Source organism: Hoplias malabaricus, chromosome 4 (assembly GCF_029633855.1).
Source record: "Hoplias malabaricus isolate fHopMal1 chromosome 4, fHopMal1.hap1, whole genome shotgun sequence".
NCBI lineage: Eukaryota > Metazoa > Chordata > Actinopteri > Characiformes > Erythrinidae > Hoplias > Hoplias malabaricus.
Genome location: NC_089803.1, coordinates 18464037 through 18608215, shown reverse-complemented (window position 1 = coordinate 18608215; position 144179 = coordinate 18464037). Strand labels below are relative to the sequence as shown.

Genomic DNA, 144179 nt, shown 5'->3' with positions numbered 1-144179 from the left:
TTGGGTCAGTGACTCCTCTCCCTGCTAATGTGGTGTGATGGCGCACAGGGAAATACTGCTCTCTATTCTCTAACTCCCTTCATCAGGAAAATTCCACCTTAAATTCCACCTCCTGTAAATTCAACTTCTAAAGTTACTATTGTGCTGTTCTCAGTGATTTTTACCTTTATTAACGTTAAAACCAAAGATCACCTGCACCATTTAAAGTGGTGCAGAAAATACGAATGAAAAGCTGACTACTGCAAAGATTACTTCATCTACCCAGCCAAAGGAGAATATCGCGCATGCACTGGTGAAGAAAGCTCTCGCACCGGTGAACTATGCCCACTTGTGCCGTAGCACTACTTTCACAACAACAGAAAATGACTTTACTCTGCATCCACAGAGTGTCAAGAGCACAGTAACTACTTCAGTATTCTATGTTGGTGTGTATCCCTTGTGTTGGAGTCTGTGGACTTCTGAAAGTGGGTGGTGAAAAGCACCAAGTAAATATAATTATTCTAAATGTCTGTTTTCTTGAGTGACTGGCATGATAACATGAGCTGTTATGGATATTATGAGTAGGTTATGAATGAGTCAGTGTGACATTTTCAGCTTTTGCTCACAGCAACGAGAACTTAAGGGCTGAGGAGGGAAATATGCTGAAAAAAGGGCATTGCAAAATTACTAGTTATGTCTGACTCTGAGACAGTAGTGCGACATCTACTGGCAAAACCTCAGATAGTGCACCTTTAATTACTTTAAGTAATTATATATATATATATAATAAACAAGTTTGAAGTCACCAATTTTCTCATAATGTGATGTTTAACATTTTTTTGAATACTCTAAACTTCTATCACAGTGGACCACTTCAGTGAGGTTGCTAAACATTTGAAGGGGCTCTATCCATCATCTGATTACAATCACTGATAACAATAATAACATTTCAATTTCAAATTTCAATTTTTGGGTAAAAATATGTTGCTGAAAACACTGGAGTAAACCTTAAAAGCACATTGTAACCAGTGCAGTTCAGTTCTTCTGTTTGAGGAGCTAAGAGAACACAAAGGATCTGTAAATAAATGTCTGAATTAAAATCTTAAAACAATTCTATTCATATAAAATGCATAAAAATAAACCCAATAGTTCCAAACTGCTTTACATTACCTAAAGATCCCTGCATGCCTTAATATGGCAATTTCATTTTCATAGCCCATGACAAAGAAATTATTTGCTGAATCATCACTACATCCTGCAAAAACCCAGTCAAAAAACAAATAAAAAAAATCATTTTATACAGTCTCATGAATGATCTTTAGGGATGTGGTATGCACCCGAAGACCACAGATAGTGGTGTTGACAGATTTCATAGAAGTAACTCCTGCTTGCATGTGATCATTAAGATCTACAGTAAGATGTTTCCCACACAGATGGAAGTTCAGCAGGTTTGCAACATGTTTTCACATGATATCTGCTGAATAAAACTAGGCAAGCCTAAGTTACACTAAAAACTGAAAACAACAGCCATGTTTCAAAAGCAGATTTGAATTCATTTCTAAAATCTGACAAAAAATTCACAGTGTAAACACTGATCAGCCATAGTATTAAAAACATTGACAGGTGAAGGGAATATCATTATTTTGTTTCAGTGGCAAATGGCAAGGCTGGGATATTTATTTGTTACAAACAAGAAAAATGGCCCATGGGTCATGGTCATAATGTTTTTGGAGCATCTCCAAAATGAAAGGTCTTGTATTACCAGTATGCACTCAAAAGAGGTTCAAGGTAGGAAGCCTGTGAACCAAGGCTGACTGATGTGTGAGGGGAGTGAAGGATAGTTAGATCTAAATAGCACAAACTGCTGTGCTTCCTAACTTCTCCATAATAAAATACTAATATGGAATTTTTTTGTTTATCTGAATTCAAATATTAGTTCTGATTGGACTGTTGGAACAAAAGATCACCTTGCTGTACCATATAAAACCTCATCTACATACATGTCTGTGCATGTTCCATTTAGACGATTAACAATAAATATGTGAGAAAATTTAATAAATACGCAAGAAAATATACAATTCATTCATTCATTAATTCTCTGTAAGCGCTTATCCAGTTCAGGGTTGCGGTGGGTCCAGAGCCTACCCTGGAATCATCGGGTGCAAGGCGGGAATACACCCTGGAGGGGGCGCCATTCCTTCACAGGGAAACACACACACATTTACTCACACACTCAACCTAAGGACACTTGAGTCGCCAATCCACCTCCCATCGTGTGTTTTTGGACTGTGGGAGGAAACCGGAGCACCCACGCGGACACAGGGAGAACTCCTCACAGACAGTCACCCGGAGCGGGACTCAAACCCACAACCTCCAGGTCCCTGGAGCTGTGTGACTGCAACACTACCTGCTGCACCACCGAGCCTCCCTCAGCTAAACATATGAAATGTAATTTTTTTTAATAGATATTTATTCGATAGCAGTAGTCTGTTTTAACACACTCACTGATTTGCCTTTATTTTATGTGTAATGTACTTGCTGCCACCACCATATACAACAAAATGAACAATAAACAATAAATAGAGGGAGGGGACAGTGCAGTTAGCCCACGGGTAAAGAGAGTCAGTGATAATTAATTATTATTTGATTAATAATTAATAATTTAATTCATTTTGTTAAGCCCCTTAGTTGGGAGCCATTAAATAATAAAAATAAAAATCTTTACCTGTCCAATTTCAGCTTGGACATGTAGGTCATGTTGGATGACTTCACATATTATACAGCAGAATTAGCTAGAATTCATTATTAAGGAATTATGTTCATTGACCCGCGGTAGATTCTGGACTCTGAAAGTGCACACACAGAAAAATAACCAAGGATTGGTTTTATCACACAAGTGGTTTATTAAGTGTAATATCAAATAATGAATATTGATTCTCCATTCATATAATGAAATGGATTACAGAGATACATGAGGGAACAGGAGATTAATATATGAGGGAATGTCTCTATGATAATTACCCTAAATTCTAAAAAGGCTATAGTTTATCCCAGCAAAGCATTCAGCACCAACCTCCTGAGCTATGAAAAAAATTAAACCATGTGACCTTATCCATGGGGATGGACTTTTCCAGCTTTCTGGAGCATTGTAGACACACACCTTGTAGCATTGCAGCAGTGGCCGTTCTTCTTCTCCCATTTGGCCAGAGACACGTTCTTAGATACTCTCCTGGACCTTTGCTCAGAAGATCATTCGGAGGGCAAATGTGGCCATCTTCTTCATCGCTGATCCTGAAGCTCTTGTCACCAGTCCGAGGGGCAGAGGTCTGAGGTCTCCTTCATGCTCTGGGCTTGGCACTGAGCTTTGCTTAATTTAAACTATAGCTTTTCTTAAACTATAATTTTTCTACTAGAAATAAAATTAATACAACTTCTGGTTTGAAATTCTCTTGGCTGAGCTTCTGGACTGGACTCCTTCATTCCACCTCTCCTCTTTCCTTCTCTCTCTACATTTTCTTTCCCCTGGGTTTGCTCTGTCCGGACCCTGCTTGAGGAGCCCAAGACTGTTTAAAAGAGAACCATAAGAGGGTCTGGAAAGCTTCAGTAGAAGCCCGAAGAGAGCTGAAGAGCTGAACTCTAAACTGAACTGAACTCGTGAGAACCGGGGCTCTCCCTTAACTGGGAATTCTCCCTGAACTCTGAGTCTAACTGACTGAACTCTAAAAAAAATTGCTTCTGCAAGAGTTATTTTCACAGAACAGAGCATGTTTCATGTTGGTGGAAAAGCGCTGACTGTCTGTATCCCAGCCTCTCCATTGCTGCAGGATTCTTTCCCATTTTACCAATTTAGACCTGCCCCTCTCCTTTCCGGACAAATCTAACTCTAGCTAAGGGGTTACTCAGTTAACTGCAGGGGGACATATACAAACACATCAATACAAAAGTTAATAAACATTGAAAATACTTGTTTCTATCTAACTGGTATGTGTTTACATCGTTTTTAACTTGACTTTTCTCTTTTATAGGTTCCCGGTCATTCCTCCAGGAACAGGACCAGCGAGACACAAGGTAAGTAATAATACATGCATGCATTCATTCGTTAATGTTTGGCTCACAGTCTTGGTGATGGGGCAGACACACTGACTTTATCATTAAAATCTCTGTAGCATCTTCTGGAAATGCATTGAAAAGATGCCCAGATTCCTCAAACTCTTGATTTCCCAAAGACAGGGCCAGTTATGCTTATTAAAGTGTAGATCAATTTTAAAGTCTCTGGTACAGAAGACAAAATAAGCTCTTTTCTCAGTAACACTACTTGGTCAATGGATCCAGTGGCATATCTCTGAAAACTCCTTTTATAGTCTTTAAGGATGAACATGTACCTGCTGCCAGAAAAATGCTGCATAATGACAGATCTTATCTCCTCCAGAAGACAGTAACTGGTGGTTGGTTTCAAATGCTCATGTGCTGAGGTACAATCATTTAATCTTAATCAAGATATCAATATGGCTTTTCAGATAGAAAATATCAACTGCTGTCACATCCTCTGTGAGGACTGTATAAAAGGAAGAAGTACAGAGATCAGAGATACAGCACTGAAGAGTCCCTGAGACCTAATCACCAACAGAGTACTCCAGAATCATGAAGTCCTACTTGTTCTTCCTTCTGACTATCACAATGGTCACTGCAGCACCTACAGCATCAGATGAACAGAGACTTCACCGTGTAATTCTGGAAGAAATAATACAAAATGTCAATAACCTGGATGGCAGCTTAAGCAAAGAAGCAAAGGAGGTAAGGCACTATTCATTTTTCTATAGGCTTCAAGAATTTACTAAATAATAGTACTAAAACTGGCACTATTAATACCAAAACTGACATCTTTCTAACAACTGTCTAACTTATGCTTCCACAGAAATTTGTTCAACAAGAGATAACAATCGAACGCTGCAGTGTAAGTTAGCAACATTCTTGCCTACATTAAAAAATACTTCCTGCATCCAAAATACTTTAATTATAAACAGTGCATTATACATCAGCTTAAACCTTCTGCATTACTAAATCTGACAACGTGCACATTTCCAGGTTGAAAGCTTCTGCATAGCAGGGAAGGTTCTAGAGGAGTTGAAAGCAGAAGATCTGGGACTTCAGGACAAAGACTGGATTTTGCCCAGGATGCTGGTGGCCTACTCCAGAGTGAGTGATTATCACGTTCTTTTTCTATATGCATTTTTTCTTCTCAAAATTCAGTATGTGCCTCTTTTTCCCCCCAAATCTGAATTGTTTGAACTGATTTTGTTTCACTTACAGAAAATTAAGTGTCCGGAGAAAACGTCAGAATACAAGACTCAACTTCAGGACGTTCTGCAGGAGATTAAAAAATGTTCCAAGAAGATATATGCAAAGCATTAGATGTAGACATAGACATAATTCTTGATGTATGTTTGATAAGTATTGTCTAGATCATAGATTATTTGCAGAAAATATATTTTCTATTATCCATAAATTATTCTAATATTTAACTTTCATATATTTAAGACAATACTGAATTTCCATTATTAATAAATTATAAACTTTGTCAAGTCAAAATAGTTTATGCTCAATTTATGATCAAGGTGTACTACTAGAAAAAAAACAGCCATTAATTTTAAATAAGAATTGTGATAACATTTTGGAATCAATGTTTCTTCCTTTCACTTTGTTTCATGTTCATCTTTTGCATTCAATAAACGATTCATTGCAGATATATTTAATTAAAATTCATTTTTTTGTTTTACCTTTACAGCTTGTTCTGAGTTTTCAGATTTGAACAGTGCAGATTAGGTTTACGTATGTAAATACCTATATATATATGGTAATTATAATGATCAAATATATATGGTAATTATTATTATCATTTATTAATATGATGCTACTGTGTTTTACAGTTTCACATGTATAGGTGTCTCCTGATTGAAAGAGATACAGAGGTGCCTGTTCTTGTACTAGTGACGATAATTGCCTATGGGGAGTGGGTGTTTTTGGTTTTGATGTGTATGCACTCATTGTCTTGTGCATTGTCTTCACAATTTGGCCCACCCACCCTCTGTGTTCTGGTTTTGAAAACTGTTGTATGGGGCTTTTTTCAGTCACGTATGAAGACTTCTTGTGAAATGCCTGTTCTTTCAAAAAGTGCAAATAAACAGAAAATGTCCCCAAGCAGCATGTCTCTATTATATTTTGCAGCACAAACTATAAAGACAGAAAACTAATACAGTGTAATATTGTGTGTATTTAGTGCCTATTTCTGAGCTACTCAGCTAGGGAACCTGAAGAAGACTTGAAAACAGCTGGATTGCACTCTGACTAAACAATGCAGGTGATAGTTGGGGGCTTATAAAATGTATATTAACTCATTTTAATCACATCAGATGTTTCTGCCCCAACCACAAACTCGATCAATAAGCAAGATTACTGAACATGTTCACTGATGTTACAGTAATGAAAAACCCAAAGCAGAAAATGGAAGGATGGTTGTTTTCTACAAGTAGTCAATTTTTTTCCCAGAAAATATCATGGCTACGGGTCTGTTGGCCCAATTATTTTACTTTGACGGAGGGTGAGATGTTTGTAGGCATTCCAAAGCAAACCGTTTTACATTTACTATTGTACATTAAATGAGATTCACCCAAATATTATTTGGCAGACACTGCAACGCCATTAGTGTCACCGCCTCCTGAATTGGGGAAAATAATGTTTAATCAAAGAGTGCCACAGGGCTTTGTCCTTGGCCCTCTCCTCTTTATTCATATGCTACCCCTTGGTCAGGTCATTCACAGACATCGCCTCCAATTTCTCTGCTATGCTGATGAATTAATTCTATATCAGCACTAATTCCTTTGACTCCCACCACTTTATTAAACATATTATTATTCAATTAATTCCTTAGACATTCTGAGTTAAAAGTCATTTTTGAAGAAACATACATTCTGACCTCTGTTTCACTATGAAACCTCCTTAGTTAATAGAGAAAACAGAAAAATTCTCAACTTGACCTGAGTTTTATTAGCAACACTGCTGCCACCAGCCAGAATCAGAGATCTTGATTTCTTTCCATGTGAATTAAAATCTTTAATGTCACATCTGAGTGCTCCACTTTTCGTTATCTTCATTACTGGCCATTCACAGGAAACCCCATTTTCACTGCCATTTAGAAAGTGAATAAAGATTTCCCACAGTTCACAGCCCCTCAAATTTTACAAACCATAATTAAGATAAATTATCTTTGACATCTCCATTATGACGTGCTACACCACAATAAAGAGATATGACTTAAGGTTAAACTGATCATGATTATGACTCACTGTTTCATAATTACAAACGATTTAAGTCAAGCTAAAAGGAAATATAACTTAATAATACCTTGCTGGTTCATTTTTTATGAAATATTATGTCTAACAATTTTAGTCATCATTTTAATAAAAAATAAAAAGATCTTCCTTCTTCATAATCTTTAATCAAACCAGAGAGTACTTATTTTTCTGTAAAACTCCCTGAGAAGTGCAATTTACATACACTAAATATTTTATGACAACATCATACAATCTCCATTTCCCCAAAAGGTTGGGATATTATGGAAAAATATAAATATAAACAAAATATTGTTTATTAACAAATGTGTGCATAAATTAATTAATTAATTAAAATCAGTACAAAGCAACATTTTAAATGTGTGGAACCGGGCAGACCCTATACACACTATAACACAATGACTTTATTTATACACAAGATAACAAAACAGAGATAGACAGAATTAGATAACTAGACAGAATACTCAGACAAAGAAGGACCTAGACAGAGGGACTTGGACAGAGTTACCATACAGGGAGAGCTAAACAGACAAACGTAAAGAGAGGAAACTAAACAGACAGAAAGCTAAAGAGACTAACCTTGACAAAGAGAGCTAGACGGGGAGACAGAGGGGCATACAGACCTAGACTGGGAGACAGAGGGGCGTACAGACCTAGATGGGGAGACAGAGGGGCGTACAGACCTAGACTGGGAGACAGAGGCGTGCAGACCTAGACGGGGAGACAGAAGCGTGCAGACCTAGACGGGAGACAGAAGCGTGCAGACCTAGACGGGGAGACAGAAGCGTGCAGACCTAGACGGGGAGACAGAAGCGTGCAGACCTAGACGGGGAGACAGAGGCGTGCAGACCTAGACGGGGAGACAGAAGCGTGCAGACCTAGACGGGGAGACAGAAGCGTGCAGACCTAGACGGGGAGACAGAAGCGTGCAGACCTAGACGGGGAGACAGAAGCGTGCAGACCTAGACGGGGATACAGAAGCGTGCAGACCTAGACGGGGAGAGCTGAACAGAGACCCAAACAGGGATAGCTAAACAGACAAACTGAACCAGTACATAAAGTGAAAAGCGAGTGACAGACGAGCGAAAGTGGAATGTCCAACAAAGAAACTTAAATACACACAAGGACACCTGAGACAGATAAAGATGGGGCAAGATTACAAATGAGACACAGATGGAAACACTAACAAGGAGGTGGAACTAAGGTGGGACTAGGGCGGAGACAGGAACAATAACAAACAGAACCATGTGCAAGAGCACCTGGTGGGGAAAACTGACATATGACAGGTCCGGGGCGTGACAAAACGTTGGAACTGAGCAAGTTTGTTTTTCTTTAACAAAAAAGAAAAATATATCACTGTGACACTCAAAATATTTGGGTTTCAAAATGTTTAAAAACATTTGTGACAAGTGCATGTTTCAAAATGGCTTCTCCTTTTAACAACACACTGTGCACCTCTGGGAACTGAGGAGTCTGATTACTGTAGTTTTTAAAAGTGAACCAATTTCCCATTTTTCTTCTAGGATTTCATCTGCTCTGCAGCTCAGATCTCCATTATAGCGTTTACCGTTTCATAATGCGGCAATTGTTTTTCAGTGGGTGACAAGTCTGGACCAGTTTATCACCCAGACTCTTTTTACGGAGCTTTGCTGTTATAATACATACCGAACATGGACTTGCCTTGTCTTCCCTCTGTCTGGATGGCAGCATGTTTATACAATGTTATCTGTTTATACAATTCAGCATTAAAGGTGCCTTCACACTCTCATTATGTCAAAACTATGAGACATTTCTCAATAACTAAAAAGCTCAAACATATTTTTAATTGGTGAAATGGGCTGGAAAGCTAGAACTCCACTCTACAGGTTCAAAGCAGATACTCAAAACAGTTAAACCTTGGTTTAAGAGTGAAAGTACCTTTTAAACATACATTTAATCTTCTAAAGAGTAAAGGTCTTAGAAGAGGTAAAGAAGGTCTCGTGTTGTTCCCTGCTCTTCTTTTTTTTTGATGGTTGAATGAAGTTTTGATTAGGTTTTTCATGTAACAGCACAAAATTGTAGATAAACCATTTAAAAACTACTTTTGCTTTAAATTAAGTATCATGGCAGTAATGAGTGATTTGTTGATGACATCAATGGAAAAAAATGCACGTCATACAGTCCAAAAGAGATCCCCTTTGTTTTCAAGATATAAATGTAACAAAGACAATATGAAACAGAAGAAACATATCCAAACATAGCACCATAAACACAAACAATGCTCAGCAAAACATGACACAGAAAAAGAAAAATGTGAGAGGTGCAGTTGAGATATGGAGAGAGATGGTATGTGCAGAGAGCAAAAGAGATAAAAAGTGATTTTAAAAAAAATCTGTTTTATCTTATCATTGGCTTATTGTCTTATCATCTCTCTTCTTCTCTATCAAGATATTCCTGGTATTTCACTGGATCTCTCTTTACTATTTTCCTGTATTCCCTAGACCTTGCTGATGTCTTGTAGGCCATACTGACTAAAACACAGTGAAAATCAGTTTCAGAAATTCAGGCATTTTACTTAAATGTCATTATAAAATGACATTTCAATGCTTATTAATGCGTAATTACGACAGATAAAAAGACACTGATGGTGAAAGTGAAAATCTGTCATTACCATTATGGAATGTCTTTACCATTGCAGTAAGAAATGTGTTGGTAATGATAGGTTGCAGTAATGACAATTTTCACTTTTTCAGTTAAAAAGCATTTGCTAACACTAGTCAACTGCTATTAAACTAAGCACATTAAGTACATGTTAATAATGTGAAGATTACCTTAGTTTTTAATAAATATTACTTTGATGGCATAAACGGTAATGATGCTGAATAAACCTACTCTATGATCAGGAAGAATACATAATTATATTACTCACATTTCCATACATATCCTTTAATTTTCCATGGAGACATGCTGAGTCAATTTCAAGAGAGTTTTTTTGTCAATTCTGCATATGTACAGGACATACAAAGGATTGAAATTACGTTACTCTCCTCTCCAAGATGCAGTAACATTTAACAAAAAAATAGACTAAATTCAACTAAGCTAAGTATATAAATATATGAAAGTGAACAAACAGAAGACATACATGAGACAATGGGATACTGACTGAAGACAATAACCTGATTTGGAGGTAGGATACTGGATGTACAAGGCAGAGTAGACAATAGTGCAAGATAATCGTATAACAACTAAGTAAAGTGAACAAGTGCATACCTATTGAAAAAGTCACAGTTGGGTCTGATGAGGAGCTTAAGTGACAGTACCAATATAAACAGAACCGGTGAGGCGCTGTAAAATGGCTTCACCTTAAAGTACCAGCCTAAATCATGTTATTAAGGATATTTACAAACCTTTACAATTACTGTACATAATGACCTCTATATAAGTTATTTCTGGAGAAACCTAACATTTGAATAGGCTGATAGTTCATCTATGGAAGAAAATCTAATCGTTTCACAATAGTCCAAAAGAGGATATCCCCCTCCTTGTGTATGTGTGTGTGTATATATATATATATATATATATATATATATTGTGCATTAATGAAAGGAAAGGACTAGGGAACTCAAGGGTGTGATACATCAGCTGGTGGCGCTGTTTTATTTGGCAGACTTGGGCTGCAGCTTGTCATCTTCATGAAAGACCACAATGCTGTTGCTTTCTTCATGAGTCACCGCAGCAAAGATATGAACAGCTAGAGCACGTACTGCCACCTGGTGGCCTGAACGGGTAACACCACCTTACAGGTCCTCTTTTCCCCGGACAAGTGCTCTTTTTTGAACCTAATAAATGCACGTTTAAGTGTTCAAGGGGTCAGGGAGTTGAGAGTTGAATTGGGACACACACCACTTCAGCGCTGTAGGTCCACCATCCACCGCGGTGCAGCTCAGTGGAGCCTCGGACAGAAATGTGTTGAACGCTGTTGAGGTAATATTTATCATAGTCCCTTCTTTATGTTTGGAGAATCTTTCTGTACACAGAAAGTGTAAACTACATTTGTAAATGCTTCTTGTTTAATTTCACACAAAAACGGACAAAATCTCCAGATTATTAAAGTCAGAACACCAGAGAAAGGTGTTAGTCAAAATAAACAAGGCTGTAAATTAACCCAAAATTGTCCGGGATTTTGCCGTCCACAGTCTTCCCCCTGTCCCAATTCCTACAATAATCCCTAATCCCTTTCTTGAAGTGTGCACTTCGATGACGTATGAAGACGTTGTAGGTGAGTAAAAGGGGCGGGCTGGGATCAAGTGTTCAAGGGGTCATCACTTTCAGTCGAGCTCTGCTCCAGACAACCGTGTTTTATTGGAGCCTTGAACGGAAATGTGTTGAAAGTTGTTAAGGTCATTTATCATAGTCTCTTTTTCGTATTTGGGAGCGTTTCTGTGTCCCACGAGCCTTTTACTTTCTGCTCTATATTTTACAAAACTGGGAGTCATTTTTGGTGTCAAAACAGGTTCTAAAGTTCTTGCGAAAACTATCATTAATATTGAGACTTATGAAAACAGGCTTGTAAACAGAATATTTCTGTATATAATCATCTATTTTGAGTTTAATATTCCTGAAGAATCCGTTTTCATCCCGCCTTTTCTCAGTTGCACTGCACTCAGTCTTGCTGTTGTCTCCAGAAGTTTCTGACGGTTGCCTTTTCTGGGGAGTGGGGTGGGGTGGGATGTAGACAGTCATAGGCTGCTGAAGTTAAGCCCCACCCACCCACCCATTCTGCACACCCTTGATTAACCAGTTATTAGTCTGACTCTAAGCCTCTATGAAGAACTGTGCATTACTAAAAGACATAATCGTTAAAAATAGTTGATGTGGATTACCTGTGTTTGCCGATCCGTCTTTTTCCAATCAGGGTAAGATTGGCGCGCTCTCACTGAAGTAGCGAGGTGTGCAGAATGTGCTGGGTCGGCAGGGCTTAACTTCAGCAGCCAATGACTAAATACATACTTCATTTTCATTTTCATTTTGACTCTTATTATTGAGTTCATGAAGAAAAACTAAAGCCAAAGTGGTGTTTAAATTTTCTTTTCCTCGTTAGATTTTTCATTTTAGATTTGACTACGAAATATCAGCATAGTTTTGAAAATGAAATGGCAAAAAGCTTTTTTAAATGTAATTTTAATTTTGTCAAGTGCTGACCCATGAAAAATTAATTTGTAAATGAAAATATTTCATTTAATTTTTAATTGTGGCATGATATTTGTGCACGTTTGGAAAAAAAATAGCAATTGCATTTTCATTTTATTGCTTTCATTTCAGTTTTAATTTTGGCAGGATTTACCTCCCATACCTCACAGCCTTTTACATAAAACTCCTCTGGCTGTTCAAAGAAAATCATGTATCTCCGTTGTTTGTATTTTTTAGTTTACTATACCAATTAAACCCAGCAGTTGTCCATCAGTTTGTGTGGAACATTCATTATGAATGTAGAAGTATGTAAAATAAAAGTAGAAGTAGAAATAACTTGGAATTAAAAATAAAATTTTATTATATATATATATATATATATATATATATATATATATATATATATATATATATATAGTGCTGGGCGATATCAGGGCAAATCAATATCATGATTAATTGTACATTTTACCACGATTATGATTAATGAATGATTATTTTGTATTTTTGACCGTTACAGTTCAGTGCAAGGGTTGATCTGTAAATATGCTCCAATACTAAAGCTGGGATGTTGCTGGGAGCTTTTTTCCTCTTTTATTTTTTGAGCACTGTTTAAATTGGGTGTGATAGTGCTTTGGTCAATGAAACAGTTTTTTTTTTTCAGCATTTACATTTGACTTTTTTGTCAGTGTTGTATTAATTATAGTCATAACAGAACACGTCCAAACCGCAGACTAAGTGTTTTTTTTTGGTACAAGCTGTTTGAGTTGCTTGGTTGTCTTGGCATTTAGGTTGCTTTCATGTGGCAGATAGAGGCAGAATCAAGTGGCTACAGCTTGGTAGCTTGTTTTTAAAGGGACAGTACGTGAACACACAGTGGGGACATAACAGAAAAATAATAATAAGAAAAAAGCACAGTTAATAATAATTCATATAATTGATATAGACAATATTATGTCGATTAGAAGTTTTGAATGTCGATTTCTTTCATTTTCAATTGCCCAGCCCTAAAATATATATATATATATATACACGTGTGTGTGTGTGTGTGTGTGTGTGTTTGTATACCCATGCACCTGGAGGACACAAACTCCTCACAGAAATAAATTTACATTTACGTTATGGACCCTGGGGAGGAAGATTCAATTAATCAGAGAGAAAACTGGAGAAAAAAAAAACAGTAAGATTGAGCACAGCAAAACTGAAAGTTAGACTTAATTCTCTCATGTTACTCCATGCCCATTGCATGAACCAAAGTGAATTGATTTCAGGACAGTGCAGTAAAAGTGTCTCACACTCTGCAACTGTAGGTGGAGCCCAGGAGCCAAAACACAAATTCTGACAAAATGTTGCTTTATTGGCACTGTTTATATGTGTACAACCACTCTGTGAAACTTCTTAGTCCAGGTTCCTGCCTCTCATTTATGAGAGAATAAAACTTGTGGAAATTTGTATTAAGAGTTTTTTTTTTATAAAACAAACATGAGAAGAGCTTATATCATTCAGCATTAACTTTTGCCTTTAGAGACACGAGTCACCCAAGCACAGTATTGTTGAAAAATACTGAAATGTAATTTAAAGGGTAATTTGATTTGAAGACTGCATGAGCAAACTGCAACGGTGTAGATGTGATCTCAGTATTGGAATGAACACAAAAAACACAACAAACGGGTAAAAAAGGAATAACTAACAGAGGACTGATAAATGCTGACCATTATATAGTTTATTAATATACTTCACATTAAATACACATTTTCAGAAAGTATTTACCTTTCTCAGTCTCAACATTTGAAATATCTTCCTATTATTTTCTAATTAAGATTTAAATTGACTTGAACAGTGTGTGTAAAGTCTGTGGGAAGCTTTGTGCTTAGGGCAACAGTTTGTTACCATAACACACACACACACACACACACACAGAGACAAATATTTAGGGTTGCCACAAGTTCCGTAAATTATGGAATAGTTCCTCATTTTTAAAATAAAACTAATTGTCACTTAATCAATATGAGATGCAATGTGGTGTGGCCTTGTGTTTTCAGTGCTTTTGCTCCTTAAAGCTGCAGTCTCTCACAGGCTAATCTTGTTAGCGGTGTGAGTTCAAGAGGTGGGACATACTAGGATAGTATGGAACAACATCTTAACCATTTAAGAGTAACATCTCTCAACTTAAATAGTAAATGACTCGCAGTGGTCTTTGGTGGCCGTAAGTTGGTACAGCATTAAAAAAGAGAGCATCTGTCTTTATGAAGAGTCTGTGTGCTAAACTAATTCAGACCTGTCACCTATCAAAAACAACTGGTGTATTATTAAATGAAAAATACCATAATGGAGACCCTGAGCTATCGAGCAGCTGAAATCCTATAACAAGGAAGAATCGTAAAACAGTTCACTTCAGAACTATAGCGACTGGTATCCTCAGTTCCCAAACACATAAAGAATGTTGTTAAAACAAAAGGTGATGAAACACAGTGGTAAATATGATCCTATCCCAACATTTTTGGAACATATTGCTGGCATCAAATTTAAAATGGGTAATATATTGATTTATCATTTTGTCTTTGTATTATATTTTATTAACAATAGGGTTTAAATGACTTGCACATAATTCATATTTATTTATATTTTGCACAGCATCTCAATTGAAATGGAAATGGGGTATCTTAATCTATTTGATAAATCTGAAGCAAGCTACTGGGTGTTATTGGCTGCATTTTATCATGTCTTGTATCATCAATCAGACTGCAGTTTCGCTTTGAGTGGTGGCAAATAGTGCTTCACTTGATTTATCGATGCACCTTAAGTATTTCCGTTACCCTTCACACTGTAATTGCCCTGGTGCCAACCTTGAAATGTTTTTGGCAAAGACAACATTGGGGAGAAAACTGGATCCTCTTTTCAATTCTGTAACAAAATATATATAGGACACTAACAACAATGTAGGCGAAGAATTCTGTATGCTTCATCTTTGCTGTCTCGCTCCTTGTAACTGCATCAGTGATCAACAGATAAGCAATGACAATAAACTAGGCCAAGCTGGCTTTCAGGTAAATGAAACGTCATGCCACGTCAATGCAGCCGTACTGTTGTTGTCTGATCCACATCTTTAAATACATGGTTTGCATGAATAAAATATATATTAGTGTTGATATTAATTTTATAATTTACTACTTGGAAGCATCAACCATTATATCGTATAATTTAAGGGACAAAATACTCATTCCTCTGTCATGTAAAATGAAAGTAGGCTGTTTTTGCCCACCTCTAAAATCCGTCTGATGTGTCACTGTGTTGCTTTGTCATCACCACATCCCACCACTCTCACCAATCATTTATCGAAAACTATGCCCCTTCTGCAAATATTCTCTCTCTCATCTCTCTGTGTTTAACCTTTCACTCTCACTTTCGATTTTGAATCAGTTGTCAAATGATCATTAGCTTTTTTTTTTCTGGTGGCTGATTGCGATGGTTATTCATGTATAGGACAGTGAGGTAGCTCAGAAATCAGACAGTGGGCAGTGCTTTTTTCCCTTTTGGTTTTATCTGTAAATACTGTGGCGAGAGACTCAACAGCATGACACTGTGTATACTGTGACACTGTCTTTGTATAAAAATAAAGTTCATACAGCAGGTAAAAGAGGCCAGAATCTATTTCTTCATATGTGACACAGACATGTCGTTTGAGCGGCTGTGTGAACAGCACAAATTGAATCTGTATTTTTAAATCAAACTTGAGCCACTTTAGTATGTGGTATTGAAATAAGATCCATATCTAATCTGTGGCAATGTGACTTCATCTGAAGAACCAGATAAGAATTCATGTGACTTTTATATACGTCCAGCGGTTGAGAATGTTTAATTTGAGGTGTTTAGGAGATCGAAAGATCCCTGGTAAAAGCAATTTCCTTTTCACACAAAAACAATTAAAAACAAACAAACAAACAAACAAAACAAACAAATAAATAAATAAATAAATAAATAAATAAAAAAATTAAATAAATAAATAAATAAATAATAATAAAAAATAAAGGGGTGGCACGGTAGAGCAGCAGGTAAAGTCACAGTCACACAGCTCCAGGGACCCGGAGGTTCGAGTCCTGCTCTGAGTGACTGTCTGTGAGGAGTGTGGTGTGTTCTCCCTGTGTCTGCGTGGGTTTCCTCTGGGTGACTGTCTGTGAAGAGTATGGTGTGTTCTTCCTGTGTCTGCGTGGGTTTCCTCCGGGTGACTGTCTGTGAAGAGTGTGGTGTGTTCTCTCTGTGTCTGCGTGGGTTTCCTCCGGGTGACTGTCTGTGAGGAGTGTGGTGTGTTCTCACGGTGTCTGCGTGGGTTTCCTCCGGGTGACTGTCTGTGAAGAATTGGTGTGTTCTCCCAGTGTGTGTGTGGGTTTCCTCTGGGTGACTGTCTGTGAGGAGTGTGGTGTGTTCTTCCTGTGTCTGCGTGGGTTTCCTCCGGGTGACTGTCTACGAGGAGTGTGGTGTGTTCTCTCTGTGTCTGCGTGGGTTTCCTCTGGGTGACTGTCTGTGAGGAGTGTGGTGTGTTCTCCCTGTGTCCACGTGGGTTTCCTCCGGGTGACTGTCTGTGAAGAATTGGTGTGTTCTCCCTGTGTCCGCGTGGGTTTCCTCTGGGTGACTGTCTGTGAGGAGTGTGGTGTGTTCTCACTGCGTCTGCGTGGGTTTCCTCCTGGTGACTGTCTGTGTGGAGTGTGGTGTGTTCTCCCTGTGTCCGCGTGGGTTTCCTCCTGGTGACTGTCTGTGAGGAGCGTGGTGTGTTCTCACTGTGTCCACGTGGGTTTCCTCCGGGTGATTGTCTGTGAAGAGTGTGGTGTGTTCTCTCTGTGTCTGCGTGGGTTTCCTCAGGGTGACTGTCTGTGAGGAGTTTGGTGTGTTCTCACTGTGTCTGCGTGGGTTTGCTCCTGGTGACTGTCTGTGTGGAGTGTGGTGTGTTCTCCCTGTGTCCGCGTGGGTTTCCTCAGGGTGACTGTCTGTGAGGAGTTTGGTGTGTTCTCACTGTGTTTGCGTGGGTTTGCTCCTGGTGACTGTCTGTGAGGAGCGTGGTGTGTTCTCACTGTGTCCACGTGGGTTTCCTCCGGGTGATTGTCTGTGAAGAGTGTGGTGTGTTCTCACTGTGTCCACGTGGGTTTCCTCCGGGTGATTGTCTGTGAAGAGTGTGGTGTGTTCTCACTGTGTCCGCGTGGGTTTCCTCCGGGTGACTGTCTGTGAGGAGTTTGGTGTGTTCTCCCTGTGACTGCGTGGGTTTCCTCCGGGTGACTGTCTGTGAGGAGTTTGGTGTGTTCTCCCTGTGACTGCGTGGGTTTCCTCCGGGTGACTGTCTGTGAGGAGTGTGGTGTGTTCTCTCTGTGTCTGCGTGGGTTTCCTCAGGGTGACTGTCTGTGAGGAGTGTGGTGTGATCTCCCTGTGTCTGCGTGGGATTCCTCCAGGTGACTGTCTGTGAAGAGTGTGGTGTGTTCTCACTGTGTCTGCGTCGGTTTCCTCCGGGTGACTGTCTGTGTGGAGTGTGGTGTGTTCTCTCTGTGTCTGCGTGGGTTTCCTCAGGGTGACTGTCTGTGAGGAGTGTGGTGTGTTCTCCCTGTGTCTGCGTAGGTTTCCTCCAGGTGACTGTCTGTGAGGAGTTTGGTGTGTTCTCACTGTGTCTGCGTGGGTTTGCTCCTGGTGACTGTCTGTGTGGAGTGTGGTGTGTTCTCCCTGTGTCCGCGTGGGTTTCCTCCTGGTGACTGTCTGTGAGGAGTTTGGTGTGTTCTCACTCTGTCTGCGTGGGTTTGCTCCTGGTGACTGTCTGTGTGGAGTGTGGTGTGTTCTCCCTGTGTCCGCGTGGGTTTCCTCCTGGTGATTGTCTGTGAAGAGTGTGGTGTGTTCTCCCTGTGTCTGCGTGGGTTTCCTCCGGGTGACTGTCTGTGAGGAGCGTGGTGTGTTCTCTCTGTGTCTGCGTGGGTTTCCTCAGGGTGACTGTCTGTGAGGAGTGTGGTGTGTTCTCCCTGTGTCTGCGTGGGATTCCTCCAGGTGACTGTCTGTGAAGAGTGTGGTGTGTTCTCACTGTGTCTGCGTGGGTTTCCTCCGGGTGATTGTCTGTGAGGAGTTTAGTGTGTTCTCACTGTGACTGCGTGGGTTTCCTCTGGGTGACTGTCTGTGAAGAGTGTGGTGTGTTCTCACTGTGTCTGCGTGGGTTTCCTCCGGGTGACTGTCTGAAGAGTGTGGTGTGTTCTCTCTGTGTCTGCGTGGGTCTCCTCCGGGTGACTGTCTGTGAGGAGTGTGGTGTGTTCTCATGGTGTCTGCGTGGGTTTCCTCCGGGTGACTGTCTGTGAAGGGTGTGGTGTGTTCTCTCTGTGTCTGCGTGGGTTTCCTCCGGGTGACTGTCTGTGAGGAGTGTGGTGTGTTCTCACTGTGTCTGCGTGGGTTTCCTCTGGATGACTCTCTGTGAGGAGTGTGGTGTGTTCTCACTGTGTCTGCGTGGGTTTCCTCCTGGTGACTGTCTGTGTGGAGTGTGGTGTGTTCTCCCTGTGTCCGTGTGGGTTTCCTCCTGATGACTGTCTGTGAGGAGCGTGGTGTGTTCTCACTGTGTCCACGTGGGTTTCCTCTGGGTGATTGTCTGTGAAGAGTGTGGTGTGTTCTCCCTGTGTCTGCGTGGGTTTCCTCTGGGTGACTCTCTGTGTGGAGTGTGGTGTGTTCTCCCTGTGTCCGTGTGGGTTTCCTCCTGATGACTGTCTGTGAGGAGCGTGGTGTGTTCTCACTGTGTCCACGTGGGTTTCCTCTGGGTGATTGTCTGTGAAGAGTGTGGTGTGTTCTCCCTGTGTCTGCGTGGGTTTCCTCTGGGTGACTGTCTGTGAGGAGTGTGGTGTGTTCTCCCTGTGTCTGCGTGGGTTTCCTCCAGGTGACTGTCTGTGAAGAGTGTGGTGTGTTCTCACTGTGTCTGCGTGGGTTTCCTCCGGGTGACTGTCTGTGAGGAGTTTGGTGTGTTCTACCTGTGTCTGCGTGGGTTTCCTCCAGGTGACTGTCTGTGAAGAGTGTGGTGTGTTCTCACTGTGTCTGCGTGGGTTTCCTCCGGGTGACTGTCTGTGAGGAGTTTGGTGTGTTCTCACTGTGTCTGCGTGGGTTTCCTCCGGGTGACTGTCTGTGAGGAGTGTGGTGTGTTCTCACTGTGTCTGCGTGGGTTTCCTCCGGGTGACTGTCTGTGAGGAGTTTGGTGTGTTCTCACTGTGTCTGCGTGGGTTTCCTCCGGGTGACTGTCTGTGAAGAATGTGGTGTGTTCTCACTGTGTCTGCGTGGGTTTCCTCCTGGTGACTGTCTGTGTGGAGTGTGGTGTGCTCTCCCTGTGTCCGCGTGGGTTTCCTCCTGGTGACTGTCTGTGAGGAGCGTGGTGTGTTCTCTCTGTGTCCGCGTGGGTTTCCTCAGGGTGACTGTCTGTGAGGAGTGTGGTGTGTTCTCCCTGTGTCTGCGTGGGTTTCCTCCAGGTGACTGTCTGTGAAGAGTGTGGTGTGTTCTCTCTGTGTCCGCGTGGGTTTCCTCAGGGTGACTGTCTGTGAGGGGTGTGGTGTGTTCTCCCTGTGTCTGCGTGGGTTTCCTCCAGGTGACTGTCTGTGAAGAGTGTGGTGTGTTCTCTCTGTGTCCGCGTGGGTTTCCTCAGGGTGACTGTCTGTGAGGAGTGTGGTGTGTTCTCCCTGTGTCTGCGTGGGTTTCCTCCAGGTGACTGACTGTGAAGAGTGTGGTGTGTTCTCTCTGTGTCTGCGTGGGTTTCCTCCGGGTGACTGTCTGTGAGGAGTGTGGTGTGTTCTCACTGTGTCTGCGTGGGTTTCCTCTGGGTGACTGTCTGAAGAGTGTGGTGTGTTCTCACTGTGTCTGCGTGGGTTTCCTCCGGGTGACTGTCTGTGAGGAGTTTGGTGTGTTCTCACTGTGTCTGCGTGGGTATCCTCCGGGTGACTGTCTGTGAGGAGTGTTGTGAGTTCTCCCTGTGTCTGCGTGGGTTTAGGGTGTATTCCCGCTTTGTGCCCAATGATTCCAGATAGACTCTGGACCCACCGCAATCCTGAACTGGATAAACGGTTACAGATAATGAATGAATGAAAAAAATAAAGGGAAATAAAAAACATGTGAAACTTCTTAATACAGTTTCCTGCCTCTCATTTATGAGAGAACAAAACTTGTGGAAATTTGTATTAAGGGATTTTTATAAAAACAAGCTTATATCATTCAGCATTAACTTTGCCTTTACATATGTGAAAGTCACCTAAGCCATGTGCACTAATGCCCCATCACAGATACTGGAACTGGGCACTTATAGCCAGAAGGTGCCTCTCCTATTTAGCTCAGTACGTGGCATCCATGATTTTCAAAGATAATTTAAACTTTTGATTTGTCAGACCACAGGACACTTCTCCACTTCATCTCAGTTAATCAAAAATGAGCTTGGGCCTGAGAAGGCAGCTACATTTATGGATACTGTTTGAGTATGTTTTCTTTTTTGTATAATAGAATTTTAACTTTTATTTGTGGATGTGCAGCAAAAAACACATTGGACAGCGTCCCAACATTTTTTAATCTGGGTTCATATTTCACCTCCCAGCTTCGAGATTATTGTTTTCTCCCCATTTAAAGATATAGGACAAATACTATCTGAACTGGTGGGACTGGGTTAAAAAATAATAATAATGAAATATAATACAATATAATAATATAAGATATGTTTTTTCTATGAAGTAGAAGGTGAGAGTGAGTTTGAAGAACAATGGTTTGTTCAGATTCTCCTTGATTGCATGAATTTGTTAAATCAACAGTACACATTATTCAAAATCATTATTTATTAACCGCTAAAACTAGGTATTGTATGATAACCTTAAAAAAAATGGGTTAGGAAAAAGTTAAACCAACACATTCACACACAGAACATCACACTTACTGGAATAACGTTATTTGGTTTTATTCTAATTACTAATTATTAACATATACTTAAAACAGTGTTGTTTCCTGAAATTTTTCACCACCTTCTAAGGACATTTCTTCAGTGAAACTAGATTGTTTGTGGTGTGAGGTTAGTTAGAGATCTCTGACGTACAAACAGTCACATATCAAGATATCTAAGGGATTCCCAGACAAATAAGGTCAGTCATATCCTCTCTCTAGACTATAAGAAGACAGACAAATAGAGGACAAAGGTATAGTACTTAACACACTGCTGTCTGAGGAAGCTGAGATCATGAAGACTTTCTTGTCTCTTCTTCTGTCTATCGCAGTGGTCACTGCAGCACCTGCATCAGAATCAGGCCAAAAGAGACCGGACGAAAAGAGACTTCAGCGTATAATTTTATCAGAAATCATCCAAGATGTGAACCTTTTGAATGCCACCTTAAATGATACATTAAAGAAGGTGAGATATTAACTACTTCAGCTCAGGCATTGAAATACTAAACAATACTGGACAATAAACCCACCTTAACAAATGTTCCATTTCTTATTTCAGACTTTAGTTCAGCAAGTCCTTGTATCTGAGCACTGCTCTGTAAGTAACAGATTACCTAAATGTCTGTTGCCTACATTCCTCTTTATATAATCAGCTATATTAAATAATGTGTAACCCTCACAAACTGTGTCCTGTTGCAGGTTGAAAACTTCTGCAAAGCAGGGAAGGTTCTTGATACATTTAAAGCAAAACAGCTTGGACTGAATGAAAAAAACTGGTGTCTGCCCAGGAGGCTGGTGGCTTACTCCAGAGTAAGTGATTATCCAATTAAAGTGTATCATAAATGTTGGATAGAAATCTGGGCTCTCCACTGTGGTATTCAGCAGAAGGAAAAAAGTTTTAAACCTATAAAGAAAGTATTATATAACCGTAATGTAAAAATATGAATCCAGTCCTTTAATTGTGCATTAAGTGTGCAAAACATAATCAAAACAAGAAAACAAACAAAACCCCCAACACATTTCTGCAGTTGTGAATGTACGGTCTTTTAACTCTATTTTGCAAATGCAGAAAATAAACGTTGACGAAACTCCAGTCAAAACTGTAAATCTTATCTAGATTTAGAATATTTGGCGTTTAAATCATTTTGGACAGTTTTTATTTGTTCATTCATTCTGGAAATTTGACATTGTGTAAATAGCAACACATTTTGTCAGCACATTTATTAAAAAGCAACACCAATGTGGACAACAGGTTTTGTTCTATATGCAACTCTTAAAGAGCATTATACTTTGTCTGTGGTTTGTGTTTCTTAGAGCAGTACACAACCGAGTTCTTTGATCGTGTTTTATGACACTGAATATATCCGTTATGACTAATTATGATATGACTGTTTTCCACCTGCAGGATATTCATTGCAGAAACCCAAGCCCAGAAGAGAAAATAGAACTCCAGGATCTTCTGAATGCCATTAGAACATGTGCCCAGAGGGAATACTCAAAACATTAAATGTTTATTAATGCATTATTCTATTTAAATGTTTACAACTTAATGGAGTATGTTTTCCTATTTATTCTGAAATGTTTTTCCACAGTGTTAATTTACGATTGTATTTTTGTATTTAACTTTTTTAAATTTATACAATTTTTTTATCGGATATTGCATATTTAATTCACATAAAATACATTAAAATGTTTATTTAAATACATTTGGATTTCTGTGGTTCATATTCATGAAACCTGAACACAAATCATTTACTCAGTAATAAACATTTACATTTGGCAAATGCTAACGTCCACCTCAGCTTACACATTTAGTGTCATGTAATTATCTTTAATTCAGTGTTAGGGGTTTTGCTAAAGGACACTTCTTGGTGAAAGGCTAAGGTCCTGTCTCAGTTGAAATCAAAACATGTCTGTTTCTCAGTATGCATTCTTGTGTGTTCTTGTGTTCTTGCTTGACATCATCTCCACAGATGAATGTTCATTTACTCTGTAAAACAAACACCCAAAAAGGCTAAAGTAATCAGATAGTGTTCTCGCTCCGCCGTAATTATTACAAGGATGCATCAATTTGTGATTTGCTATCGAGAACGAACTGAAAATCCTATCACTCACTGCTGCAGCAAGAATTTGTTCTTGCGAGAGGACTTCTCAAGATGTAATCCATTAAGCGAACCAACCATTACCATTATACATGGCAAACAAAAAAAAAGTGTTAAATCATGTTCTCTACTCAAGTCCTACCACCCCGTAAAACATTTGGCCAGTGTGGTTGGCTGTGCCTTTCCCTGCTCTCATGTGAAACTCTAGCTATGTTTGGTTGTTAGCAGCGCCAAAACTGGAAGGAAAACTTTCCAGTCATAAGCGTGTGTTACTGTGCAAGACTCAGGTGCATCGTGGGTGACACATGGGTGTCTAAAGTGAATGATGATGGCAGCAAAAGAAGGTGGACATAAGGAGCTATTTTTTAAATAAATGTGTAAGTCACTTAAAGTCAAGTTTGCTAATGAAATGAGTCCATCATAATAACAGCAGGCTAAAATCATGAGTAGCTTTGAATAACATGGTTTGGAAATTATCTGCAAAACAAACTGCCAGTTCCCTTACATTGTCGTTATATCACGGAGCAAAGAAAAAAACTATTAAAAAAAAAAAAGAACATTGCCATGAGGATTTGATTGAATATACCTGGAAGAACATTAGTGAGGTCAGGATTTCACATTTTTATCTCAGAGGTACTGAATGGTGCTCTATCACTCCAGAGAACACAGTTCCACTGTCCCACAGTGCAGTGCTAGGGTGCTATACCTCTCTAGCCTAGTCTTGTTAATGGGCAGCTATCTAGGAAACATACACAGAAGATGGCTTTCTAAAAATGTCTGTGGCAGAGTTGAAGACATGTTGAAGAGAGAGTGATACAATGATGAGATCTGATGTGGCTGTGGAGGTCTTTCGGAAGGTGTTGTGTAGGATGTTTCCTGCTTCTGAGTGGTTCAAGAAGATGCTTAACTGAGTCACTGTGCAACTACTCAGCAATGATCTGGTCCATCTTCAGGAGCGGAAGTGTCATTATCTAATCATTTTAATGATTACTGCTTATTTAACATTTTCCACTAAATGACTATATAAAGTAATATTTCTGACTCTGTAAATGAGAAAAAGCCACCACTAATGGAAACAAAAACTCAAAAGGTGCTGCATATGCATGATCAAATTTTCCGCATGCTACATGATTAGAATAGAACTAGAATTAATTAATTGGCTACATGTATAATGATTTCTTAATGCCTTTAAACACAGTTTAAACATCACTGCCCAAATTATGTTTTGCTGATTTTCTATGTTAAGACAGGGACATCATTTTGTTTTGTTTTCTTTTTCCATTTACTAGATTTTAAAAAAATGGGCACTTAAGTTAGCTTTTTTTTTTTTTTTTTTTTTTTTTTTTTTTTTTTTTTTGCAGTGAAATATTCACTGGTAACTAATTATTATTATTGCGATTAATAGCACTTTCTAGATAATGGACTTGACAGGAACACCTTAAATGGCAGTGGGTGTGAGATGGTAGATTTCAAAGAACCCCTGTATGATGTATATTCATGACGTGATTCTGTATTCTGATAACTTTAGGGACTCCCTAGAAGAAAATCTATGTCATATCCTCTGTGAAGACTATAAGAGGCTCAGACATTACACATACAGCAATGAAGTCTGTGCTCTCCTGCACCAGTCATGAAGACTTTCCTCTCTTTTCTCCTGGCTATTGCACTGGTCACTGCAGGACCTGTACCATCACTATCAGACACACACAAACAGGAAGGCAGGAATTTAGGAAAAACTGCTAAATTGGTGTCACGTAATACAGACAATGGTCATCAACAACATATGTATGAAGATGTACTGAAAGAAGTCAAGGACGCTGTAAATCGCTGCAAAAACAACCTATCAAAAGAGGTAAGATCTGGATTCATTACTAAAACACGAAGACTGGTATAAATGCCAACACCCAAACCTCCACTTTAATGTGAACTGGACAACTCAACAGGCTTGGAAGAGCAATCCATCTGCCCAGTTGTGTTATGGAAAACTGATTAAACGGCAACAATTAAATCAAAACTTGGTAGAGTTAATCTTAACAAGATGTCAACTTTTATTTCCTCAGAAACTTAAGGAGTATGTCGGCAATGTTTTCCACAACAATAATTGCACGGTGAGTACCATCATTGGACCTTTGTCTAAGTTATGATCCACTTTTCATTTTTATTTTCAAATGCGAAACACCTCATGGGACTGGATTATAACTCATTCACGTACATTTAGGAACTGCTCTACAAGGGGCTGCTATCCTGTGCTTTGCATCTAAGTCACTCTGTGTCCTTGTTTAACATAGATAAATGCCAGATATAATTTATCATGTGAAAATTTCATGACCAACAGGCCAATAGAAACAACCCAAAATCAACATAAAAAAATTTAAATCCTCTTCTACTGACATTTTTTTTGTTTGTTTTTTGGATATACACAATTACTAAATAATATTCTTTATGACTGTTCTAGGTCAACAAAATGCATGAAGCTGCATCAGTTCTGAATCCTCTACTAAAAGACCTCTCAAGGTTGCCCCGGCTACTCTTCTGCCTCTCCAAGGTGAGGGACATTGAAGTCATATGTATGTCTTGTGTTTGTACTACACCTAGAAAATATGATAAAATACTCACACTTAGAGGTATTTCACTCCCCCCCCCCCCTATCGTAAATAAACAAATCACAGATAAAACAATTTTAGTTTAATTGCTGAACATTCTGGCTTTATGGAACAAAATAAATAAATACATGAATTATTGGATTATTTCTTACCTAAATCAAGTAAGTAAAACATTTTGGAATCACTTAATGTTGAGGAAGAATTATGGGATCACTTTGTACGTAAAAATCCTGGAATGTAAACAACCAGAATATTGCAATTACCCACAATTGTACACGTTCCCTTTAACATACTAATGAATTTAGCTAATTAAAAGAAAACATTGCCCCAACAGGAGGCTAGTCAGTGGAAACAACAGAAAAGAAAAACAAAATCCAACATGGTGTGTGGCAAAATATATTGATTGTTCCCATTCAGCTGTGTCCAAATTTTGGCACAAGAATAAACAATGTGGGAAGTTTATAAAATAGAATGAAAAAAAAACAACACTAAGGATGTCAAAGTGTCAGGAACCCAAAGCAATATGCATAGAAAAATAGAACCTGCAGAGCAAATCAAATGTAACACCCATGAAAGGAAGTGCAGTTACGAGAGAACTAGTAAATCAGCTGAGTGAAAGGGGATTTACAAGTAGAAAACCCTAAGGAAAACCACAGCTGACACCAAAACAGATAAAAAAACAAGGTTACAGTGGGCTAAAGAGGACTGATCGAAGTGGGAGGATGAGTCGGTGAAAGTGATTCACCACTGAATACCAATCTTTACCAAACAAATAACATTTATGTCTAGTGCCGTTCATTTGAAACTTCTTCACTATTTTTTGAAATGTAGGTAAAGGACCCCCCCCCCCCCCAAAAAAAAGTGTGTCAATAATTTTAAATAACAGTGTAAACAATTGTATTTAATTCACCTAAGGCATGTTTAATTAAGCCAGAAACTTCAGATGTTAAGTGAAACTGCTTTGTATAATGTGTCATATACAATTTGTTGATTTACTTTGAAGTAAAAAAAAAAAAATCTAAACAAAATATTCCATAGGAGCCATGGTAACTATTCTCTTAAAGAGAGTCAAGTCTTTATAATGCAGAAGGTATTAAAGGAACACTAGGAAAGATTTGTTTTTAGCTTCCGGGGCTCCCCCAAGTGTAATTAATTTTTACAGCACTGTGCTGAAATCAATGGGGAGAGGGAGGGAGTGGAGGTGGTTTCCTACCCTCCTCCAAAACATTACATAGTGCAGTTTGTTCAGTGCTGAGCCTAGAGTAGCAATGACAGAGGCTCTATTTTTCCTATTACAGGTCAGTGGAGCACCACAATCACAGTGCACAGTGCGTCATTTTAAGGTTAAAATATTACATTGTGGTTCTTTTAAGAATATTTTAAAGATGAAAATAACATTTTTAACAGGAACAGCTGCTGACCTCCATAGATTTAGTGCATTTAGGAATTGGTATGGTACACGAGTTAAACTGTGTTGTTGGTATTTCTAAGTGAAAATAAGTAATGTTTAATTTGACACAGAGCACTCACGTTTGCACACAACTGTAATTCTATCTTCATTTTAAAGTCTGAGATTAGGACACATGACATATTATGTAAAGGTTTACTTAAATCAATGCAAATACGTAAACAAGTCAAGAAAATTAAGTGACAAATATGAAGATAAAAGGATTTATTCCAGCAAAAGTTATTAAAGTTCAATGTATGTATTAATATAAACCTGATTGTATACAAATCAATTTTTACATAGATTATACCTATATGAGTATGATTATATAGATATGGTTATATAAAATAATATATATATATATATAATATATATATATATATATATATATATATATATATATATATATATATATATATATATATATATATAATTATAAATGTTTTTCATGCACTGAATTTGATTGTGTTTCTTCTGCAGGGCACTCTCCCTGAAAAAAAATACATGACTCAAGTGCCACTTCAAACACTTTTGGATAACGTGTACGACTGCTCAAGTGAATTATTGAGAACTCTTCCAAGCACATAGTATTAATTTTAATATTGTCTATATACCTACAGTTGAGTTATATTGTCTATATGTACAGTTTTAGAACACTTGCAAATGTCCCTCTTTTACAAAGGAAAACACATTTTCATGCAATTTCCAAATTTTTTGTCCATTACACAATTAATTTAAATGTATTAGATCATTTTTAAAGAATGAAAATGTGTGCATTAAGACCTATTTTTTTATAGAGTCCTAATTTGCATTTAGTCCTATTATCAGCAATTCTCAGCCTTCTGCCTCAGTCTCCTGGTATTGCTGCCAGTTTAGGTTGAGAATGCTATTTGGCTAATTGATTGTTAGGAAACCATTTTTCCATTTTGTTGCACAGATGAAAAACTATAATAAGGCAAACATAAACATAAAAGGCAGATTGACATTCTAGGTTATGTTTAGTATCTGAAGCATCAGCAGTTGTTGGCTTGCTTACAGTCTCAATTTGGCCAGTTATCAACAACCTTCTTTAGAGACCTGTCAGTCTATTGTTGTGTTAAGAAAGTAAGGCTACTCAATGCGAGAGAAAGTCTACTCCCTTAAGAGAGTGGCAGAAACTGGCTGTAATAAGGACAGAAAAAGGAGTGGGAGGCCCTGATGCACAACTGTGCAAGAAGATAAATACCTTAAAGTATGCAGCTTGAGACCAAGATGCCTCACTGGTTGTCAACTGACAGTTGCATTAAATGGAATCCATCAAACATAAAATGAAATGACCAAGATGGGCCCAAGAGCAAAGACAATGGACACTGGAAGATTGAAAGAAGGAGTTGTGTACAGATGAGTCCAAGTTTCAGGTCTTTGGATCAAAAAGAAGGACATTTATGACGTGCAGAAAGAGTGAAAAGATGCAAGACCAATGGTTAATGCCATCTGTCAAGCATGGTCTGGGGATGCTTTGGAGGTGGTAAAATAGGAGATTTATAGAGTGTTGAAGGGAAACATCTTGTGGTAACCTTGCATCTTCAAAATCTTGCCATACCCTGTGGACAACGCTTGATCGAGGCCTATTTCATCCTGCAACATGGATAATGACCCCAAAAACACCTCCAAAATGTGTCTGCCATATTTAAAATATAAGGAGTCAGCCAGAATTCTCACTGTAATGGAGTGGCCAGCACAGTCTCTGGATCTGAACACTATTGAGCTGTTGTGGGAGCAGCTTGTCCATCAATCCATGTTGTGGGTGACGCTTCAGGAAGAATGGGGTGAAATCTTATCTGATTACCTCGAAAAACTGACATCTAGAATGCCTAGAGTCAGCCAGGATGTAAAAAGGTACAAAAGATGGCTTTTTTGATAAAAGCAATATTTGAAGTACACAGTCATGTTTTCCATTAACTGCAATATTTCTTACTCTTACTTGTGTCCTGTTTCTTTGCTATATTTCGTAACCTCATGTGTTTTTCCATTGAAAACAAAAACATACACAGTGTTCTAAAACCTTTTAACAGTAGTGTATATGTGTGTTTATTTATGTGAATGTATTTATATATTGTTAATTTATTATTATATTGTTTGAATATTTATTAATAAACAATGAAGACTGCCTAGCATGTATTTTGTTATTTTTAAATAAAACTTTTATAAATTCTATTTTGGTGTTGCACTAGACCAGAGATGGAACAAAAACCTGAGCTCAATTTTAACAGACAACATACCTAACAAGTTCCACATTAAATTGGATTTTTACTTAAAGTGTAAATTTGCTTCTCAAAGGTTTCCATTTCCTCTAAAACTGATGACTGCGATTTAGAAAATAATCATCTTATTCAAATTTTGTAGGAAAACATGAGGATGAAGTTGGCTCATGATACTGAATAATTAGTTCTGGCCACTCCACAGGCCTCTATCTCCATTACTCCAGAGAATACAGATCAACTGTTCTACCTATGGGGGTTACACACCTCTTTCAAGCACTTGTTTAACAAGAATCTGTGTTCGGACAAAGGTGTGTTCACCACTGTTTTACATCAACTTTCCTTTTAATTACATAGGTTAATCATTTGGGAACTGAGGACACCAACTGTTGCAGTTATGTAAGTGGAATCTACACCTATTCTTGCTTGGAACAAGACTTCAGCTGTTCTACATTCCATGGTCAATGTTGTCTGAATCTATAATGCACCACCAAAGACCATTCAGGGCTGCACACTGGCCAGTCTAACACATAATATATAGGCCACTGTACACTGTGCTTTGCACAATGAAGCTTTGAAGGGAAAGTAAGCTCTTGTTCATGTTCAAACACATTTCTAAAGGCTAGATTTTGTAATTATCAAGCCACGTGTGATCTGCTCTCTTCCTGTTTCTCAATATGGCCTATTTAAAGTAATGTAGTCCTGGTGAAATAGTGTGGTGTGCGGTGACACCCTAATGAACTTTACAGTGCTCAGTCACTTAATGCCTATGCACATTGTTGATATCTCTATGTAAAATCCCAGTATATGTCTCCACATCAATGGTCACACATACTGTGGGCATTGATGCACTCCATACCATGAGAGTTGGCTTTGGCACCTTTTGCTGATAACAGTCCAGTTGGTCCCTTTCATCTTTGGCAGGGAGAAATCAACATCCTTATTTCCTGAAAAAAGGGCAGCGGTGATCTATGCTAAGTGTTTAGACAATGGTTTTCTGAATACTAAGGTAAACAAGACTAAAATAAGTTTAATTCAAGTGCTTGTGTGTGTGTATTAAATATACAGGGTGGGCCATTTATATGGATACACCTTAATAAAATGGGAATGATTGGTGATATTAACTTCCTGTTTGTGGCACATTAGTATATGGGAGGGGGAAAACTTGTCAAGATGGGTGGTGACCATTTTGAAGTCAGCCATTTTGGATCCAACTTTTGTTTTTCAATGGGAAGAGGGTCATGTGACATATCAAACTTATTGGGAATTTCACAAGAAAAACAATTGGTTTAAACGTAACTTTATTCTTTCATTAGTTATTTACCACTTATAAAATGTGTTCAAAGTGCTTCCCATTGTGTTGGATTGTCAATGCAACCCTCTTCTCCCACAGTGATAGCAACACCGCAGGAGAAATGCTAGCACAGGCTTCCAGTATCCATAGTTTCAGGTGCTGCACATCTTGATGGTATGGTGTGGTATATGGGGTACAAAGATAGTGGGGACATTCTTCATCAATGGAAACCTCAAGGCCACTGGATATGCGAAATTGCTACATGATGATGTGTTTCCCTCTTTATTCACTGAAGCTGGTACGTTCCCTGAGTGTTTCCAGCAAGATGGTGCACCATCACATTATGGGTGTCAGGTCCGAGCATTCCTAGATGAACAGTTTCCTGGAAAGTAGATTGGTCATCGTGGGCCAGTTGAATGGAACCCAAGGTCTCTCGATCTGACCCCCTTAGACTTTTATCTTTGGGGTCATCTGAAGGCAATTGTCTATGCTGTGAAGATACGAGATGTGCAGCACCTGAAACTACGGATACTGGAAGCCTGTGCTAGCATTTCTCCTGCGGTGAACTTGATAAGTGGTTACAGGCAGTGAATGAATGAGCGTGCGAAACTGAAAACCTTCTAGCTTTCCCACTGTTAAAAGCATTGTTCTAAGCTTTCTAATGGGGTATGTGCAATATGATTATTGTTCAGCACTTGGGAGTGCTCATTTTTTAAACTCTTCTTAATCTATCATTTTACTTTTTCTGCTTCTTTAAACCCTTGAGGTGGTAATGCCCTAAGAATGTTTTCATAACACAAGACAAAGATATCATTACTTTTATGTGGTAAGGAAATGTTTTTGTTCCAGTGAAATCTTTCCTTGTGAATTTGAGTAATGTGTATACTATGTGTGCATGCATATACAGGGGTTGGACAATAAAACTGAAACACCTGTCATTTTAGTGTGGGAGGGTTCTTGGCTAAATTGGAGCAGCCTGGTGGCCAATCTTCATTAACTGCACATTGCACCAGTAAGAGCAGAGTGTGAAGGTTCAATTAGCAGAGGGTAAGAGCACAGTTTTGCTCAAAATATTGCAATGCACACAACATTATGGATGACATACCAGAGTTCAAAAGAGGACAAATTGTTGGTGCATGTCTCGCACAGACAGCAAGTCTTTGTGATGTATCAAGAGCCACGGTATCCAGGGTAATGTCAGCATACCACCAAGAAGGAGGAAACACATCCAACAGGATTAACTGTGGACGCAAGAGGACGCTGTCTGAAAGGGATGTTCGGGTGCTGACCCGGATTGTATCCAAAAAACATAAAACCACGGCTGCCCAAATCACAGCAGAATTAAATGTGCACCTCAACTCTCCTGTTTCCACCAGAACTGTCCGTCGGGAGCTCCACAGGGTCAATATACACGACCGAGCTGCTATAGCCAAACCTTTGGCCACTCATGCCAATGCCAAACGTCGGTTTCAAAGGTGCAGGGAGCGCAAATCTTGGGCTGTGGACAATGTGAAACATGTATTGTTCTCTGATGAGTCCATCTTTACTGTTTTCCCCACATCTGGGAGAGTTACGGTGTGGAGAAGCCCCAAAGAAGCGTACCACCCAGACTGTTGCATGCCCAGAGTGAAGCATGGGGGTGGATCATTGATGGTTTGGGCTGCCATATCATGGCATTCCCTTGGCCCAATACTTGTGCTAGATGGGCGCGTCACTGCCAAGGACTACCGAACCATTCTGGAGGACCATGTGCATCTAATGGTTCAAACATTGTGTCCTGAAGGCGGTGCCGTGTATCAGGACGACAATGCACCAATACACACAGCAAGACTGGTTAAAGATTGGTTTGATGAACATGAAAGTGAAGTTGAACATCTCCCATGGACTGCACAGTCACCAGATCTAAATATTATTGAGACACTTTGGGGTGTTTTGGAGGAGCAAGTCAGGAAATGTTTTCCTCCACCAGCATCACGTAGAGACCTGGCCACTATCCTGCAAGAAGAATGGCTTAACATCCCTCTGACCACTGTGCAGGACTTGTGTATGTCATTCCCAAGACAAATTGATGCTGTATTGGCCGCAAAAGGAGGCCCTACACCATACTAATAAATTATTGTCATCTTAAACCAGGTGTTTCAGTTTCACTGTCCAACCTCTGTATATGTTGTATAGTAATGAACATTTGGGGTCTATATTTTTTAGAAGGATGTCCCTTGTCACAGTGTGACAAAATGTTAATATTGAGATTGATCAATATAGAAAACCTTACTGTGAAAAAATGTTTGGCCATATCGCCCAGCTCTAGTCAGCCCTATTCTCAACCATACCCCAAAGCTGATAGCAGCAGCTAAAGGGGATATTTTTATGATGAGAGATCAGTTTTGAGATCTGGTGACACTAAGTCTGTAGTGATACTAATATATACCCAAAGAGATGCTGTCACTTGATAACACACTGCTCACTGCAACATGATCTTTTCTTACTTTCCATATCATTATTAACCTCTTCAATGGAATATTGTATAACTCTGATCACTATCTAAAGGGGCTATCCAAGTTAGTTAGAGTGATTACAACTTATCTACATGAACTCTTTCCTGATTTATAACCACAAGCAGCAGAATAAAATATGCTAAAGAGCAGCCTCTCCGGAAAACAAAAAACCCCTGCAAGTTCCAGAGTACAAATATATTCGCATCATATTCCACTGCAGTGATACTACAGGTTAAGTTTATGGACACCTCTTTGTCAGGGTGAATTCTGTTATTTTAAGATTCGTGTAGCCCAGGTGAGGTGCTGTGTATGGTGTTGTGCTGTTAACAGAGACACTCTGCTGGGTCTTTGACTCCTATATCCCATGGAAGCTAAAGAATGCTGCACTGAACAGGGGAATATGAGTGTGGTAAAACCACTTGATAATCCGTATACATACTGTTATACTGCAATTTTCTACCTACCTCCAAAAGTTCCATAGTGTGGTTTCTGCAGTGCTGAGACCAGAGTAGCAATGACAGAGACAGTTTTTTCTTATTACAGGTCAGTGAAGCATTACAATGATTTTGAAGCTGTAGTTTTAAGATAAAAATACTATCTAGTGATCACAAAGGGAATATACTTTAATTTTTGATGTCACTTCCGGCTGACAGGTCGCATGCTCGATTTGAAATTGTTTGCTGTTTGTCGCTGCTTATTTAGTCCTTTAGACGTTTATTTACCACCTCTATTACATATTTTTTAGCATTGCTTAACTTAGTGCTTAACTGTGTTTCTTAACTTCATTTTTTTGTCCATATTATAACTCATTGTTTAAGTCAAGTCAAAGTCAAAGTGAACTTTATTGTCATTTAGACAACACACAGCAGTGCACAGCTAAACGAGACTACGGTTCTCTAAACCCCAAAGTGCTAGGCAAAATAAGACAATACATATTTGAAATAGACATATTATAATAAGGCACTATAACTATGAAATTAAATAATAGCAACAATGAATGGTAGTGTGTATAAATACAGGAGGTCCTCTGGTTACGTCAGTCCCGAGTTACGATGTTTCGTGGTTACGACACATCTCCCATTTACTGTATAAAGCCTTGTTTCGACTTAAGTGGTTTTGCGTCGTAAACGTCGTAACGCGAACTTCGTGTTTGGTGTGCGCGGCGGAAGAATACACAATTACGCGGCTCAGGACCGAGGAGGATAGGTGTTAGGATAGGATAAGTGCTTACAGTATGTTATTTACATACAGTATGTACATATGTTCCGACACCGAAAATTGGTTTATGACACAATGTAGGAACGCATCAACGTCGTAAGTCGAGGACCCCCTGTATAGAGATATACACATAGAATATAATATTGCACATCAGGTATATGAATGAATGTTGTGCTGTATATAAATATGAATATATTGCACATCAAATATTGCACCCCTGTATTAAGGTATACATAGTATACATAGAGTTATTTCACGATAAAGTGATGAGTTTTTAATTGTTCAGCGTGTGTTGTGTGAGCTGTTATAGTTCAAAAATCTGATGGCCTGAGGGATGAAGCTCTTGCAGAGTCTGGCAGTCTTACACTGGATGCTGCGGTAACGTTTTCCAGAGGGCAGAAGCTTGAATAGTCCATGTGGAGGGTGGGTAGGATCCTTGACTATCCTTGTGGCTCTGCTGGGACTGGTGCAGCTGGTGTATGGATGGGAGTGGGGTCCTGATGATTGCCTCTGCTGTTCTCACCACTCTCTGGAGAGACTTCTGGTCTGCAGCTGTGCTGTTACCGTACCTAACAGAGAGGCTGCAGGTCAGGGTGCTCTCAATGGTGCCCCTGTAGAAGGTGGTGAGGACAGGAGGGGGGAGATATGCCCTCCGCAGCCTTCGCAGAAAGTTGAGGCGCTGCTGTGCCCTCCTGACGAGAGAGGTACTGTGTTTTGTCCAGCTGAGGTTGTCTGTAATATTAACTTTTTTTTAATATGTTTACTTTTTCTCTTTATGGCGCCTGCCGAGGAACAGAGCTTTTTAGCTTGGCGCGGAGCTCGAGCAGCTGTGTCGCCAGATTCATCTCCTGAAGAAGCAGATGGAGCTCCAGCGGGAGAAGACAAGACTCGAGATGCCTCCTATGTGGCTGTTGCCACTCCGGCTCCTCTGCCGTGGCAGATTGCAGGGATACCCATCTACATGCCCGCATCAGGATGGGAGCGCCAGCGTGGGAAGCCAAGGCCACCCCCCTCCACCGCAGCCAATCTTCACTCCTGCCAACCGGTTTGAGGCGCTCAGCTCCTGGCCTTCACCTGCACCTGCTCCAGCACCGAAGACTAAAGGGCGGTGTTCTTATTATTGGAGATTCAATAGTTAGACATTTAAAAGTGCTGGGCACAAAGAGTAGCACAACTGTGTCTTGTCTCCCAGGTGCACGTGTCCTGGAATCCATCCATCTGCCGGCCACAGCGAGGTCCTGAAAGAGCACTACTGTTCACTTCTGGGTACTGCTCAGAAGAAGACAGATGCTAGGGTCGTCGTCTCTGGCCCCCTGCACACCTACCGTAGATGACATGAGGCGTTTAGCAGGCTTTTCCCGCTCCACTCCCACTGTTAGTGTGGACTACGTAGATAACTGGAAGTTATTTCATGAGCGTCCGGCTCTGTAACGTTGGAGTGGGCTTCATCCAAGCTGCTTAGCATCCGTAGTTCTCTCTGAGAACATTGAGGTTGTTCTGCACAGGGGATTGACTGGTCCTTCCCAGTCACATCAGTCAGGTAGGTGGACTGGACAGTGAGCAGGTAAGCAATATTACAGTTCCTTATGTTCCACCTTCTCTCTGCTGTTAGTATAGTCAGTAGCATGTCCATATCACCCACTCTGATCAACACTAATGAATTCTTCAGCAATGAGACTGTGTCTGTTCCCTGCAAAGCTTGTTATCACAGATGCCCAAAAAAAATCAGTTTTAACAGCCTAATTAGAATTACCACCAATGCACTGCAGGGAACGCAAGGCTTCAGCACCTCCAGTATTAAATTAGGGCTTTTAAATATACAATCTCTAGCATCTAAAGCACTCAAAGTCACTTTTATTACTAAAGTTTATTATTACTGATAAACTTTATGCATTATGTCTCTGTGAAACATGGGCTAAACCCAATAAATACATTGCCCTAATTGAGTCCACTCCCCTTGACATCAGCTATTACAGTTGCCCACAAACATCTGGTCGTGGTGGTGATGTAGCCACAATTTATGACCCTACAATAGACACAACAAAAAATTCTGGTTATAACGCTAAGTCCTTTGAAGTGCTTACTCTTAATGTTACTGCATAAAAAAGGCTCATCACAATCTATCGTCCTCCTGGCCCTTATACAGAATTTCTTTGTGAATTTGCTGATTTTCTCTCAAGTGTAGTTATCACGTCAGAAAAGGCCTTAATTGTTGGTGATTTCAATATTCACTTTGAGATTAACTTTGAATCAATTTTGGATGCGCTAGGGTTCCCTCAATGTTATTGGGCCCACTCATCAGTGCAAATACACATTGGACCTAATGTTAACACGGGGCATTGAGATAGAAAATCTATCCAATCTCTCGCTATATGAGACCATCACTGATCACCATCTAATCATATATGAAATTGTTTTAAACCATGATATATGTCCACGGCCACGCTATATTAGGAAGTACACTATACCAACCTCAACTTTTGGTATAGTGTACTTGATTTTATCAATAACCTTCCAGACCTTACCACCATTTCTTTTCCAACTCACTAAAGCCAAATGACAGTACATCTCTTCCCTTATAGAAAAAAACAAAGACAATCCTAGATTCCTTTTTAGCACTGTATCAAATCTAATTGGCAACAAAAAGGAAATCAACTCCATTGTCCCCTCTGATTTCTGTAGTAATGACTTTATGAGGTTTATAATGATAATATTGACTGCATTTGCCTCAAAATCCAAAATCAGTCCAAAGTCACATCGCCTCTTGTAGATGAACCCCCACTAGCTCTGAGGTGCACTTAGACTACTTCAATCCTTTCTATGAAAATGACTTGCTTAGTCTAATTAGCTCCTCTAAATCATCTTCATGCTTACTGGATCCCATACCAACAGTTTGTTATTTAAACAAATCTTACCTAAAGTCATTAGACCATTGCTCACAATAATAAGCACGTCCCTCCCCATTGGATATGTACCAAAATCTCTGGTTACACAAGCTTCAGTTAGTTCAAAATGGAAAAAAAATGGACCACATAACCCCAGTTCTCTCGTCCATACACTGGCTATCTGTAAAATTTGGCATTGACTATAAAATACTCCTCTTAGCTTATAAATCTCTAAATGGTTTAGACCCGCAGTATCTTACTGAACTCCTCATATCTTATCACCGTCACGTACACTTTGTTCACAGGATGTCCGTCTACTCTTAGTTTCTCGCATTAAGAAAAACACTGCAGGAGGAAGAGCCTTTTCTCACAATGCTTCTCAACTCTGGAATAGCCTCCGATTACTGTTCGGGGCTCAGACACACTCTGTCTTTAAACCTACCTTTTCAAACAAGCTTTTATTTAATCATTCACTTTCAGGTAACTCCTCTATTGGTGTTAGAGCTGGTTTTTATATTATCACTGCTCTGTATTAACCCGGTCATACTACCATAGCTTTCTTTTAGTTAGCTTTCTGGTAACCGTCCACACGCTGTCTGTTGCTGGGTTCTCTTGCCTGACACGTGGAAGATTTTTTGCAGGACAGTTTTGCCCGTTTTACCATGAACCTACTAACCCCATTATTTATATGTTTACCCTTTGCCTGGTTTTCTTTTTCCTGTCTCTCTCATGCTTTCAGATGTCCTGCTCCTGCTGCTCTCCAGGTGTTGCCCTGGTCCAGCCACTGACCCTGTGTCTCACCTACAGTATCGTGATTGGCCATGCTGTTTTATTTAAATGAACTTTGTACCTACTTTTACCTCCCACAGAATCACTGACCACCTCCTCCTTCCTCAGACTCATACATCACTAATATTCTACATTCACATGACTATAACCCATTTATCTGTCATCACTTCACTTTTACTTCTGTTCTGTTCTCTGTTGTGTCTCCGGTGTCGACCAAGGAGGATGGGTTCCTTCCAAGGTTTCTTCCTTGTGTGCTGAGGGAGTTTTTCATTGCCACTGTTGCCCCTGACTTGCTCATAGGTGGCTTGGACCTGGATCTCTGTAAAGATGCTTTGTGACAACTTTCTGTTGTGAAAAGCGCTACATAAATAAAATTTGATTGATGATGGATTGATTGATTTTCAACAACTATTGTCGAAGCTTGCTGATGACTATTGGGTAAGCATAATATCAGTTTAAACATAATATTAAGAATGTATGCATTGCAGTGGAGAAAATATTGGCAAACATTATTGTTTAAGTAATTACTGTTTTCATAAGCTCAGCTACTTTTATTTGGCTGTTGGTATATCATCCTCCAAAACTCTCCACTTCTGATTTTCTTTCTGGATTTAGTGAGTTGCTTACCATTACCAGCTCTGTCTCTGTTGTACTTAGTAATTTAACATCTCATCTGCTGACTTTTTATCATTGCTCAACTGTTTCAGTTTAAACGCAACATGTTGAATTCCGCACCCATTTAAACGGCCATATTCTTGATTTAGTTTACTCTGCTGGCTGTACCGTTAAGTGTTTCTGGTCTCTGTACTGGCATCTCAGATCACAAACACATTAATGCTGAACCCTGTCTTCCTAACTCTAAGGCACACTAATTCCTTCAGTAACCTTGCGACAATTGATTCACTGACATTTTCTACTCACCTTAAATCCTCCTTTTCAACAATCTGTAAACTTTCCTACCTTGATGATGCCATTTCCCTTTATGTTTCTGTCTCTATCCTTGACTCTCTTCCTCCTCTGAAGACTCGCTCACTCTTCTCCTTGGTTTATATCTGAGCTTCGCATTCTGTAACACTGGAAGACCTGTAAAATAACCGGCTTACATGTTCACTCTATTGCTTACTCTGATCATATTCTCAAATATACAGCGGCAGTGAATTCAGCCTGTTCTTCCACTTAATCCAGGTTAGCTAATGGCAAAAGCCTTGATCCTAAATGATTTTTTCCTACTGTTAGTAAGCTTTTTCAGCCTTCACGTCAAGCATTGATTTCCTCCCCTGAACAACGTACTGCTTTTCTCCGCTTTTGAGCTCAATTTACAAAGACTTTAACACACCCCCTTCAGTCTGTTCTGCAGCCCTTCTCTGTCTCTGCAGCAGTTTCTTCTCTGACTCGAGCCTGACTATATTTCTGAGTTTATCTCCAAATTCATTACAAAAATTCATTACAAAATGTCATTTCATGGCTTTCTAGTTTTGGCCTGTCTGGCACTGTACTCCTTTGGTTTACTTCCTACTTAACAAATAGGACACATTTTGTTACAGTTGGCAAACAAAAATCTATCACTGGTCCAGTCCCTCAGGGAGTTCCACTTAGAATTGCAGTTAGATTACTGCAATTCTCTCTTCTATGGCTTACCTGCAAAAACTCTTCACAAGTTACAATACATACAAAATTCTGCAGCCAGAGTTATATTGCCAATATTGACCCTATTCTTTATCAGTTACATTGGCTGCCAGTCTCTCAGTGTGTCTGTAGATGGGCCTCAGCTACAGAGTGTGGTGTTTAACATAATCCTTAATATTTTGACAAGAAGTTAATTTTTACACTGTTCTGCCTTGGTGACATCATATGCAAACAGTTTTCACATGCAAAGGGGAATCGATTACTTGCATGGAGAAAGCAGCATATCCTTCAGAAGTCTACACTGCTGTTGAGTGGGGAGGCAGTACGGGTATCTTTATTAGAATAATTACAGAGGTTTTTCCACATCACATCTAATGATTAAGACATTTTCTTTTTCACATCATAAACTTCCTTCCACCAAAAGATGCGACAGTTTCACAGAATGCGTCTATGACGTGTTATCAACAATCATCTCAAAAAAGGTGCTATGGGTTGTTCTTTCTGGCAGAGTATAAATTAAGCTGCCACATTCTTTCACCCTGATTTTTTTGGCAGAGGCAGGACTCCTTTACTAATTACACTGACTACAGGACCTGGGAGGGAACACAAAAAAAAACAAACAAAGAAAAAAAAAAAAAACATGAGGTCCCCTTTGCTCTTTCTTCTGACCAACACAATTGCTACTGCAATGAGAATAATACACCCGGTACAAATTAATTTAAAGGAAATCATGGAGAGTGTGACTAACATCCCTGAAAAGGTGAGATCTTTTACAAAAATATAATTTATAACACAACACCACAACACGACTGGCAGGGTAACACATGTATTTTCTTCACAGTGCTTAATGTTTGATTCAGCATGTTAATAAACAGTAATTCACAGAATAAACATTTGTTTTCAACCCCAACTATTTGATATTTATTTTCTTAGCTGCTTGCTGATGAACCATGGGTAGAAGATGTATTCTTCCCAAACATCTGCACGGTAAGCAGCACCAAAGTTTTAACAGAACATATGAAACAGGATTAAAGAACATAAATGACATAACCATGACAACCAATGGTTGCAGTCATTTATGAGTACTTTTTATGTGCTCACTCTAGCGTGAACATCTCTGCGAAGCATCAAAAGTTCTGTATGAGCTCAGAAAGAAGAAACTAGGACCAAAAGAAGATTGGATGTTCCTTAATCGGCTACATTCTTATGTACAGGTGAGTGATTAATATTTTAAAGACCTCCAATACTTAAAGTGTTGTAAGTAATTTCCTACTGATGTTAACCTTAATACTGCACAAATAATATAATGAAGCAAACCCTTAAAGGGCAATCACCAAACATTGCCTGCAAGCAATCACCTAACATCTAGTTTCTGAGGTGTATTGTTGCTGTTAGAAAACCGATTGTACAGATTAAGGACCAGGCATTCTTAACTTTGATATGACAGTGATGATATGCACCTCCTAGATTTAAACATCAGAAAAGTTATGTTGTTTATCTAAAGTCAGTCACAGATTACGAGCAATCACTCGATTTAAGTACAGAAGCACTGTATAATGCACTGTAATACACTGAAGTAAATGCATACTTTAAGTGAAGTAACTTTTTACTACTGTTGTTTTATTACTTCTTTCTGAGTTTGACTTTTTTTCCCCCCATTTACAGAAAGAAAGCTGCAAACAACCCAAATTTAGTGTTACTATTCCACTTCCCAAACTTCTAGAGAAGATTAAGCATTGTGCCAAGCAGCAATACGCTTCGTTACATCATTAGTTCCTTCTGATCCTCCCACTCCTCTACAAGGCATTAGGACTAATAAATATATTTATATATTACAAATATTTATAATTGTTTGTTAACAATGTGAAAAAGCCAGAGACAACCTTTCATTTCCAGTGCACTGTCCATTAATCACAAGCAAATCATTTGAGTAGGAAGGAAAAATAAATAAATAAATCAATCAAGCTGCATTCCTAATTCACACTTGAAATATGCCACGTGTTTATGTTCATCCTTCCACTGTGTGAAGATCATTCAAATGCTACAGGTCTGAAAGGATGTGGAGCTGTCAAGTGTTACCAAGAAAAATAAATAGTTTTATGATTTAATGTCGAAGATGTGGAAATTTCCTGATTATAGCCATGGAAAACTGAAAGTCTTCTGAAGAGAACTGAAGCTGTAAAAAAGGCAACGAGTGGACTTTTCAGTCATTGAAAACCTCGGCTTCTGCTTTTCTCTTGACACTGAAAAGTGAAGGCAATTTTGACCAAGGGTAGTCTCTGTTTTGCACTGTACTGTATGGAAACATGTTTGAATGTGTTCATAAATCACCAGAATATTTATTAAAAATGTATTTTTTAAAGAAAACAGTGAATATATTTTATTGTAATGTTTGTATTGTATACATTAACATCTAATCACAACATGAGAAGACTTTTCAATAACTTAATAAATTAAGAAGTATACAGAGTACAGCACAGTAAACGTAAACATCTTGATGTAAAATAGAAACCACATGGTTTGAATGCAGTGTGCATATGGTAGCAAAACTCTTCAGCTAGTGTTAAATGGCATTACGCTGGGAGTAAAGCGCATGCACGTTCTCCAATGAAACTTCCCCAACCCCACAAAATTAGGTTAGTAGCACACATTAAATACACAGGAAAATCTAGAATAGAATTTCAAACTGCTAATGGTACAAGCATGGAGCATATGATTCATAACTAAAGCATCTTGCTGAAGATGATGAGCTAATCAGTTACGCCATCAGACCAGCGATATGTTCAGCCTTGGTGACATCATATGCAAACAGTTTTCACATGCAAAGAAGAGCCTGGGGAATCGATCACTTGCATGGAGAAAGCAGCATATCCTTCAGAAGTCTACACTGCTGTTGAGTGGGTAGGCAGTACCTATTAGGCATCATGGGTATTTTCATTAGAATAATTACAGAGGTTTTTCCACATCACATCTAATGATTGAGACATTTTCTTTTTCACATCATAAACTTCCTTCCACCAAAAGACACGACAGTTTCACAGAATGCGTCTATGACGTGTTATCAACAATCATCTCAAAAAAGGTGCTATGGGTTGTTCTTTCTGGCAGAGTATAAATTAAGCTGCCACATTCTTTCACCCTGATTTTATGGCAGAGGCAGGACTCCTTTACTAATTACACTGACTACAGGACCTGGGAGGGAACAAAAACAAAAAACAAACAAAGGAAAAAAAAACAAAAAAAAAAACATGAGGTCCCCTTTGCTCTTTCTTCTGACCAACATAATTGCTACTGCAATGATAATGAACCCGGTACAAATTATTTTAAAGGAAATCATGGAGAGTGTGACTAACATCCCTGAAAAGGTGAGATGATCTTTTACAAAAATATAATTTATAACACAACACCACAACACGACTGGCAGGGTAACAAATGTATTTTCTTCACAGTGCTTAATGTTTGATTCAGCATGTTAATAAACAGTAATTCACAGAATAAACATTTGTTTTCAACCCCAACTATTTGATATTTATTTTCTCAGCTTGCTGATGAGCCATGGGTAGAAGATGTATTCTTCCCAAACATCTGCACGGTAAGCAGCACCAAAGTTGAACATATGAAACAGGATTAAAGAACATAAATGACATAACCATGACAACCAATGGTTGCATTCATTTATGAGTACTTTTTATGTGCTCACTCTAGCGTGAACATCTCTGCGAAGCATCAAAAGTTCTGCTTGAGCTCAAAAAGGAACGAGAACTAGAACATTGGATGTTCCTTAGTCGGCTTCATTCTTATGTAAAGGTGAGTGATTAATATTTTAAAGACCTCCAATACTTAAAGTGTTGTAAGTAATTTCCTACTGATGTTAACCTTAATACTGCACAAATAATATAATGAAGCAAACCATTAAAGGGCAATCACCAAACATTGCCTGCAAGCAATCACCTAACATCTAGTTTCTGAGGTGTATTGTTGCTGTTAGAAAACCGATTGTACAGATTAAGGACCAGGCATTCTTAACTTTGATATGACAGTGATGATATGCACCTCCTAGATTTAAACATCAGAAAAGTTATGTTGTTTATCTAAAGTCAGTCACAGATTACGAGCAATCACTCGATTTAAGTACAGAAGCACTGTATAATGCACTGTAATACACTGAAGTAAATGCATACTTTAAGTGAAGTAACCTTTTACTACTGTTGTTTTATTACTTCTTTCTGAGTTTGACTTTTTTCCCCAGTTACAGAATAAAAGCTGCAAACAACCCAACAATAGTATTGATATTCCACTTCCCAATCTTCTAGAGAAGATTAAGCATTGTGCCAAGCAGCAATATGCTTTGCTACATCATTAGTTCCTTCTGATCCTCCCACTCCTCTACAAGGCATTAGGACTAATAAATATATTTATATATTACAAATATTTATAATTGTTTGTTAACAATGTGAAAAAGCCAGAGACAACCTTTCATTTCCAGTGCACTGTCCATTAATCACAAGCAAATCATTTGAGTAGGAAGGAAAAATAAATAAATAAATCAATCAAGCTGCATTCCTAATTCACACTTGAAATATGCCACGTGTTTATGTTCATCCTTCCACTGTGTGAAGATCATTCAAATGCTACAGGTCTGAAAGGATGTGGAGCTGTCAAGTGTTACCAAGAAAAATAAATAGTTTTATGATTTAATGTCGAAGATGTGGAAATTTCCTGATTATAGCCATGGAAAACTGAAAGTCTTCTGAAGAGAACTGAAGCTGTAAAAAAGGCAACGAGTGGACTTTTCAGTCATTGAAAACCTCGGCTTCTGCTTTTCTCTTGACACTGAAAAGTGAAGGCAATTTTGACCAAGGGTAGTCTCTGTTTTGCACTGTACTGTATGGAAACATGTTTGAATGTGTTCATAAATCACCAGAATATTTATTAAAAATGTATTTTTTAAAGAAAACAGTGAATATATTTTATTGTAATGTTTGTATTGTATACATTAACATCTAATCACAACATGAGAAGACTTTTCAATAACTTAATAAATTAAGAAGTATACAGAGTACAGCACAGTAAACGTAAACATCTTGATGTAAAATAGAAACCACATGGTTTGAATGCAGTGTGCATATGGTAGCAAAACTCTTCAGCTAGTGTTAAATGGCATTACGCTGGGAGTAAAGCGCATGCACGTTCTCCAATGAAACTTCCCCAACCCCACAAAATTAGGTTAGTAGCACACAATAAATACACAGGAAAATCTAGAATGGAATTGCAAACTGCTAATGGTACAAGCATGGAGCATATGATTCATAACTAAAGCATCTTGCTGAAGATGATGAGCTAATCAGTTACGCCATCAGACAAGCGATATCCTGCCTCTGAAGCTTTAGGCTGTCCTACACAGCACTGACATCTATGTAAAACCCAAAGTTCGAGTAACATTTTTTGATGTAATTTAGTCTCCTGTGAAAAAAAGATTTTATTTTATTTGCTAAATACACTCTGAAATGAATTAGTGTTTTTAATACAGGAGTTTAGAAACGGGTAACAGTATTATTCCTGCATATGTACAGTGTTTACTTACTGTGTTTCATCATCTTTAATCTACTTGGTCATTTAGTTTTGTTACATCTTTACCATTAACAATTCTTTCAAAACTCACAAAGGCTCAGCCTGGAGAGCAGTCAGAAGAGAAAGTCACTGCAAAAGGGACTCAATCACAGTATCTGGCCTTGATGACCTCTTCCTGCAAAACAATGTACAGATATCAAATCAGCACATTAGAGGACCTTTATCCTACTCAGTAAATGACTACCATTAAACAGTTTATAACAGCAGTTATCCTAACTGTGTGAAGGATTACAAATGTATAAAGTTTTTGTTTTGCCATCATCTTGCCCATTATCACTTATGATGCATTGTTGGTTGGTTGTTGAAACAGCAGTGACAGACTAAAAACTCCCCTTTAACTCTTAAGGAGTGTTGTGGCATGTAGGAAGAAGCTTCTCTGTAGCCTGGTTGTCCTAACCCTAATCTGGCTAAAGCGCCGGTCTGAGGGAAGGCGCTGGTACAGGTTTTGTCCTTGGTGTTTAGGATCTGAAGTGATTCTCTTAACATGCTTCCTGGTTCTGGAGGTTTGCAGATCCAGCAGTGTGGGCAACTTTACACCAATGGTCTTCACCGCACACCTGATGATGAGCTGCAGTCTGTCAACGTCCTGTTGGTGGCTGAGCTGCCCCACAATCTGATGGATGTGGTGATGACAGACTCTTATGACGGCTGTGTAAAACTGCACCATCAGGTCCTGGGGCAGAGTGAACTTCCTCAGCTGACACATGAAGTACATCCTCAGCTGAGCTCTCTTGGTGACGGAGCTGATGATGATGTTGTCCCATTTCAGGTTTTGATCTGTGTGCCCAGGAACTTGCAGGCCTCCCCAGAAATCACGGTTCTGTCAAGTTGGTGACCCACTGGCAGATGGGAGCTGGCATGCTGAGCTGGATCAGTTTGCTGTGTAATAGTCCTGGGATGACAGTACAGAAGCTGGAGCTGAAGTCCAAGAACCAAACCCTTGCATATGTTCTTGGGTGTTCAAGGTGTTGGAGAGTAACATGGAGTCCCATGTTCACTGCATCATCCACAGATCTGTTGGCTCAGTAGAAAGCCACAATGGGTATAACAGGACATTTTGTGATGTCCTTTAGGTGAGTGAGGACCAGTCTCCCAAAGGATTTCATAACTACAGAAGTTAAGGCAACAGGTCTGTAGTCTTGTAGTCCTGTGAAGGTTGATATTATAGTGGAGCGTTTGTAGCTTACAGATACAACACAGCTTCAGTGATGTGTTAAAAGATCTTAGTGAAGCTGTTCTGCGCTGGCCCTCAGACATGAGCATCAGACTCCATCTGGGCCTGGTGCCTTCCTCACTTCATGTTTCTTGAAGAATCATTCTTCCACACAGATCTTCGGGGCAGGTTGAATGAGTGGCTGAGTGTAAGGTGGGGGCAGTAAAACAGTTTGCAGTTTATCAAATGTGAATTCAGACTGGAATGTAACATCTATACACCAGCCTTGGTTGATATAATTGCAGATAATGACACCTTTTTTCTTCCCTGACAGTGCCGTGTCATGTTCCACACTATGGAGATAAAAGTGGAGATCTGGAGTTGGAGAATTTTGTGGAATTGGGGTTGTATTTGAAAGTGCTTAGAAGTGAACTCTCTGCCCACTAATATAAATAGTAGGATAATTAAAGCAAAGGGTGTTGTAATGGTTGGTTAGCGAGTGCAGGGTGTTAATATTGGTAAATGAGTGTAACCGCAAAACTGGTAGCATGTAGATAGACATACTACATGCCCCTGAGTCATTAACTGTTTGATCTGAAGGCAAGTTTGATAGATCTTTTGAAAAGAAGCTGAGATATGCACATTTAGTCACTGAAATATGTAAGCCTAAGTGTCAGGCAGATATTAGGCCAGGCAATTTATTACTGAATAAATCACAGTGGCTCAAAAGCCATAGCTGACCTGCGTCCAGTCTTGGGCCTGGACTTGCCACTCTTTGAGGTCCTGGGCCTCTCCAGCTTCATTAGTGACTGGCGCATGCTCTCCTCTGTGTAGGCCAGGTACACATGAGAGAGGTCCACCTCAAACGGCTGAAACAAACACAGGGCAGGAGTAAATATAAGTAAATCTGATCCCATGAAGTGCATTTCAAAGTAATTAGAAAGTTATAAAACCATTAAAAATGACACTTACATCCTTTTCCTTCTTGTCTGGCACAGGAGTCTGTTTCCTCATGTTGTTGCCAGTATAAGCCACGCATTTCTTGGGAGAGCAAAAGAAGCTTTTGTGACACATTGACATAATTTGGATGACAGACCAATTTACAGGCAGACTGATGATTTTGCATCGATATGTGCTAGTTGCAGCCTCAAAAGATATACAGATTTCAATTGTTGTCAAAGTGCACACGAAAACAATTTCAGTCACATGCAAGAACAGACCATTTATTTAAACTCACCAATTGCCATTCGCCAATGTCTTCATTCCAGTGTACATAATTCTCTATCATTTCCTAGAGGGCAAAAATCAAGTTCAGTGCACTCCATTTAAAATTTAGTATAAAAATATTAATAAAGTTAATAGGTCTATGATTTATAGTGATGTCAGGGTTAGGGTTTCTTGTTTGTTCTTGGAAGGTTTTAAGTGAATTTTATACTGTTCATATCAACGTCAAAATTATATTGTATCGACCAAAATTAATAAATATACCGTGATATAAATTTTGACCCTATCGTCCAGCCCTAGTTATCAGAGTGCAATATCTCCAATACATCAGTTTAGAGCTGTTAGAGTTTATTTGCTCTTTTTTTATGAACAAACATGCACCTGATATTCCTGAGGTATAAAGTTGTCAATGATGAGCATCTGCAGGCGGAGCTCTCTACTGAGCTGGCGTATATTCTCCAGCAGACCCTCAATCTCTCTGTGGTGCTCCTGTTGCAAGTCTGCCATCTGGAACAGAAGGGATGATTTTTATATCTGTAGTGAGTGCAATTAGTGGAGCTCAGATATTACCTTTGGTTCATGTGATTTTTAGTCTGATTTTGTGAAAATATGATTATATTGCACTGTAAACTTGCCAATATGTCCTAAAGGATATGATGCAGAATGTATTAAATAATAATAAAAAAAAAGATACAAAAAGCATTAAAACAACCTTACTCAGCATGGTCTTTCTGTGGTTTATAACCACACAAAAAAAATTCATTGTCAAGTACAGGTCACATTCACGGTAAAATACAGATGGTGCAATATAATACGCTGCAATCTGCAGTGTTCAGATAACAATCAGCCAGCATCAGCTGTATTCATGCAAGAAATTTTTTTTTTGTATTCTAGTCAAAAATATGGATGACATACACCCCTGAACCACTCTTCAAAATTCTTCAAAAAAATCAATGCACATGTGCAAGCACAAAAAAGGAGCCAAGTAATATCTGCTAAAATTCCAATATTGGACCGATAACAGTAACAAATAATATCTGCATACTGGCAAATAATATATTGGCTGAGGATATATCATGCATCTCTATTTCCACACAAGCTGAGTAAGGACTTAACAGGCTTTTTAGGTGTTCAGTGCTTCTGGCGTAATATTCAGCAGCTATCTAAATATTTGTGGGGGTGGTGTGGGGGTGTATTCTTGTTCAGAAATCCATGGCTGGTATAATACAAAAGCTGTGGGTTTGCTTGTTAACTGATACATACACAGTGCCACTAAAGGCACAGTGCATGACCAGGTTAACCAGAGCTTCATGGACGTTGTCTAATTTGAGGTAAGAAGCTGAATAAATTAACTGTGGTGTCACAATGCTTTGTTGTAAATAGGCTGTCAGTGTGTAAAAATGATTTAGGCTTCATTTGTACAAGTCTTTTATGTTGACAATCCCGAATACAGGAGGCGTGGTGGGTTTCCTAGAGCAGAGTGGCCTTTTTTTCCTTTAAATCGCTAATAGTCTGAAAACTGGTTGAGAGGAGATTTGCATTTATCAGAAAAACAAAAACAACAAATATACTAATCTTAAAATTAAAAGCCAAATACCTACCCACAAAAGAATATTCTGGGGTAGCCTTAGTCTGTTGAGTTTTTAAAATAAATAAAACAAAAACCCTCCAAAGCAGGTATACCACTGGGAAACCATAGACTTTGTGTCTTTAGTGGCCAAAATGTGAAATATTTTCCATGAGCAGAGTGCTACAGGAACTTTCTACCCGTGCAAATGTCATTCTTAAACATTTGTAAGATTCAAAATCCTAACAGAAAAGAATACTATGGGTTTTTTTTCCAACACACCTCTGACTTTGCAGCCATCAGCATAGTCCAGACCTTCTTCAATTTCTTGGTTTTACCCTGAGCCTCTTCCTGCAAACTGGTGTACTTCTCCTCAATGTCCAAGCGCTCTTGCTATTTTGAGGGACAGTAGAAATGCATACAAATTAAAAAAGAAAACTGTAGTCTGGACGACTGTGAGAGTAAGCTGAAATACTGTCACACAAACTGATAATGCTGATTTGTCCTACTTTTATTACACAAGCAAAAAATAACAAAGTACCTCCTTCTCCTCCAGTTCTTTGCGGAGTTGTTCAGCTCTCTTTCGTCGCTCCTCTAATTCATTGTTGGACTCTTCCAGAAGCTTCTCCTGCTCTTCTGCCTTGGCCAGCAAGTCAACTCCACCAACTATAACCTTCTTCTCTAAAGCTGCCAGCTTTTCAAGTAGTAAGTGGTGTTCTTGTCTAAAAATAAAGAGATGCCAGAAGCAAAGCTGAAGTACAAATGGATAATAATTTATTTGAAAAGGTGACAGCAAATGAATTATTTGTAACATTAAATATTTGTAACATGGAACAGTTTTGAGTGGACAAGAACATCAGTGTTCTCTGATTCTTCACAAGTACCTTAAGTGACTTCAATAAAATACTAACTTGATTTTCACTTTCCCATACACAGATGACTTATCATTCATCAGTATGTCATATGCACTTTAAGAGTAAAGTAATTAAGATGTGTGACAAGATTTCTGAAAACACTACTTTGCAAAGACCATCAAGAGATAGTCATCTGCCTCAGCGTTGAACCACAAAGGGTGTAGGCTAATGTTACTGGATGAGTGGGGTTTTTGCTTGGTTGAGGTCCCCTCACTCACTGTGCTTTGAGAAGGTCTTTCTCCCTCTTCTCCAACTCTGCTCGGGCCTTATTTCTCTCTTCTTCCTCCATGTCCAGCTTGGCTTCCAGGGCCTTGCGCTCCTCTTCAATTTTTGCCTGCATCTCGACCATCTTGTCTGGTGACATCTTCTTCTTTCCTTTTGCAAGTGGGTCACAGTCAATTCAACATGTTTCATTCTTCAGATGTGTCAAGATATGACTAATAGTAGTATGTAAAAACCTACCAAGCTATAACTATCTATGGATCTAGCCTTGTTAATGTGACCTAAACAATGTTGAATTGAAGTCTACAACAAGTTATTGAAATATTTTGTCATTGTTGGAAAACAACCTTCCACAAATTGGGTTGCATGTTATTTATCAAGAAGCCAGATGAAACACAAGAAGAATAGTTAGAATAAACATTTTTCAACAGGAATTGTACAATACTAAGGGTGGACATTGCTAAAATGGGTATCTGTACATCTACTCGGTACTTGACTTAGCAGCAGTTAGAATTTAGAAGACATCACATTTACAACAGCATTCAGTTAAAAGGGCAAAGGAGGTTGTGCTTGCAGGTGGACAACATGACAATATTTTATACATATTGTGTTTCAAACAATATGAAGAACACCAACCAACTACATGTTTCACTGTAAAAAACATATAATTAGTGGCTGGTATTTAATGTGTCAAAAAAATAAAAAGGATATTTCTGCCATATTACCCACTCTAGTGGGGCAGCTGAAGAGACAACTACACCAACCTCTTTGATCTTGAATTTAGGAGGAAAAGCAATTCAGAAGGTCGTCAAATTGCATTGGAGGAGAGAAAGAGAAGGACAACATCATATCATTACCAAAATCTTAAAATGATAGAGGGTGGGGGGGGGGGTTTGACTCAGATGGAGAAATGTGATCCCCACAAACACAGATCAACTGAGTCAGCAAGCAAGCACAGACATAAGAAAAAGAGCATAAGGGAGAGAGTGAGTATTAAATGAAAAAGCATGATCTGAACAACATAATCAGATGCATGTTAAAACCTCAAAAAGTTAAATCATATTTGGGCATCCTGTATGGGTGTCAGCAAGTTAGTGTCTGCCTTTACACTGTCCACTGTCAATGAAACCTGTTACCCCCCCAGTATTACCCCACCTTCCAAGTATTCCCCCACCATATTGACACATGTAGAAATCTCTTATTTCCAAGTTCCTCTGGAATTATTTATACATTCATACAAAGCTCATTTGCCCTGCTGCAACCCCCTGCAATAGCTCCAACTTTATACATAAACTTAGTACAAAAAGTAAGGAATTTTGTGTTTTGTAGATTATTTCTTAGATTTATTTAGATATAAATCTTATACCGTTGGAAAGCCTGTTCATTTCCTTTTTAAATATTGCCACATTTGTAAGGAACATGCATTTGTGGTATGAGCAGTAGAGCTGAATATGTGAGTTGCACCCTTGAAAATTTTGCCAAATCTTCTCTGCCAACACCAAACAGCTTATTTTGTACCTGTGAGCATGGGACCTGCTACAGCAGTCAGTAGGTGTCTGCTCCAAGAATCGGCATGCCAAGTTTGACTGATCTGGATGGGGCTTGTGTGAGAGGGCAACTTCAAGGTAGTGTTGAGCAAGACTAAACTGCTGCTTTATTTGTAGTGAACCCTAGTACCATCTCCAAATTGAAGGCCAACTTCCATATAACGGGGGATGTCAGAGACAAGATGACAATACTCGCCCCCACAGAGTGGGTTTTATCAGAGACTACCTCCAGAATTTGGGAGTGGAGGGGATGGAATGGCCTGCCACCGTCCTGACCTCAACCCCACTGAACACTTGTGGGATCAGCTTGGGCGTGCTGTTCGTGCCAGACTGACCAACACAATGATGTTGGCTGACTTGCAACAAATGGTGGTTGAAGAATGGTATGCAGCAGTCCCACAGCATTGTGTGACCAACATGAGGAGGAGGAGCCAGACTGTTGTGGGTGTGTATTTTTCTTCCACACGCCACTGAGACTCCTGTTTGTTAAATGAATAAATTGTTAAATTGCCAATATGTCTTGTTTCTTTTCTTCAATCGTTTAGTCCACCAAATGAGCCAATGGCAGAATAAGCTGTTTGGCATTGGCAGAGGGTTTGGCAAATGTTTCATGGGTGCAACCCACATACTCAGCTCTACTGCTCATCCCATAAATGTATGTTCCTTACAAATGTGGCACCATTTAAAAAGCAAATTAACAGGCTTTCCTGCGGTATAAGTTTTATAGCCAAGAAGCATTGTTAAAACAAAGAAATAATCCACCAACTGGTATCAGTTGCTGTGTGGTATCATATCTCACAGTACATTATAAATAAATTGATTGTCAAAATGATGGTAACTGATGCCATCAAAATAAATGAAATGAAATGTAATTTCAGTTTTGCTAGACTTCACTCATTACACACAAACTAAATGCAAATCAGTGAGTGTGTTAAAACAGACTACTGCTATCGAATAAATATCTATTAAAAAAATTACATTTCGTATGTTTAGCTGAGGGGCGGCACGGTGGTGCAGCAGGTAGTGTCGCAGTCACACAGCTCCAGGAACCTGGCGGTTGTGTGTTCGAGTCCCGCTCCGGGTGAGGAGTTTGGTGTGTTCTCCCTGTGTCCGCGTGGGTTTCCTCCGGGTGCTCCGGTTTACTCCCATAGTCCAAAAACACACGTTGATAGGTGGATTAGCGACTCAAAAGTGTCCGTAGGTGTGAATGTGTGTGCGTTGCCCTGTGAAGGACTGGCGCCCCCTCCAGGGTGTATTCCCGCCTTGCGCCCAATGATTCCAGATAGGCTCTGGACTGACCACGACCCTGAACTGGATAAGCGGTTACAGATAATGAAAGAATGAATGTTTAGCTGAATGCACCCGATGTCTTTATCAGGCATCCATATCACTTTGCCCCAACACTCACCTCCTGCTCATTAAAGCTAAAAGAGAAAATATAGCTTAAAGACATCCCATTTGTGAGAGCATGTTAAAGTATCAGATGATAAGAAAATGCAGACTGCAAAATTTGCGATAAGAGTTTGGTGTACCACAGAAGCACGACAAGTCAGTAGAGACATTACATGTCATGAAACATTTAAATATAGTGATCATTATCTGAGTACAGCTTAGTAAGATACATGTTTGAGCTCATATTTGAATTAATTTGTAAACGATATTATAACACCATGGGTGCCAAACGAAGGTTTTAAGGTTAAGTAAAAACTCTGAAAAATCAACATGACCACAAAGTCTTATTATTAAAATGGTACTGTGGCTAGCCCTGTTTGGTGGATTATTTATTTGTTGTAACAATGCTTCTAATCTTCAATGCAATGAATCTTATACTGCTGGAAGGCCTGTTAATGTGCCTTTTAAATGGTGCCACGTTTGTAAGGAACTTGCTTTTGTGGGATGAGCAGTAGAGCCAAGTATGTGAGTTGCGCCCATGAAACATTTGCCAAATCCTCTCTGCCAATGCCAAACAGCTTATTCTGCCATTGACTCGTTTGGTGTTTGGTGGACTGGATGATTGAAGTTTGAAGAAACAAAACATATTGGAAATTTAACAATTTATTCTTTTAACAAACAGGAGTCTCAGTAGCATGTGGAAGCTGATCCCACAAGTGTTCAATGGGGTTGAGGTCAGGACGGTGGCAGGCCAATCCATCCCCTCCACTCCCAAATTCTGGATGTAGTCTCTGATAAACCCCGTTCTGTGGGGGGGCGAGCGCTGTCATCTTGGAGGATAGAGTTTGGCCCCAGACTGGAGATATGGGATTGCTGCTGGTTGCAGAATTTCATCTCAATATCTCTCTGCATTGAGATTGCCTCCAATGATGACAGACCTCGTTTTTCCAGTGAGGGAGATGCTGCCCCACACAATCACACAAAATAAGCTTTATGGCATTGGCAGAGAGGATTTGGCAAATTTTTAAATGGGTTCAACCCACATACTCAGCTCTACTGCTCATCCCACAAATGCATGTTTCTTACAAACATGGCACCATTTAAAAGGGAAATTAACAGGCTTTCCAACGGTATATAAGATTTATTGCCAAGAAAGATTGGTAGATTATTTCTTTGTTGTAACAAACACACATTTTCTAATTTTTCTGCCATGTTTAGGTTACTGTTGAAGGACAGGATAACTGTGTCTGTCCTCCTACTTGTGGTGCTCTCTATATTCTGAGTTTTAGATATGCACACACAGCTTCTAATATGGCACATATCACAAAGCTTAGTATGACACCATCACTGTGTGGTCACATCAGACAGATTCTTGAAAAGACTGCTAGTGTCAGTGCGGTTTGAACAATATTAGGTTTAACAGGGAATTATAGCTCTTAAAGAGCTCCAGCTTTAATTGTTTACGAGTCCAATACTACTGAAACAGTGTCTAATTTTAAACCAAATTGTCATATATTGTTAAAAATGTAATCTCTATACTAGCAGATCCACACTGCCACATTGGGAGAATGTTACATACAACAGACTCTGATGTATTGTTGTACAGATAACAAGACAACCAAAAGTGTTTATATCTTTAGTAATGCCATGCTCTTCTTGAAGCTAGAAAGGCTGAGAGTTTGCTGTTTGTTACTCACTTAGTGTGCAAGCTTGAGAATAACTTAATGATGCCACATCAAAAAATGGTGACCTACTAGTAGATAGACATCATCTATATTTTATAATGGAGATGCACCAAATCTTTGGTTTTTAACTTTGGTGGGAAAATTATAGTGCAAAATAAGGGACGAGCTTATTACTTAAGGTAGACTGGAAAAATCGGATGAAAAGCTGAGTACAGTTCTAAAAAAGGATTGACTTAAATGACCGTCAAGGACATCGGATCTGATGGCACATACTGTATCATTTTTTTCTTCTCATTTCAATGAATTTTGATGCAATGTTAATAAATATTCTACATGGTTTGGACAAGAGGAATAGCATTGGACACATACTATTTAGGTTTACTTAAAAGAAACCTTTTGGAGGTTCAGGGGGGCAGGGGTATGTTAAATCTGGGTAAGAGTGGAAACACTGATCCCACTCACTAGCTTTATACTCAGAGTGATGCGTTACATAGCAGGCAGAACCTGAACTACTGCTGCTGCCACTGTCTGCAACAAAGAGAAAGATAAGCTGCAAAAAGCAGTGTCAAGGTGCACAGAAACGTCAGAGAAATACAAAGAGAGACAAAGAGCACAAAGGACCAGGGGATGCACAGAGGCAAAGCCGTTTATGGCTTAAGGATTGTGGCCTACTCTCTCTGAATTAAACCGATGCACAGCCCTTTCAGTGGTAGAGCTTCACACATTTAGGGTGCAAAGACATTATCTCTTATTAATCTTGGTCAGCAAAGGCAAATATAGGAAAAACAGTCACAGCTTACAGAGTATTTTGCTTATTCTTACTATAACAAAGTGACACAAACTCCACCTTAAATGATTAATCTTTAATAATAGGGTTTCACTAAAAACTAACACTGCCTTAAGCTATTTTTGCAAACATTTGAAAGTCACAAGCAACATTACTGTTTGCAAATGCATTCTGCATCAAACAAGTAAAGCGTAAAGGTGTGGTTCTTGGTTTCTTTTTATTTCCTTAAAAATTTCTCATTTAAATTTCAAATTAATGGCCAACTTTTTTTTAATAATCAATTTAAACTTTTAGCTTTATTTCCAGCTACTTAAATGCTATGAATCTGTTAATCATCAATGTATGCCAGATCTAGTCAAGTTAAATACAAACAGTAATTTGTGGATGCTGGGATTTGCAATCATAAAAGCAGAGCTTTTATGTTAGCAGAGAACATCTTCAGCAGATGACACTGGACATTGTAACTAGAAGGTCTACTGACCACTAAACAAAATGCAATCTATCAAAAGCAGTAGCAAATTAGAAAGATACGCTTTGCCTTAAAACAAATAAATGAATGTAGCAGTATGAAAAAATAAGAATTATAAATCACAGAGGAGCTTGAACATGCAAAAATCCTACTCAAGTTTACCCTGCAGTCATGTCATTATATGTTCCCGTTTAAGTTAAATATTGTGGTTAATAAATATATTCTAATGTATCTCATTTTGTACATTCATATAGCTATTACAAAACACACCACTTATAAAGTGGAAAAATATCTTTAGATCAAATCAGAGGAAACAGAAAATGTGAAAAATGTTTAGTCTGTTTTATATTTCTCTGTAGATCCACATAAATGTCTAAACAATGCAAAGAGTCCTGGATAAGCATAGCACATAGATGCTATGTGAAGAGCTAAGCATCAATTAAAGGCTGGCTGGCTGGCTGGCTGGCTATCTGGTAGTGTTGGTGGCTGGAAACAAGACCCAAACCTCTTTTAACCTGAACTTGCATGAAGACAAAAAAAAAAGACTTCCACTAAGATTTTTGTGTAATACTGCCATAGGTCATCCTCATTTGATGATTTAACATTTTATTATAGCTCCTGAAGAGTGTGTAGTTTTTGTTCCAATGTTGTTTTAGCATCCTGTTGTTTTCTGTTTTATATTATTAAAGGTTGATTTTACTTGTTTGTTGTACAGAATTTTTTTCTCAAACTGGAATTCAAATAATTGAATGTAATAGCATTATTAAAAATGAAGGGGAAAAAAAAAACCTGATATAGGTAGGTATAGATGTCATCCAACATACTTTAACATAACGTGAATGTGTGCTATAGAGTGCAGAATCCAAACCAGATTGCGTAAACAAGCATTTGAAGAAGAATATCTCATGTTATGCTGTGCAGTTTCTACAGTTTAAAGGAGCAATCTGTAATATGGACACCAAGCATTTAAAATCGTAATTATAATACAGTTTCTAAACAGTGGAGAAAGCTGTCTGCCTCCTCCCCCTCGAAAAGGTTGCCAGTTTGAGGAAAACTTAACGAACAGGCAAGAGACGAGGTCAAGAACTTGGGCCATAATAGTTAAGAAGAATGTGCTATAATTAATATATTTACACAGAAAAGTGTTCATTGTTTCACTAAAACATCTACCTACCTACTACCATCTATATGCGGCTGCCATTTCCCTGCATTTACAAGCCTTTAAGGTGTGCAACTGTTATTCCATTTTATCTATTAAAATCACACAAAACAATTGTATTAATCACAATTTTCGTATTCGAGCATTTAGTTCCACTTTAAACGGGTCAGTTTATTCGCTTTGTTCTCCAGCTTCTTACTGAATTTTCCTCCTTAAAAAGCTATGCAAAGCTAAAGCTAGCGCTACGTTTATAAATCAAACACGTTTTTTTAACACTTCTTATTTACCATTTTATCCGTTTAAAACACACGACCATGTGCACATTGTCACTAAAACACCTACCTAATAGAGAAACACTTATATTTGCTGTGTACTACTAAGCTTGATTTCTCTGTTCCACCTTAAATAGGTGAATATCAAACACAATTTACTCCTTAATTGGTTAAAACACACACACACAGCGGAGAAACACACATGAATCTGCATCAATTTCTTTAAAACAAACAATGGTATTTACACATTTCAATCTTGTTGTTATTCACCTTCTTCGTATAAAACGCAAAACACAGTCCTGACCCCCTTCAAACGTTGCTATGCAGGCCTTTACTCCTTTTAATCTATGTATAGGCATCTGTACGTCCATATTTTTTCAGAAATGATTTGCTGCTACCTGTTCAGGAGAACATTAAACAGCTCTGGCTCTTTTCTGTAGCATTGCTGCATCTAAACTTCCTCCAATTCTCAAACACGGCCAATATTTCCACTCATTTTACCCCGTCTCTGGTCATGGAGATTTTGAGAAGGGCAATTGTTAGATTGCATTTTTTTGGGTCTGGTAAATTATAACATTACCCATGTTCACTTGGTCATTTCATGGCTGCGAGACCTGGCTGCATGGTGGACTGTAAAATGATCGGACAGAGGACGGGAAGACAGGCAGGAACTCGGAGGGAGGGATCATATGAACTCCGCTCCAGACTGGCCACTTCTCAAGGAGAATATACTGCTTTAGCAATGCTGTGACAGTCAGTGTTTCAGCTTTAACTGTTTCCTTAATCTATGACCACACACCCTGGACATTTTATGACTAATAACAGTAAATATCCTACAGATTGCTCCTTTAAGTATAATTAGTGTTATAAGGTGAAAGGCAGAAGTCAGTCTTAGAAATCCCCCTGTATTACACTACTACTTGGTTTCAGTAAGTGCATACATTTCTAACTCAACCCATGGTCAGACTACAAACCACAGACTTTATCGCTGAGTCACATCTCATCACATCATTAAAAACCGTACAGTGCTGGGAAACCAGCTGAAACCCAAAGTGTTAGTGGAAGACACTAACCTCGTCGCTTTCTGGGCCTCTCTCCACCTTCTCCAGCCTCATCCTCCCCTTCATCCATCTCTTCAGATCCACTGGCATCAGACCCTGAGATTTCCTCTCCTGCACAACGCAGAGCAAAAATGATATGGCCACACTGAAAATACTGATATTGTACTGAACTCAATGTTTCATTAAATATTAAGCATAATTAGGCCACATTAATTAGACTTAGAATATCTTAACAAGAGGTAAAATATGTAATGGTCATTACATTTATCATTTTTTTAATATAATCCCCAGGATATATGGAAAATGCAATTAAGAACAAGAACCTGTGAATTTAAAAAAAATTCTCTTGAACCTTTATGTAACAGACAAATACACAAACATTTCCAAAGTTTTTGCTGACTAACTTAATTGTGTTTTGTACAAATGCCTGCAATTCACTCCAAAATAGGATGGGCAAATTAAGTGTGAATAGTTCATAGAAAAAACATATCACACTGTTTTGAAGCATTGCACTAAAAGCAAATTCATATAAAAAGGTGTATTCACCAAGGGCCTAGTCTTCACTAGGAAAAAAAAAATAGGCTGGAGCTCATTATTTTATGACAAAAATCCATGACAGAATTTTTACACAGACCATTTTTTTCAATGAAAGAATGCAGAGAAATTAGGCTTTTTTTTATTAGCAGCTAATATACCCAATATTGTAAAATGGTTGAGGAAGTATGGAGAAACACTTAAGGTGGATACCAATGTTAAATCAGCATGACCTTCAAGCCCCTGTAGTAAATGTTTCAGAATAATTTCATGAACAAATTAATGTCATGTTTTCCACGCTAATGACCAATGGGAGCGGCCAGAATGTTATTAGAGATAGCTGCAAAAGCCAACATCTCTTTAGGGCTGGGCCCAGATATTCGAAAAAACTGCCTAAAATGCTACAGCAGCTTACATACAACAAAGCATGGCAAAGATACAGTTCATTTTGTCACCTTTACACCTCAAAGAAGCTCTGGTTTATTTGTGTAAACTCTGTGCCCTTAGTGACACCATGTAGCGCACAAGTTAGTGAATGACTCAGCGACCGGAGCCAGGCTGGAAGTCAAAGTACGGCTTTAATTTTTACAGCTGGTGCTGAGCGCTGATTTTCTGAACAATAGGGCTGGCCCCAAATATTCAGGTATTCAGATATTTCTTCATTGGGTAATGTGTTCGTTTTCTAATTTGGAGATGTTTGTATAAATGTGATTATCGATAATGGCAACGGTCCAGCAGTTTAAAAAAAAAAAAAAAAAAAAAAATGCTCTCCCAACTCCACGCGTATTCAGGCTCATCAACATAAAAGTCTTTGTGCAAATGAAGTCTAAAACAAAACAGCCTAACATTCTTAAAACAACACATTTAGAATGAAGCGAGGCAACACCACAGTTCATTTTGTCAGCTTTATGCCTGAAATTAGAGCAGCTCCGCTCAAACTAGTTAAGTGGTGTGTATTTTGTGCCCTTAGTTAGCGAGCTAGTTAACAGGTTAGAGAGCAAAGAGAGCGTAGAGAGCGCAGCCTGGAGAGAGGGATATTACAGCAGCATAAACAGCATAAATTATTATGTTAAAGAGGTGCGCCAAATTTTTGGGGTGTGTTGCAGACGTCTATTTCTAAATGTGTTCAAATTTACTAAATAAAGTTATAATAAATATATACTAAAAATATTTTCTTTGTGCTTTTGTCTGTTAAATAAAGCCTCGGAGAATAAATAATATTTAGAGAATATTTATAATATTTAATAGGAACAATATTCCTACTTTTCTGACAAAGAGGTGTGGGGGATATTTAAAAACGTGGCATTAGTTGGGCTTTTGTCTGTTCCAAATTATTAATTATTTAATTGTCTGTAACCACTTCTGCAATTGAGGGTTGCAGTGGGACCAGAGTCTGACTGGAATCACTGTCCACAACCACTGTTCACAACCACTGTCCTCACTGGACAATTTTGAGTCACCAATCCACCTACCAACATGTGGTTTCTTTTGGACTGTGGGAGGAAATTGGGGCTGTTCCAAATTCTTAAACCTCAGAATAACTAAATATCATGACGTGTGCATGACTAAATAAAAAAAAGTCTACAGGTGCAATGATATTATTCTCTGTCATAAGCACTTGTCTGGGGAATTTTTAAAACAACATAAGCAAGACGATTTCATTTGAGCTAATCTACAACACCATTCAGCACATTTTCATTCCATATAATGTTAATACATTTAGCTAACCCACATTCCACTACCTTTATGAAAACAAAATATTTTGTTTGCTTTTACTGTTTTTTAGTGTACCTTCCTCCAGCTTTTTTTTAAGTTCTTCAATTTCCTTCTGAAACTGACGTAATAACGCATCTTTAGGATCCTCGTTGATTCTGGCCTTGTTCTTGATGTTTTTAGCACGGTTAGCATATCGCAATGTGCTAATGGTCTCATCATAGTTGTAGTCTGCTGGCCCAATGTTTGCACACTAAAAACAAGCAACAAAAAGAAGTGAGCTGTAACATAGATTAGATTTTGCATTTTCATTTGAGTGATTAATCATTACTTTGAGAGAATCCCAGGGCTGAGCAAAATGAAAACCAAAAGTGATGCAAAACGGAAACCCGTGAAACATTTATGTGCATGTACAATACATTGATTAGGTGTGTTGGTATTAGCAAATCAGATCCAGACATGAGCAGAAACCTTTTTTTTTTATTTTACAAGGAAAGCAGTGGAATTGTTTTAGTTCACTGAGCTTAATGACTACTCAAGTATAAGTTCAAACATTAAGCAGTTTTATACACATCTTGTTTAACATTTTGAAAATCTGTTGCTTACCATATCAAAGTGAAAAGTAATTTGAAAAAGTAATTTTCAACTTTTACTTGTGTTCTTCGGGCATGTTATGCTTTGACTTTGCAAAGACACTGACGCATTCTACTTAAATTTCACATGCAAATAAACCAAATGAAATCTGATACTCTATCTTTATTGATCATTTACTTATTTCTACTATTTCACCCACCACAAAGCTATAGGGAAGCTGCTGAAAGAACTCAAATATGCAAAATTAACTGGAAATATAGATATATATTTTGTTATTTCAATAATATGACAGTCTAAAGTTGGTTCTGACTGGCCTAAAAAAGAAATATGTCTCCACCATTTAGGGTAGAGTTGGAATTCCTTCAGAATGTCCTGTTGGTGGCAGAAAACTCTTGAAACATACATGACTGCCATAAAAACAGAAAATTAAGCCAAAACCCACATATTCAAATCAACAGTTGTGTCATTATTAGTCACCCAGACCACAGAATCCAAACCCTATTCACATCCATACCATCATGGTTTTAGAGTTTCCTCCCAGAGAATCCTGCAGAAGACGGGTGAGCTTAGAGTTCCTGTAGGGCACATGTGTGCTCTTCCCATCTACTAGTGCAGAGATTACATTACCCAGCGTGGACAGGGACAAGTTGATTTTCGTGGCTTCTTTAAGACGCTGTCCAGTGGCTCCAGTCTTCCCTTGTCTCTCTGATCCCTGTGAAGCAACAAAAGTATTTCACCTCTACAGTTTAAAATAAAAAATCATTATCAGAGCTCTGCTAGTCTAAACTGCTCACCGCAAGGTCTACCAGGTGTAGTTTCCCCATTCGCACATGCTGGTTCCCATCAATGCCCTTCTCACTGCACTCAATAGTGATAGTGAAGATGGCATGAGAGCGGGAGCTGTGTTCATTCATATTCGTAGCACCAACAGATCCTGCATTAAATAAAACACAATCAGGACTTTAATACATTTAAAACCTACTTTAAGGATAATTTTATCCATTAAATGGTTTGAATACTCTCTCATGCCTGAAAATTGTTTACAATTGTTTTGGTTTGGTTATTTAAAATATATGCTGGTTAATTTGTCTTTAATGTACAATTTCACATCATATGTAATCTCTAATGAATGGTTTAAAAAATGCTATTCAGGATACTCCTTTAATTGCAATTTAATATTCAGAATAAATTTTACATATCGATGTACATTTTATTCTATGTGGTTGTTACTGAATTACAAAATATTAATTTATTCAAAATCTGAAACTGCTTATCGTATTTAGGGTTGAGGTGGATCCGGAGCCTACCCGGAATCACTGGGCATAAGGTGGAACACACCCTGAAGGGGGCGCCAGTCCTTCACACACTCTATGAACACTTTTGAGTAGCTAATCCATCTACCAACGTGTGTTTTTGGACTGTGGGAAGAAACCGGAGCACCCGGAGGAAACCCACGCGGACACCGGGAGAACACACTAAACTCACAAACAGTCACCCGGAGCGGGACTTGAACCCACAACCCCAGGACCCTGGAGCTGTGTGACAGCAACACTACCTGTTGTGCCACCGTGCCGCCCCATTACAAAATATGTCCTCTGGATATCCCAGGAAGACTATTTAGAAAAATGCTATTTTAACAATTCAGTTTTAATAATGGAAATGTTAACACAGCCATTGAAATGGTTAAGTTCACCCAGAAACAATTAACATTAGATCACCTTAAGAATGTAATAGAATATGAATCTTGAAAATACTGTATATCTAGGGAACAGAAAATACAATATGTGATATAATAAAATCTGAAAATAACATTTAGATCCTCTCCAGATCCAGCATTCAAATGCCTATTGTATTTACAACAAAAATGACCAGAAAGTTCTAATGCGCAAGCTTACGGTTCTTGTGGCCAAGAGTCATAATTCTGTCCATGTCATCTGCATTGTTCACAACATAGCCAGAAAGGTCTTTGATGTAGACTCCAACGTCTGGCCTCTCTTTTACCTGGTTTTGAGATTTATGAACACATGCATTAGTTAAAGTGTGAGAACTTTAATACATAAGGAAGTGTAAAATCGATAAGCCAAAGTCTGCTGAGTTTCCATATTTTAATCAATCCATCAAGCTATTTTTGCTAAGTGATTACCACAGTTTATAGTTAATAATCACTCCATCGTTTCTTGGAACGGCTCATTCTATCTGATAACAAGCTCACAATACTGTTGTCTGATTAGTGCACTGGCAGAACATATCTAAATTTAAAAATCTGCATGTAGAACCAGCGCTTCAGTGCTGAAGTGCAAGGATATTGCAAAATGTCTTTTTCTCACCTCCAATCTTTGCATCTGGTCTTTCCCCAGCAGGTCCCTTACTTCCTCATTGTAGATTTCCAAGTACGAAACTCTAACTAAAAACCTTTAATGGGGAAAAAAAAATTCTATATTTATATATTCACACATAAGCGGTTAATGGGACAAAGTTGACATTTTTTGTGCTATTCCTGCAGAAAAGAGCCCCTAAAAAGTTCTGGTGCAACCAATTACCTTCAGTCCACCGTTTTGCAATCTAAGTGTCACATTATCTGTCAGTATATACACACCTTTTCTGAAAGGCCCCAGAACCTGCAACACCATGAAGATCAAGTAGATCTCCAAACAATTTGGTTGGGGTAAAAATAAATAATAATTAAAAAAATAAAATTATATATATATATATATATATATATATATATATATATATATATATATATATATATATATATATATATATATATATATATACACACACACACAAATCTGTGATGAGATGATCCCTGAAGCACCATCAAATCCATTACCATCAAATGGAAAGAACATGGTACCATAACACATCTGCCAAGAGAGGGTCGTCCACCAAAACTCTCAAACCAGGCAAGGTGGGCATTAATCAGAGAAGCAGCACAGAGACCAAAAGTAAACCTGAACGAGCGACAGAGTTCCCAAGCAAGGACTGGAGTATCTGTTCATACGACCACAATAAACCATACACTCCATAGAGCTGGGCTTTATGGAAGAGTGGCCAGAAAAAAAGCCTTTACTTACAGACAAAAATAGGAAGACTTGTTTGAGTTTGCCAAAAGTTCAAAATTGAACTTTTCGGCCACCCAGGAAACGCTATGTCTGGCGCAAAACCAATACATCTCATCAACCCAAGAACACCACCCCCACAGTAAAACATGGTGGTGGGGAGGTTTTCAGGGATTGTTCTGAGGGATTTGAGACTGGGACAGAGGTTCACCTTCCAACATAATGACCCAAAACATACTACTAAAGCAACACTCGAGTGGTTGGAATGGTCTCAAAATGTGGCTCTACACAGTACTGACACAGTACAAACCCTCAAATAATCCATTTAAATTCCAGGTTGTGAGGTAGCAAAACATGAAAATGCTAATGAGGGTAAATACTTTCGCAAGGGACTGCACATGACATAAATGTAAGGTTAGTCACTATGCCTTTGTGAGTGATATACTTCCATGATTAGCTACTTGGAACCGTCTCCCCAGTTGTCATGGCCAAATCCACTAGCTAGTTAGCCCTCTAATTTATCATAATACCAAGTTGGTTAACAAAAATCAGCATCTATCAAGCTTCCACCCATCATGTACCAGCAAGTAAACCTTCTCAAACTGCTGCACACATTTGTAGGGGAGCACCAACTATCATTTCAGTAAGATCAAAAAATTAATATGAGGACATTATGTGCTCACCTAGTGTCTCCCTCTGCTTTAGCAATGTGGCCAAAGATGTGAGCAAATGAATTCGGTATGATCCCTCGAAGCTCTGGCACTTCTCTTACTCCCTCCATAGTGAAGGTCTTTCCAGTGCCTGTTTGACCATAGGCAAATATAGTTCCTGAAAAGAAATTAAGTATATGTTACTAGCAATTTGTTTATTATTTTCAACATGAGTTCAACAATATAGCTGCTAGAAGCTATCTGAGGGTCCGAGCACGAACCAGCTTACTATGGCAATCAGGTAACTCCTGTGGTATAAGTTGATTGGGATTGTAAGGTTGCATTGACAATAGTTGCCATGGTAAAACTGATAGACACAGGGCCAAGAAGGTCTGTGCGTAGCGTGCAATGTGTCTGACAGCGTGAAGTTTAATGTGAGGTGAGTCAGTATGTGTGTGATGTGTGTAATGTCAGAGGGTCTGTGTGTGATGTGTGTAATGTCAGAGGGTCTGTGTGTGATGTGTGTAATGTCAGAGGGTCTGTGTGTGATGTATGAGCCGTACTCTTAAAATCAGACAGGCTACTTCAGAGTTTATATATATTACTACATATGTTATACTACTTTATACAGAGTCACAAACTTAGACCAAATGACATCAACAATTTGCCTTCAGTGTGCCATCACTTGGGACCTACTGGGCTTAGTAACAGTAGAAAGTACCAACAGCAGGATGTACCAATATTTGACCAAGTTTCATTTGTTTAGATCTTTTTGGTCTGTGTAATTGTTTTATGGCAGAGAAAGATTAGTAAAATAAACTGTAATGTTTTATTTTTCAAATTGTAACTTTTTCATAAACATGCCCAATGATGCCCAATTGACTAGAAAGAGATCGGAAATGGAAATTTTTATATGTCTCTGTTGAAAGACCCTGTCTGCTTGTTTTATCTGTATATTCATTTCTAGTCATCTAGAGAACTCACAAACTAAGTGTATGTCAGGTCAGGTCGAGGTCAGTGCTTTATCAGAACAAAACATTCTGTCACTCATCTTGTATATCAAACTGGGATGTCTCGAAGGAAACTAAGCTTGCAGAAACTTGGAGTAATTATCTTGTGGTTATGACAAATAAACTACCTATTATATAAACTCTCTGTGAAAACATCTTCTTTGTCCACGTTCACATAGTACTCTGTGCTGTTGTATGTTTACCACCTTAAGGTTAAATAAACTGCTTTCTGATTTAAATGCTCTGTTAGATTTCAATTCTTAATACTTGTACTTATTTCCTCCACCACAAGCTCAACCATAATTTTATATATAAAATAATAATTCACGCTGTAGAACAATCTGGCGTCCTTACTACTGTCACACTGACTGTATTATTTCTTTTGACCACAAGATATTTAATAATTATTGATTAGTCTGCTGACCAGTTATAGGCATTCTGCTTAGAAATGCAAACACACATATTTGAATGTAAACTAGTCTTTGGATATTTACCTAAGACGGACATATGTGATATCAACAGAATTCTAAGGACTTGAACTTTATTAATTATCAACAAAATGTTGGACTTTCGTTACTGTGTAGTTTCTAAGTCCCTGCCAATAACATGGGTGCAGCATGCGTTTCAAAAATTACACAAATACAGCTGTAACTCTGAACATGCATGACCAATATGAGGATCAGACGATATGATTAAATTGTTGTGCCAATGCATTCCTATATAATGCTATAACACAAAAAAAATCTCATGTGACAAGTTACTGTCCTATTTTATCACCACCTGTGTGTGGATCGTGGTCATATAGGATTTTCTTCTTCACTGTAAGGCCATAAATACGTCTGTCAAGTTTGGGCTCGATTGGCCTTTATTTTCTGAGTTAAGTCTGACAGAACCAAGTCTGACATACAATTCAAGTTTCATCATGTCATCTGTCATGTCAATCGGACAATCCTGTGTTGCGTAACAATTTTTTAGCTGTTATAGCACCCCCTAGGCTTACAGTTGCACTATAACGTAATCATATCTTCCAGCCCCTATAGGAATCAGCCATGTGAAGTTTCGTAACACTGGGGGAAAGTTTATGAGTTTTAACTGTATTTGTCTCATTTTTTGGAATGTGAGCTCCACCAGTTTTGGGGCAGAATCTGGAAGCCACACAGTGATGAAATTCCAACATTTCTTTGATAATTATTTAAGTTAAGGTTCTTAGGATTTTGCTGATTCATATATGTCCATGTTGGGTAAATATCCAGGGACTAGTTCACGTTCAAAATTATGCAAATTAGCACTTAGATTTTATGCAAAATCTAAGAGGATAGAGCTTATAGATTATTGAGGTTTTTTGTAGGGTCTGACATACAAAAAAAATTTTTTTTTCTTTTTATGTCACAGAAGATACGGACCTCAATGTTTTGTGATTTGCTATAGGGCCATCATAAGGCCAATCAATGTAATATTTGTTGCCCACCAAGACCCATACAATCTACATCTCCCTTCCAAGTCTGGTGTCTGTACGACCTACAGTCTCTTCCGCACAACGTGCTTTCAGGAGAATAATCCTAATAATAAGAAAGAAGAAAAAGAAGAAGGAGAACCCCTAAAAAGCAATAGGGTTCTATGCATTGCATTCTTAAACCCTAAAAATATTTACTAATATCAAATATGCATGAGGGATATTTGAAGATAAACAAAACAGTAACTAGAAATAGCGAATATGGAGTGCTTTCTAAATAGTTCTAAACAATATAATCCACTGCACGGCACATTTTATGTGTTTTCCACTCTCAAATATCTGCCTCAGAATGGAACATCAGAATCAGTTAAACAGAGAAAATTGGATTGTGGGATTCAATGCCATACAATATGTAAAATATTACTCACCATTGTAACCCTCTAATACTGAATCAATAATTGGCCGGGCTGTTAAGTTGTATACATCCAGTTGTTTGCTGTCAGGACTAAATACTGTGTCGAATGTGAAGGTCTTTGGTGGCTCACTGGGCGTCTCGTGTTTGTTCACCGTGATAGTTCCCCGCATTTCATCCACAGTAACAGACTGCTTGTATCCCATAATTTTTTCTTTCTGGTTGAGGGGTCGACATCGTACCACCACCTTGACATTATCACTGACTTCAGGTTTTTCAGGTTTATCAAGCTTGTTACTCTGAAATAATGAAAGCAGAATTGGTCACAGGGAGAGATACCGTTTAACAATTTTAAAAAAGCAGCATCATTCTTTTTTTTAATTATTTAGTGTAATTGCATAACTATTACATGTGGTTATGATACATTGATAGCAATGAACTTTCTTATAAAGGAGGCATTACACAACAAATCACGAACATATCATAGATGATAAAATGCACTGACAGTCCATATAAATAAAATCACCTGCTGCATTTAAACAAGCAAAGATTTCAGAGACTGTGGTAAGATAGCTGCAGTGATTAACATGTTTCATTCATTCATACACAGAATCACTGGGTGTAAGGTAGGAACACACTCTGGACAGTGCCTCTGTCCATCACAGGACACACACTAGGGCTGTCCTGAATACCATTTTTTGGGCTTCAAAGCTTTGGCCGGGATATTTGGTGAATATTCGAATACTCTGAGAGTGGGGTGGTGTATATTGTTGTCATTAAGAAAATCTGTTTCCGACCCCTGCTTTAATATCCCTTTCTCTAGGCTGCGTCATAGAGAGCTACGCTCTCTAACCTGCTAACTACCTTCGTTCAAGACTTTTATGTTGATAAGGCTGAATACATGTGGAGTGGAGAGTTACCTTTATTAAAAAAAAACAACAACTAATATCTGAATCTTAAAATGTATAATATTCGGGGCCAGCCCCATCACACACCCACGTTTCATAAAGTCAATACATGTACCTTTGCGCGCTATCGACTATGGGAGGAAACTGGAACACACCAAACTCCTCACAGAGGCAGGGTTTAAACCCACAACCTCAGAACCCTGGAGCTGCATGGCAGCAAAACTACTTAGACACATTACTAAGACTGTGTGGAACTTGTGGAAAATGGAATAATACGCCCCCCTTTTAAAAATGGTGCTGAACCATGCAAGTTCATACAAGAAATGTGATCAGAAAAAAAAAACTTGAGAGACCATGATGGAGATCATTTAAAAACTCTGTGAAACTGAACTGTAAATAATTAACATTAGAAGTCACAGCTATACTTAATAGTGAAAGTAAAAGTATTTTCACACACACAATGTGATGGGACCAAACCACTGTGTGTGAATAAGATAAATAAAAAGAAGTGCACCTCATCTGACACATAAGCACATCAGAGTAAGAACGAAAGCATCTGGAGCGAAACACCCATCACACCTCTGGAGGCAGTGTCACAATCTGGATTATGTATATAACTGTACAGTCCTACTCCTACAGTAATGTTTTCTGTTTTTTTTTTTTACTAGGCCAAAGTAGAGCCTTTAGGTCAACATGTTTTGAACATCTGAATGCATTTTTATTGTCAGATATTTCGGATATTATAATCAATCAAAATGTACTCACCCCTTTTAACACCCCAGCATCCACATTGGACAACTGGGCCACATTATGTGAATGTAAACAGTGGGGGGAGGACAAATGTGCCATAATATTGTTGGCTGAAGACTCCCTCCAGTGAAAATGTACATGTCTTTGTGGAGACTTTTATTCGCCAAAAGACGTATAATACATGAAATAAGCAGACAGCACCATGACTGTGCAGTTCTGCTTTGACAGCCTAGATTTCATACATCATAAACCTAAGGGAACTTCAGCTTGTGGGGCGGGGTTTCTGAGCTCCTGATGTGAGTGGTGGATGAGGATAGAAACAGGGACTAATTATATATTCATATATTTGTGGTAGTGTAGTTACATCTAAGCCATTTTTAAGGCATTAGGGGGCTTCTTAGAAATAACATTTAACTGTATAATTCAGATTAACATAGTTGAGATTTTATGGGCCCTGTGAAGGACTGGCGTCCCCTCCAGGGTGTATTCCCGCCTTGCGCCTGATGATTCCAGGTAGGCTCTGGACCCACCGCGACCCTAAATTGGATAAGCGGTTACAGATAATGGATGGATGGAGATTTTATGGGCTTAATGATGATGACCTGAGTGTTCTCTGTTGGCACACAGTTTAAAAAAAAAAAAAAAAAAAAAAAAAAAACATCAGGAGGCGTTACGTTTTGATGCCAAAGTTTCTACACTTCTCAAGGACATTAAAAGTGGGATGCTATTCTTAATAAGTTCAGGTAGACTTTAACTTTTGTGGGATAAAATGCAGGGGGCAGCAGTGGCCTTGAGGTTAGAGAAGCGAGCTTGAGGCCGGGGGGGGGGGTTGGCAGTCCCCTGTGGGTGTGTTGAAGAATTGCTCAGTATTCGCTACCACGAACGGGTTAAATGCATAGAAGTACTTTCCCTAAGAGGGACAATAAAAGTGTTTCTCTTCTTCTTAAAGAGAGAGGTCTTGCATTTCAAAATAAACCCATTAACGTGGGTTTTGTTTTACAAAATCAACACAAAGCATCTGTAAAAACAGAAGCAGATAAAGAGGAACGCAGGATGTGGATCATTTTAAACGGGCTGCACTGGGAATGGTCAATAACCCTGAATTAAACGAAATAAAATGGATTTGTGTGTGACACTGTTAAGGATGGACATTTTTAGTCTTTATTTTCCTGTACACTATGTTACTATCTTACCATGTTAATGGAAATATTAGTTAATCTGTACCACAACGAGTGAACTAAACAGGTTTGTGTTTACATTAACGGCCTTTCAGGCTTCTCCACTGTTGCTAAGCGATGTTAGCGGACACAACGTCTTTAAGCGCTACATTAATGTTAGCGTAATGTCAGCCTTTCAACAAGAAGACGATATAAAGCACGGTTACAACGTATGTCGTTTAGGTTTAAACACAAACCATGTCTGTATCTGTCGGTTTTCCTTCAGGGGTGGTCCCGGCTACGCGACCTGCTAATTCCGGTTGTTAGCTCAACCGTCTTACAATTTTTCACTCCACCTTAAATGCTGCCGCAGTAACAGGTGCCCGAAAGTAACGGATACCACCAAACGAATGTAGCATTTAAGGTGGAACGATGTATTTGGTATAGGAACCAATTTCGACGTAATGGTTAACCCGTTGGACTTGTCGGCACTGAAACCCACAAGCAGAAACACACACAGGACCCTTAAAGAACGCACTCATTGTCGTTTTAAGCGTCTTTAAATTCAAGGTTTCCTCCCAAAACCCACTGGCCAAAAAGCTAGCGCGCTAGCACAGGCAGCCGTCAATGAAAACGGTTCTAACAATCAAAACAGTTTTCTCTTACCGGCATTTTTCACTCTTTTATACGCTGTCCTTATAGAGAAGACGAAAAATGCCTGGTTTCCAACAATACGTCTGAGGTCATCGGCTGTATTTGTCCATGTTAGGATCAGATGCCCATCCCGACACGGTCTTTTCTCATTGGGATACACTGAGCCTGCGCACTGAGGGGCATAGACGGGATACAAATACACGGAAAAACGAGGATCTCTCATCATCCAGACTGTGGATGACACCCCTAAAGCAAGTTTCTACCACTTGCAGGGGGGAATCAAATCAGTAATTCATAAACGTCCTCATCGTAATGACATCACAATCTCATAAAGAAAAAGTATAGGGTCTCAATTATAAAATATTAAGACCCTTTTGTGAGTAAATTTCTCATCATTACACAATAAATAATAAGGAAAAAAAGCCTTTAGAGACTCAGTACCTGAGGGCATCATTAACTTTGATATTCGTCTAATTTTTAAATAATACATCCAAGTAATTTCTCTGCATGTTTATGACTGTGATTTAAAAAGCACATACTTTTGGTGTTGGAAAAAATGTGTATAGAGTACTTTAATGACAAAGAAAAAAAGATAATCCTTGACTAAATCATGTCTCAGAGCCCAGATAACCAAACCGGTGCATTCCTATTTTTAATGTCAGTACATTATTTAAATATTTGCAGGTAAAAGAGAAAGGGAATAGCCAGCTACAAGACGGCTGGGGAAAATCAGAAGAATCATAAAAAAAATCCATTCAGAAGACAGTAGATGAGTTAGAAATACCATCCATAAAGAAAATAAATAAAATATAGCCACGCTTTATCATGAATAATTTATTGTTTTCATATTCCTGGATTTCAAAAATAAAGTGACCAAATACCAAGGATTAGGGGGAAGGACATATTCTTTTTCTCCCTGCAACAGAAACAGGGCTCACTGTGACATAATGGACCTAACCCATGTGGTTACTGCATTCAAACATAGGTATCTTGTGCTCTCAAAGACAATCCATAGTCCTTATCAACAGTTCATTGTTTTTTCAAGTGTACAAAATTACAAGCAAGATTCGTCTTAAAGCTGGAGTAGATCATTTGTTTTAAAAACATTCATTCATTCATTTTGGGTAAGTTTAGGTTTGTGGTGGGTCCAGAGCCCACACGGAATCACTGAGTGCAGGGCTGGGACACACCCAGGACTGTGCACAGTCCATTGCGATGCATTTATAAAACATACTCTTCACATCCAGATCACGAAATTAAATGCTCTGACAACATTAATAATGGCATTCCTTTTCAGGACTGTAAAAAGAAGGCCTGAAGAGAGACACGGAGGGAGACGAGGAGGACGGAGTTTCAAACTAAACAAAGACTGGATGAAGCCAGAGTGCAAACACGAGCGTAGCTGTTTGGTGTTTTCTTACATGTGAATGAGACGAGGTAGGTGGATGGTGTTGGAAGGGGAGGTAGTGTGCTTGTGCCTCTTTTACAAAAGTGGCTTTAGGACTGAATGTAGTGGTGGAACTTTTTCAGTTGAATTAAAAAAATAACTGGCTTACTCACCGGTTTCTAAATAAATGACCCACTCCAGCTTTAACAATCTTTATCCAAAAGTGCATAAGACCATCGACCACCCCACCCCCTCCCCCATTCCCATTCCCATTCCCACCCACAAGCAAAGGCACTAGTATCTGTCATAAGTGAACAAAAGAAAAAGGAGAACTTCTGAGCAGGATCTGGGGTCTGATTGTGTCTGCTGACTGAGATGAGGCATGCTGTGCACTGAAACACATAAGAGTATATTGCTTTCTTGATGAGTTCCTTAATGCAACAGACTCACTCCACGTGACTTCCAAAAGCAACACTGCTCAAAAGTGGAACAAAAACACACAACAAATACAATAACAGTGCCACTCAGACAACTTTGTCTAATATGTCCAGAATACTGTTGTGGAAAAGGCCTGTCCGTCCTGTGATCTCCTGGGTCACCAGAACCCTGCCGTCGGGTCGAGGCTTTTGGACCAGGACCAGCTCTCCTTCTAAAAGGTTCAACTCCGCGTCAGTCTGTGCATTGTATCCCATCACCACCCTGTGTCTGAAAAAAACGGATATGAATGTACATTTTTTTACATGCAAAATCTGAAATGTACAGACGGGAACAGGGAGATAAAGCTCATGAGGCTCACTCATTTATAGTCAGTTATGTGAGGATATTATTCATTCATTCATTGTCTGTAACCACTCAACCAGTTCAGGGTCGCGGTGGGTCCGGAGTCTACCCAGAATCAACCCCCACCCCTACCCAGACTTAAACCCCCAACCCCAGGTCGCTGGAGCTGTGTGACTGCTGTGCCACCGTGCCGCCCCATGAGGATATTAAATATATATACGTTTTTAATGACAAATATATACTAGAGTTAAGCAATATGACAATATTTATTGTTTTCAAGATCGATGACCTGAAAGCATACTGCTGCTGATATGAGCTTACTGTTGAGTCTTCAGTATATAAACACTGTGCAACTACAGGTTTCACTGAATAGACAGCGTATTTAATCCTGTTTTAATGAAAGTTTGTCATATTTTACCTGTGGTTTTAAATGTTTCCGAATTTTAATGTGGTAATTTTAATAAGGCTGTGTCTGAAACGAGCGGAATGCTGTCTACTAAGGCAGTATTCGGAGGGAGCAAGGCATAGGGTCGAGTCTGAATGTTTGTATAAGTGCTGCCTGCATTCTACGCCACTCTCTTCAAAGTGGTAATTATTTTGACTGTAGTTGTACCTGTGTCCTGGTAATGGGTTGAAATATGTCTGCATTTAAAGCCCGTCACTAATGCAACTCAGAGTGACAACAACTACACTGACAAGATTGCCACCAAGTGGACACATTTGCCTACACAAGCTTGAACAAAAATCACAGCTTTTAGAGTTCTGATTTATTTAATTTGCAAACGTTGGGTCTTTTGGCTATCCCAACTCTTCAAGCCTTTGAAAAAGTGATAAGTGACTGAGTAAAGTGATACTTATTGTGGGTTGTGAATTTAATGTGAAAATGTCTTTAACATTTGTTGTTGTTAAGTTTTGGCCATTCTGCCTGCCTTAATAAAATTGTAAATCAAACCAAGAGGGACAACATACCTGCTGGGACTGGAGCTAGCGTTGATTATTGGTGGTTTCATGCTCAAAGGGAGGCCCTCTACAGTGGTGTGACTCTGAGAAGGACCTTTTCTCTGAAGAAGCGTCTTTGTGTCTTTAAGGACTGAGGTGCTTCCATCCCGACCCAAGATGGCTGATGGGTTCCAGTGCTCCAGAGCTGTGGAGGAACTCTGAGAGTTACCCATGATCTGACTTCCTGACGATACTGAACTCATCCTTGTTGTAGTTTGTGGAACTTCTTCAGTCCAGAATCGCACTGACTTTGGAGGCTAGAGGAGAAAAATTGCCAAGATTAGATCTTAAAAATCACACTATTCATGGGTTGCAGTGACGTAATGTTTTTTGGCATGGGTGCCATATTGGGGACAGATTGTCTGGTTTTAGAATACAGCTCTAACAAAAGGGAAAAACGGATATATTTTTCTAATAAACAGCTCATCTCCCTGCACTAGAGAGTCTCTTACAACACTCAGAAGCACAGAAACCAACCTCCTCTCTGTCAGGGGGGTAAAGGATCGCACTGTATGGCATAATGAGGAGAATAAAAACACAGCTAGCATCGGTTAGCAACATTTGCAATTTCATCATAGAGTTTAATGTTCCCTATTTCCTCTATTATTAACTATATACTGCACTATTATAGGGAACTGAATTCAGGAGGGTAGAATTATTTCGGACACTACCTTATGTGGGTTTTTACCAAACAATGCTCTGGATTATTATGGGTAATCTGATATTTGCTAGTAGAGTTGTACACTACTTTTTGCAGTGCATTGTGGGATTGTTTGAGTGCACTGATAATTGTCCACTATGTTTTCAGACACTACTACAAAATGGCAGAACCCCCAAAATAGTGCACTATATAGTTAATACGGCATAGATTTGGACACAGCGTCAGTCTTTACCCCGTTTACTGGAAAATAAATCAGATCCTTCTGTCCCTGCACTCAGGGAATGGAACACATTCTTGGAGGACAATGTTTTATCACAGCTGTCGGTCTAAATTATTTCTCTGGATTGGCTTAAATTTTCATAAAGAAGTTCTCCTTGTCCAAAATATGATTGATCAGTGAGAGACGTTGCTATGTCACAGTGGAGCATAGGATTAATCCTAAATGTCTCCCTACTCTCCATAGGGCACAGTCTATCTTTTAAAAAAAAATGCACTCGCATAGTGAATGTTGAAAATGATTTTTAGTGAGATAGATTCACATTTCCCTGAATTAGCATTTATTACTTTAATTATCTGAAATGTGCACTATGTAGAGAGTATGGTGCTCCTTTGGGTCACAGCCTGAGCTTCTCTACTGACTGACACAGACCAGTAGAGCTCTGTTTACAAACATGATGTGGATAAATGGGTCAGGGATCTATACTTATATTTATTTCATTTTAAAATCTAAATGAGGACTACAAGTGTTGACAGCAAAAACAAAACTATTTAAACATTACAGTTTTAATGTGTGTTGTGTGTCTGAGTAATGAGTAGGTCCCCAATATGGCAACTACTCTGACATCAGCTGCAACCCATGAATACACACTTTTGACTAATATGTTTAAAGTGGTTGTTTTTAAGAAGATAATGTTGTTAATCTTCCTACCACAACTTCAATTAGTCACAAGCAGGGTGCTTGATATCTGAATTACGTTTTGGTTTTGCACTAGGCAACGTGTATTAGCTAACAACTGATGGAAATTTTACTCTTATGGACTTAACACAATCTGATATAGACTTATGTGGTTCCCAACATATATTATGACAGGTTTATCACAAGTTAGGACCAAAATTAAGTTTTAAAGTTGTATTTTTAGCTATGTGAGGCAATTGTGTCAACTTTTGTTGGGAAACAAGGCATGCAGTGTGATTTCGTGTGAATCGGATGCACTTTGCACAGTGCTAAGGGGTGTATTTTCCTGTTAGCAGTATTGTACTATACCTAGTACTGAATTATACACTAGAACCACAAAACAAGTTTGAAAAATGTAACAAACAAAAGTTAACGTGTTCTGTTTACCTTTTCTGTGCCGTGCCTGTGTGAATCTGGCTTTACCAAAATGGACTGGGGAGCCATGGAAGTTTCTCTTGGAACAAAATATCGGGCATCCATCGTATGATAGACACCACCAGAGGGTGTCGTTCCTTCATTAGTCAAATACTGTTGCCGGATAGGATTTGTAAACAAACCATTTCTTTTCCTTGGGAGAACAGGGGAGCGACCAAAACCATAGATTTGTCCCAGATCCTGAGGTGGGGGTTGATAACTTGGACCTGGATTTTGGGAGCGGTAGCTGCCACGGTGGAGTGACGCTAAAAAAGAAAAATAAGAAAATATAAATAAATATAATATGCATATTTCTGTCACAGTTAATGAATATAAAGTCCTACCAAGAGTACAGATATGTCCGTGTATAAACAATTTTTCCATGGAGTGTTGATGGGGACCAGAGGATCATTATAGTAAAAATACCTCAAATTTGGGAAAAATGTTATATAATGTCCTCCTCCCTCAACCCACGGCTGAGGTGCCCTTGAGCAAAGCACCCAATGCCCAACTGCTCCCTGATTGCTTTGCTGCTTGTGTGTTCATATGTGTGTTTGTGTGTGTTTTCACTGCTAAGGATGCGTTAAATGCAGAACACACAGATTGTAACATGATGTACAACAACAAGTCACATTCTGCTTTTGTGAACACGATGCTGTCAGTACTTGGTGAATGTCTCTTTATAAAACAGTTAAGGAGAGTCTTCCAAGCAGCTTAGCCTTCTAAGGTTATACCCTTACACTGGGAGACTGTGTTTTAAAAATCCTAATTATGGCAGGTGTCTGAGAGCACATGACAGCCTTGCTTAACTGGATATGGAATGTAAAACATCATGCGAGAAGTAAAATATGGAACTTCATTGTTGGTCCATTTTAATTCACTTCAAATCGCAGAACAAAAAACAAATACAATGATATACATTGTGTATTTCAAAGATTATGATATTGTAATACTGCCATATAGCCCTGATTTCTTTAGCCCAATTCAAGTTGTCCTCCACTGACCCGAGCAGATGCTGCATGTTGGTGATCCTCACCTCTGTGTGAGGGCTGGAAGGCTCTCCTGACCGTGTCCCAGCCCTGCCTGCCTCCTGCCTGAGGAGCTCTTGCTGCACTGCCTGATGACATGGCCGACTGAGGCGGCATTGCAATTATTGGGGCAGCAGAATTCCCATCAGTCCTTACTTTATCCAGGGCCAGCACCACAGCCTGAGGCTTCTGGGGTGTGTATCTCTTTGTAGAAACAGCAGTACTAGCGATGGGCACAGCAGGTTTTGGCTGCTCAAGAAACCGTGCAGACGTTCTGCAGAAAGAGTCAATATAGCTACAATAGGCACATATTCCTGCATAAAGCAAATATTTTAAAAATACCACTGGTTGATGTCACTTAAACTGCAGGACATGATATAAATAATGCATTGAGTAATTTTTTTACTGGTGGCTGCTGACTAAATGTTTCAGGGAAAGTGTGATGTTACGCAAAAACAGCCATAGCGATATGAGTGAAGATATATTTAAGTACCTAAGAACAGGTGTGACGTAGTTGGCCGGCAGGATGCCCACTTTGCCGGTTCTGAGCGAGAGGCCACGTAACCAGCCCTCTTTAAACTTCCCATAAACCCCTACCATCTCACCCTTCCTCAGTTCCAGCTCCTCAGGGCGATGGGGACTGTATGAGTACAGCGCAGCACACCTAGGAAAAGAAATTTCTGCATCATGTTGGTGCTTGGCCACAGAAAAAGCCACAATGACATAAGTTTTCATCAAAGATTTGCAGATAAGCAATTTCCGTCAAATGACACCAAATGATGCACCGAGAACCACCGTATTTAAATAAGTGCTTAGTGCACAGAATGAGTTCATGTTCAGGAGACAATAAAAAAAAAAGGTTTTACACCAGCCTTGTGTCTGCCACATCCTTGTTTTATGTCAATTACCACAAAAACATACCACAAAACTATTATTAAAGACAGTTTTAACTGAAATTTAAATGAATGAAGGGTGGTCTCTTATTTCTGCACATTACCCCTGGTGTCAGAGCTTGTGTGGTGGGTTTACGTTTAGTAAAGTTATTAAGGTAAATCTGAACTTCAGTCCTGTGAAGGAGTCTTGAAGGCACTCACACACTGATAGACAGCTGCTGGGTGGAAGACTGTTTGCCCTCTTGTGGTGGTGGAGGGGCCTGAGGGTTGATCAGAGCCATGGTGATGGTTGGAGGAACTTCACCGTTCATCCTCCTTTCACCCTATGGGGAAAAAAGGAAATGAAATATATTTAAATGACAAATATTTATTTTTAAGGAGCAGCACGGTGGTAGAACAGGTCGTGTCACGGAAACACACAGCTCCAGGGTCCGCGGGTCACTGTCTGCAAGCAGTTTGCTGTGTTCTCCATGTGCCTGTGTGTTAAAAACACATGCTGGTAGAAGGCTGGACCGTGTAGAAGTGTCCAAAAGTGATTGACTAGGTGAGTGTGTCATGACCTGTGCTTTTTGCCCAGTGGCTCTGGGTAGGCCTCGGACCCACCGCAACCCACAACAGGATGAAATGGCAACAGAAAATGAATAAATTAATTCTTACGCTCAATTTTATTTAAAGTAGATGTCAAAGGAGAGTCCAAAAGTAACTTCGCTTGGCTGATAACACCGCTGTTGGTAAGAACAAGGCTAAGCTATTAAGCACAGATGTGTCATTATCAGTTTAACTCTTGATTAAGAGTCTGAGTCTGAGTCACATCAGCACCATTTTAATCATTAATATGAATCATAACAAATGAAGACGGTCAACACCCAAGCTTATAGAACGTTTCAGTGGCAATGAGATTAATTTTCCTGTCATGCATACATGACATAATGTATGATAATGTTCCGTATTAATTCAAAACCCACGTTTTTTTTTTAAGTTTGGTTACATAAGACGACACTGAACATAGCTGACAAGCTTATACGGCACTAAAGATCAGATTCAAACAGGAAATAGCCCCAGACCGTGGCTTGTCCCAAGGTGTGGTTAGAGACAGTTTAGGAGGTGCAACTGAGAATAAAGCTGAGAATAGAATTTGAGTCATGGGTATTTTTCAGTGACTCAAATCTACTCCTCATCATTTCCGCACACCAGGGTGCTAGCTTTATCACTACCGTGTTACTGTTAGGATGCGTGATGATGCAACCGGAAGCCAATCTGATTAGGTGTATTGTGACCTACACAGTACTAATAAACTCCCCATGACAGCGCTCACAAAATCATGGAACATACATATGTTCATCTAATCTTTATATCTGTGTCTCTTTCTCTGTCTCTGTCTGTCTGCACATTACATTTAAGCTCAGTAATGCTGCACAGCGAGCGATGGCTAGAAGAGAGGTTTAACAGAAAAACCATGCTTATCGTGCTGCTATTTCAGTCTTTAGGAAAAGTGATGTGCACTGGTGCTATGGAGCAGAAGTAACTGGAGACAAAGTCAGCAATTCTTGGAGTCAAGAAATGGTAGTTTTCAAGGGCTAGAATAGATAGAATTTGATCACTTTTGTCATGTAGTGTCACTACCACGCAGCTCCAGAGTTGGTTTCCTCCCACAGTCCAAAAAACACATGCAGGTATGTGGACTGGCTGCAGTAAATGTCCATGAGTGTGTGGTGCAACGTGATGATGCCCCATCCAGTTTATGCACCTGCCTTGTGCCCAATGGTTCTGTATGTGCTCCAGACCCACGATGACCCTGAACGAGATGAAGAGGTTACAGAAAATGACTGAATGAATAAAAGTGTATTCTTTGGCCTCAATGATACATCATCAAAACGATCCCTAAATTACTCAAAGATCGATGCTGATTCTTGTTCATCACCATTCAGAGGAACATAGCAACATATTTAGGTCTGTCACAATATATATATATTATTGATTTATTGTCCAATATATGAAAAGTTCATCAATAATTATTCATTCATAAGTGCTTATCCAGTTCAGGGTCACGGGGGGTCCAGAGCCTACCGGGAATCATTGGGCGCAAGGCAGGAATACACCCTGGAGGGGGCGCCAGTCCTTCACAGGGCAACACAGACACACACACATTCACTCACACACTCACACCTACGGACACTTTTGAGTCACCAATCCACCTACCAACCTGTGTTTTTGGACTGTGGGAGGAAACCGGAGCACCCGGAGGAAACCCACGCAGACACAGGGAGAACACACCTACTCCTCACAGACAGTCACCCAGAGCGGGAATCGAACCCACAACCTTTAGTAAGGGCTCTGTTCTGTTCTCTATTCTGGGGCTTCCTTTTATTTTATTTGCATTATTATGCTATTATCATTATATCAGTGGCATAAATTTGTTTTAACACGACAAAGATATTGGTTACCGCTATTTCTGGGACAATATATTGACCACAGACAAAGGCTACTGTGACTGGCCTCAACCTACTGCTTACTAGAAAGCCTTCTAGAAATCTAACAAACTGTTCCTTACACAGCCTAGGCTTTCAGCCAACATGCATCGTATTATACGACATTATTGACTTCACAACACAAAGTGACGGTGTGCACAGCGGTGACAGTCTGATGTGAACGGACAGAGGTGGCGTGGTTCCTCACGCCCTGTCAGCTTCTGACGGCCTGTGAGATCAGACTGTGTTTGCACTTTGACCTCTTCCCGCGCCTCTCCAGCCTGTAGCTTGTTGGCTCATTCAGCGCAGACACACCTCATGAACGCTAACAGAATGTGGCGTGTTTAGCTTCGCACATTAATGGTGCAAGGACCATCAAAGAACAGCCATATATAATACCTGACATGAGACTATGTGATTAGGAATTATCTCCCAGTGACTCACCCAGCAGTTTCACGGCTTAGCAATGCAGAAGTGAACTCCGCAGGTTCAAGTCTCAAGCCGTGGTGTGTGCGGATCGTGAACAGGCATTGTTGAATGTGGCTGGTGCTCTCTTATTTGGGTGGGCTGAATCTGAATTAGCACTGGAGGAGGCTTCACCCTCCTACAATGTGCTGACATAGAATTCAATACAATGGGCGTCAGCTTAGGAAAAGATTAACCTGAGAAATGTTTAAACTGCAAACTCTAAAAATGAGGAAAGAAATGGAGAAATATACTCAAGCATTAAAAATGTGAATAGTGAACATACATATTGCTGTCACAAGAAAATATCCACATTTTAATGTCTTTATATTGTCCTATGGACAACACGATAAAGGGCTGACTGAAACGATTCAAGGTTGCTCTGAGTTTCTCAAGGTTTTCTCAAAGCGATGACAATACGCTGTCCTGTTCCTATGCTGGCAGTTAAGTGGACTTGCAAGAACAAAATTTGGTGACGCAGCAACAGAAGGAGAAGGACAGGGAGGGAGAGTGTGAGTGAGAGAGTGAGAGAGGTAGAGAGAAAATAGCGTCTGCTTTTACAAAGTGTTGCGCAACCCAGAGAGGTTGGGGGGGTGGGGGGGCAGAAAGAAGCCTGCATTAACTGGCCTCGGGGCAGGTCAGAGTCCGAGGAAGGCCGTGTCTTCTGCGTGCGATGATGTGCCCCGCAATCACCCGGTCAGCTATTAATGGTGCATCCCGTGAGTGGGAGGGCAGAGGGACAGACGGAGAGAGTGAGAGAGATTGTATATGAGAAATGAGGAGGGAGAGAGAGAGAGAGAGAGAGAGAGAAAGAGAGAGAGAGATTGTATATGAGAAATAAGGAGAGAGAGAGAGAGAGAGAGTATATGAGAAATAAGGAGAGAGAGAGAGAAAGAGAGAGAGAGAGAGAGAAAGAGAGAGTGAGAGAGATTGTACATGAGAAATAAGGAGGGAGAGAGAGAGAGAGAGAGAGAGAGAGAGAGAGAAAGAGAGAGAGAGAGAGAGAGAGAGATTGTATATGAGAAATAAGGAGGGAGAGAGAGAGAGAATAAGAAAAAAAAGAAAGAGAGAGAGAGAGAGAGAGAGAGAGAGAGTGAATAAGCAAAAAAAAGAGAGAGAGAGAGAGAAAGAGAGAGAGAGAGAGAGAGAGAGAGAGAGAGTCACTGCTCAGCCGAGAGGAATAAGCCTTTCAACCAGATAAGGGGGTGGGGGGGGGGGGGCTTACATAACCACGATATGAGTCATGAGCTTACAGAGCAGCAACAGAGGGGGGCGAATTTTTAGCTTCAAAATTGAACAAAAAAATATCACAAACAGGCAGCATACAATAAAATAAGTTAAAACAAAATGTCTCCTTTTGTCTTTCTCACCGTTTCAAAATAAACAGCAGCGTATGCAAATGAGGAAGGACTGACAACCGGCCTCAAGCCCTCTTTGCCAGCACTGCTGTTGATAATTGAGCACTTATCATTTTAGAGAGGTAAAAGAGTGACCGCAGTCACAGAGAACACACACATACGCAAGCGCTGCTTAAATCACCTGACCTCCTGAGCACAAACAATCATTACAGCTCATACGTAATCAGGTTCAATCCTCCTTTCCCAAGCCCCCTATCGTTTCCCTTTCTCAGTACAAAACAATACCTCAACAGACACTAAATACACACTGACATGGACTCAAACAACATCCCTAATATACAAAACGGAATAACCAGTATGAACCTACTATGATATTGTGTACAAATGTCAAGCCAAATATAGTCATGCGAGTTAAACATGCCATTTTCTACAAAAGGAATGTGAAATCCATCCAACATCTTTCCAAACTACAATCAATGTGTAAATCTACTATTAAATATGTTCAGTTCATTTCACAAGACCTTGATAAGACCTTACGCCAAACATTGCTTTTCAAGAGTTGCATACAAAGTTTTCCATAACAACCTTTTTAAACTACTGTATCTGCTCTGAAACATGTCTGACACTTCATCACAGAAGATAAATACAGAGTTAATCATGTCATTACCTACAGAGCTTTATCTATGTGAAACACAACCATGCAACCACAAACACCTTCCCCAACTACAGAGTATCTACAGAGAGATCCTAACATGGAATATATGACTGAATCTTCAACAAGACTTTGTCAATATGACAAGCCAAATAGACAACTGAAGAAAACAAGCCTTCAAAGGCATGCTAGGGTAAGGCATGCTTACCCTAACAAACCTCGCTCACCTATAACATGAATCTTTGTATCATCTACACAAAGTCTAGCAGGACCCAGCGCAGCCCTGAACTGGAAAAGCGGTTACAGACGACGAATGAATGATTCTGTACTAAGACCTCCTTGGCTTATCAACGATGTTACGATGAAATCCCTTACCTTCAGAGCACTACCCATATGAAAATCACTCAGCCACCCAATAAGCAAATGAACAGGTTGCATGCACGTGCTCCCAAACAAACACGTCCTCACCTTGGTCAGGCTCCTGCGAGTGCTCCCAGACCTGTGTTTGTAGGCAGGGCCAAGCTGAAATGCCCTGCCCGGGGCTGGTGCTGCTGAACGGCCGGTGTTTTGGCTGTGGATGTGGCTGTAAGGAGGGCGGATGTTGAGGCTGTTCAGAAGGCTGACCTGAGGAGGCCTCGCTGTCCCTGAGATTCGCCTTTGGCCACTGCTTTTTCTCGAGTCCTGTGGTCGAAGCTCTGCACAGTCACTGACCTTGCCTATCGCCAGGAGTTGGAGAGCAGCTGGATTTGGCTGGGGATAAAGAAAGAGAGAGAGAAAAACAGAGATGTTAAAAGCAGACAATGGAGGATAGTTCACCGAGTCTGCAGCGGCTTGCCCCTTCTGCCCGGGCCACTTTACCTTCCAGAGTTATTTTGTTAAGTATCGTGGCAGCACAAAGCCATTAGTCACGCTTTGGGGTGCTTGGCCCCCTCTCTCTGGTCAGTTTTGACCGAGAGATGGGAAGCCCTTGCCACTGCTGCTGCTGTTGATGCTGCTGCTGCTGCTGTGAGCTTCAGGAGGAAGAGGAGAGAGAAGGGGAGAGAGAGGAGAGAGAGAGAGAGAGAGACTGCTTCAGAGCACATACAACTGATGCTCTCTCTCTCCCCCTACACTGATGTGCAGTTATGCCACCAAAGCAAGGAAAGCATTACTGTGCCTTCACGGCTGGCTGGCCAGCACAGAGACAGCAGACTCACTGAAGCCTGCCGAGAGGGAAGCTGCCTCTTTAATCTGACAAACAGCAGATACAGTGCAGCGTGTAAGTAATTGGAGAGTGTAACAACATTTGTGGCTTTCTGGTTCTGTCCCCCCCTCGCACAGTGGATTTGTCTGAGGTTAGAAAACAGAATGCCAGCTTCAATTATCGGACTGTATTTTAAACCTATAAGAAGGGATCTACAGGTAGAAACATTGTGGCAACACATTATTTCAAAGCAAACACAACAAGAACTTCTTAAAGCATGAATTAGAATGAAGTATTTACAAAGCAGTAAGAGTATTTATGATTATGCCACTAACTGTGAAATAGGTACGAAAAAACATAGACTGTATAAACACGTGTAAGGGTGCTTATACTAAAGTGATCATTTATAACATGCTTATACAGCATCTTTCCCAAGTTACAGGTGTAAGATTAGTTGAGAGCTCTTTAAAAGGAACACTATGTAGTATGTTTTACCATAAAATTATAGCTTATAAATGATTATAATGTTCCACGGAGCTGTAATATGGAGAGTAGAGCCTCTGTGGCGGCTACGCCGGGTCCTCTTCTGGTTTACTGCACTAAGCAACTTCTGAATCACGGGACAGAGGACTCTCGTGAGAAAAGGGTAACGCTTAACGGCACATAGCTCACAGGTGGATGGTTGCCTAGCTACAAGAAATATCTAGCTCAGTATTCCTGGTACAGATATTGTATGTCAGAGAGAGCAAGGAGGAGAAAATAGAGAGAGAATGAGCAGTCATACAAGAGTTAATACTGGACTGAATTTACACAGTAGGGTGACTAAAACAGACCTGAAGACACAAGTTGGAGCAGTAAGCATTTGTTGCCCTTTATTTTTGTGTTGCGGTGCTAGTTAGCGATAGTTTTGTTGACAAAAGTGTTTTAATCAGTTTTTAAGGGTTAAACATCGATTCTGGTAATACGTGTTTTTCGCCGGTTGCTATGTGGATTGAATGACTGAAGTTACACTTTGTGTGGGTGGAACCCAATCTTTGTTGATGACAGTGTTATAATTTGTTTTTGAGAGTTACTGATGAACGAGGGTGAGTGCTAGCGCCTGCTAACTTTAGCAGGATTAGCTCCGTTTTTAGCATTGGACATTGATTCTGGTAAGAAGTGCTTTACTGTCGGTTGCTATGGTTATAACGGCTATAGTACCACTAAAGTTACACTTTATTGTTGTAATAACATGGTCCAGTGTGTATTATATATGGGTTTTATCATGTAGTCAACAATATTTTATTCGATTACACACATTGCCCTGGCTCAGCATCAGCCGTAGCCCCAGAGCCGTACGCTAGTTTTTTGTAAACCTCAATTGATGAGTGAGTGAGTAAAAGAAAGAGAGAGATAGGTTTGTGTTTGTCTGTGAAAGAGAGACAGGGAGAGTGTGTGTGAGTCATGTTTGAGTGAGTGAGCCGGTCGTGTTTAACTGTGTGTGCACACTGAAACGACAAAAACAACACTGCGACTGGAAGTCATTCATTTTCAATGAGAATCAGCGACGCTGGGCAACATTGAGTGACGCGATAAAATGTATGCAAATGAGCAGTGACACATGGCGACTACCAATCAGAAAGCAGTCTTCACGTTACCTCAGAAGCGCTCCACTCACTTTGGTTCCTATTGAAGATTTGTTCCTTTCTCCAAACATCCGGACTTGTTTAAAGTTCAAGTTTACAGTACGTTGTGTTGTTTATTACAAATGAAAGTGTAAATAATATTTGCTTTGAATGTTTAAGTACAGCTACTTTTTTTGATAAATTACATTATGCCCAAATTACAGTTGATATTTGAGTAAAAAATAGTGCTCAGTTATTGTTACATAAACAAAATAAACACAGCTCTAGGTTTTTTAGTTATAAAATGTACTTGGGGGGCGCAGCCTGCTCGCGTGCTGCTGGACACTCCCACCAGCGACACATCGCCTGCTGCACGGCCGACACCTAGCGATTGAATCACTTTCGGTGTGCACACAGTAAATGAGTAAGTGAGCGAGTGAGGGAGAGAGAGATGTGAGAGAGACTTGATTTCACGACAGTGCTGTGAATGTGAATTACACTCAGCAGCAGGTAGGGGGTGCTCAGGAGACAAAACAATTCTTACATTGTAGTCCTTTAAGTACAAAAGTATATTTAAATACAAATATGTAGCTGCAGCTATGAACAGCCAAACAGACCTACTTCGTGAACATTGTTTATACAATATTGGTTTAGATGATTAAAAGAGGGTGTTTTCAATTGTGAATGTAGCGTATTAATACTTAATTTTTAGTGTTTTTTTTCCTCATTAAAATCAAAATTGTCATTTTAAAACTACGGTGCTATGGTTACAATAAAATTACAAAAAAGCAGGAGAATGTTAGAACGTTTATTTACAATAACATGTTACACAAAACTGCTCTAATACATTTCTACACCTAATAAATACTGAACAATATAAGCATCTTAATTCTGATGTCAATATTTTTAAAAAGGTAATATAGCAGCCAATATTATATTTCATCCCTACAAAATGAGTATGTATGTTTTTTGCTATTAAGAGACATGCTAAAGGTCCAAAAGAGATTACTTATTATAATCACAATACAGATATTCTGATGTTTCTTTTCAAAGCATGAATGAAATAAGATGATCTAAAGCAACTAAGTGAGTTTACAGTCTCCGTGCACACTCCCAGGATTTGACTAGAAGTGTGTAAAGCATCCCAGCCTGGGTTTGGAGAAGTGGACTGTATGTAGCTATTCATTCACAGTTTGCTTGGTGTCTGATATTTAAATCTTTAGTTGTATTCTACTGGAACTACAAGGCTAATGTAGCTAAAAACAATGGACATTTTAGCCCCCAGGCTAGCATCCTGCAGAGTACAGCCCGTAACCATCACATATGTGCTGAGTCCTAAAATCTCGTATAGAACTGTTTAGTTGGTGTCTGACCCTGAATAGCATACTGTATGTCATCCATTATTGTAGATGGCAATATGTTGTACAGCACCATAAGATATATACAATATGTTTTTGGAGTTACCTAACAATACAACGCATTTTGAGTCATGGACCCTGTAATGGACAGGTGTGTCTGCCTTGCCTTGCACCCAGGGATTCCGAGTTGGCTTCAGATTCACCACAGACATGATCAGAATGAAGCACTTACAACAGATGAATGAATGAACGGATGAATTAATGAATGGTGATTGAGGTGTGTAGGGCGGCACGGTGGCGCAGCAGGTAGTGTCACAGTCACACAGCTTGTGGGTTCATGTCCCACTCTGGGTGACTGTCTGTGAGGAGTTGGTGTGTTCTCTCTGTGTCTGTGTGGGTTTCCTCCGGGTGCTCCGGTTTCCTCCCACAGTCCAAACAACACATGTTGATATGTGGATTGGTGACTCAAAAGTGTCCGTAGGTGTGAGTGAATGTGTGTGTGTGTGTGTTGCCCTGTAAAGACTGGCGCCCCCTCCAGGGTGTATTCCCACCTTGCGCCCAGTGATTCCAGGTAGGCTCTGGACCCACCGCGCCCCTGAACTGGATAAGCGCTTACAGATAATGAATGAATGGATGGATTGAGGTATGTAGTTTGCACACTGCTAAATGGTGCAGTGTGTTTACATGATCTGTTATCCACTATTTGTTAGCCTTGTAGCTCAACTGCTGAACATCTGACACTCAGCATGTCCTGGCGTGTGGTCAGCACAAATGTCTAAATATGACAAAGCAACGCAACACCCTGCTTCTCAATTGTAGCTGGCTGTAACTAATTGGACAGCTGGCTTTATATTTTGGCTGTGTCTCACATCATTTGGCTTGTCATTTCTTTTTGAAAACATTTAAATAGAACTGCCTGCACTGCAGCGCAGGGCATTCTTTGATAATGTTGCTACAACGTGCCAAAGGCTGACAGTGGTGCTGAACAAAGATTAGAGCCAAACACACCAGAGCTTGTGTGTTAATGAAAAAAAAAATTATCATATGGTTTTAATAATTCAAGTATAAACACACAGTTTGGTGCTCAAATCTATAATTACACAAGCCAAGTCACCGTAGCCAACGACTAATATGATTCTGTTTTCCACACAATGTCAACTATAAAATGCAAACATATCGGTCAGTCTCACCTCTGTAAACTGCAGAGGAAAGATTCCAGCTCTGTCTCTTACTCTCCCTTCACACCAGTTCTCATCCACTCGCTTGATGACAGTAATGAAGTCTCCCTGGACACCAAAACAAAAAGAAGAAGAGGGATAAGGACATTTTGAGAGAGAAAATGTGTGTGTGGTTGCACGTGTCATGCTTCTAGAGACGCACCAGAGTCCCAGAAGAGGGTTTCTGGACTGAAATCACTTTGAGCTGGCGATATCATGTCCCTTTTGTGCCTTCAGGCCCCTAACTCCCTTCCCTTAACTCCGATCTAAACCCATCTGCTCTCAAAAAAGCCCCACTTCACTAGGATGTTCTTTAATGGAAGCCTTGCCCAAGTCTCGACTGTTACATAAGCACCTCTGAAGAACAATCTCGCAGTGTGTGTGACTGATAACAGAGGTATATAGTCTTAGAAGGCCAAGGGTAAATTCCATTACTTCCCAAACTGGAGTCATTTATAAGACATAAGCCACTGGTGTATATAAAAAAAGCATAATCCTTTATTACAGACCTTCAGTGAGGTTATTTAATATGCTTGTGTTCAATCATTAGTTCCAGCAGCTTCTCTATTAATCCCCTTGAATTTAATCACATGCATCAAAAACCAGCTTATGAAATAACCTCTTAACACTATAAATTCTAGGCTTGTTACTAATTCCTGATTCAGTAACTATTATTAATTCTGAACATGTTTTCAGATTTTATATGATTTTATTTTATTCTGATTAGATTTTTCCATGTATTATGTGTTAATATATGTGGGGTTCACACAGCTCCAGAGTCCTGGGGTTGTGGGTTCAAGGCCCGCTCCCTGCTCCAGGTGACTGTCTATGAGGAGTTTTCTGTGTTCTCCCCATATCCACATGGGTTTCCTCCTCAGTCTCAACTTATTGTATTCACAGGACAACAGTAGGATAGTTTTCATGAAACTGACACACACACACACACACACAACATTCTAAAGAAGATCAGTCTAGAGCGATTTAAGATAAGAAATGTGTAATTGTTGTCTATTCAGACAACAATATCTTTAAAAAGTCCCTGTGTGTAAATGGCAAGACTCTACATATGAACGACTATAACTTTAATCCCATAAATGACACTCCATTAAAACTAGCAAAACTGACCAATTATCGTCACCATTCAATTATATGGGGTGAGGGTATCAGTTCCAATATGGGTAAATAACATATATGTTTAGGCAACATTGACACTGCTGAAAGGGCACGGTGGTGCAGCAGGTAGTGTCGCAGTCACACAGCTCCAGGGGATTGAAGGTTGTGGGTTCCCGCTCCGGGTGACTGTCTGTGAGGAGTTGGTGTGTTTTCCCTGTGTCCGTGTGGGTTTCCTCCGGGTGACGGTCTGTGAGGAGTTTGGTGTGTTCTCCCTGTGTCCGTGTGGGTTTCCTCCGGGTGACTGTCTGTGAGGAGTGTGGTGTGTTCTCCCTGTGTCTGCGAGGATTTCCTCCGGGTGACTGTCTGTGAGGAGTGTGGTGTGTTCTCCCTGTGTCTGCGAGGATTTCCTCCGGGTGACTGTCTGTGAGGAGTGTGGTGTGTTCTCCCTGTTTCTGCGAGGATTTCCTCCGGGTGACTGTCTGTGAGGAGTGTGTTGTGTTCTCCCTGTGTCTGCGAGGATTTCCTCCGGGTGACTGTCTGTGAGGAGTGTGGTGTGTTCTCCCTGTGTCTGCGTGGGTTTCCTCCAGGTGACTGTCTGTGAGGAGTGTGGTGTGTTCTCCCTGTGTCTGCGTGGGTTTCCTCCGGGTGACTGTCTGTGAGGAGTGTGGTGTGTTCTCCCAGTGTCTGTGTGGGTTTCCTCCGGGTGACTGTCTGTGAGGAGTGTGGTGTGTTCTCCCTGTTTCTGCGAGGATTTCCTCCGGGTGACTGTCTGTGAGGAGTGCGGTGTGTTCTCCCTGTGTCCGCCTGGGTTTCCTCCGGGTGACTGTCTGTGAGGAGTGTGGTGTGTTCTCTCTGTGTCTGCGTGGGTTTCCTCCGGGTGACTGTCTGTGAGGAGTGTGGTGTGTTCTCCCTGTGTCTGCGTGGGTTTCCTCCGGGTGACTGTCTGTGATGAGTGTGGTGTGTTCTCCCTGTGTCTGCGTGGGTTTCCTCCGGGTGCTCCGGTTTCCTCCCACAGTCCAAAAACACACATTGGTAGGTGGATTGGCGACTCAAACACGTCCATAGGTGTGAGTGTATGTGTGTTGCCCTGTGAAGGACTGGCGCCCCCTCCAGGGTGTATTCCCACCTTGCGACTCCAGGTAGGCTCTGGACCCACCGCGACCCTGAACTGGATAAGCGCTTACAGATAATGAATGAATAACACTGCTGAAAGACACATTATGGAGCAACATGCATCTTTAATCATGCCAATGGCAAACCACATTCTGCTCAAACTACAGCAGCATGCAGGGTCCGACACCGGCACATGTTCGCTAACACTCCAAACTCTACTGGATTCATTATAGTAACAAGCACACATCTCTGATGTGATGAAAATCTGATGTGATGTATGGTAGTTTTCTGAGAGACAGCTATGCAGACAGTCTCCACCTGTTCATTTAAGCACTGGTGAACAGGAACACAGATAATCAGGAGGAAAAAAATAAGAGCCAACACACCATCAAGGTCTGATTCCCCAAGCTATTAGATGCTGTGAGATATGACAGTCATAATTCATATCATATATCATATCTCAGCAGAGCACTGTTTAATATGTGCCATTCTGACCAGAACCGTCAGTATTATCATTAAGCACCATTTTCAGTTAACTTTAATCAGTATCTGCATCTTTTACATTTCAGAATTCATTTTAAACATCATTTAACAGCAGACATTGTTTTCTTCTCAGTAAATAAAATCACTGACCTTTAGGAAGGGCAGGCATTCCTTCCTGTCCTCAGGATCCAGCCTGTTCAAATCAAAGTCATAAAGAGCCCGGCAGAGAGCCACAGGCTGCACTTGATCACTCAACACCTGCACCGTTTTAGTGGGAACGAGACCACTGCCCACTTTAACATCGGTGTAACACAAGTTCTCATCCACCCTTCGGCGGAGATTGACATTCTCGCCAGATCTCATGGCTAGCTCTCCGTGTCCATTGCTTTCAAAGTTGTACACTGATTTAGCCAGCACCTTGAAAAACAAACACAGGTAAGACGAATGAATGGCTGGCAAGAAGTGTGCTATGAAGAGGTGTTATTATGAATAATAAATTATGTAAACCATTAACAACTATTTGAAATAATGTCAATATCATAAGCAGCTAACCTGCATAGTGAGGAAACAGCACAAACGTTTTTTTATTTTTAATTTTTACTGACCTTCTCTCAATTCATTTAATTCCTGCTGCATCCAGAGAAACCCAAAACATCTGACCTACTTAAGCCAAACTAAGGTCCACTGTGTTCGGGCTGGCTTTGTTAACAAGCAGCCCACCCCCAGGAGACACGAGGTCCAACACACGGCGCCTTGACACTGACATAACAAGCAAATCTGCAGAGCCAGGGCAGCCCTCAGAATAAAGACAACACAGACAGCCCTGATATCATGGATTTAGACAAAATAATGCTCGTCAGTGGAAGTTCAGTCAGTCTGCGTCACTTATTCCGTTCACAGCTCATGCTTCAGGACAAAAAGGTTTAGAGAAATCACAGGGCTTTGGTTTGTCATACGACAGAGGGAGATGCCTCAGTGAAGTAAATGAATTACTTTAAAAAAACATCTAACTACGTTTAACTGCTTCAGAGTAACGCTCCCATTGAACTTCATGTCACCTCTGACTGTGATACTCATTAGGAGTCACCATTTAGGTGTGTATTAGGGAGTGATTTATTAGTTACTTTATACTGGGAAATTGTGCTGGCTTTTACATTTATAGATTCTACACAATGACAGCAACACTATTGCCGTAACAAGTTTAAGGTGGGGACCTTGCACTTACAATAAACAAAAGGATTGTAGGCCACCTGCAGAGGAGTCAACCAATCAAAAGCAGCCACTCATTCATGTGCTGTGTACACTACACAACCACACCTATGTAAAAGTCTAGCACGTGATATTTTTTCAAGCCCCAAGCTGGAAAATGTGGCTATGCTGGTCTTCGTGGCAAAATAAACCACACCGCCTAGACTTTAATTGTTTAAATTATTTATATATATTTTTAGAGCACAGTTGAAACTTTGGTCAGTCAAATCACAATGATTATACATTATACATTTCTTCAGACATCATCAACTTCAGATGATGTAGAAAAGTGAAGAAGCAGGATTTTCTGTGGGCAGCGTTGAGTGTTTGCTGTAAAAGAACTGCCCTCTGAGCCTGTAATAGAAATAAGGTGGCCCCTTAAGGTCCTTAGACAATACTCACCCCCTGGGTGCCCAGGCTGGCAGGACCCTTCTGACCCTTGAGCTGTTGTGTAATTTGCAGACCCTCGACCACACAGTCACTGCCGCATTCCTCAGGTGTGGTGCACATATACACCACGCTCCTGTCCCTCGGAGTGGTCAGCCGCTCCCTCTGGAGTCCCCGCAGGAGTGTGGCCAGCAACAGGTTCGTGGGCAGGTCCTGCACCCTCCCAGGAAGAGGGACATGGCATTCTGGGCAGGACAATGGAGGAGGGCATGATACCAATGAAGGTGATGGCGGCGGAGAGGATGAAGAAGATGAAGCCTCCAGGTGCAGAAGGCATGGCTTGCAGAAGGTGTGCTGACAGGGCAGGACCTTGGCGGTCACATCCAGAGGCTCCAAACACAGAGGACACTCCAGTAATTCTAACAGAGCCACAGATCCCTCCATACTTCTCTCACTGCTTGCTGATGCATAATGCATTGTCAGGTCTTTAAGGTATTCCCGGTCCTTCCAGCAAGGGGCTTCAGAAAGTGAGCACCACTCATCACAGGTCGGTCAACTCCTTCAAAACACAAGAAGTCACTTTAAAACAGGGATTTGTTTCCCTCAAAGCAGGGAACGTCCACAGAGCTTCCCTAAACACTCGCCTACATCTCTTCCACGAAGGTTCATACTCAGAGTCGTTCGTTCCACCTTAAGCGGTGCGGCAGTTATATTGGGGCGCCTCGCCATTTAAGGTGGAACGAAGAATTCGAGTAAGTAGCAAGTACACAGAGAGAGAGAGAGAAAACACATATTCACTGGGTTAGCTCAAACTACACGTTACCAGTGAATGAAAACGAGAAGACAAGTACCGTTAATATTTTTAACGTTGACTAGAGGCTAGAAGTAAAGTTAAACTATCGCCCGAGTACCTGCAAGAAAGAGGAAGTGAAAATGCGCCATCACTCGGCAAAGTAGTGCTACCTGAGAACCGTTCTTTCTCTTTTTAATTTTGTTTTAAAGTATTTGAGAAATATAGTGAACATACCCGTATTCAAAGTCCAGGTCTAAGCTGCCACATGCCTTCATTTCCATCTTTATTTCATGTCCTTCATTGCCCAGAAGCTGAAAGGTGTGAAAGCTTGGAGAGCTGAACACACCAAACGAGTTTCAGCACGGATCAGCTTTCCGAGAAAAAAAACAAAAACCCTGCTGAGATTCACAGATTCACAGCCGGCACGATCTGGGAAGAGAACACGGACTGGAATTGTTCTGCACGGTGAAACCCGCATAAACAATGGACACACTCAGTGGAAAACTGAACTGCATTTTGTCCATTTACAAGACATTATTACATTCTGACACTTCAAAAAAGAGCATGGCGTTACACATAGACATCAAGGGCCTGAATACTATCCATCCATTCATTCATTCATTGTCTGTAAGCGCTTATCCAGTTCAGGGTCGCGGTGGGTCCAGAGCCTACCTGGAATCATTGGGCGCAAGGCGGGAACACACCCTGGAGGGGGCGCCAGTCCTTCACAGGGCAACACACACATTCACTCACACCTACGGACATTTTGGAGTCACCAATCCACCTGTGGGAGGAAACCGGAGCGGCCTGAATACCAGACAGACATTAAAAGGTGGAGTCATTGTTTCTTTCTTTCTTTCTTTCTTTGTCTGTAGCCTCTAATCCAGTTCAGTGTCTCTGTGGTCTGGAGCCTAGCTGGAATCACTGAGGGAACAAACCCTGGACAGAGTCAACACACGGACCCTTATTTGAATAGCCAATCTACCTACCAGTATATGTTGTTGGACTGGGAGGAACCCTACACAGACACAGGGAGAACACACCAAACTCCTCACAGACAGTGACCTGAGGCTTCCAAACCCAGGACCATAGACCTACGTTGCACCTCCATGCCACCCGTCATTATTACCAACAAAATGTAACACTATATATGAAAGTGACAATCTATTATTTGAAAATGTTTCCAAAAATGCTGGTAGTTCCACATGTAAAGGTTCAAACAAGTTCATAGAAAATTAAGTACAGATTTGACACAAAACTTTATTCTGCCTTCATGAAACAACACTCAAACATTCTTCCATCTACTGTAACACCACTTCATCGTAATCGGGGTCACGGTGGGTACAGAGCCTACCGGGAATCGTTAGACACAAGGCTGGAACAAATCCTGGACAAGGGCCAGTCCATCGCACGACATCACACACTCGCTCAGTTCACTCACACACTCCCATCTGTGGACAATTGTGTGATACCCGTGTGTTTTGGATTGTGGACATTTTCAGATTTTGGCTTGTGGTAGGAAGCTGAGACACCTGGAGGAAACCCACTCAGGATCTCTCCACAGGTATTGACCCCAATATCAAAGGCATAACCACATGACCCTGGCGCTGTGTGTCTGCGACATTACCGGCAGTACCTCAGTGCCACCTTGCTGCCTGTACCCCAAACCCATTCAGTTCAGTTATTTGAAATAATGGCATGATTATTACAGATCTAGTAGAGGCAATAAAAAAAACATGAAAAAACTTAATGGCCACACAAAGCAAGTGATCAGTTGAAACAATGGAATGGATAATGGATTAAAAAGCCAGAATATTCACCGATTGAAGAAATATATTAAAAACCGGGCCCTTTAAGTTAGTGATTCCACCGTTTTTGCCTTGGGTTGTAGTCCCTGAATGAACCACTGTATGTTCCATAGTGAGTTCATTACACGAAGGCAGTCATAAAACAGGTTTAGTACATAATCTCTGACACAACCAGGCCACTAGGTGTCAGTGTAACTGCTGTTTTATGTGAAGAATCCTGGGAGGAAATGACTGCTTGCTCCTTTACCATTAGACACAGGCCTCAGTTATAAAATATACTAGTATTTAGCCTAGATTTTTACAGAAAATCAACACAAGGATTAACACAAATTAAACCAATGTTGACATATTGTGCAGTTCCTATTTTATAAACTACTGACACTTTTCACCTTTTGAATCTGTGCTTTATGAACATTTTACACATGGGGCCCTGGACTACAACTTATTTAAAATACATTTTCTACTAAAAATTGTCGAGTCTATGTGAGGGTTTAATCCCCGTCTGTCAAACTGACCCTAAGTGTGCATTTCTCTAGTATTTTCCTTTATTTTATTTTATTTTATTTTATTTTATTTTATTTTGTAGGGATCTGAGAGATTAGCTCTCCCTTTATTTGTCCCTTTGAACAGGCTTCAAAGCTGTAGTAATAAAGTATTAATTATTGCTATAATAAAGTAATAATTAATATCTGAATTTCATCAAGAGAAAATAAAAAAGGGGCACGGTGGTGCAGCAGGTAGTGTCTCAGTCACACAGCTCCAGGGACCAGGAGGTTGTGGGTTTGATTCCCGCTCCGGGTGACTGTCTGTGAGGAGTGTGGTGTGTTCTCCCTGTTTCCGCATGGGTTTTCTCCCACGGTTTAAAAACACACGTTGGTAGGTGGATTGGTGACTCTGAAGTGTTCAAGTGTGTGAGTGAATGTGTGTGTGTGTGTGTGTTGCCCTGTGAAGGACTGGCGCCCCCTCCAGGGTGTGTTACGGCCTTGCGTCCAATGATTCCAGGTAGGCTCTGGACCCACCGCGACCCTGAACTGGATAAGCGCTTACAGATAATGAATGAATGGATGAAAACAAGAAGATAAACATAAGCATTTGTTAGTGAGGAGTGTGCAGACAAATGAGAAAAGCATCTGCGCTGACAGACTGGTGAAAGATGTTATAGAAGTAGAGCAGAGCTGTAATTATTCATTCAAATTAATGTTAAGCCACCAGTGAGACATTAATGGTTATTTCTCCAATGGCAAATTTAAAAAATTGAAAATCTCACATAGATTACAAAGAAATTTCACATGATTACATTTTTTTAATGTTTGTAATGTTCCAAATGTTCCAGAAATATTACTTCAGAGGTATTTCCACTTACGTTTCTGACACCACAACTAATTAATGCAGTTACCCCAAGCCCAAACCTAAAATCTAAAGGGGAATTCCAAAGATATTTAAGAATTTCTGAATAATTCAGTCGGTCCTTCGGAGCGGCAGCGTGTGAACTGTGCCGTTCTAGAGAAATGTAACAAGTCATATTCAGAATTATTTCTGTAACCAACCTGGAACATGACTTTGACCCTAAATGTTCCCTCACAAAAGGTTATGACATGACATTTGTACCATGTAATCTGCCTGATGCCTCAGATGCTCGATAGTTTTGAAATAAATCTTTACCCAGAAACAATACCTTTCCCAAAGACATTTTTAGATTTCACTGTTTTTAACCATCATCAAAATTTCATCTAGAATCTCAGAGAACATGCGTTTATTCACTGGTCAGTATGGGCTAATGAAAGCTGTCCTCGGCCAAAGGTTCATGGACCATTAGGATATTAGTAAGTAGTAAGTAGTACGGATAATCACAAACACCTTAAAAAATAACGTCACTGGCCCTGCATCACTCCAGAGAATGTATAACTGTGAGCTAAAGGGTTAATACTCCTTTAGCCCACAGTTGCCATTGGATTTGATAAATTTAGAGTCATGTGCGGGTCTTATTCTATTGCCATAGAATTATTGTGAAGATAATAGCACCTGTGTAAACACAAATGAATGTCTGTCTCCACCTTAAAAATATCTGAATTCACTAATTATAGGAGATTTCAGCAAAAGTAGTGAAATACCCCCACAGAGAGGAAATCAGCAAGTTCCCCTACATTCGAAGTGTTCCCTGAATAACCCTTTTACGTCTCAAACACAGAATTATAGAGAAATTGTGCAAAAATACATGGGATTCCCCTTTAACCTCAAAAAAACAAGGAAAATGTAGAATTTTCAAACAAAACCCACAATTTTTGCAAAAGCCTTGGTTCCTCGTTAAAACCAACCCTCATCAAAGCGTTCTGGTTTTGCATCATCCTGGGCACGTTTGGTGCCCACAAAAGTGTGAATACACGGAGTCACGCACACCTCTGTCCCCACACTTGTGGTGTGTGAGCTCTCTCTGGTGGCAGACTGCAGAATTATCTCACCCTTTCAGGCCCAGGAAAAGACAAGCTGTGGGAAAGTCTTCTAAATGTTTTGAAGTTTCCTCATTCTGATTTTGTTCTCTGCAGGACGTACTGTACATGAGCGTGTCCTGGTGGGCTGTGGGTGCCTCTTTATAATGGTGTTAATGTGGTGACAGTGTTGATGCTTTCACAAATCAGTTCTTATGTGTTGATGTCACGCGTTCCCAAAAGTCCCACTAACATCCCAAGCTTGAATAATTCATCGGTAAGTTTAGGACATTCTCTTCCATTTTTCAAGTGCTCATGCATCTTTTATTTGTGTCTGAAAGACTTTTTTTTTATAGATTCGTTCGATAATAAAAAAAAAAGAAGTGAGAATAAAACATGTTACACTTTTATGCCTTTTGCATTTGCACCAACTCTAAAGCTTTCTGCACCTGCTGTAGGCTTTATATGAAAGAAAGTGCATCATCCACAGTATTTAAGTGAAGACTGCTGTGGACTTAACCCCCTTTGAGAAAGTTTGCAGTGGGCATTAAAGATCAATGGATAGTTGATGGGAGGCGGATGATTGCTTTTTAACAGGCGTACAGTAAGATTCTTGAAATGAAGGGAGGTTAATGGAGTCTATAAACTCCGTGCAGAGCATTTGATTACTGGAAGCTGTAATACTAGCTCCATTAGAGTGCTATATCTCATCTGCCTTTGTATAATGTGGTAGAGACAAGTCTAGACATAATAATTCTGTGAAAGCACGGCCGGATGAGTGGCCCAGCACTGAGTGGGGTTTTATCGGATCAGGGAGCGGCCTAAAGGGCACATTATGGCTCCTCTAGCTCAGAAACAGTGGAACATATGGCCCAGCAGAGGGAGCACTTTGTAGTCCTCCTTCTTCTGCAGGCTCTGAAGGTTTATGTAACAGGAGCCTGAGCATGAAAAGCATTTCCATTCTCCCATGACTCCATCTAGCTTTGCCTTGCACAGACCACATTTACGAGCTGAAATAACCGAGTCAAAGTGTTTCCCCTGGAAGCGGCCGTTTATAAACTCTTCCATTACAATCAATCAATTATTCACAAGCTGATTATACGGCTGTCGTTGTACCCTGTCATTATTCCTCAGCAGTTACATTTATCAGAAGCATCAGGGGCCGCTCCAGCCGTGCTGAATTTACTCCAGCAATCATTGCCACTAGAGCCAATAATGATTAAACATATTAAACCTGTCACTGCGAGCTTTATTGCTGTTATCCTGCCTATATAGGGATTAACAGTCAATCTAATTAGGGCTTAGGTTCACCAAGGCAATGTAATTACTCTGCTCCGCTGAGGGGACCTCTTCTGCCCAGGCTGGGGGTCCCTTTCCCAGCTGCAGTTTTAAAGAAACCCAGTGTGCACTGGAAATATTAATCTAGTTCTATTTATTAAAAGCCCATTAGGATGAAAGTATGAATCACCTAAAATTGCTTGCTCTCTCTCTCTCTCTCTCTCTCTCTCTCTCTCTCTCTTTCTCTATCTGTATCAATGTTTCTATTTGTTTTATTTATTTATTTAGGTGCCGCCTTTTTAGGTTCACAAAAAAATAAAAAATAAAAAAAATGCAGACAAACAAGACCAACCTGAATTTCAGCATTCAGCTTTACCAGGACCTGTCTCACTGTATTTCTCACGGTCACTATTCTGTTCTATTCAAAGTATTGTAAATATGCAACACTTCTGTTCGATGGGTGATAAAAATTTAAAAAGTTGGTAAAAGTTCTTATATACCTTCAAATACAGACAGAAGTCAGATGTCCCATTGATTAGGTCTTCAGGAGCTGAACCAAGGGCCTGATGTGTCTGTTTGATCACTGGAATTACTCATGGCTCGTGGGTTCAAGTCCCACTCCGAGTGACTGTCTGTGAGGAGTGTGGTGTGTTCTCCCTGTGTCTGCGTGGGTTTCCTCCGGGTGACTGTCTGTGAGGAGTGTGGTGTGTTCTCTCTGTGTCTGCGTGGGTTTCCTCCGGGTGACTGTCTGTGAGGAGTGTGGTGTGTTCTCCCTGTGTCTGCGTGGGTTTCCTCCGGGTGACTGTCTGTGAGGAGTGTGGTGTGTTCTCCCTGTGTCTGCGTGGGTTTCCTCCGGGTGACTGTCTGTGAGGAGTGTGGTGTGTTCTCCCTGTGTCTGCGTGGGTTTCCTCCGGGTGACTGTCTGTGAGGAGTGTGGTGTGTTCTCCCTGTGTCTGCGTGGGTTTCCTCCGGGTGACTGTCTGTGAGGAGTGTGGTGTGTTCTCCCTGTGTCTGCGTGGGTTTCCTCCGGGTGACTGTCTGTGAGGAGTGTGGTGTGTTCTCCCTGTGTCTGCGTGGGTTTCCTCCGGGTGACTGTCTGTGAGGAGTGTGGTGTGTTCTCCCTGTGTCTGCGTGGGTTTCCTCCAGGTGACTGTCTGTGAGCAGTGTGGTGTGTTCTCCCTGTGTCTGTGTGGGTTTCCTCCGGGTGACTGTCTGTGAGGAGTGTGGTGTGTTCTCCCTGTGTCTGCGTGGGTTTCCTCCAGGTGACTGTCTGTGAGCAGTGTGGTGTGTTCTCCCTGTGTCTGTGTGGGTTTCCTCCGGGTGACTGTCTGTGAGGAGTGTGGTGTGTTCTCCCTGTGTCTGCGTGGGTTTCCTCCAGGTGACTGTCTGTGAGCAGTGTGGTGTGTTCTCCCTGTGTCTGTGTGGGTTTCCTCCGGGTGACTGTCTGTGAGGAGTGTGGTGTGTTCTCCCTGTGTCTGCGTGGGTTTCCTCCAGGTGACTGTCTGTGAGGAGTGTGGTGTGTTCTCCCTGTGTCTGCGTGGGTTTCCTCCGGGTGACTGTCTGTGAGCAGTGTGGTGTGTTCTCCCTGTGTCTGTGTGGGTTTCCTCCGGGTGACTGTCTGTGAGGAGTGTGGTGTGTTCTCCCTGTGTCTGCGTGGGTTTCCTCCGGGTGACTGTCTGTGAGGAGTGTGGTGTGTTCTCCCTGTGTCTGCGTGGGTTTCCTCCGGGTGACTGTCTGTGAGGAGTTTGGTGTGTTCTCCCTGTGTCTGCGTGGGTTTCCTCCGGGTGACTGTCTGTAAGGAGTGTGGTGTGTTCTCCCTGTGTCTGCGTGGGTTTCCTCTGGGTGCTCCAGGTTCCTCCCATGGGCCCAAAAACACACATTGGTAGGTGGATTGGTGACTCAAAAGTGTCCATTGGTGTGAATGTATGTGTGTGTCGCCCTGTGAAGGACTGGCGCCCCTTCCAGGGTCACTCTTAAAGTTATAGATTTTATTCACTGAATGTGAACACAAAAATTAGTCTAACATTGTTAACAATGGCAACCTTCTGCCAGTGTACGTAACTGAAAGACTGTTGAGTAATATTGTCATTTCTCTAGAGTTACAACATTAGTAAAATCTTACAGGTAGGTACATGGCATGATATTTATAGACTGAACGTGAACAGCAAGCACTAATAGTAATGGTTTGTGACTCGTGTTGTTGATAAAATCTTTTAATAAACAGGCAACACCGGGTACAATATATCTACAATTATGCTGCTATATTTAACAGAGGACAAAGACATGACTGATAGTCAAGCACTTGTTGTAATGTATCAAATGGGGCAGCTCTGGCCTAAAAGTAAGTGAGGGGCCAATCACAGGTTCAATCCCCTCGACCAGCAGGGAAATTGGGGTAGGGTGTGTGAAGGAACAGCGCTGTCTCTTTCTCTTTGTCTGTGTATGTGTGTGTGTGTGTCTGTGTGTGTGTGTGTCTGTGTGTGTGTCTGCGTGTGTCTGTGTGTGTGTGTGTGTGTGTGTGTGTGTGTCTGTGTGTGTGTGTGTGTTGACTGCCACGAATTGGTTAAATGCAGAGGTCAAATTTGATTGGACAATGACAATATCGCACAAACTGTAATTTAATACTCATCCTTGCCTGAAAACTCTGAATCTCATTTGGAATCTGAAGGCGAATAAACCTCGTAGCAGGTGGTCTTCTGACAAATGTCTTTAGCACCAGTCTGTACAGCACCTGCGTTCCATTTTAGCTACTTGCCACAGGCCAACTTTGCCAATGTTTCCTATAATATTATATATTCTTTATGTGTATAGTGCTACACCCCACTTACTCTCTTTTGTATGATGGCATCTAGGAGTATCAAGGAATGGGTAAAACAAGGAGTGTGTGATGCAGTGTGGAAGTGAGGGAAACACACAATAGCCTGCTCTTTTCAGCTTTTATCTCAAGCTAAAATTCAGGGTACAATAAAGCAGCAGCAGTCGTATGATAATGATTTAAAATATACAACAATGCAAATGTAGTTGTAGCAGTAAAGTGTAAAGTAGAAGACAATGAACAATCTGAAATGCTAAAACCAACCAACCACTACTGGGTGGACTGTGGATGGTGCCAAAAAAAAGAAATAAACAAAAACAAATTCCCTAACAAATTAAACTAACCTACCCCAAAAATACAGACATGGCACCCACCCCTTACCTAGTGTATATATACAGGGTTGATCCTAACATGGAAATGTATAGGCACCTGTACTTGCCTGTCCACACCAGCAGTGGTGGTGGAGATTTTTTAATCAACAGTTTTCAAAATGGTTAAATTGAAAAATGCTAGGCTAAAGCTAAGCTAGCAGCAGCATAACTAGGCCTCAAACTCTAGAGAATGTAATGAAGTAACCTCAACAACAACAATAACCTCAATTGAAGCTTGCAGCAACGATCAAACAAAATAGCAGCAACATCTGTAAACCTGGGCTAGCAACAACAAACCTCAAGCCATAAATTAGCAATATCCAACTTTCATACATAAACACAGCTCAAAGAGCTTTTCCGAAATCCTTAAAACAAACACCTTGAAATATGAAAAAGTCTAGCTCCAGCGGCACTCCAGGGCACTCCAGTGGTGGATGTTGAGGGAGGAGACAGCTCTGTTCTTTCACTCACCCCATGCCCAATTTTCTTTTGGACCTAAGCCCATTTCTTCATTAGGCCATTTCTTAACAACTCAGTGCACTTTGCAAGATGGTAATTAGTGAGTTAATACCATATAAGCCTCCATTACTTGTTAGCTACATTAGCCTTGAGGCTCTGAGGCAAAAGTAAGGAAGAAACCTTCAGACACCAAACCGGTCTCAGTTGAGGAGCTATATTTGTGTTAAGTGGAGCAGTGCCTAAATTAGATTTTTTTGATGAGCTATTCCTTTAAGAACTGAATCCGGACTCTAAACACAGCAGCATAGAATGGAAACCATGAGCACAAACATGCAGTATACAGAGACCCTGTCTATGATTACGCCCCAGCGGACATCCATGATGCTCTTTAAGCAACAAGACTCTTGTGAGTTGAAGCTAGAGGGCGATTTTTGCATGGTGGCTTGTTCCATTCAGTCACCCTACTGTATGCCTCCATTTAGAAACCACTGTCATCGCTGTGGCAATGGGACCGCAATGACGTTCTCCCTGAGCCCCGAGGCTGGTTGCCTGAGTCCATAGCTGCCTCCCTGGGTCCATGGTACTGACAGGCCATCATCCCACATAACCCTCAACTGCCTCCATTAGAGACGCCATTACATTCATTTACACAAACATGATGTGATGTGTTCTGGGTGGAAGTGTGAGAGCACCACCTCGTCCACTCGGATAAATCAGCCACAAAGGGGTCAATGAGGGAGAGGCTTTAAGTATGTTGATTTAATGCAGTTCCATTATACATTGAGCTCAAAGTTGAGATACGCTGACAAGAGTCTCTTAAAAATAAAGATCCCTAAATGGTTATTTTGCCATGAGCTTAAAGTTCAAGGAGAAACATTTAATGCTTTTATATGGAAGCCCATCTCCAACAGACTGTTAGGGAATTAGAGATGATTTTTCAAAAATCATGACTAGAAGAAAAAAACCCCACTAATTTAAAGGGACATTTTGACATAAAGGGAAAGCTGATCACCTGCTACATCTGTTACCATTTAGAGGAAACCCACGCAGACAGAGGGAGAACACACCACACTCCTCAGACAGTCACCCGGAGGAAACCCACACAGACACAGGGAGAACACACCACACTCCTCAGACAGTTACCCGGAGGAAACCCACGCAGACACAGGGAGAACACACCACACTCCTCAGACAGTCACCCGGAGAAAACCCACGCAAACACAGGGAGAACAAACCACACTCCTCAGACAGTTACCCAGAGGAAACCCACGCGGATGCAGGGAGAACACACCACACTCCTCACAGACAGTCACCCGGAGGAAACCCACGCAGACACAGGGAGAACACACCACACTCCTCACAGACAGTCACCCGGAGGAAACCCACGCAGACACAGGGAGAACACATCACACTCCTCACAGACAATCACCTGGAGTGGGACTCGAACCCACAACCTCCAGGTCCCTGGAGCTGTGTGACAGTGACACTGCTGCACCACTGTGCCGCCCTGGAAGAAAAATGTGATTAATGAATTCATCATTAATGGGACTATTACATAGACCTTATGTAACTTCTACATACAAGTAAATAGTCTTATCAGATTATTAACACTGTACTCAGTTACTAATTGCAAGTACATAATCACTTATTAATGCCTAGTTCTTACACAGCAGAGTTACAATGGGCTGACACCACAGTCAACTTTAAAAACTAAGTTACGCCTTTGGTTTGCAACTTAATCCACATCTGGATGCCTGTCCAAGAGGTGCAGGGAGGAGAGAGGTGAATATAAAAGATTCATTCCTTATTGGGGTTAGCATTTAATTCCCCTGCTTCGCTCTGAAACATCTGAATACACAAACAGCTGTCTGAATAGGGAACATGCGCACCGGAGCCTAAATATAGGACAAAACACACACACACACACACACAAGCACCTCGGAGCCAGCTGCTTCTCTGCCTCAGGAGCTCCCTGAGTGCACTCTATTTTCACTGCACAAAAAAAAATGAAAAAGAAAGAGAAAGAATTTACAAAGGGGAAAGGGGAGGAGGGGAGTGGATGGGGTCAGGAAAGAGATGTAAACCAAAGCAGTAATCTCCCTGCTCTAATCTGCCCTGGGTTAGGCCTGATTAGCCAGCGCAATTAGACAACCACCCACAACGACCTCGACACCAAACAGATTTCTGAAATGATTAATCTGCCCCAATTCCCCTCCTGCTTCCTTTGCCATTGATTTCCAATGAGTGCTGCTGCAAATACCCCCCCCCCCCCCCCATGCCTCGTTTCACCTAAAGGAAAAAATGCTTCACTGGTGAATAAGAATACGGGGCAGAAAATAAGGCCATCCGTAATGTCCTTTGACATAAAGTAGGCTATACACCAAATGAGCTTCTTTATAGCAGAAAGACCAGGCTCGCCTGTATTATTTCTCTTTACTTTACGAGGCTGAGCTGGTGTTTTAAATCAACGCACTGGGCTCTGTTTGGTTTAGTTCAGATAAATAAGTGAAAGATCCGAATGGAATATGTACATGTCCTGCATATACGGCCCATATGAAATGAACAAATAGCCCCCACCTTCTTTTCATTATTTCCCCAGATACCATGCAAAAGGGGGCTGCTTGGTTTCAAAGTAAAAAGCAGTAACGTGATTACATAGCTCCCTGCATGTTTGTGAATGATGAAAGTAATTCACGTCTGAAATTATACTGGCTCTGTTTCCCCTCACTTATCTCCTGTGGACCAAGCAGCTCCATCGCAGCTTTGATGTGTTTGTGTGCATCTAATTGTAATTCCATACAAAGATGTCTTGGCGTCTCCTTCTCCGTCCCCACACTTGCTCTGTTTCTGGGAGAGAGACACAGGGACATGGCTCCCAGGTTTCTGCTATTTGTTTTTATTATTTTTTGCTTTCTCTTTTTCATAAGTGCCACTGAGGATGAACACAACATCTGCTGTCTTGTGTGCTCCGTGGAGGAGAAAGAAGTACATCACCATCCATTCAGTGCATCTGTCTGGCTTATTTACATTTACATTTATGGGATTTGGCAGGCGCTCTGATGCAGCGACTTAGAGTTTAATTCAGTGTTTGAAGTTTTGCCCAAGGACCCTTAATGGTGTAACACAGTGCGCTTAACCAAGCAGGGGATCATACCTGAATCTGCTGTGTGGAGGACAGCTGTGGTATCCACTATGCTACGTCATGCACTAAACAGTGTAGCTATAGAAGAAATAAACTAGCAGCTATTCACGAGCCTAAGGTCAACGTGCATGTCCCCACTTTGTGGGACAAAAAGTGTGTTGCGCCCCAGCAGTAATCATTATAAACATATCTATATACTTTTAAACAACTAATACATATATAAAGTGCTAATTATAGATGCAAGAATTTAGCTGTTAGTTTTTTGAAGGATTGCATTCTCCCTTCAAACACCTCACAGTGGCTTGCTCCACTGCCCATCAAGTGAGTTGCCAGATCAGTGTATTTTTTATGACATTGGGCTTTTTTCTGTGTAGTGTTTTTTGTAAAGTTTCTTTTTTTCGCAAAGTTGTAAACTGTTATTTATGCTCTCTCTAATAAACCTGTTTAATTAAGAGAAACTGCCTGAAGATCAGGTTTTGCTGAAAGTGGTTTGTTAGCTAGCCACAATTGTTTCTGTTAGATGAGATCACGCCACTATGCCCATGTATAGTACACTGTCTACAGGCCATCATTTTTTCCTATAGTCTTAAAACAACAGTACTTCGGCATCCCCCTCAGGAACTGCTCTTGAAAAATTTTACTCTTTATTACCCCCACCCCACCCCCAACACTGAGGAATCACTGGGTGCAAGGCAGGAACACACCCTGAAGGGAGCGCCAGTCCTTCACAGGGTGACACACACTCACACACTCACACCTACAGTCACTTTTGAGTCACCAATCCACCTACCAACGTGTGTTTTTGGAGTGTGGGAGGAAACTGTATCACCCGGAGGAGACCCACGCAGACACAGGCAGAACACACCAAACTCCTCACAGACAGTCACCCGGAGGAAACCCACGCAGACACAGTGAGAACACACCACACTCCTCACAGACAGTCACCCGGAGGAAACCCACGCAGACACAGAGAGAACACACCACACTCCTCACAGACAGTCACCCGAAGGAAACCCACGCAGACACAGGGAGAACACACCACACTCCTCACAGACAGTCACCCGGAGGAAACCCACGCAGACACAGGGAGAACACACCACACTGCTCACAGACAGTCACCCGGAGGAAACCCACGCAGACACGGGGAGAACACACCAAACTCCTCACAGACAGTCACCCGGAGGAAACCCACGCAGACACAGTGAGAACACACCACACTCCTCACAGACAGTCACCCGAAGGAAACCCACGCAGACACAGGGAGAACACAATACACTCCTCACAGACAGTCACCCGGAGGAAACCCATGCAGACACAGGGAGAACACACCACACTCTTCACAGACAGTCACCAGGAGGAAACCCATGCAGACACAGGGAGAACACACCACACTCCTCACAGACAGTCACCCGGAGGAAACCCACGCAGACACAGGGAGAACATGCCACACTCCTCACAGACAGTCACCCGAAGGAAACCCACGCAGACACAGGGAGAACACACCACACTCCTCACAGACAGTCACCCGGAGGAAACCCACGCAGACACAGGGAGAACACACCACACTCCTCACAGACAGTCACCCGGAGGAAACCCACGCAGACACAGTGAGAACACACCACACTCCTCACAGACAGTCACCCGGAAGAAACCCACGCAGACACAGGGAGAACACACCACACTCCTCACAGACAGTCACCCGAAGGAAACCCACGCAGACACAGGGAGAACACAATACACTCCTCACAGACAGTCACCCGGAGGAAACCCATGCAGACACAGGGAGAACACACCACACTCTTCACAGACAGTCACCCGGAGGAAACCCACGCAGACACAGGGAGAACACACCACACTCCTCACAGACAGTCACCCGGAGGAAACCCACGCAGACACAGGGAGAACACACCACACTCCTCACAGACAGTCACCCGGAGGAAACCCACGCAGACACAGTGAGAACACACCACACTCCTCACAGACAGTCACCCGGAGGAAACCCACGCAGACACAGGGAGAACACACCACACTCTTCACAGACAGTCACCCGGAGGAAACCCACGCAGACACAGGGAGAACACACCAAACTCCTCACAGACAGTCACCCGGAGGAAACCCACGCAGACACAGGGAGAACACACCACACTCCTCACAGACAGTCACCCGAAGGAAACCCACGCAGACAAAGGGAGAACACAATACACTCCTCACAGACAGTCACCCGGAGCGCACCTCAAACCCACAACCTCCAGGTCCCTGGAGCTGTGTGACTGCGACACTACCTGCTGCACCACCGTGCTGCTCAGGTAATTATATTAAACAAATTATAAAACTGATTGCAATTCAGGAAATTAAAAGGTTCACGTTTAATGGTTTTGGGTAAAGCCTTTCTAAAGGTACAATAGTAGCTATGTTAGACTGGGAGTGTATTAATCACTTAGCTATTAAAAGGAATTTCTGAGATCCTAATAACTCTTCTCTGCTCCCATTAGCGAGTGTCAGAGGACCATGATGGAGTCCAGGTGTGACAGGCCACTGGCACCTCTGATGGCTATCAGACTGGGGGAAGCTGGTTCACAGTCACAGAGACAGGCGGTGATGGCAGAAGGATGTCTGAGATCAGAGCTCCATGTGAACATGTATACAGCGGAGCTGGGAGAGGGGAGAAAATGTCACCCGTGCCCTGAAGGCTGTGTGCATCCCAGGGGCAAGGGTCACTGACTGGCCCTTTAACTCAAGCGAAGATATCACATCTGCTCATTTATCACCCATGACAGTCTAGCCTCTCCACAAAATGTTAAGACAGCCATTGCCTTTTGTGGCACCATTTAGAATCCCTTACTGTTTAAAGGTGGTGGTTTTTCATCAATTTTTCTTTCACCCTTATACCATATCCCCCATCTTATCTAACGTCTCAGCAACAACAGCCTAAGTGATTGTGCTGCTCTCACTTGTGATGCATACAGCTAATTTTAATTTTCCAGTGAAGCTACACAAGTGGAGTGGAACTGGAGCTTGAGCTTGGGGTTTGTTGATGTTTTCTGGTACTGATGCTATGCTAGGCACATGTGCAGTAGAGGGATCCATATGTGTTTACAGCATAATATTTAGCAGTCACCGAATTATATTTTTTATTTACTTTATGATAAAACAAGGCCCAAGGGGTTAAAGCAACTCTTTCCCTCTCTCTACTTTACCCAATATTCCCATGAGCCAGAGGTCTGTGGGCCTGTAACCAGACGGGGAGCCACAGTGGATGCATCATTGATCCTCAGAGCTGTAGCAAAGGCTCGGGTCAAAGCTGGTCAACGGTCCTCGGCGCTGGAGGCCGCAGTATAGATTAAGTTTCCACTCATTGAGTTCAGCAGCACTTATAGACTTGCCCCCAAAGCTCACCATGCACCATAATGACCGCAGGGGCTGGATGTGATGAGTCAGTGCAACTGATGACAGTTAGAAAGGCCATTATGCCACTGTGTGGCCATGTCCACGCCATAATGGAGGAGACAAGCTGCGTTAAGGAGACTGAGCTGCTACTGCTTGGTCAGGCATTTTCTTGCAGACCACTGGTACTTAAGTACACACCCACAAGAAATAAATATGCCTTGGCAAGTCAAATTGTACCTATTTATTTCACAATTTTATTCCCAAAAATCACACAAAAAAGACTTGGCAAGAGTTATGTGGCTGAGAGTAACACTGATCAATGATAAAAAAAAGTGCTTAATCTTTACTTCCAGTAAGTCTTTATGAGCAACCTGTAAAACATAAAAATAAATCCCCGTAACACTGTAAACTGACAAACTTAGCAATTCAGGCTAATAATGTGTTATGTTTCAAAAACCTGAATATACTGACAATTACAAACATTCATTATTAGCAAAAAATAACTGTAATCAGCTCACACTGATGATAAAACAGCATTGAGCAGTATGAATTCCATATACAGGCCCGTGTGGGTTAAAGCTGTATAATGCTGCTCTGTCCTGGTTTAATATGGCTAATACAATTCTGGTTTAAGATGGCTGGCTAATACAGGTCTGGTTTAAGATGGCTAATAAAGTTCTTGTTTAAGATGGCTAATACAGGTCTGGTTTAAGATGGCTAATGCAGGTCTGGTTTAAGATGGCTAATGCAGGTCTGGTTTAAGATGGCTAATACAGTTCTTATTTTAGATGGTTAATACAGGTCTGGTTTAAGATGGCTAATGCAGGTCTGGTTTAAGATGGCTAATGCAGGTCTGGTTTAAGATGGCTAATGCAGGTCTGGTTTAAGATGGCTAATACAGGTCTGGTTTAAGATGGTTAATACAGGTCTGGTTTAAGATGGCTAATGCAGGTCTGGTTTAAGATAGCTAATACAGTTCTTATTTAAGATGGTTAATACAGGTCTGTTTTAAGATGGCTAATGCAGGTCTGGTTTAAGCTGGCTAATACAGGTCTGGTTTAATATGGCTAATACAATTCTGGTTTAAGATGGCTAATACAGGTCTGGTTTAAGATGGCTAATACAGGTCTGGTTTAAGATGGCTAATACAATTCTGGTTTAAGATGGCTAATGCAGGTCTGGTTTAAGATGGCTAATACAGGTCTGGTTTAAGATGGCTAATACAGGTCTGGTTTAAGATGGCTAATACAATTCTGGTTTAAGATGGCTAATACAGTTCTTATTTAAGATGGTTAATACAGGTCTGGTTTAAGATGGCTAATACAGGTCTGGTTTAAGATGGCTAATACAGGTCTGGTTTAAGATGGCTAATACAATTCTGGTTTAAGATGGCTAATACAGGTCAGGTATAAGATGGCTAAAACAGGTCTGGTTTAAGATGGCTAATGCAGGTCTGGTTTAAGATGGCTAATGCAGGTCTGGTTTAAGATGGCTAATGCAGGTCTGGTTTAAGATGGCTAATACAGGTCTGGTTTAAGATGGCTAATACAATTCTGGTTTAAGATGGCTAATACAGGTCAGGTATAAGATGGCTAATACAGGTCTGGTTTAAGATGGCTAATAAAGTTCTTGTTTAAGATGGCTAATACAGGTCTGGTTTAAGATGGCTAATGCAGGTCTGGTTTAAGATGGCTAATGCAGGTCTGGTTTAAGATGGCTAATGCAGGTCTGTTTTAAGATGGCTAATACAGTTCTTATTTTAGATGGTTAATACAGGTCTGGTTTAAGATGGCTAATGCAGGTCTGGTTTAAGATGGCTAATGCAGGTCTGGTTTAAGATGGCTAATGCAGGTCTGGTTTAAGATGGCTAATACAGGTCTGGTTTAAGATGGCTAATGCAGGTCTGGTTTAAGATGGCTAATACAGGTCTGGTTTAAGATGGTTAATACAGGTCTGGTTTAAGATGGCTAATGCAGGTCTGGTTTAAGATAGCTAATACAGTTCTTATTTAAGATGGTTAATACAGGTCTGTTTTAAGATGGCTAATGCAGGTCTGGTTTAAGCTGGCTAATACAGGTCTGGTTTAATATGGCTAATACAATTCTGGTTTAAGATGGCTAATACAGGTCTGGTTTAAGATGGCTAATACAGGTCTGGTTTAAGATGTCTAATACAATTCTGGTTTAAGATGGCTAATGCAGGTCTGGTTTAAGATGGCTAATACAGGTCTGGTTTAAGATGGCTAATACAGGTCTGGTTTAAGATGGCTAATACAATTCTGGTTTAAGATGGCTAATACAGTTCTTATTTAAGATGGTTAATACAGGTCTGGTTTAAGATGGCTAATACAGGTCTGGTTTAAGATGGCTAATACAGGTCTGGTTTAAGATGGCTAATACAGGTCTGGTTTAAGATGGCTAATACAGGTCAGGTATAAGATGGCTAAAACAGGTCTGGTTTAAGATGGCTAATGCAGGTCTGGTTTAAGATGGCTAATGCAGGTCTGGTTTAAGATGGCTAATGCAGGTCTGGTTTAAGATGGCTAATACAGGTCTGGTTTAAGATGGCTAATACAATTCTGGTTTAAGATGGCTAATACAGGTCAGGTATAAGATGGCTAATACAGTTCTTATTTAAGATGGTTAATACAGGTCTGGTTTAAGATGGCTAATGCAGGTCTGGTTTAAGATGGCTAATACAGGTCTGGTTTAAGATGGCTAATACAGTTCTTATTTAAGATGGTTAATACAGGTCTGGTTTAAGATGGCTAATACAGGTCAGGTATAAGATGGCTAATACAGTTCTTATTTAAGATGGTTAATACAGGTCTGGTTTAAGATGGCTAATACAGGTCTGGTTTAAGATGGTTAATACAGGTCTGGTTTAAGATGGCTAATACAGGTCTGGTTTAAGCTGGCTAATAAAGGTCTGGTTTAATATGGCTAATACAATTCTGGTTTAAGATGGCTAATACAGGTCTGGTTTAAGATGGATAATGCAGGTCTGGTTTAAGATGGCTAATACAGGTCTGGTTTAAGCTGGCTAATACAGGTCTGGTTTAATATGGCTAACACAATTCTGGTTTAAGATGGCTAATACAATTCTGGTTTAAGATGGCTAATACAGGTCTGGTTTAATATGGCTAATACAATTCTGGTTTAAGATGGCTAATACAGGTCTGGTTTAAGATGGCTAATACAATTCTGGTTTAAGATGGCTAATACAGGTCTGGTTTAAGATGGCTAATGCAGGTCTGGTTTAAGATGGCTAATACAGGTCTGGTTTAAGCTGGCTAATACAGGTCTGGTTTAATATGGCTAATACAATTCTGGTTTAAGATGGCTAATACAATTCTGGTTTAAGATGGCTAATACAGGTCTGGTTTAAGATGGCTAATACATGTCTGGTTTAAGATGGCTAAAACAGGTCTGGTTTAAGATGGCTAATACAGGTCTGGTTTAATATGGCTAATACAATTCTGGTTTAAGATGGCTAATACAGGTCTGGTTTAAGATAGCTAATACAGGTCTGGTTTAATATGGCTAATACAATTCTGGTTTAAGATGGCTAATACAGGTCTGGTTTAAGATGGCTAATACAGGTCTGGTTTAAGATGGTTAATACAGCTCTGATTTAAGATGGCTAATACAAATCTGGTTTAAGATGGCTAATACAGTTCTGGTTTAAGATGGTTAATACAGCTCTGATTTAAGATGGCTAATACAAATCTGGTTTAAGATGGCTAATACAATTCTGGTTTAAGATGGCCAATACAGTTCTTATTTAAGATGGTTAATGCAGGTCTTGTTTAAGATGGCTAATACAGGTCTGGTTTAAGATGGCTAATACAATTCTGGTTTAAGATGGCTAATACAATTCTGGTTTAAGATGGCTAATACAGGTCTGGTTTAAGATGGCTAATGCAGGTCTGGTTTAAGATGGCTAATACAGGTCTGGTTTAAGCTGGCTAATACAGGTCTGGTTTAATATGGCTAATACAGTTCTTATTTAAGATGGTTAATACAGGTCTGGTTTAAGATGGCTAATACAGGTCAGGTATAAGATGGCTAATACAGTTCTTATTTAAGATGGTTAATACAGGTCTGGTTTAAGATGGCTAATGCAGGTCTGGTTTAAGATGGCTAATACAGGTCTGGTTTAAGATGGCTAATACAGTTCTTATTTAAGATGGTTAATACAGGTCTGGTTTAAGATGGCTAATACAGGTCAGGTATAAGATGGCTAATACAGTTCTTATTTAAGATGGTTACTACAGGTCTGGTTTAAGATGGCTAATACAGGTCTGGTTTAAGCTGGCTAATAAAGGTCTGGTTTAATATGGCTAATACAATTCTGGTTTAAGATGGCTAATACAGGTCTGGTTTAGGATGGATAATGCAGGTCTGGTTTAAGATGGCTAATACAGGTCTGATTTAAGCTGGCTAATACAGGTCTGGTTTAATATGGCTAACACAATTCTGGTTTAAGATGGCTAATACAATTCTGGTTTAAGATGGCTAATTCAGGTCTGGTTTAATATGGCTAATACAATTCTGGTTTAAGATGGCTAATACAGGTCTGGTTTAAGATGGCTAATACAATTCTGGTTTAAGATGGCAAATACAGGTCTGGTTTAAGATGGCTAATGCAGGTCTGGTTTAAGATGGCTAATACAGGTCTGGTTTAAGCTGGCTAATACAGGTCTGGTTTAATATGGCTAATACAATTCTGGTTTAAGATGGCTAATACAATTCTGGTTTAAGATGGCTAATACAGGTCTGGTTTAAGATGGCTAATACAGGTCTGGTTTAAGATGGCTAAAACAGGTCTGGTTTAAGATGGCTAATACAGGTCTGGTTTAATATGGCTAATACAATTCTGGTTTAAGATGGCTAATACAGTTCTGGTTTAAGATAGCTAATACAGGTCTGGTTTAATATGGCTAATACAATTCTGGTTTAAGATGGCTAATACAGGTCTGGTTTAAGATGGCTAATACAGGTCTGGTTTAAGATGGTTAATACAGCTCTGATTTGAGATGGCTAATACAAATCTGGTTTGAGATGGCTAATACAGTTCTGGTTTAAGATGGCTAATACAGGTCTCGTTTAAGATGGCTAATACAGTTCTGGTTTAAGATGGCTAATACAATTCTGGTTTAAGATGGCCAATACAGTTCTTATTTAAGATGGTTAATGCAGGTCTTGTTTAAGATGGGTAATACAGGTCTGGTTTAAGATGGCTAATACAATTCTGGTTTAAGATGGCCAATACAGTTCTTATTTAAGATGGTTAATGCAGGTCTTGTTTAAGATGGCTAATACAGGTCTGGTTTAAGATGGCTAATGCAGGTCTGGTTTAAGATGGCTAATGCAGGTCTGGTTTAAGATGGCTAATGCAGGTCTGGTTTAAGATGGCTAATACAGTTCTTATTTTAGATGGTTAATACAGGTCTGGTTTAAGATGGCTAATGCAGGTCTGGTTTAAGATGGCTAATGCAGGTCTGGTTTAAGATGGCTAATGCAGGTCTGGTTTAAGATGGCTAATACAGGTCTGGTTTAAGATGGCTAATGCAGGTCTGGTTTAAGATGGCTAATACAGGTCTGGTTTAAGATGGTTAATACAGGTCTGGTTTAAGATGGCTAATGCAGGTCTGGTTTAAGATAGCTAATACAGTTCTTATTTAAGATGGTTAATACAGGTCTGTTTTAAGATGGCTAATGCAGGTCTGGTTTAAGCTGGCTAATACAGGTCTGGTTTAATATGGCTAATACAATTCTGGTTTAAGATGGCTAATACAGGTCTGGTTTAAGATGGCTAATACAGGTCTGGTTTAAGATGGCTAATACAATTCTGGTTTAAGATGGCTAATGCAGGTCTGGTTTAAGATGGCTAATACAGGTCTGGTTTAAGATGGCTAATACAGGTCTGGTTTAAGATGGCTAATACAATTCTGGTTTAAGATGGCTAATACAGTTCTTATTTAAGATGGTTAATACAGGTCTGGTTTAAGATGGCTAATACAGGTCTGGTTTAAGATGGCTAATACAGGTCTGGTTTAAGATGGCTAATACAATTCTGGTTTAAGATGGCTAATAAAGGTCAGGTATAAGATGGCTAAAACAGGTCTGGTTTAAGATGGCTAATGCAGGTCTGGTTTAAGATGGCTAATGCAGGTCTGGTTTAAGATGGCTAATACAGGTCTGGTTTAAGATGGCTAATACAATTCTGGTTTAAGATGGCTAATACAGGTCAGGTATAAGATGGCTAATACAGTTCTTATTTAAGATGGTTAATACAGGTCTGGTTTAAGATGGCTAATGCAGGTCTGGTTTAAGATGGCTAATACAGGTCTGGTTTAAGATGGCTAATACAGTTCTTATTTAAGATGGTTAATACAGGTCTGGTTTAAGATGGCTAATACAGGTCAGGTATAAGATGGCTAATACAGTTCTTATTTAAGATGGTTAATACAGGTCTGGTTTAAGATGGCTAATACAGGTCTGGTTTAAGCTGGCTAATAAAGGTCTGGTTTAATATGGCTAATACAATTCTGGTTTAAGATGGCTAATACAGGTCTGGTTTAAGATGGATAATGCAGGTCTGGTTTAAGATGGCTAATACAGGTCTGGTTTAAGCTGGCTAATACAGGTCTGGTTTAATATGGCTAACACAATTCTGGTTTAAGATGGCTAATACAATTCTGGTTTAAGATGGCTAATACAGGTCTGGTTTAATATGGCTAATACAATTCTGGTTTAAGATGGCTAATACAGGTCTGGTTTAAGATGGCTAATACAATTCTGGTTTAAGATGGCTAATACAGGTCTGGTTTAAGATGGCTAATGCAGGTCTGGTTTAAGATGGCTAATACAGGTCTGGTTTAAGCTGGCTAATACAGGTCTGGTTTAATATGGCTAATACAATTCTGGTTTAAGATGGCTAATACAATTCTGGTTTAAGATGGCTAATACAGGTCTGGTTTAAGATGGCTAATACAGGTCTGGTTTAAGATGGCTAAAACAGGTCTGGTTTAAGATGGCTAATACAGGTCTGGTTTAATATGGCTAATACAATTCTGGTTTAAGATGGCTAATACAGGTCTGGTTTAAGATAGCTAATACAGGTCTGGTTTAATATGGCTAATACAATTCTGGTTTAAGATGGCTAATACAGGTCTGGTTTAAGATGGCTAATACAGGTCTGGTTTAAGATGGTTAATACAGCTCTGATTTAAGATGGCTAATACAAATCTGGTTTAAGATGGCTAATACAGTTCTGGTTTAAGATGGTTAATACAGCTCTGATTTAAGATGGCTAATACAAATCTGGTTTAAGATGGCTAATACAATTCTGGTTTAAGATGGCCAATACAGTTCTTATTTAAGATGGTTAATGCAGGTCTTGTTTAAGATGGCTAATACAGGTCTGGTTTAAGATGGCTAATACAATTCTGGTTTAAGATGGCTAATACAATTCTGGTTTAAGATGGCTAATACAGGTCTGGTTTAAGATGGCTAATGCAGGTCTGGTTTAAGATGGCTAATACAGGTCTGGTTTAAGCTGGCTAATACAGGTCTGGTTTAATATGGCTAATACAGTTCTTATTTAAGATGGTTAATACAGGTCTGGTTTAAGATGGCTAATACAGGTCAGGTATAAGATGGCTAATACAGTTCTTATTTAAGATGGTTAATACAGGTCTGGTTTAAGATGGCTAATGCAGGTCTGGTTTAAGATGGCTAATACAGGTCTGGTTTAAGATGGCTAATACAGTTCTTATTTAAGATGGTTAATACAGGTCTGGTTTAAGATGGCTAATACAGGTCAGGTATAAGATGGCTAATACAGTTCTTATTTAAGATGGTTAATACAGGTCTGGTTTAAGATGGCTAATACAGGTCTGGTTTAAGCTGTTTAATAAAGGTCTGGTTTAATATGGCTAATACAATTCTGGTTTAAGATGGCTAATACAGGTCTGGTTTAAGATGGATAATGCAGGTCTGGTTTAAGATGGCTAATACAGGTCTGATTTAAGCTGGCTAATACAGGTCTGGTTTAATATGGCTAACACAATTCTGGTTTAAGATGGCTAATACAATTCTGGTTTAAGATGGCTAATACAGGTCTGGTTTAATATGGCTAATACAATTCTGGTTTAAGATGGCTAATACAGGTCTGGTTTAAGATGGCTAATACAATTCTGGTTTAAGATGGCTAATACAGGTCTGGTTTAAGATGGCTAATGCAGGTCTGGTTTAAGATGGCTAATACAGGTCTGGTTTAAGCTGGCTAATACAGGTCTGGTTTAATATGGCTAATACAATTCTGGTTTAAGATGGCTAATACAATTCTGGTTTAAGATGGCTAATACAGGTCTGGTTTAAGATGGCTAATACAGGTCTGGTTTAAGATGGCTAAAACAGGTCTGGTTTAAGATGGCTAATACAGGTCTGGTTTAATATGGCTAATACAATTCTGGTTTAAGATGGCTAATACAGTTCTGGTTTAAGATAGCTAATACAGGTCTGGTTTAATATGGCTAATACAATTCTGGTTTAAGATGGCTAATACAGGTCTGGTTTAAGATGGCTAATACAGGTCTGGTTTAAGATGGTTAATACAGCTCTGATTTAAGATGGCTAATACAAATCTGGTTTGAGATGGCTAATACAGTTCTGGTTTAAGATGGCTAATACAGGTCTCGTTTAAGATGGCTAATACAGTTCTGGTTTAAGATGGCTAATACAATTCTGGTTTAAGATGGCCAATACAGTTCTTATTTAAGATGGTTAATGCAGGTCTTGTTTAAGATGGCTAATACAGGTCTGGTTTAAGATGGCTAATACAATTCTGGTTTAAGATGGCTAATACAGGTCTGGTTTAAGATGGCTAATACAATTCTGGTTTAAGATGGCTAATACAGGTCTGGTTTAAGATGGCTAATACAATTCTGGTTTAAGATGGCTAATACAGGTCTGGTTTAAGATGGCTAATACAGGTCTGGTTTAAGATGGCTAATACAATTCTGGTTTAAGATGGCTAATGCAGGTCTGGTTTAAGATGGCTAATACAGGTCTGGTTTAAGATGGCTAATACAATTCTGGTTTAAGATGGCTAATGCAGGTCTGGTTTAAGATGGCTAATACAGGTCTGGTTTAAGATGGCTAATACAGGTCTGGTTTAAGATGGCTAATACAATTCTGGTTTAAGATGGCTAATACAGTTCTTATTTAAGATGGTTAATACAGGTCTGGTTTAAGATGGCTAATGCAGGTCTGGTTTAAGATGGCTAATGCAGGTCTGGTTTAAGATGGCTAATACAGGTCTGGTTTAAGATGGCTAATACAATTCTGGTTTAAGATGGCTAATACAGGTCAGGTATAAGATGGCTAAAACAGGTCTGGTTTAAGATGGCTAATACAGTTCTTATTTAAGATGGTTAATACAGGTCTGGTTTAAGATGGCTAATACAGGTCTGGTTTAAGCTGGCTAATAAAGGTCTGGTTTAATATGGCTAATACAATTCTGGTTTAAGATGGCTAATACAGGTCTGGTTTAAGATGGATAATGCAGGTCTGGTTTAAGATGGCTAATACAGGTCTGGTTTAAGCTGGCTAATACAGGTCTGGTTTAATATGGCTAACACAATTCTGGTTTAAGATGGCTAATACAATTCTGGTTTAAGATGGCTAATACAGGTCTGGTTTAATATGGCTAATACAATTCTGGTTTAAGATGGCTAATACAGGTCTGGTTTAAGATGGCTAATACAATTCTGGTTTAAGATGGCTAATGCAGGTCTGGTTTAAGATGGCTAATGCAGGTCTGGTTTAAGATGGCTAATACAGGTCTGGTTTAAGCTGGCTAATACAGGTCTGGTTTAATATGGCTAATACAATTCTGGTTTAAGATGGCTAATACAATTCTGGTTTAAGATGGCTAATACAGGTCTGGTTTAAGATGGCTAATACAGGTCTGATTTAAGATGGCTAAAACAGGTCTGGTTCAAGATGGCTAATACAGGTCTGGTTTAATATGGCTAATACAATTCTGGTTTAAGATGGCTAATACAGGTCTGGTTTAAGATAGCTAATACAGGTCTGGTTTAAGATAGCTAATACAGGTCTGGTTTAATATGGCTAATACAATTCTGGTTTAAGATGGCTAATACAGGTCTGGTTTAAGATGGCTAATACAGGTCTGGTTTAAGATCGTTAAAACAGCTCTGATTTAAGATGGCTAATACAAATCTGGTTTGAGATGGCTAATACAGTTCTGGTTTAAGATGGCTAATACAATTCTGGTTTAAGATGGCCAATACAGTTCTTATTTAAGATGGTTAATGCAGGTCTTGTTTAAGATGGCTAATGCAGGTCTGTTTTAAGATGGCTAATGCAGGTCTGTTTCAAGATGGCTAATACAGCTCTCATTTAAGATGGCTAATACAGGTCTGGTTTAAGATGGCTAATACAGGTCTGGTTTAAGATGGCTAATACAATTCTGGTTTAAGATGGCTAATACACGTCTGGTTTAAGATGGCTAATACAGGTCTGGTTTAAGATGGCTAATACACTTCTTGTTTAAGATGGATAATACAGGTCTGGTTTAAGATGGCTAATACAGCTCTCGTTTAAGATGGCTAATACAGGTCTGGTTTAAGCTGGCTAATACAGTTCTTGTTTAAGATGGCTAATACAGGTCTGGTTTAAGATGGCTAATACAATTCTGGTTTAAGATGGCTAATACAATTCTGGTTTAAGATGGCTAATACAGGTCTGGTTTAAGATAGCTAATACAGGTCTGGTTTAAGATGGCTAATACACTTCTTGTTTAAGATGGCTAATGCAGGTCTGGTTTAAGATGGCTAATACAGCTCTCGTTTAAGATGGCTAATACAGGTCTGGTTTAAGATGGCTAATACAGGTCTGGTTTAAGATGGCTAATACAGGTCTGGTTTAAGATGGCTAATACAGGCCTGGTTTAAGATGGCTAATACAGGTCTGGTTTAAGATGGCTAATACAGCTCTCATTTAAGATGGCTAATACAGGTCTGGTTTAAGATGGCTAATACAGTTCTGTTTTAAGATGGCTGATACAGGTCGGGTTTAAGATGGCTAATACAGCTCTCATTTAAGATGGCTAATACAGCTCTCATTTAAGATGTCTAATACAGGTCTGGTTTAAGATGGCTAATACAGGTCTGGTTTAAGATGGCTAATACAGCTCTCATTTAAGATGGCTAATACAGGTCTGGTTTAAGATGGCTAATACAGGTCTGGTTTAAGATGGCTAATACAGTTCTTGTTTAAGATGGCTAATACAGGTCTGGTTTAAGATGGCTAATACAGGTCTGGTTTAAGATGGCTAATACAGTTCTGGTTTAAGATGGCTAATACAGGTCTGGTTTAAGATGGCTAATACAGCTCTCATTTAAGATGGCTAATACAGCTCTCATTTAAGATGGCTAATACAGGTCTGGTTTAAGATGGCTAATACAGTTCTTGTTTAAGATGGCTAATACAGGTCTGGTTTAAGATGGCTAATACAGTTCTTGTTTAAGATGGCTAATACAGGTCTGGTTTAAGATGGCTAATACAGGTCTGGTTTAAGATGGCTAATACAGCTCTCATTTAAGATGGCTAATACAGGTCTCGTTTAAGATGGCTAATACAGGTCTCGTTTAAGATGGCTAATACAGGTCTCGTTTAAGATGGCTAATACAGGTCTGGTTTAAGATGGCTAATACAGGTCTGGTTTAAGATGGCTAATACAGGTCTGGTTTAAGATGGCTAATACAGGTCTGGTTTAAGATGGCTAATACAGCTATCATTTAAGATGGCTAATACAGGTCTGGTTTAAGATGACTAGTACAGCTCTCATTTAAGATGGCTAATACAGGTCTGGTTTAAGATGGCTAATAAAGGTCTGGTTTAAGATGGCTAATACAGGCCTGGTTTAAGATGGCTAATACAGTTCTCGTTTAAGATGGCTAATACAGGTCTGGTTTAAGATGGCTAATACAGTTCTGGTTTAAGATGGCTAATACAGGTCTGGTTTAAGATGGCTAATACAGCTCTCATTTAAGATGGCTAATACAGGTCTGGTTTAAGATGGCTAATACAGCTCTCATTTAAGATGGCTAATACAGGTCTGGTTTAAGATGGCTAATACAGCTCTCATTTAAGATGGCTAATACAGGTCTGGTTTAAGATGGCTAATACAGGTCTGGTTTAAGATGGCTAATACAGTTCTGGTTTAAGATGGCTAATACAGCTCTCATTTAAGATGGCTAATACAGCTCTCATTTAAGATGGCTAATACAGCTCTCATTTAATATGGCTAATACAGGTCTGGTTTAAGATGGCTAATACAGCTCTCATTTAAGATGGCTAATACAGCTCTCATTTAAGATGGCTAATACAGCTCTCATTTAAGATGGCTAATACAGCTCTCATTTAAGATGGCTAATACAGCTCTCATTTAAGATGGCTAATACAGGTCTGGTTTAAGATGGCTAATACAGTTCTTGTTTAAGATGGCTAATACAGGTCTGGTTTAAGATGGCTAATACAGTTCTTGTTTAAGATGGCTAATACAGGTCTGGTTTAAGATGGCTAATACAGGTCTGGTTTAAGATGGCTAATACAGCTCTCATTTAAGATGGCTAATACAGGTCTCGTTTAAGATGGCTAATACAGGTCTCGTTTAAGATGGCTAATACAGGTCTCGTTTAAGATGGCTAATACAGGTCTCGTTTAAGATGGCTAATACAGGTCTGGTTTAAGATGGCTAATACAGGTCTGGTTTAAGATGGCTAATACAGCTCTCATTTAAGATGGCTAATACAGGTCTGGTTTAAGATGACTAGTACAGCTCTCATTTAAGATGGCTAATACAGGTCTGGTTTAAGATGGCTAATAAAGGTCTGGTTTAAGATGGCTAATACAGGCCTGGTTTAAGATGGCTAATACAGTTCTCGTTTAAGATGGCTAATACAGGTCTGGTTTAAGATGGCTAATACAGTTCTGGTTTAAGATGGCTAATACAGGTCTGGTTTAAGATGGCTAATACAGCTCTCATTTAAGATGGCTAATACAGGTCTGGTTTAAGATGGCTAATACAGCTCTCATTTAAGATGGCTAATACAGGTCTGGTTTAAGATGGCTAATACAGCTCTCGTTTAAGATGGCTAATACAGGTCTGGTTTAAGATGGCTAATACAGGTCTGGTTTAAGATGGCTAATACAGTTCTGGTTTAAGATGGCTAATACAGCTCTCATTTAAGATGGCTAATACAGGTCTGGTTTAAGATGGCTAATACAGCTCTCACTTAAGATGGCTAATACAGCTCTCATTTAAGATGGCTAATACAGCTCTCATTTAAGATGGCTAATACAGGTCTGGTTTAAGATGGCTAATACAGCTCTCATTTAAGATGGCTAATACAGCTCTCATTTAAGATGGCTAATACAGCTCTCATTTAAGATGGCTAATACAGCTCTCATTTAAGATGGCTAATACAGGTCTGGTTTAAGATGGCTAATACAGGTCTGGTTTAAGATGGCTAATACAGTTCTTGTTTAAGATGGCTAATACAGTTCTTGTTTAAGATGGCTAATACAGGTCTGGTTTAAGATGGCTAATACAGGTCTGGTTTAAGATGGCTAATACAGTTCTTGTTTAAGATGGCTAATACAGGTCTGGTTTAAGATGGCTAATACAGGCCTGGTTTAAGATGGCTAATACAGCTCTCATTTAAGATGGCTAATACAGGCCTGGTTTAAGATGGCTAATACAGGCCTGGTTTAAGATGGCTAATACAGCTCTCATTTAAGATGGCTAATACAGTTCTTGTTTAAGATGGCTAATACAGGTCTGGTTTAAGATGGCTAATACAGGTCTGGTTTAAGATGGCTAATACAGGTCTGGTTTAAGATGGCTAAAACAGGTCTGGTTTAAGATGGCTAATACAGCTCTGGTTTAAGATGGCTAATACAGCTCTGGTTTAAGATGGCTAATACAGGTCTGGTTTAATATGGCTAATACAGCTCTGGTTTAAGATGGCTATTACAGGTCTGGTTTAAGTTGGCTAATACAGCTCTCATTTAAGATGGCTAATACAGCTCTGGTTTAAGATGGCTAATACAGGTCTGGTTTAAGATGGCTAATACACGTCTGGTATAAGATGGCTAATACAGGTCTGGTTTAAGTTGGCTAATACAGCTCTCATTTAAGATGGCTAATACAGGTCTGGTATAAGATGGCTAATACAGGTCTGGTTTAAGATGGCTAATACAGGCCTGGTTTAAGATGGCTAATACAGCTCTCATTTAAGATGGCTATTACAGGTCTCGTTTAAGATGGCTAATACAGGCCTGGTTTAACATGGCTAATACAGGTCTGGTTTAAGATGGCTAATACAGCTCTCATTTAAGATGGCTAATACAAGTCTGGTTTAAGATGGCTATTACAGGCCTGGTTTAAGATGGCTAATACAGGTCTGATTTAAGCTCTCTAATGCATGTATGGTTTAATCTTGCTAATGTTGATCTGTGTTGTTTAAGCTGGTTGTTACTGGTTTGGTGCTGGTTTAGCTGATCATACAATATGGGCATGGGTTGACAAATAAAACCCATCTCATGTTGTTCCTTGACAATAGTATATATCCATTATATTTTGCAGCAAAGGTTGAACTTTTAATGCCTGAAAAATTAGCATGTAATAGACTTGTAGATGAAATGAAACTCATTCTCTCTAAAGTCAAACCATTTTAATGGAGGCACTTGACAGAGGAGATGCCCGAGTGATAAAATCCAGCTGTTACATTCTGTCTAGCAGCTCATAAATGAGATGGCTGCTATTGTTATTACTATTAATATCAATAGGTGCCTAGGTAGCATCTGTTAGCTAGGGTGATTGTCTGTGACTGGCTACTTACGTCATCGTTAAGCTGACTGTGATTCCAGTAAATGTTCCTCTTGAAACGGCCCATCTATTTGTAAATTTAATTTATTTATTTCGTTACACTTACATAGTGCCTTTCTAGATACCCAAGGATGCTTTACAATCTACACTGCTCTGAATGCTCAGAACACTCAATCCATACACACACACATTGGCGAGAAGTGGCAGCCAAACGCACACAGCATACTCTCAACCAGAAATGACTGTCCACCTGGAGAACTGCATCGGGCACTAGGATTTCACCCAGGACAGAGCGCCAATCCATATCTCGGCACACACACTCACTCACACACAGACACTCATTAACTATTTAAAAGGTAAATAGTGGGATTTTTTTTCTCTCTGTGAAACAGCATAATCCACTGTAGTACTTTCAGTCAGAGGTGCTGCTAAGGATTTTGAACCCAATGAAGAGATTTTACTTTAGGCCCCACCAACCAACTTTATAATAATTTAGGTCCCACTTCATTCACAGACCCTTACATTCATTCATTCATTATCTGTAACCTTTATCCAGTTCAGGGTCGCGGTGGGTCCAGAGCCTACCTGGAATCATTGGGCGCAAGGCGGGAATACACCCTGAAGGGGGCGCCAGTCCTTCACAGGGCGACACACTCACACACTCACACCTATGGACATTTTTGAGTCGCCAATCCACCTACCAACGTGTGTTTTTGGACTGTGGGAGGAAATCGGAGCACCCAGAGGAAACCCTTACAATCATAATAATTTTTCCCACTCATATGAAACTGCTGTTTTCAGTGTAAAAAAAGACACTGTAATCACACATTCACTCACACCTATGGACACTTTTACGCAGACACTCAGCAAGGAACGTTCCCACAACTTTGTCTAATGGTACCCTAAAGTTCTAATAAAGTTTTAAAGAAAGCATTTAAATCTGATGTTTAAGAAACATTTTGTCATTTTTAAATAAAATGTTCTTTGAGAATTAGACCAAAAGGTTTTCTTTTAAATGTTATTAGAACTTTTGGGTAACGTAACGTAAAGTTGTGGAAATGTTCTCTGCAGTCCATCAACACGTGTTTTGGGGTTTTGGGAGGAGCCTGGAGCACCTGAAGGGAACCCATGCAGACACAGGGAGAACACAACAAACTCCTCACAGAGAGTGACCCAAGCCGAGATTTTGAACCCACAACCTCAGGATCCTGGAGCTATGTGGCAGTGACACCACCTGCTGTGTGTATAAACATATGTTCTTTAACTGTAACACAGCTACAAATTACAAATGTGCGTGAAGATACCAGGAGTAAACAGGGCCAGATATTCTGATGATTCTGATCAGTTGAAACTCTGCAATTGGCAGAGGCCTGTAAATGAGTTCATGGGGTGTGTGTGTGTGTGTGTGTGTGTGTGTGTGTTTGTGGCCCTCTCTGCTAAAGGACCGAAGCAGGTAAAACACCTCTGAAGACAAACACAAGCAGGTATGACAAACGATCGCCCTCCATGGGTCCTGAGTCCAGGAGGTAAACATCATCTGTTTCTGAGGATTTTTTGGTGATGAGGAGATAATAACTCACATCAAGAAGCTAAATGAAACCCACCAGGAAGAAGGAAGAGCAATTTACTCTCCCGCTCTTCCTCCTGACACACACACCAATAGAGATTAATGAGAGCCTACTGATCAGAGACATACAGCATTTCACCTGGTCACCACCCATACACATCCCATTCCTCTAGATTACAATCTGGCCAAAAGTGTGTAGACGCCTGCTCAGTTTGCTTTCTGAAAGAGGGTATTAATAGTTAATATGCGTCCCTGTGTTACAGTAACAGCATGTATATGGGATGGTGGGTGTTGTTGCTGTAAAAATTGATTGCATATTGCCACAAGAATATTAATAAGGTCAGGTATTGATGTTGTATGATATGCTCTGGATCACAAACACCTGTCCAACTCATCTTAAATGTACTTAAAGGGGCCAACATCACTACAGAAAATGCAGTTCCACTGAGGGCCAGGGGGTTTACTTTCTTCTTCTTCTTCTTCTTCTTCTTCTTTCATGTGCCTCTGCTGGGAGTAATCAAAGTTGATCATTATCTGACTTGACATAGTATCATTATGAGGATCATAATGATCCATAATGATTTATAATGATCTGAATCATTAGTCCACCTTCTAACGTGTTTTTGACTGTGCGAGGATAAACATGCACCCAGAGAAAACCCACACAGACACAGAGAGAACACACCAAACTCTGAAAAGGCAATGACTTGAGGTAACAATGGAACCTCAAGACCCCGGGGGAAACGTTGTGGCCCGAATCTCACTGGTACCACTTTAGAATAAGACTACACTTATAACAATTTATAAATGGATTACAGTCTGTTTATTAATGGCTATTAATTATGTAAATAATAGTAATTAATAACACATATATAGAAAGAGCAAGAGTGGTGAACCCTCATCCATCCACACTGTTAACTGGATACTGACCTTTCTTGGTCTTTTCCGTCAGTCAGCATTAAGCCTGTCAGCTTCTGCTCATATTTGTTAGAAGGTTTAACCATTTAACCACCAAGTTTAATAAATTAAACCACAGATAGAAAGTCTTTTTAGATGTTGATGATAATGTGGTGTATACCTTAACATACGAAATGACTAAATTCACGTTCTCGACTCCCTTGACACCTTGGTGTTTTCTGTCTCTGTGATAAAATGATTATTAATTACCTTTAAGGTGTTCACAGCGTAATTAAAAACCCTGCAATAAACAAATTTTAAACCATTTATCAACATTTATCAATGTAGCTTTAATTTAAAGTGGTACCCTGTCACTTATTAGAAGTCATTCTGGACCAAATATGTTCAGACTATGTAAAGGGAACTATGGAAGTTTTTTTGAATGCTTTAAAAAAGTTTTTTTTTTTTTTTTTTTAAAAAGTAGCCCCTCACCCCCAAAAAAAAACAAAACAAAAAAAAAAAACACAAGGTATTATGACACAGACAATCTACTCTAAAGAAACATGAAACTTTCTGTTATTGCCTCTGCACCACAGCACAATGAAATTTGGATTCACACACCTGGAATGGGCACCCAGGGAGCTCAAGGGCACTTCAGCTGTAAATATTGAGGGAGGAGAAAGTGCTGTCCCTTCACTCAACTCATCCCAATTTTCTTCCTAGTTCAGGGGATCAAACCGGCAACATTTCGACCCGAAGCCCGCGTCTATAACCCTAGGCCCTGGGTGCCCCCGAATTTCACTGGCGAGGACATAAAACATAAAAAATTGTAATAATGTATGATTTATTGTTTAAATATTAGTGCTTCAGTTTTTCCAGAAAACAGAGTCAGGAAATACACAGCAGTAAAACTGAGAATAGCATCGGTAGCATTTGTTTCGGCCGACCAGTGCAGTACACGTTCCAATAATAGCCGGCTTGCTTACTGTGCATTGTACTGTTGAGGTGATGTGCACATACTGTATATCACAATTAATGAAGCCATATGTTGCCCTCGAAACAATCCTAAGGCTGTAGGCATCAGGGGATTTTTTTTGACGCGGAGTGTTCCAGCCTCAGTCAATAAACATTTTTACCTTTCAAACTCATGGTGAAACTAGATCCCAGAGAGTGTAGGCTCCAAATCAGGAACATCCCCTTCACCAATGCTCCAAACTGTGTGCTGCAGTGTTGACGTGTCACGTGACCCTTATGAGGGATTTATTTAATTAAAACCTGAGTCACTCCTTAGCCTCGCAGTCAAATGAAGCGCTCCATTTCCACACAAAGATTACTCTCCTCGTCTGGAGCGCTGACGACTCCTTCAGTCTCTTCTGGGACGTTCCGTCTTTTCTCCCAAAGGCTCCTTTTTCTTCCCAAAGCATGGAGAGAAACTGTGGCCAAGCCTGGCCCTTATCTCCAAACACTCGGAAAAGGGCAGCATCGAGAACACACTCCAGAACTAATTAAGGAAAGATTTGTGAAAAGAAAGGGAGGGGGGAAAAACACAAGTGCACCTCAGGGTCTAATTTCAGCATGCATCTCCAATCTCAGCGGGGGGAACTGCTGTAGTGTAACCATTCTTGATACACACACCCACACACACACATTTGTTTTCATGCATTTGTGGGGTCATTACATAGACTAGCATTCTTTTTGTGGAGACCTAACCTTGAAAAACTATTACTAACCTAATCTCAAGCTAAACCCTAACCCTTAACCCAAACCTGAACTTAACTTAAACATGTCTTTGCCTTTAAATTTAAAATCCTGTGGTCCCTATAAGAAAGAGAATTCCCCACAGTGTGCTTTTGGTCCCCACAATATCAGACACACACACACACACACACACAGGCAAAGAGCTTAGTGCCTTAAAAATGAAATCCTCCAGGGACGAGTTTCTCAAACCAGAAGCTTCTGATTTGATGTAGATTACAATCCTGAGCTATGCAGTGGTTAGTGTGGTCGGGCTGTAGGACAAAATCCAATTCAAACAGGGGGGAAAAAGAGCCTCAAGAAGAAATTACTTAACACCTACAGTGCTGATCACACTTTAAGTAATATTTATGGCCAGTTTATGCTAACAGTCCCTTAGGACCCCCAGGGAGCCCCACAATAATTTTCCTTTAAATAATTCTCCCCACAGATCACAGAGAAATATGGATACAATCATATATAAGTACAATAAATAGTTGTGTATCAACATCAGCACATTTATCTACTGGTAGCGCCAGCCTACACCTTCCATATAAGCATTCCTAAATATAGCACACTTGGTCAGGGCCTTGCATATTCTAAAACATTCACATGGCTATTTCAATATACGCGTACATAGTTCTGTTTTGAATAAATACAATAAAATCTCACGGTGGTGCAGCAGGTAGTGTCGCAGTCGCACAGCTCCAGGGACCTGGAAGTTCTGGGTTCGATTCCCGCTCCGGGTGACTGTCTGTGAGGAGTTTGGTGTGTTCTCCATGTGTCTGCGTGGGTTTCCTCCAGGTGACTGTCTGTGAGGAGTGTGGTGTGTTCTCCCTGTGTCTGTGTGGGTTTCCTCCGGGTGACTGTCTGTGAGGAGTGTGGTGTGTTCTCCCTGTGTCTGCGTGGGTTTCCTCCGGGTGACTGTCTGTGAGGAGTGTGGTGTGTTCTCCCTGTGTCTGCGTGGGTTTCCTCCGGGTGACTGTCTGTGAGGAGTGTGGTGTGTTCTCCCTGTGTCTGCGTGGGTTTCCTCAGGGTGCTCCCGTTTCCTCCCACAGACCAAAAACACACGTTGGTAGGTGGATTGGCGACTCAAAAGTGTCCGTAGGTGTGTGTCTGTGTTGCCCTGTGAAGGACTGGTGCCCCCTCCAGGGTGAATTCCCGCCTTTTACCCAATGATTCCAGGTAGGCTCTGGACCCACCGTGACCATGAACTGGATAAGCGCTTACAGATAATGAATGAATGAATGAAAATCTCACGGTGAATATATCCCACCTTAAAATATCAATTTACTTCACTATGCTTTAATAACTCTACATAAGAACTAAAACATACCAGTGCTCACGTGATCCTCCACCGGCTCAGTGTTAGCTGATCCTGTGGTCACTAAACTCCTGGCTCAGTGGACTGTGTCATAGTGACCATGTTGGATGTAAATGGCAAGTCGATGACACATCACAGCTTACAGTGCAGCACATTCCTGCACTCGGTTTATAAACAGATTACACTAATTAATGATGAGAACCATTCAGGTTTAAAACACTACACTCAGGCAGACGCCCACACACACACACACACACATTTGGTTTTAATGCATTGTTGGGACGTTACAGGACAGAAATCCAATCATTTCAAGTGTCATTTTGTAGACACCCTAACCCTGACGCTAATCCTGTCTCTAACCTTACCCTGGCGTTGTGTAATATATTGTAACAATGTAATATAAACATCTCCCTTTCCATTTCTCATTGCTCACTAGCAGCTTTACACAGCGTCACAGTTTACATTGAAAGGATATATTTTCTATAGGACATAGCTCAGTCAATAAAAACATCTATTCTACTGATTAAAAACAGAGTGCATTTATTTTCCACTGGAGGAATGGTCACTGAGAGACCTGTGTTTAGACTCTGCAATGTTTTCACTTGCCAAGATATTATTTTGTGCAGGGCACCCATTTCTCCTGTTCACCCACCTACACACACACATGCACACAGACAGACACACACACACAGAAAGATCATCACCCAACCACAGAGATAAAAGTTGCTATTCCAAGATTCAATTCCCAGGTGCAGATACAGGCAGAGATGAAAGTGCTGATATAAAAAAAAGGGAAAGAGCTCAGCCTTTGCTGTGAACTGATGGATGTGTCACACATGGGCTGATCCTGACAAGCCCTCTGCTGTGCACACACACACACACACACATGCGCGCGGCGTAAGGGATACGTATTAAGCCCCAGTCGGACGGAAAATGAAAGAAAAGCATCGAGTTATGTAGCGCCTGCCATTCCTTGGCTCTCGTATGTCTTTTCAATTACCTCCGTCGTCCTCGCTGCAGGATTCTGGTGGTGTTTGCATATTTTGGGCCGGATTTAGAGCATGCTGGGCTAAAGCAGGGGGAGCTTTGGGCTCATTGGAGGTTGGCACAGGGGTCCGGTACTGTACAGACTCTTTTCCATAAATCATAAAGATGGCAGTTTAGTGACAGCATTGAGCAGTTTATTGAGTGTGAGGGATATTAATTCATCAACGTGTAAATATTACAATACGCCAGAGCCCGAGGGAATGCTTATTACATCCAGACGCTGTGTTGTGCCAATGCATCAACATATTTCATTTTCCCTGTAATACGCTTTACTGGAGCTCTATAAATTACAGCCCGGCTCCGCTCGCACCTCCGACTTCGCCAGGGCTCCCAAATCCTGCTCAGGCTGGCAGGCCTGATTAGTAACCCGCGCTGGTGATTTATAGCCGCCGGGATCTCCGGTCAGAATAGCTTAATTGACTTTCTGTACATTCTGAGGGAGTCCTTGAGAGAGGGTTGGGTAATGAGGGGGAAAATGACGAGGCCAAGCACATGGGGCTGTAAATCACCCTCCTGTAGCCAGACACAGATGATCGTGGGGAAAAACAGGCAGCTAACTGAGGGTGGGGGAGTCCGATGGGTGACGAGGCCTATCTGACCTTTCTGACCCTGGGGAAGACCCTTTTTAACCAAACAATTTAGATTAGGCTCCGTTTGCTGTCACTCATTTCTCTCAAAACTGCAGACAGGTCCAGTAATATGACTGTACACATGTGCACACTGGGTACACTTTATGTTTGGCCTTGTACTCCAGGCTGAACTCAATAGTTTTTCGGTGTGGACCATTCTGATCACCGTGAACCGATTTCATGGTGGTGTGCTGTTTTTGCTAAGTACACAACTCCTGTTTTTTAAAGGGTGCGTATATTAAACTCCTATTTCACACGTGAACTCAGTTCTGGAGTGTTATAATGAATGCTTTGGTCAAAATGCCACAAACACCACGGCAGTGTTCTCCGTGTCTAAACAGCTCTGTTCAGAACGGCCGGTTTTAGCAGCTGTTCCTTTAAACGAGTCACAGCTCAGTTTAGTGTCAGAGCCCAGGATCAAGGAGAGGAATCCCTGGTTTCTAACCATTTTCACTTGGTTCTCTTCTCAGTTTCTTCCTATTTTCACATTTATAAAGTTTTACAAATCTTAGGTTCTAAAGCACACTTTAACTTAAAATGTTCATACTGAATAAATACAAAGTGGCCATTATCCTTCCATTACGTCTGACGTTTATGTTTTCAAATGTAACATTTTAATCTGCTGTTTAAGAACGTTAGCGTTGGGTGTGGTGTACGGAGGCATGTGATGATGTTTCTAATAACCACCTACCAACGTGTGTTTTTTGGACTGTGGGAGGAACCCGGAGGAGACCCACACGGACACAGGGAGAACACACCAACTCCTCACAGACAGTTACCCAGAGCGGGAATCAAACCCACAACCTCCACGTCCCTGGAGCCGTGTGACTGCGACACTACCTGCTGCACCACCGTGCCGCCCATGTAACAAACAGTGGAAGAAAACTAAAAAGGGATAGCACTTAAACTAAGAAAAAGAAGAATGGATTGTTAAATAAAGACACTGCAACTAAATGGAAAAGGACTAAACCGAAGGGACAGTAAGATAAACACTAAAAGAACACAGGAGTACTGAGGAAAACTACAAAACCAACCAAACCTGGGCGTTAACACCAAAGATGACCAACAAACAGAGAAAGGTAGGATCCGGTTTTAAACAATAACAAAACAGGAGAGTCACACGAGGAAAGGGCGTGGCTAGAGCAGACAGGAAGGATGTGTCCTAAAACCCTAAATGTTACTGCTTTTTCCCTATGATCCTCCTTCTCTCCTCGGTGACCGGGAAACTGATTTTGTGATGCTATCTTGACCCATATCCACATGAAATAAGCTTCCAGCAGAGGATACACCAGAGTACGCCTCCCAGGAACTCTTCTAAAGATCTAAGTGACGTCACTCCATGAACAAGCAGGAAGTACCCAAAAATGGAGAAGACTACACATAAATCTAACGTATAATCACAAAAAATACAACAGATAAATATGAGCAGGTGTTAAAACATTCACGACGCAATAAAATGGAGGGAATTGCCTCTCCCTGATTCCTCTTCCTGGTCAGGGGAGGGGGAGGAAAGGAGCAGTAGCAAAAGCACCAGAGGACAAAAGCATATAGAGAAAATAAACAGAAAATGTGGGAGAATGGAAAGCAGAGAACCAAAGTAGAAACAAAACACAGAAAACAAGACAAAATGGAAGGGAAGGGATGCCAATCCTGACAGTTATGAAGTAACAGTAATAAATAATACCCCGAAAAGAATGAAACCTTTGGAAATAAATTACAGAAATTAGTCCCTATTTATATTTGACTAAAACTAGACTCTATATTTATATTAAAAATAAATATATAATTAAATGACTAAAAATTAGTGACTAAAACAAGATTAAAACAAACAATAAATAAATAACTAAAATGAGACTAAAACTAATGCACATTTTATTCAAAAGACTATCACTAAGCTGCCAAAATTAACATGGGCACACAATCAGAGCGGCTAAATGTATCCCACGGTTTCTGATTGAGGTAAATCACTAAAACATGTCTGGGTTTTTTTGTTTGTTTTTTTCTTTCCCACAGTTTTTGATCCCAAATTAACGTGCACCTGAACTGAAAAGGTGATGTCTTTCATGATACAAATACATAAAGAACAGCCTATACCCTGCATAGTGCAGATAACTAGGGGCTATGATCAGAGCTCAGAGGTCAGTTACAATGCTTCTTACTCAGGAACAGGTAGAACTGCGAACAGAAACAGCCTTAGAAACCCCAAGGACCTCCAAGGAAATGAAGGCAGTGCAGTGTACTGCGTTTTTCAGCCTGAGAACGCTGCAGTGTGAATGCCTCCTTTCTGCACTTGTTCTCAGGATTGTACTAAATGGTAGAAATGTCTTGGAGGTCACTTTCCTTATTGAATCATGTCTGCTTTAACACTTCAGCAATGTCACTGTGTACATGCTGAAACATTCCTAAGCGCTTGTACCCAGATTCCCTGTGATCTGACCGGATACTCCTGCTTCTGCTGCTGCTGTAGAGAAAGAGTCTGAAAATGCGGCAAACTGTAAGACTAAACAACCAAAGAAAAAACTTCTCCAACTGTCTTCCACTGGTAGAAAACGACGAGAGTCGCTCATGTTACTGCACCATATGTTTCAGTGAAAGCAGATGAAACGAGGCTTGTTTCACAGACACCAGCAATTACCACAAGCAAGCCTTTGATGTGCAGAACAAAAGCCAGGACCATGCGTCTGTTCAAGGAATGCTCAAAGCCCAACAGCCAGAGTCTTGAACACAATGTTCAACATAATATTATATGTGGATTTGATTTTGACAAGATATTTGGTAATACGTTACTCATAAATAGCCATTCATCATTTAGAGAGCAGGGCCCGTGAAAACACTGTGTTATATAAATAAATCTCAATCACTGGCTGTGACAGAATGGTTTTTAAATTCTTCTTTTTTGTTTTTTTGTTTTTGTTTTGTGGGGCCCTGCCTCAGGGAATCCCTGCCATTATATTGAGTTTTAATTGGCAGTCCCTCAAAGTCATGACTGAAGGGAACAGCCTTTCCAAAACCCGAGACTTTAGGCCAGTGTCGTATGCAAAAATGCAGTTAGAATTTTCGTTATAACACTGTGGCTAAGAGACAAGGGTTTTAACAAAAACATTTTTCTTGGAGGTGATTTTCTGCTTAAATTAAAAGGTATTCTAGTTAAAATATATGAGACTGAGTTTCCATGCAGTAATTGCTTTACTTCACTATTTTTACCACAGTCCTACCACCACAGTTCCTACTGGGTTTGTTTGTTTGATAATTGCTTTTAAGAACATTTTTTATGAAGTGCTTAGCTGTAATATTAAGATGAGTCTTAAGCTTTCATTAGGAAAGCTTTTGTGAATCTGGCCCCTGCTCCCAGTCAGTTATACTCATGGCACTTGAAAGACACTCCTATGCAGAAGTTAGATTAATAAAGGGTTAGGAGTCTTGCTCACGGACTTTAATTGATACAGCATGGTGTTCCTGCCCAAGCTGGGAAATAAACCCCAATCTGCTGGCTATTGTATCACTGCCAGTAGACTTTTAGCCTTTTTATTTATACCAATAAGAGAAGAATAGAGGGGTAGGAACCTCAGTTCCTAAGCATTTCTCACTTAAATGTGATATTCACATTTACTGTATTTTTACAGGAACACTACTGTATTTCAAATTTACAGCATATTACTGTAATTGAATAATAAAATAATTTACTGTAAATACTGTGATTTACAATAAAATACTGGCAGCAGAGTTCCCAGCCATTTACCGTATTTTTACAGGAACACCACTGTATTTCAAATTTACAGCATATTACTGTAATTGAGTAATTCAATGATTTACTGTAAATACTGTGATTTACAATAAAATATTGTAGCAGACTTGCTGTAAATTTACAGCAATTTTTTACAGTGTGTTTATGATACCCCAGTGTCTGTAAATGAATAATAACACAAGCTGTCTCAGTCCGGTATGCTAGGCTTTCTCTCTCTCTCTCATTGAAACAATGAAAATAACAGAAATGAGGATATTGCTCTATTCCTGCTCCATATGTGAGTACATATTTTTGATCTTTTGGATCACTTAAGACAGAAATATCTCCAAACTCAGGAGACGGCTATAACAGCTGAAAGTGCTACAAATCTAATGAGTTTCTGTGGTAACTCAAATAGTGAATAAAACTTAGAAACTATGTCAACTTCAGCCACATGCAAACAATAGTTTCCTCAAACACACCATTCCAACTTAAAACATACAGAGCTTCTGAACGTAAACAACCAGAGAGAACTGCATTTCCCCACAATCGTAATTGTACCCTTTAAGGGTTTTTGTGCTGTTGCTTTCACGTTATGTCTCACATGGCTCACAGCTGCAGGGTCCTGGGGTTGTGGGTTGAGTCCATGTCTCGGGTCACTGTCTGGTACTTCTGCTCTACTCACCTATGCACAGGGGTTATATACCCCTCTAAATGAAACTTGGCACTGGGCATGGTGAGTTTAAGATCATCTACAACTGCTCTTCCCATACTAAATCCTCCCATTGTGTTTACTGCGCTTCTCTTGGCGAGAAAACAAGCTGTGCATGGCCAGGTGAGCACCTGTATCCACAATAAAGGGGCACCTTAAAGAAGCTGAAATGTACTGGCGGAGTGCATGGTGCAGAGGGAGAGAGAAAGAGAGAGAGTCAGGAAAAGGGAAGGGAAATGAAATTGGTGGTTGGTTTTTTTCCCATCTCTCTGCAATCAGGGCTGTTGTTATGGGAGGTGACCTGAGGGGCTGCTGGTACTATGTTACTGGGGTGGGGGGTGGGGGGGGGTTGCCGTCCTATGGGGAGGAAAGCCACTTTAAGGGACTCCACTGCTGAACTCACAGAAAACTGAAAGCTCATATAAAACAGTGCTGGAGCTCGCTGAGGGGAGATTATCTGTTCTCAGGATAAAAATGATCCAAGTGGTAGGAACACCAGAGAAACCCAGTTCACCAAAAGACCAACTACAACAGCGTTTTACTGAAGCTCCAGGGCTTTAGGGGTTTTTAACAAAAAGTGGAAAGCTAAGAGAGAGAGAGAGAGAGAGAGAGAGAGAAAATACATTAACTTACAGTGAGATTTATGAATGATAGGTACATACAGTTAAATATAATATAATATAATATAATATAATATAATATAATATAGTGTGTGTGTGTGTGTGTGTGTGTAAGTTGTTAGCTGTCAGCGGCATCTCAAAGTTGCAGCAGAGAGACCAATAGAGCTGCTGCGGTCAGCACCATGGACAGCTACAGGACTGGCTACACCTCTGACCTGCACACACTCTCTCTCTCACTCACATACACGCTCTCTCTCTCTCTCTCTCTCTCACACACACACACACACACACATACACACACATACACACACACACACACACACACATACACACACATACACACACACACACACACACACACACACACACACACACACACATACACACGCACACACACACCACACACACACAAACACACACAGTATTTGACAGCTTTTTATGCTTACTTCAACTTTCTCAGTCTTTCAGTATCCCTAATACATATCAAGCAGAGAGAGAGAGAAAGAAAGAGAATAAGAATGAGAAAAAGGCAAAAAAGCAAGAAGAGAGAAAAGCAAGAACAAGAGCAGAGAGAGAGAGAGAGAGAGAGAGAGAGAGAGAGAGAACACAAAGGTAAGATAGAGAGAGAAAAAAAATTGATAGAGAGTTTACACTAATGTGAATGAGTGTAATTCTCTCTCTCTCTCTCTCTCTCTCTCTCTCTCTCTCTCTCTCTCTCTCTCTCTCTGTGTGTGTGTGTGTGTGTGTGTATTAGTGTGCATGTTTCCTTATCCTCTAAAGGCCCAGATAATTCTGGATCATGAACACAGCTCTGAACTCTGCAGTCTCTTTGCTGAGGATTAACCCTGAGCAGAAACACATATGGAGCTTTTCAAAGTGACCCAAACTGACAGAGGTTTAGAAAATTCTGAAGCATGATTTTCACTAGCTTTGTGAGGCACACACACACACACATCTCCAAAAGAGGTCAGTGTGTGCCGACCCTAATGATGTCCTGTGTCTGTACTGTGCTGTTGCTTGTTATTGTTGTTGTTCTCGTTGTTTTATTACGAGGAAAAGAGCTGCCATGGGCAAAGATCTTCACAAAGCCACAATGCAGAAACGTCCTGATGCTGTTGCTGCTGCTAAAATAAATATCTTATATAATGCATTCCCTTTTTCCCCCCCTTTTTTTCTGCCTTCCACCAGTGTAGAACTTGTCATCCCTGTGACGCATAGTTTCTGACAGCTGCATCATTAAGACAGTGAGAGAAACTCTTTCAGGGAAAACGAAGTCTCTCTCACTGGAGTAAAGCACACTCTCTGCTCACATTCCTGTTTCTGGATTGCAACACTGGTCACGTCCCTTCCACAGGTTTTATTATAAAACTGTGCTGCAAGGTCACATGGGGATGGATCAGATTTGAAATCAGTTTGAAATTCACTTAAAAGCTAACTAAAAGACTAAACATTTGCCTGGTTACTGCAAGCTTGATGTGAAATGGTGGTACGGGCAGAGTCTCTGCCCCACAGCTACTGGGCCTTGGAGTCCTGGATTAGATCCGTACCTCAGGTCACAGAGTGTGAGGAGTCACTGTGGGTTTCCTCCGTGTGAGTTGTGAGACACTGGGACGATCCAGCCAACAGAAAAACAGGTTTAAAAGGGAGTATGTAATATAAGTAATATATGTCATATGTTTACTGTACTGAATCATAAAGTGCCCAGGGTGTCATCAGAGATTAAGGAAACATGCAAGTTGAAGCACTGGCATATCTATAGCAGTGCTGCAGCCGGTATATTCCTCTGCAAGGGTTTTTCTGCTCCACATGCTTTCAACCTGTATTCCCACCAACAGCCAAATCCCTGTAAAGTTTGCACACCCCGGGTTGCCAGGTATGACCCATAATAGCAGAGAATTAGCACAGCATCCTGTAGTCACAGAATCAAACAAGCAAACAGAGATAGCGTCTGATTCTACCGGACATAACAAGCCTCAGCATCCCGCTGAAAAGCTAAAACTGAGATGGAGTTAAATGAGAGTAAATATTGGCATTTTATTTGAGAGATGGAGACAGTTTAGAGCCCAGCAGAACTATAAGACTGATACTGGATTTGGCCATTTTCTCCTGAACAGGTGACAGCAAGCACTTTCTTTTCATGAATAAGACAACATCTGCCTCCAAAAATGGCATTTATTGAGCTAGGGAAAATGGATAAGGCAGAGATCAGCCTAATTCCTAGTTGTGGTTTCTCAGACAGGTAATACACCTAGCCTTGGACTACACAGCATTCTGTATTGTGATTTTCCATTGAAAGGTCAGGACTAGGCTTAACCCCTGTTTGGGAAACCACCCCTTAAAGAGCTAATGGACTCTAAAAGCTTGTAAATTCTGGAAAAATTGTTGTGTCTCATTTGCTTTGTGCCTTGTGTTAGCATAGTTCAATGTTTTAGTGAAATGATGTACACGTGTTTATGGTACATTCATTTAGCTCCATTATTTTTAAACTCATCTTGCACATGGTAGTGAAGTTTCACTTCTTTTCAGCCTATCAACTGGCCCAAGCTTTGTGTCTGGGGAAGAGGGAGTGGGAGCAGAAAATTCTCTCCAGTGTTTCGAATCTGTATTGCAGTACCCATTTTAAACGCTTACTGTCAGTATTACAGATTTAAGCTGAGGACCATGATTAATTAACCAACGTGCTAATATTAGCTCAGTGTTAGTTCCATATGCTGGACAAGAGAAAACAAATAAATAAATGAAATAATAAAAAATAACATGAACATTTGGTTGAATGAATTTTTGGCCAACGTTGTTTAAATCTCTCCTCCCCCTCTCTGGAGTAAAGAATCCACCCAACTTATGCTCTTTCTCTTGGATTTCAGCATTAAATTAAATCCCAGTTCCCTCATTATTTATTCTACAAGAGCACTGCAAGATCAAATGTAAACGAAATGAGCCAAGACTTAAATCAGTGTGAAATTCAGAGTAAACAGTTCATTTCAGCCAAAAAACAGGCTTAAGCTGCACCCCATGTTTAAGAAATGATTTATGTTCTTAACTTAGCAACTTGCAAATGACTCCTTGGAATTAGCCACCTTACTAATGATTGTATTTCCATATGTTTACAACAACTGAACGAGTCTGTTGCATTTCAACCGCACTTCCTATTACCTACACTGTAAAAAATGTTTTATGGTGGAAAACTGTAAAACCATGACAGTAAATGACTGTAAACTCTAAAAAGGTTGAAAACAGTTTCTGGAACAGTGAAATACCGTAAATACCTTTAACAGCCAAAATACAATTTTTCACATCTCTTTACTGTAAAATATACATTATTTCACTGTTAAACACACAAACCATTAGGGGAAGGTACATGTGACCAAGGACTGGGAGGAGCTGAGACTCATTAAGGAGCTCCCAGCATGCTTTGCTTCTCCATATTTTCTGTGATTTTCAGAGTTTCTTTGTTTTTTTTCTGTCTTTGAGACTTACTGATTTTGGGTTGCATTGGGGGTGATCACTGTGTGTGTTTGTGTTTCTGTGCATGTTATGTCGAGACGTGTGTTGGTCAGGAAAGATCACCATCAGCCTGTGTTCTGCGTTTGGCACCCAGATACCGAACATTTCTTCAGTCCTTTCAGCAATATCTCCTTTTAAGGGCTGAATACAGGATGCAGTTTGGCTAAATCAAAAAATGGCTATGTCTCCTTTCTCTAATTTGTCACACAATTTACACATTAATTTTTTAGCAAAACAATGTTTCTTTGTTATTTTTATGTAAATACCATGTTTTTTACAGTGTATATCTGTTTTTTAACAGACATGTACTGTAAACAAAACAGTCCTTAAATGTAAAATGTATGATTGCCAAAAACGTGACCGTATATTTTACAGTGAAATTCTGACATCCACAGCTGCCAGTATTTTACCGTAAATTTTACTGATTTTTTTTTTTTACAGTGTATCTTCATTGTTTACCAAGGGCGTAGAATTGGCATGGACAGAGGTGACGTGTCCCCACCAATATCCCGCGATTATTGAATTGTCCCCCACCAATAATTTGATCTTTCAATGTCTCATTAACCTAGAGGTGCAGAAAGGATAAAATTACATTCTCTACTGGAGTACTACCTCCCCATAACACACATGGCCAGTGTGATTGGCTGTGCCTTTGCCTGCTGTCACGTGAGACTCTAGCTATGTTTGGTTGTTAGCAGCAACAAAACTGGAAGGAAAACTTTCCAGTCATAAGCGAGTGTTACTGTGTGAGACTCAGGTGTAAAAGTGAGTGAGGATGGCTGCATAAAAGAAGAAGGTGGACATAAGGAGCTATTTTTCAAAGAAACTTGTCACTTAAAGTCAAGTTCGCTAATGAAATGAGTCCATAATAATAACAGCAGGCTAAAATCATCTGTAGCTATAAATAACACGGTTTGGAAATTACTTACACAATAAACTGCCAGGTCTCGTACATTGTTATTTCATCACGGAGCAAAGGAGAAAATTAAAAAAAGGTTGGAGGCGGGGCATAGGTTCATAGGTCCCCACCAATGTCAAGAGCAAATCTACACCATTGTTGTTTACTGTAAAACAGCACTGAAATGTCAGATATAACTGGACAAGATCTAGATGTATAATCAGTGTGACACTCATGCTGAGCAGCTAAAGATACCTCAACACCACCTTAATCTGTGCCCCATGACGGAGAAATGGCTCCTGTTCTTAACAAGGCAAATCTGAAAATGTAATGACTTGGGAGTGCGCTCCACTGAAGTCAGACAGAGAGTGGGTGTAGAGTCAGAACTCTTCCATCTGGTCTTTTTTGGAGAGGAAGTGTGATATCGATCCTTCTCTCTGTTGAACTCCACAGGCCACATGCTCTTAGCATTGATCCGTGCGGGAATATGTCTGGGGTGTGTTCTGGGTCATGATGTGGGGGATAAATGCAATGAGTCTGGACCAGAGGCACACAGGGAAAATCCTGATGCTGTTTGAAATATTTCCTCTGCAAAATTGATTATGTGGGTTTTGAAGGTGGAGCATTAGTATTCCAGCTGTGTTGGAAACTCACAGTTATGGGGAAGTGACAGGTTATGTGTAGTAGACTCTTCAGAGCATTTGCATATTAATTGGAGTATCTGGAGCAATCACCAACCCACAAACTGTGGCATAACACCAACCTATCAGTCTTTGTGGGCTGATGATGTCAGAAAACATGGGTTAAATGAGTCATTCTGATTCAAATCTCCTTCTGGCTTCAAGTGCACAGACTTTAGCCTCAGCTCGGCCTTGGCCTGTAGTTACACGAGACTGGTCGTGTAAAGGTGGGTTAAAAGCATTTAAAAGCAGAGTGGAGAGATTAGAGAACCAATCTGGGTTTTGAAGAGAACCGAGCAGTGGCTCCAATCATTTTCTGCACTGCACTCCTTATGAAAATAAGAATATTTTTGAGAGCCCCAACCCCAACCAATAACCTGTGCACATTTGTTGCTTCCAACCTCCAGTCGAATTTATTTTAAAGACTACTTCAAACCAAACGAGCTTCATTTCAACGAGCAAGTGCTGAAACCACTGATTCTGAGCAGGGCTGTTTACACTGGGGAGAACGGTCCTTATGGTAATTGGTACCACATCATTCATTCATTCATTCATTCATTATCTGTAAGCGCTTATCCAGTTCAGGGTCGCGGTGGGTCCAGAGCCTACCTGGAATCATTGGGCGCAAGGCAGGAATACACCCTGGAGGGGGCGCCAGTCCTTCACAGGGCAACACAGACACAGGGCACAGTCACAGGGCAACATTCACACCTACGGACAATTTTGAGTCACCAATCCACCTACCAACGTGTGTTTTTGGACTGTGGTACCACATCATGTTGCCTCTATTTCATTCGCTTGTGGAAAAGGGGTATGATTTGCCCCCTTTTAAAAATACCAAGCCCAAATGTCCACTTGTTCTTGTTCTTTGTATTTCACATTTAGGGACTCATGCTCCTCCCACAAATGAGTGCTTTCACAGCAACTGTAGGAGCATTACCAAACAAGTAGAAACAGACAAAACCCCCTGAAATCTCAGCTACTAAAAAAGTTCAGAATTTTATTTCAGTTTCAGATATAGTGATGTGAAATGGTGCTTTACAGTGAAGGTCATATCTACCCTGCGGTTGTAACTTGTCCTCATCTACTTCACCTCGCCTCTTCCTCTCGGGGAAATCCCTGACTCCATCTTAAGGGTTGTCGCATTTCTGCATTAACTGAAGTGTGTTAAGTGAGACCTCGGAGTGGTTAGGAAACGAGTCAACACTGATGACCACTTCAGAAGCAGAACTTGCCCAGAATGCATTGAGATGTAATGTACTTTCCATAGGAATGAACAACGTTGGAAAAAGCAGTGTTATTAGTGTAAGCTGAAATAAACAAAACATATATATATATATATATATATATATATATACCCGTAGTATTTCCCCTACTAACCCACCATTGTCTACTGGGCTTTTAATGTTGATATTGGAAACATATAGAGACATTTATATATCCCCAGTGCCTCCTCTGTCATGCGTGGCTGGGAGTCTTACAGAGCCTCGTTGATTCTACATTCTCTGGGTGGTTAAAATGTCCCTTCTTCTTCATCATCATCATTATACATGGTACTAGCCAGTGTAGGTGTCTGTTAGTGAACCT

The 144179-nt window shown here is 40.3% G+C and overlaps 2 protein-coding genes across 4 annotated transcripts; both read right to left on the bottom strand.

The window, feature by feature from the left end:
• Nucleotides 1–45092: 45092 nt before the first annotated feature.
• On the bottom strand, nucleotides 45093–72262 carry kif3a (kinesin family member 3A). Of its 2 annotated transcripts, XM_066667546.1 has the most exons (18): nucleotides 72096–72262; nucleotides 68631–68913; nucleotides 65773–65917; nucleotides 64355–64439; nucleotides 63923–64028; nucleotides 62822–62961; nucleotides 62542–62739; nucleotides 61512–61686; nucleotides 59199–59297; nucleotides 50811–50967; nucleotides 50220–50400; nucleotides 49961–50071; nucleotides 48493–48618; nucleotides 48125–48178; nucleotides 47860–47928; nucleotides 47629–47756; nucleotides 45766–45849; nucleotides 45093–45566 (listed from the first exon to the last, which is right to left on the bottom strand). In XM_066667546.1, the coding sequence occupies exons 1-17, from the start codon at nucleotides 72099–72101 to the stop codon at nucleotides 45801–45803; spliced, it is 2112 nt and encodes a 703-aa protein (XP_066523643.1). In that variant the 5' UTR covers nucleotides 72102–72262; the 3' UTR covers nucleotides 45093–45566; nucleotides 45766–45800. The 2 variants fall into 2 exon arrangements, with proteins under 2 accessions (XP_066523643.1, XP_066523642.1); XM_066667545.1 differs by having other exon boundaries at nucleotides 45095–45849.
• Nucleotides 72263–72838: 576 nt separating this feature from the next.
• On the bottom strand, nucleotides 72839–95022 carry sh3rf2 (SH3 domain containing ring finger 2). 2 transcript variants are annotated; one of them, XM_066669894.1, is made up of 11 exons: nucleotides 94877–95022; nucleotides 93865–94408; nucleotides 92365–92631; nucleotides 89479–89574; nucleotides 84612–84893; nucleotides 79402–79523; nucleotides 78801–78971; nucleotides 78316–78581; nucleotides 77253–77545; nucleotides 75220–75506; nucleotides 72839–74175 (listed from the first exon to the last, which is right to left on the bottom strand). In XM_066669894.1, exons 2-11 carry the CDS (start codon nucleotides 94324–94326, stop codon nucleotides 73995–73997), a joined length of 2427 nt encoding a protein of 808 aa, XP_066525991.1. In that variant the 5' UTR covers nucleotides 94327–94408; nucleotides 94877–95022; the 3' UTR covers nucleotides 72839–73994. The 2 variants fall into 2 exon arrangements, with proteins under 2 accessions (XP_066525991.1, XP_066525992.1); XM_066669895.1 differs by lacking the exon at nucleotides 94877–95022 and having other exon boundaries at nucleotides 93865–94510.
• Nucleotides 95023–144179: the final 49157 nt, after the last annotated feature.

What these genes read in the sequence shown, in the direction of transcription:
- sh3rf2 (XM_066669894.1), bottom strand. Translation starts at nt 94,326, where the DNA reads ATGCATTATGCATCAGCAAGCAGTGAGAGAAGTATGGAGGGATCTGTG. An exon ending in ACAGGCACGGCACAGAAAAG is followed by an intron (nt 75,507 to 77,252) that starts GTAAACAGAACA and finishes TTTCTCCTCTAG; the next exon opens with CCTCCAAAGTCAGTGCGATT. An exon ending in GCTAGCTCCAGTCCCAGCAG is followed by an intron (nt 74,176 to 75,219) that starts GTATGTTGTCCC and finishes CGTTTTTTTCAG; the next exon opens with ACACAGGGTGGTGATGGGAT.
- kif3a (XM_066667546.1), bottom strand. An exon ending in TGATGGCTGCAAAGTCAGAG is followed by an intron (nt 48,619 to 49,960) that starts GTGTGTTGGAAA and finishes CTTCTGTTCCAG; the next exon opens with ATGGCAGACTTGCAACAGGA. An exon ending in CAGACAAGAAGGAAAAGGAT is followed by an intron (nt 47,757 to 47,859) that starts GTAAGTGTCATT and finishes TGTTTGTTTCAG; the next exon opens with CCGTTTGAGGTGGACCTCTC.